Source organism: Bos mutus, chromosome 20 (genome assembly GCF_027580195.1).
Source record: "Bos mutus isolate GX-2022 chromosome 20, NWIPB_WYAK_1.1, whole genome shotgun sequence".
Taxonomy (NCBI): Eukaryota; Metazoa; Chordata; class Mammalia; order Artiodactyla; family Bovidae; genus Bos; species Bos mutus.
Window position 1 is genome coordinate 29,101,630 of NC_091636.1, and position 144,179 is coordinate 29,245,808.

At 44.0% G+C, this 144,179-nt stretch overlaps 1 protein-coding gene and 1 non-coding gene across 2 annotated transcripts; one reads left to right on the forward strand and one right to left on the reverse strand.

The window, feature by feature from the left end:
* Positions 1 to 27,818: 27,818 nt before the first annotated feature.
* Positions 27,819 to 90,005, reverse strand: ZNF366 (zinc finger protein 366). The gene is made up of 5 exons (XM_005889336.2): positions 89,815 to 90,005; positions 46,496 to 47,847; positions 43,659 to 43,850; positions 32,755 to 32,929; positions 27,819 to 29,842 (listed from the first exon to the last, which is right to left on the reverse strand). The coding sequence occupies exons 2-5, from the start codon at positions 47,831 to 47,833 to the stop codon at positions 29,319 to 29,321; spliced, it is 2,229 nt and encodes a 742-aa protein (XP_005889398.2). The 5' UTR covers positions 47,834 to 47,847; positions 89,815 to 90,005; the 3' UTR covers positions 27,819 to 29,318.
* A 13,944-nt stretch (positions 90,006 to 103,949) lies between these two features.
* On the forward strand, positions 103,950 to 104,021 carry TRNAC-ACA (transfer RNA cysteine (anticodon ACA)). Its single transcript has one exon. It is a non-coding gene; the product is annotated as a tRNA-Cys (tRNA).
* Positions 104,022 to 144,179: the final 40,158 nt, after the last annotated feature.

The window sequence follows — 144,179 nt, forward strand, 5'->3', positions numbered from 1 at the left end:
TGATGGTTTCTCTATGACAGATAACTAGAAGTGAGTGATGGGTCAGTTAAAGTCTGATCAGGAAAAAAAAAAATCACTCAAGTTTTTCTAGCATTGTGGAATTCATGCAAAACACTGACTATGCAGACTCTAGAAGTGGCTACAGAGCCATCAGGGGATGTGAGGATATCTACAGTTTAAGAGTGGAGCTGCTCTCAGCCTCTGTGAACATCCAATGGCGTCTAAAACCAGGACAGGACTGTTGGGCAGGAGCTGGATCACCAGCAATGGCTTTTAGAGGTGCTCCTGAAAGTGGGAGGGGACACATTTTCCCCTCTCCTCTCATCCCCCAGCTCCTCACTTGTGTGCCCATGACCAGGTGACTAGGGAGCTGGGAGTATATAATCCACAGGGATCAGCCCCCTGAAGTAAGAGCAGACCGGGGGCAGGCAGAGGAGCTAAGTAAGTTGAGAGCAGGTAGATCAAGATGGGAACAGGCGTGCGGAATTTTAAGTGTTTGATGCATTGCTAAACGCTTTCTAGAAAGTGGCTCCCAAAGTACACTCTCACAGTAATAAATGAGGGCCTGTCTCATAAAGCTTTGGCTAGTTTTGAGTATTTAAATTTAATAAATAATATTTTCTCCTAATTTCCAGGGCAATACATATTCATTGTAAGAAATCTATAAAGTAGAAAAGCAAACAGAAAAATATTAAAATCCCGTCTAACCCTATCACTCAGTGATAACCACTGTTAAGAAGTGCCTCGTACGCACCTCGGTAAAACATGCTAGGAACTAAGTGGCCTTATGCGTTAACTGCCCCGTTACATGCAAAGTGAGAGGATGTGTGGGGGACATTCACATGAGTGTCCGTTTTTGGGGAAGATTTTTTTTGAACATTTGCTCTCCTGAATTCTTGAGCTTACCTCACTGTTAAAATATGCAGTATGATGCAACTTAAAAATCTAGCAAGGAATCCCACAGATTCTGCCTTCTGATCCTTGGCTTAGTGATTCTTCTTGCTGAATAGCAAACATTCAGACCTTTCCTTCTCAACTTCCTATCCCCAAGTCCAGCCCAGTGTGAGGCTCATAGTAGGTCTCCTATTTATAAATGTGTATGTGCGCGTGTTTAAATGATGAGAATGAGAACACCAGTACTTTCTTTAAAATTAACCGCATCAGCACAAACAGCCTTAAGATCAGATTAGATCAGTCGCTCAGTCGTGTCCTACTCTTTGCGACCCCATGAATCGCAGCACGCCAGGCCTCCCTGTCCATCACCAACACCCGGAGTTCACTGAGACTCACGTCCATCGAGTCAGTGATGCCATCCAGCCATCTCATCCTCTGTCGTCCCCTTCTCCTCTTGTCCCCAATTCCTCCCAGCATCAGAGTCTTTTCCAATGAGTCAACTCTTCACATGAGGTGGCCAAGGTACTGGAGTTTCAGCTTTAGCATCATTCCTTCCAAAGAAATCCCAGGGCTGATCTCCTTCAAAATGGACTGGTTGGATCTCCTTGCAGTCCAAGGGACTCTCAAGAGTCTTCTCCAACACCACAGTTCAAAAGCATCAATTCTTCGGCGCTCAGCCTTCTTCACAGCCTTCTCACATTCCAACAGCCTTACACGAACTCAAAAGTAAGACAGGGAATCACTTTCTCACAGAACAACCTAATATGGTTACCGCCTCTGGCCACGCTCTCAGAAATGAAGGGCCTCCGTCTGAGGCTATAAAACATGCCACGGGTGCAGGAATTTACTCTTCCTAGGCTGAGGCAGCTCCCCTAGGTCTGTTTTCTAACCAGATTTCAAATCAAGCAGTCCATCAACACGTTCAAGACTGAGACCAAAGACAAGGCAGCCTTAAGTAAGTAGAAGCCCATCGGACCTGCAGAGAGAGAGGAAGCAGTGTGCTTACAATCACTCACGACCACTGAGGGAGACAGCGGCCTGTCCCCGGCCTCCAGCCCTCGGCTCACAGCATCAGAGGCTCAGGCAAATCAAAGGCAGAGCCTGCCTTTGAGCTCTCATTACTGGCCCCTGCTCTGTGTTTTACTTCCCTGCATTACTGAAGTGATGACAGAAAGGCCCCACGGGCCTCATACAACATGGACATTTTGCAACTTTGTTGAGCCCTTGAAATAATTTCCAGATACTTTTTCCCAAAAGAGAGAGGCATTGTTCACCATGATGCTTTTTGTGTGTGTGTTATGTCAGCCGAGGCTGTGAGTCATGCAGGGAGGTGGGCGAGGGCGCCTGCTGGTGTGTTAGGTCTAAACCAGGTGTCTTGTGCGGGGCCCAGGGGAACACGGCTGGGCAGAGGGAACTAGAGTCTAGACACAGGGGTTGCAGAAGTGTAGCTTTCCCAATTGGAGAAGGCAATGGCACCCTACTCCAGTACTCTCGCCTGGAAAATCCCATGGATGGAGGAGCCTGGTAGGCTGCAGTCCATGGGGTCACTAAGAGTCGGACACGACTGAGCGACTTCACTTTCACTTTTCACTTTCATGCATTGGAGAAGGAAATGGCAACCCACTCCAGTGTTCTTGCCTGGAGAATCCCAGGGACGGGGGAGCCTGGTGGGCTGCCTTCTATGGGGTCGCACAGAGTCGGACACGACTGAAACGACTTAGCAGCAGCAGCAGCAGCTTTCCCAAAGTAGGAGTGGGGGAGCGAGGGCCATTGGTGCCTCAGACACCCTTGGGTCTTCTTGTACAGAGTTGTCATGGGATTGCTCTCGTCTTCCTTAAGTGGTCTAGGGCTAACTGCTGCCCAAAGTTACTTTTTCCTTCCTTCCATTTTTAAGCCAAACTGCTCAATGGGAAGCAATAGTGATCGATGCCTAGTCTGAGAGGCCCCAACCAGACTGGAAGTTCCGGGACACGTCCCAGCTGTGGTCCGCTGCTGCGGCCCTCTTCACGCCAGCATCTCCACAGTGGACTGACTCCCAGGGGGAAGGGGTCCTTCCTCCTTGCTCTGCCTCTCTCAAGCATCATTTCATCCTGCCTCCCCAAAGATTTTTAAGAGTTAAGAAAATGTAAGAAGAGTTTGTGGTTTTTTTTTTCTTTTTTACCAATTAAGTCTTAAACTAGGCAATTCATTCCTTCCTCAAATACTCATTATTTATCTTATCTAAAACAAATTCAGGTCCCAATATCCCATTTGGAAGAGTTAATATCAGCCCAACGTCAGTATCTCTGTCATGTTCCATAGTCTCGCTTTTCTTTGGTTTGCACCTGGACACTGGCTCCTTATAGGTGTGTCTCCAAAGATGTATGTGTTTGTGTGTTTGTGTGTGTGTGTGTGTGTATGTGTGTGTAGGGGACAGGAATGGCACCTGGTTATCCGTTCACACCAGTCACCCTCAGCATCACTCCACCTCTTCTGCACACCGCTGCTGCTCGCTGGCCACAGTTTCATCAGATCTCCACCTTCATTAGTGGTCTGGGTGTAAAGCCAGCAGAGTCATTCAGCACCTGGCCTCTGTAGGCATCACACAGGTCCTGCTGGTAGCCCCTGCCCACAAAGAAGCTGAGCCCTACCTCTCTCCTAGTATCCGAGAACCAACGACCCAAATAAGAAACACTCTTCTCTTTTATCTTCAAAACACAAAAGGCTTTCTTCATGCAATTCCTAGGCCTTTGAAAGCAAAAAAAAAAAAAAAAAACCCAAACAGTAAGGCCTCTTTGGGGTCGCCTGGCAGCTTTCCTTCGGGGGTGTGTGTCCATGTGCACACGTAGCATCACATATGGAGTATCTGTTAACTGCTCCTTGGAGGTTAGAAAAAAGGGTAACCGCTTATCCTTTATTACTGGGGAGAAGTGGGTAAAATTCCCTTTGTTTTTTTCCAAATGTCTAGAGGAAGGAAGAGAAAAATGACAAAGAGGCAACAATTAATATTATAAGAACTCATCCTGCTACATATTAATTCATCCTAGACTGAAAATCAGGTCACATCTGGATTTCAAAGCTGAAATAAATGTGCGTCAAAAGAAAAGCGTGGAGTGGTGGGGGAGGGGACCATTTATGTCAATAGAACAAGGGGCCGAGGCAGCGCCTAGTACACGCTCAGCACTCAAAGCTTTAGATGCCTAGATTCTAAACAGTGGAAGCTATCACGAGATGCAGCTTCCCTCCCCGTTTAAAAGTCAATTTTATGATATTTCTTGTAAGTGATGACCTAGTCTCAGACTATCTGCACACAGTAGGAAAGGGCTGTTTTGTTTTGGAAGAGATTTATTTCACCAGTTTCTTCCTTGCCTTAAAACAAAACATTCTAAATTTCATCCCTTAGCCTTTGTTTCACTGTTTTAGGAGTAACGTGGAAGCAGGCAGCACAGTCTGAACATCAAAAGTCACTTGTCACACTTGCACACCTGGCTCCCTGAGCTCCCCGGTTTCCACAGCTGGAACTGCCTACTCCTCACTGCAGGCAGTCAGAGACCCAGGGAGAAGCAGCCTTGAACTTCAACCTCTGCCATTCCCATTGAGCAGTAAGACGGTTGGCTCTACTTCACCAATACCCTAGTTCTAATAACTCATAATAAAAAGCAACATTTGCAATGCTTAAATATGCCAGAGTCACTGGTCTAAGTGCTTTGCGTGTATGTTTGTGTATGTGTGTTTTTGTATTTGTGCAAAAGATTTAATTCTCGCAACCACCCTATGCTGTTGCTGCTAAGTCACTTCAGTCATGTCCGACTCTGTGCGACCCCATAGACAGCAGCCCACCAGGCTCCCCCGTCCCTGGGATTCTCCAGGCAAGAACACTGGAGTGGGTTGCCATTTCCTTCTCCAATGCATGTAAGTGAAAAGTGAAAGTGAAGTCGTTCAGTCGTGTCCAACCCTCAGTGACCCCAAGGACTGTAGCCTACCAGGCTCCTCCATCCATGGGATTTTCCAGGCAAGAGTACTGGAGTGGGGTGCCATTGCCTTCTCTGACCACCCTATGAGGTAGGTACTATTTTTACCCTCATTTTATAGATGAGGAAATTGAGATCACATAGCTGGTTACTAGCAGAGCCTGGATTTAAACTAGCTTTCTGGCTCTAGAGTTCCCTGCTTAACTGCTAAGCCAGAGGTTCTCAAGTTTGAGCACGCGTTAGAACCACAGAGGGCCTATTCAAACATAGATCGCTGGGTGTTTCTAATTCACCAGGCCCGGGGTGAGCGTGAGAATTTACATTTCTAACTAGTGTCTGGGTGATGCTGACGCTGCTGGCCTGAGAACCACATTTTGAGAACCACATGTTGGCGCTAATTGACTCCTCTCTTGACCCCCATTCTGATGCCTGCCTGTAATGCCAGCTCTAGCAACTGGACAACTTCCAGTACCAGGATACATGGGGTCTCCTCTCTCTGCTGGCAGATGCCCCTGATACTTGCTTTCCTGAACCTCTGCCTGTTGTCATCTGCAAGATGTTCCTGTTTTCCATCCCCCTTCCTGGGCTTTCAGGTGCTAGAAACTTCCCCAATCATAGTCACTCTGCGGTAGGTTTATCTGGTCTGTGGATTCTCCTCTGTCCTGTCCCACTGCTGACTGAGCTGTTACAACTGTCACATAACCTTTAACTCCTTTCCGACCTAGAACAATTAACCTAGGTCCTTTGGGCTTCCCTCATAGTTCAGTTGGTAAAGAATCTGCCTGCAGTGTAGGAGACCCAGTTTGATTCCTGGGTCAGGAAGATCCCCTGGAGAAGAGACGGGCTACCCATTCCAGTGTTCTGGCCTGGAGAATTCCATGGACTATACAGTCCATGGGGCTGCAAAGAGTCGGACACGACTAAGCAACTTTCATTTTCACTTTCTTGTGTTCTCAAGTGCCTTGTTCTTCAAATCTGTCACTGCTCAGATGACCCTCCCCGAGCTTCCTCTAGGCCATCAATGCCCGTCTTTAGCACGTGGAGCTCAGAACAGTGCCCCTATGGGATCTGCCAGAAGTCACTGGAACCATCAATTCCCTCCTCCCAGATTTCTATATTCTATCAATGCTATGATTGCATTCATCAACCCTTTTGGCACATATAGACTTTGAGCCAAAGACTTCCAAATATTTTCCAAATAAACTGTTCTCAGACCCATAATTTCCCCATTTTATGCTTACATAATTTTTTTTTCTACCTTAACACAAAGCTGTACAACAGTTATTCTTGTTAACTTTCATCTGGCTTGTTTTTATATTTTTCCAGACAACGGAATTTTTCTTATTGAAATAAGTCTATTTTTCTCATTATGAAATAAATACTTGTTCATTACCAAAAAATTAGGAAATACAGATAATCAAAAAAGAACATTAAAACTTTCATTGATGCTACTCACTGAGAGTTAATCATTATGAATACCTTGCTGTATATCTTTCCAGGTTCTTAATAAACATCTTTCTAAATTATCCATAAATAAACTTCTGTACATAAATTACTCATAGAGATCATTTTATATTTAGTATTTCTTCTAGCTCTGAGTCAGCCACAAAGTGGCCTCTGTGTTTTGGTACAAGTTATGAAAAAATATTGTATAAGATGGACAAGAACAGACTGCTGCAGCATAGCCCAAGATCCTGCCCTCCAGAAGGCAGAATTCAAAATCGATTAGATAGTAGTTTTCAACCAGTTAGAAATCCACGTATTAGTACTTTTAATCCAGTTTTCCATCTTATTCTGATGGACCTAAGGTGTAAGAATCCCCATATAGTGATGTGATGTGATCTAAGTTTTGTAACCAAATAACCAGGCTTCATATTAAGTTGACTATTTGTAGATTCCAAACCCCAATATTATTTTACTATTCCACTCTTTTCAGGCACTTTTTTCATTCTATTTCCAATTTTCAGTCACCTTTTTTATTCTTCTTGATTTTCCCAAAATCACTGGCTATAATTCTGCAGTTACTTTGGTTAGTTCTCTCAGCCCCTTGGGATAGAACTCATTCAGGTCTGGAGCCGACAGTCTTTCACAGAGCAACACCTCGTTACCTATCCTGGCCCCTATCTTGGATGTCAGTGACCTCGTAACCATGTTTATTCCACACTGTCATGTTTCACTTTTATAGAGAAGATGGAAGTAAAGTAAGAGTAGTGAAGTCTGTTTCTCTCCTGTCATCCACTGGCCTTAGGACATCAGCCTTGGTACACAATCCTGGTCATTTGTGTTCTCGTCATATTCAACAAAAGACCTTTTGATGACTCCAGATTTTTCTGAAAGTTTTGATTCCTTTCTTTCCTTGGCTTCAGCCTTCTAGCTACAATTTTTACTCTTTTACACCAATCTGTCTTTCTCCCCTTAGTAATGCACTGTTCTCTGATCTCTGTGTGTGTTCTGATTTCATTGAAGTGGCCCATTTGCTTTTCCCTCACACAAGATAATTTTTAAAAATCACTTTTTTAGATTTATTTTTTTATCGTCTTAAGCCAGTTCCCCCTTAATAGGCTCTAGCTATACCAACATGTCTATCTCTTCTTCGAGTTTTTGAAATATTAGATAGATGCCTCATTCACGTCCTCTGTTTTCCTCTGGGCTATCATAAGGATGACACAGAATATGATACTCTATGTATTATAGTGTAGGGGTGTCATACTCAATGTAGTTATTAGATCAGTAGCGGCAGAGACAGACTATGGCTGAGTTAAACAATGGAATTTGTTGGGAAGATTATCAGGAAATTCAGACTAATGAGAAGATTTGGAACCAGGCTCTGAAACTGAAAGAACCAGGAGTTCACTTAGTGAAAATTATTCTCTCCTTATGTCAATTCACTTAAAATTAAAAGTCTTAGGAGAGACAGTGTATCTGATTGGCCTAGCTAGGTCTGACAGTTGTCCCTTGGCTAGGGCAAGGCAGGAAATGCTGACTGACAAGCTCCTTAAAACCGCATGACATGGAGGCAAGGAATCACTCCTCAGGGGGCTGGGGTGCAATTACCTATGGGGGGGGCAGTGAATGGACTGCTGAAGAATATCAAATGTCAACTATCTATTGTCTCCCAAGGGTCACCTCACTTCCACTTTACCAACAGGATCTAGCTTTTTTCTCAAAGTTAAGCATTGATCATTCATCTGCTTCTGAAGAGATGTTGTTACCAAGGAGCATTAAGAATTTATGAAATGCTCTGTCTTGAACAGGGAGAGATTTCCCACAGGTATCTGAATAGTGGAAGGAAGTCCTAGGAATACCAAAATCTCTGCCAATTTTAATAATGTCTCTGAGATTCTATTTACCTTGCACTCCCAAAACTTCTAGAAAAGAGGACCAATAAACAAATGCATTTACCTCATATTAAAATACTGAATTACTGTAACAACCATATTTTGGGCTTATTATTAGATATCGGAAAATCTTAAATGTAGTTCTTGAATCTTTCCCATTACTTCCTCCTGAAAATTACTAATCGTCCCTTTAATAACCTTAATAGCCCCTTTCATGTAGATGCTGCTTACAGATCTCCTGATACTCTGTTTCCTCTTTCTTTCATTCCTGTACCTTTCATAATATTTGATGTTACTTCTTTTTCTTAGACTTTTTTCCCTTCATCATTGTTTCAGGAACATTATTTATGATCACCTATTAAATGTGTTCCTTCCAGACTTTATAAGTGGCCCTCAACTTTTTCGAGGAACTTACTATGCCAGTCATGTGGGACTTCCCTGGTGGCTCAGCAGTGAAGAATCCGCCTGCAATGCAGGAGTGCAGGAGACATTGGTTCGATCCCTGGGCTAGGAGGATCCCCTGGAGGAGGGCATGGCAACCCACTCCACTATTCCTGGAGAATCCCGTGGACAGAGGGGCCTGGCAGCCTACAGTCCGTGGGGTTGCCAAGAGTCAGACACGACTGAAGCAGCTGAGCACACGTGCCTGTCATGTAGCTAGCCATTCATCTCTCATGACCACCTTTCTATAAAGAAAGGATAGTCAGTGTGAAGGAATAAAAAGTACTATGATGCCTATTTCTTCTCATTTCCTGCATAAACTCCTATCTAGATATGTAGATTTCTTCAAATTTTATCATTTGCTCCAATGTGGCAGGTGACTTACAGCAGGCGTTCCTTTAGAAACACTCTCCAAACAGACGGCTCAGTTCTAGACTGACCAGAACAGGTGAGCTTGCCCCTCACCATGGAAAAGCTCCTCAGGACATCTTCACCTGGAAAATGACTGAGCACACAGATACTGGAGGAGTCAACCACTCTCAGGATCGTTGATTCAGAGAAAAAAATCTTAGAAGATGACGACAGTGGGTGGAAGAATGAGTTTAAGGGAGTTAAAGGCGTAACAGAACACAGCAAAGTTTCTTGGTAAGGTTTTCTCCTATCATCCTGGAGTTCTCCCCTGCCTAACAAATCAGAATGACAGTACAACTGGGGGATTATTTTTTAAAACTTCATACTTCCAGGGACTGTATTTGAAACTGAGGCAGGGTAGACAAATAGTCCAAATGTCAAACGCAGGTGTCATCAAGCCCAGGAAGGCTTGGACTTTGGAGGAGAAGTTGGTGACCTGAGAAACCCCAGCAGCCCAGTCAGGCTGAGAGCCCCGTGAGGATTCTACGTTGGAACCTATCATCAGGATGCCCTTTTAGTTTCATAGACACACTAATCTGGAAATTTGAAATTTGTCCACGACTCAGTTTCCTTTCCTTTTAACCATCTTTAATGAAGTCACAAGATCTGAAAATGGCTGAACAGCCAGCCACGGATGGATCCTAGGCTCTGACACTTACTAGGCAAAGAAGCTTTTTGGGAGTACTTAGACGTGAAGGCAGTTGAGAGTGAAACACATTTGTCTAAAAGAATGCTAAGCATCACATGGGGGACTTCAAGTTCATGCTCCAGGGATTCAAGAATTGCACAAGAAGAGAGGAGGAAAAGCAGGACTCAGGAAAGATAATTTTGTTCTGAGTGGGGCTAGGAGACTGGCACTCTTTTTGCATGACTGACCCTCTGGAGCGTGGACGGGGCAGCCTGTCTTAAAGGTACTGGGCAGACTCAATAAGAACCACTGTTTGTAAAGAAAGAAACACCATTCATTTTCTTAATCTGAGAGCAAAGTAAAAATCAAAAGACTTTCTCCTAGAATGCCGACCAGTCAGCTGATCCCCTTATCCGTAGAAGCTGAAACATCAAAGGCATGGTTTGGCACACAGTGTAACCAAGCCAGCAGCTGCTCCTGAACAGTGCAGGACAGTCTCAGGATGTAAACATCGTCGGGAGAGGGAGCTAGGAGGATTAACTGAAGCTAGACTGAGTTAGATTGCATATTTATTTGGAGCCAGCTCTAAAGTGATGGAAATGAGGGCTGATGGCTATGGAGAGGCCCAGTCCACAAACCACCTCTCCACACTGCTGCTGCTGCTAAGTTGCTTCAGTCGTGTCCGACTCTGTGCGACCCTATAGACGGCAGCCCACCAGGCTCCCCCGTCCCTGGGATTCTCCAGGCAAGAACACTGGAGTGGGTTGCCATTTCCTTCTCTAATGCATGAAAGTGAAAAGTGAAAGTGAAGTCACTCAGTCGTGTCCGACTCTTAGTGACCCCATGGACTGCGGCCCACCAGGCTCCTCCACCCATGGGATTTTCCAGGCAAGAGTACTGGAGTGGGGTGCCATTGCCTTCTCCGCCTCTCCACACTACTTCCTTTCATAATTAAATTAGCTTGCTCTAAAATGATTAAGGCATGTGAAAGATGCAGAAAACTGTGGAAAAGATGTTCGTGGGGAGCAATAAGTGGTAGAGAACAGGACACACAAAGACATTGCATGACCCCAGTAATTTAACTAACCAATGATTGTAAGGGAATACAGTTTAGATTTTCAGTCTGTATTTCCATTTTCCCTCATGCAAATAGGAACACAATGAAGAAGATGGTGAAGGCAAAAGACATCATAAGAATGAGACTGTTTCACCATATCAAGGAAAAGGGAGAGGAAACACTAATGAGCTAGTCAAAAAGGGATGTTGGGTAAATAATGTGTATGTACTCTCCAAGACGGAGAAGGCAATGGCACCCCGCTCCAGTACTCTTGCATGGAAAATCCCATGGACAGAGGAGCCTGGTGGGCTGCAGTCCATGGGGTCGCTAAGAGTCGGACACAACTGAGCAACTTCACTTTCACTTTTCACTTTCATGCATTGGAGAAGGAAATGGCAACCCACTCCGGTGTTCTTGCCTGGAGAATCCCAGGGACGGGGGAGCCTGGTGGGCTGCCGTCTCTGGGGTCACACAGAGTTGGACATGACTGAAGCGACAGCAGCAGCAGCAGCAGCAGCAGCACTCTCCAAGAGGTCAGCATACACAGACTGTAAGCAACAGGCTGCAGGCACAGCCAGGGCAGTCATTGGCCTGGGAGTAGAATTTTTTCCTCAGGAGGTCTTTAGAACAGAAGAGATGCTGTTGTTCTAACATGGCTACAGCTTAGCTGTGGTCCCCACCTCTCACTGCTTCAGGCACTGTAAGCTCAGTCACCTCAACCAAACATATGCAGCACCTGTCACCAGCCTCTGCCTGAATTCCTGACCCACAGGATAACAGTGGGTTTGAGCTGCTAAGTTTGGGGGTGATTCATGACACACTGAGAGCTGCTAAGTTTGGGGGTGATTCATGACACACAGAGAGAAAGGAAAAAACGGGAACCTGAGGGGCAGGAGGGAGGGAGCTGGATTTGGGCAGCAGGACAGTTGAGCTGGGAGCACCTCAGCCACCCCAGCACTTCTCAAGCGCCATGACCCTTTAGAATCACAAGTATTCTTCTTTTAAACTACAGCGATTTTATTTTTTCACCCTATTGGAGATCATTCTGTATCAATACATAAACAGCTTCCTAATTCTTTTCCACATCTATAAAGCATTTCACTTTCTGCAAGTAGGTATCATCATTTATTTAGGTGATCCCCTATCTGTAGGCATTTGGAGTCTTCTTATATTTCAAAACATCCTTCACAGTACCTATGTACCCAGTCCTCCTCCTACACGAGCGCAGGTCAAAGTGCAGAACAAAACCCGTGAACTGGGATTGCGGATACACATGTTTCAAACTCACGCTCCAGCCCTGATCTGTAGGGAGCTGTGACCAGGGAACTGCCTAAAGACCCCAGTGTACCATCACACAAGGACCATTTCACGTGAGCTCAAGGCAAATGCGTGAAAACCTTATGGGAGCCTCTGACACAGACATTAAAATAGAGCTGCCTCAGCAAGTCCTCGCCTGCGTCCCGCACCGACCTTCAGGTCGATACAAAGTTCTCAAACACTTTCTGTGCCAGGACACTGTGAGAGAGCTCAAAGAAGGAAAAGACTTCAGGAGGTGAAGATCTAGTCTGCCCGATCACTGTGGGATCCAGAAGAGCTGAGTCCAGTCAGCTGGGTTTTCTCCATCAGGGAGACAGCTCCAGTCCCCAGGGAAGAGACTGCCCGAAAGGCACTGAGGATGCGAACACACTCTCTGGGGGGTCTTTCCCTGTCTCCTCACCTCCTCTCTCTCTCTCTCACACATTTTATGACAAAGGAAAATTACACCATTATGGACAGAAGGATTTGTGCTTCCCGTTCAGTTCAGTTCAGTTGCTCAGTCGTGTCCGCCTCTTTGCGACCCCATGAACCACAGCACACCAGGCCTCCCTGTCTATCAACAACTCCCGGAATTCACTCAGACTCACGTCCATCGAGTCAGTGATGCCATCCAGCCATCTCATCCTCTGTCGTCCCCTTCTCCTCCTGCCCCCAATCCCTACCAGCATCAGACAGAGTCTTTTACAATGAGTCAACTCTTCGAATGAGGTGGCCAAAGTACTGGAGTTTCAGCTTTAGCATCATTCCTTCCAAAGAAATCCCAGGGCTGATCTCCTTCAGAATGGACTGATTGGATCTTCTTGCAGTCCAAGGGACTCTCAAGAGTCTTCTCCAACACCACAGTTCAAAAGCATCAATTCTTCGGCACTCAGCTTTCTTCACAGTTCAACTCTCATATCCATACATGACCACTGGAAAAACCATAGCCTTGACTAGACAGACCTTTGTTGGCAAAGTAATGTCTCTGCTTTTCAATATGCTATCTAGGTTGGTCATAACTTTCCTTCCAAGAAATAAGCATCTTTTAATTTCATGGCTGCAATCATGATCTGCAGTGATTTTGGAGCCCAAAATAATAAAGTCTGACACTGTTTCCACTGTTTCCCCATCTATTTCCCACAAAGTGATGGGACCAGATGCCATAAGCTTAGTTTTCTGAATGTTGAGCTTTAAGCCAACTTTTTCACTCTCCTCTTTCACTTTCATCAAGAGGCTCTTTAGTTCCTCTTCACTTTCTGCCATAAGGGTGGTGTCATCTGCATATCTGAGGTTATTGATATTTCTCCCGGCAATCTCGATTCCAGCTTGTGCTTCTTCCAGCCCAGTGTTTCTCATGATGTACTCTGCATAGAAGTTAAATAAGCAGGGTGACAATATACAGCCTTGATGTACTCCTTTACCTGCATATAATTCTTTACTCTGGAGTGGGTGTTCCCTTTTGTTTCCATAAAATGCACAAATGTATTTCTGTACATCTAGTATTTCAGTGACTTTCAAACTACTTTGACGATGACCAACAGTAACCAAAACATTTATGATGCAATCCATCCACCTGTGTATATCTAAAAAAAGGGTCACCCAAAGCATTTTGCTTTATCGTGCGTAAAACTCTTGGATATTTTCTATTCTAGTCTATTCCATTTTGTAAAAATGCTGGTCTCAACCCACTTGATTTTATGACTCACTCATGGGTCAAGGTCTGTAGTTTGAAAAACACAGCATACCATAGGTCTGGGGTAAAATCCAGGTGTTTGTCTTGTGTAATAAGAACCTTAAAAGCCTGTGCTATCTGCTTGCTAAATTGTTCTTCCTTTAAAAGTTGAAAGTCATCCTGGTTAAATGTACCGGAAGCAACATAAATCTGACTTTCTCAGAAGCTGGCACTAATGCGCTGTAATTTGGTGCTGGTGCTGGGAATATCAGCAAGTGCACCTGGCTCTGTCACTCTGCTTGATGGTCTGTCACAGTTGGGGAGGTACTTTCCCTCTTTGCTGCCTTTGATGCAGCTCAAATGAAGAGAATGCAAATACTAGTTAGCCCGGGCCAAGAATCTGTCTCCCTGTAGCTGACTGCACTCCATGGCAGAAAGAGGGGTGTGTGTGTGTGTGTCTGAAACTCACAAGAGTGATTTCTTAGAGGGGAAGCAAGGGGAGTGGAGTAAAATGAGAAGGAAAGGGGTGCAGGTGTGGGAGAGTTCTCCCTAACCTCATGCCATCACCCCCGAAGCAACATCAGCGATGCCACATTTGTGTTCGGGTCTGTTCAGGAGGAGCGGGGAGAGACACCCTCATGGTTTGTAAGTCACCTGTAGGTCAGGTCCTGTTCCAGCACATCCCCCCGTGCTCACTGGGGTAAGTGTAATAGGAGTTAACCTGTACTGTGAAAATGAGTGAAAGTGAAAGTCGCTTTTAGTCGCGTTAGACTCTTTGCCACCCCATGGACTACACAGCTCATGGAGTTCTCCAGGCCAGAATACTGGAGTGGGGAGCCTTTCCCTTCTCCAGGGGATCTTCCCAACCCAGGGATCGAACCCAGGTCTCCTGCATTGCAGGTGTATTCTTTACCGGCTGAGCCATGAGGGAAGCCCAAGAATACTGGAGAGGGTAGCCTATCCTGAGTGCTTATTAAACCTGTACTGAGTGCTTATTAATCTCATGATTCTATGAGGCAGATGCTGTGTGATTCTTAACTTTGCAGATGAGAAAACTGAGGTGCAAAGAGGGAAAATCACTTCCTCCAGGTTACATCACTGGTGTAAGATGGAACCAGGACCAGATCCTAGGTCTGTTCAAGCCCAGAGCCTGTGCTTATCACCACTGATATGCAACATCTCTATTTAGCCGATAGGAAACTGGCTCAGAAAGGTTAAGTAGTCTGTCCAAGGTCACACAGCTGACAGGTGGCTCAGCCAGATTATGCCTTAATACCATGTACTTTTACTAAAACCGCTCAGTACTACTGCATCCATAGCCCACAGTGACCTGGAGTAATCTAAGGGGAAATACAGCTCTTCCCGGAATGCAAGTGTGAATATGGCTTGGTGGAACAATTCCCAGGCTGCTACTGAGAAACACAGACTCCTCTGTTGATTCTCCATAAGGTGGCTGGGGGCGGCGGGCGGGGGGTGTGGGGGAGGGGCAAGTCTCAGATGAGCCTTCAGACAAACAGCAGTGCAAGCCCGCGGACGTTTCTGGGCTCCCCAAGTGTCAAACCTCAAGTTGTGAGGGCTTTGACATTTTCTCAATTCAATCTAAAGCCTTGACTTAAAACCCCTTCTTAAACGAGGCACCTTATGAGAGGCCAGGAGAAATGTTATACTTCATTGCTTAAATAAACAGAAGCAGATCACCGGAGGGCAGGAAGCATGCTGCACGGTTCTTAGAATACTTAGCACTCAAGTCTTTCTTCACAGTTAGCTTCTAAAGCCCCAGAAAAGGAATCTCTAATGCCAGGGAAGACATTTAAACTGTGGGGGAGGGAGAGGTGTCTGGATAGGCCACCTCTACCAATTCCACTGAAGGCATCTGAGCAGCCGTTGCTAGTATTATACATAGCTAACCCACATGAGGGCTCCCAGATGACTCGGCAGTGAAGAGTCCACCTGCCAATGCAGGAGATGCAAGAGACTCGGGTCCGATACCTGGATTGGGCAGATCCCCTGGAGGAGGAAATGGCAACCTGCTCCAGTATTCTTGCCTGGAAAATTCCATGGACAAAGGGTCACAAGTCAGACACAACTGAGCAAATGAGCACACACACAGCACACAATTTACATGAGTAGAATTACAGAATCATCACCTCAATAGGAACTTAATAATTCTGCTTATAATCTGAGAACTTTCTATACAACCATTGATTGTTGTTTATTAGAACATGCATATCAATGCCCTCTTTATATAATGGCCTCTTGAGGTCATTGTGTGATGCTCATTCTGTATCTCCAGACCCTCCCAGTACAGGACCTGTCACATATCAGATGCTCAATAAACTTTCATTAAACAAGTAAATGAAGTTGCTGATGCCCTTTTAAAATTTTCAAATGGGAAAATAATGGCTGGCTATACTACTGACAGATTTTTCATTTTAAGAGTAAGTATCAGGGTTTTGATGAATGGATATTGTTCCTCGTTTTAGAGACTAAATACAGACTTCAGTCACTAGATAACTCATAATTGTACTACACTAGCCACCCATGTTCTTTCTCTCTAAACAAAGTTTCATAGAATGTTTTTGTTAATTAAAAAAAAAAAATTTTAGCTTCAAATTGTAAGCTTGGACAAGGAGATAGTTCCCAGCAATTTGGATCCTGATTGGATATGTATTCCACTGCTTCCGGCTGTGTGCACGCCACTGTCCTCCATGCGTGTGTGCATATGTGCACGCTAAATCACTTCAGTTGTGTCCAACTCTGTGCGACCCCATGGACTGTAGCACACCAGACTCCTCTGTCCATGGGATTCTCCAGGCAACGCCCACCCAAATGGAAGGGGCAGCTCTACCCACTAGCTACAGACAAGTCCCAGCAAAGACTAACCCCGATCCTTCAGGTACAAGTTTTACAAGGGCCAACCTGAGTTACAGCCAGTTTGCTATAGTTATCAGCTCATCTGGTAATTCAGGGTCAAGGGAAAATAGGATCAGGGAACAAAAAATAAGATGGACTAGTAAAACAGACTACAGTAACTGAGAGAAAGACTTCCTTTCAAAACCCAAGTAGTGTCTTTGTCCTTTGAAGGACAGGAGATACCCCCAAACAGCAAGACAACAGGAATAAACCCCATATAAATCACTGGGGCATCTACTTTCTTTTTACAAGAAAAAGCTCTAGTCCATATTTTCTATTTTTATATTCATGAGAAAAAACAAGTAGATTATAAGATAAAATATGGATCTCAGCATTAACAGATGAACAGATAAAGGAATCTAAACATTTTAACTAAAAAATTATGATCACAAGAGATACCATTTCACCCCCATTAGGTTTCTGCTGCTGCTGCTAAGTCCCTTCCGTCGTGTCCAACTCTTAGCGACCCCATGGACTGTAGCCTACCAGGCTCCTCTGTCCATGGGATTCTCCAGGCAAGAGTACTGGAGTGGGGTGCCATTTTTGCTTTTATCCAAAAACTGCAAAATTAGAAGTGTTGGAGAGGATGTGGAGAAACTGGAACTTTGTGCACTGCTTATGGGAATGTAAAATGGTGCAGCCACTGTGGAAAAGAGCTGGGCAGTTCTTTCAAAAGTTATCCATAGAATTAGCATGCTGCTAAGTCCCTTCAGTCATGCCCAACTCTTAGCGACCCCATGGACTGCAGCCCACCAGGCTCCTCCGTCCATGGGATTGTCCAGGCAAGAGTACTGGAGTGGGGTGCCATCGCCTTCTCCGACAGAATTAGCATATGACCCAGCAATTCCACTGTTAGGTATACATCAAAACGAATTAAACGTAAGGACTGATATAGTTATTCCTACACTAGTGTTCACAGCAGCATTATTCTCAACAGCCAAAAAAGTGGCAATAACCCCAAGTTCATTACAAATGAATGGATAAACAAAACATTTATCATACAATTCAATCTTAGAAGGGAATAAAAATTTGATATGTGCTACAACATGGATGAACTTTGAAAAGGTTAAATAAAATAAGGCAAACACAAAGGACAAATATAAATATGATTACACTTACATGAAGTTATCTAGAGTAGTGAAATTTGTAGAGCCAGAAAAAAGAATATAGGTTACCAGAGGTGAAGGAAAAGGGACAGTTATTGTTTAGTGGGTACAAAGTTTCTGTTTGGGATGATGTAAAGGTTTTGGAAATGAATAGTGGTGAGGTTGTGCAACATATGAACGTATTTAATACCACTAAATTGCATACTTAAAAATGGTTAAAATGGCCATTTTTAGGCTACATATATCTTACCACAATAAAAAAGAATATATTGTGTGACCCGTGACTATATTATCTTCACCTTATTATACAAACGTCACCACTAAGCTGCTGCCACCTCGCTCAGAATAGGCGTCTCATAGCACAGAGACCGGGAAATGGGATCTGCTGATGTTCACAGGCTGCTTGGCTGGCCTAGGATAGTTTTCCTACCCCAGGAACTGCGGAGGAATTGAAGCTGCCCCTTGGCTTCTACATCCACTGCAATAGCTCTTGCACAACACAGGGCTGTGGAGAGAAGGAGAGACTGTGCTCATGGCCACTCCACCCAACTCCTCCCTAGAGGGCAAAGGTTTGGGTGGGGGAACTGGCTCTACCGCCAGGCCACCCACCCAGGTTAGGTCTTCTGCCCGGAGCTGGGCAGATGGGAACTGCCACTTAGCTGTCAAGCCCATGGCGACAACATGGATCTCAGCAGGAGGGGTACGTGCAGCCATGCCTTCCACTGTTCCTACTCGGTTTCTGTAGATTTTGTTGAATAGACATTTCTTTTTTCTCTCTCTTTTTAAAAATGTTTTGGCTGCACCGTGCGGCATGTGGGGTCTTAGTTCCCTGACCAGGATTGAATTTGCACCCTCTGCAGGGGAAACTCGGGGTCTTAACCACTGGACTGCTAGAGAAGTCTATGGTTTCTTAAATTGTAAGGTTTTTGGCTAATTTCCAAAGTTTTTTGAATGGTTATTTTCGCTAATTTTTACCAGTTGAATAAATGTCTCTCTAGGAGTGAGATTTCACTGGGATACTCACACTGCTCTCCTGGGAGCCCCTTCCTACTCCACAGAGTTTTAAGCATAATGGAAAGATGCATGTTTTTGAATAGTAGCATTTTGTACAGATCCTCTTGAAGGATCTTCCTGGTAAGTTCAGGTGCTAATTTTATACCCTTCTTACAGTAGTCCAAGGAGAAGCAGAGATGGTGGACACATGCAGTCTCAAGTCTGTCTAAAAACCTGCTGGAGTTTGTGCAGGGGTGGCCAAGCCCTTGGCTCAGAGAGCAAACAGCCTGAATAAGGAGAGTGTTTGATTAGATAAGCCTGAGATCAAAGGTGTAGTGTCCCTGCAGGAAGGTAAAAGGATTAGCATCACGGAGGCACACACAGCTTCTGGAAATACAAGTCCTTTGAAATCCACAAAATCACCTGTGTTCTCCCGACAGGCACTCAGAGTGACTTCTTGCTTGCAGTGCTTGCTTCCCAGATGCATCGTCATATTTGGTGAAGGTTTATCGCATGTCCCTGGGAGGATGACATTGTCAATTAAGGCTCCAAATAATCTTGTTTTGCTTTTTCTTCCTGTAAAGATGTGGTTATTGCTGGGGATTTCATATTTCTTTTATTTTCAGGTGGTTTTTAAGGAGTGAGAAGAGGTAGTTGACTCAAGCTTCAGTATATCCAGTTTTGCAAAACCACAGCTGAGGATCTTAAATGTTACTCTGACTTGGATAATCTGCCACTCTTAGTGACGCTGTTTTCCTCACTGGGCTTGCTACAGGTTGGAAGGGAAAACTGCCCTTCAACAATGCAAATGCACAGCCATTGTGTCTGCAAGTCCAGAATGATTGATAAGTTTTACCTCATCTATTCCCTCATCTGACACAGGCTGGAGACCAGCTTCATTACAACTACTTTCTAGAAGAAGAAACAAAATTGTTTGGCAGCATGCTCAAAGTGATGAATTGTGAAAATGAATGAAATATCCTTGTAACGTCTTTGGATGTCTCTTAATGTATCTCTCCATTTTTCTTCCAAAGGCCATTTGTTTGTTAAGATCTTCCCAGGGAAGAGACTTGCAGTGCATACTTCAAACATCAATTTGAAATGATTCTTCAGGTGCGATGCCAGCAACTTTCATATGCCTCCTTCACGTGGCCTCTGTGATCTCTGGCATGTCCTCTTTTTCCCCTCCCTGCCCAAGTGCATTCTGAATAACAAGGACTTCTGGCTGGACTTACTGTTTGGGTCAAGTTCAGAGAGTGTTCTTGTGTTTCTTTCATCATCTAATAAAGATGGGAGGCGGAGGTCAGGGGAAGCACGTCTTGGAGATGAAGGGCAAATTGAGATCTTTGATTCAAAGAGCGTGGCTCCATCACTTTCTCTTGCACAGAAATTGTATTCATCCCACACTTCCTACTGCAAATCACTCTGGTACGACGTGACAATGCAGCAGATACACAAGGACGTTTCCCACATCGCACTACAAACATAGACACCCTCTCCGGGGAACCTAAGAGAAACCCTTGGGCTTCCACTTCCCCTCCATTTGTTTGAAGGATCAAGAGAACACAGTTCCATTTTCAACAAAAATGAAAAAGGAAAATCATGAAAAGAGCCAACCTCCTTTTTTTCTCTCTTAATATATTGTTGCATCCAGGGAAGAGGAAGCAGTGAGCGCCACTGATACTGGGTCCCTGGGGACCCTATAAGGGTCACTCCCCAGCTCTCAAATGAGCTCGTCTTCCTCCGCTTGCAGAGCAAGTTCATAATGGGACTGGAAGTTACTCTTGGCTCAGGTCTGCTCTGCAGAAAATGAAGTACCCTGGTGCTTCAGGGAACCAGGCTGTCTTCCCACCTGGGTTTTTACAGGGAGGACAGTTTTTAGCTTTAAAGCTTTGGAGGTTTGGAGTAAGGAGATTTGAAAGGCCCTGAGCTGTGTTCCTGCCAGCCTCCATAGGCCTGTAAGCATTGTGTGTTCCTTAAGGGTAGGGGCAGTCTCCTACTACATGTTTTTGTTTCTTATTTCTTCTTAAGGTGCTTTCTGTGGTGCCATGGACCAATTCACTTTGGGACTTAAAATGTGACAACATCTTATTTATTCTGTACTGTTGCAAAGTAATGTGTGCACTGGATAAAATTTTCCAGACAACTGGACTGTCACCCTTTGAGAATTGAATAGTTTAAAATGAAAATGTGTTTGGAGTGCATTTAGTTAATAAATATGGTAGAGATGATGAACTGTTCTTTGACCGTGCAAGTCCATTATCAGGAACATGTACTATTTTACTGGCTGGATCAGAGATGGCCCCAGGGCCTGTGGAGATAAGAACTCCTTGAGCCTCCCCTTGGGGTCCTGGGGCTCCCCCTCGTGCCCTCGGTTTGCTGGGTTCTAACTCTGTGCCCCTTTGTCTCCACTGGTACCGTTTCTTCCCAGGGTCCGTGTCTGAGAAGCTTCACTCAGTCTTGACTATTTCCTTCTTCACTGATCATAACCCAGAATAAAACTGAGAGAAACCAGATGGACTTACTTGTACATATACTATTTGGCAAGTAGGTTCTCTTGCTAATCGAGTAAAGAGCGTGGGTTTTATGATAGCTATGAAAATCTAATTCACCCTTTCCATCATTATGTGAAGAGATGAACTTTATATCAAGTGGCATTTTTTTTTTACTTGGAAAAATGTATGTTTATCTATTAAAATTAAAATCTGCTTTCGGTAGAACAAACCAATTGGACCTCCAAACAGATACGTGTGTGTGTTAGTCACTCAGTCATGTCCGACTCTTTGCAACCCATGGACTGTAGCCCGCTAGGCTCCTCTGTCCGTGGGGCTTCTCCAGGCGAGAATACTGCAGTGGATTGCCATATCTTCCTCCAGGGGATCTTCCTGACTCAGGGATCGAACCCAAGTCTCTCATGTCTCCTACCCTGGCAGGCAGCGTCTTTACCCTAGCACCACCTGGGGAGCCTCCAGACAGACTTAGAACCATCCGTTCCTAACTTCCTCTTTCCTATCTTTTTAATCCAGGCCAGTATTATCTTGCACAGACTATTGAAACTGCCCCTTAATGGTCTCCCAGCATCATCCTGGCTTTCTTCCAACCCACTCTCCACACAATAGTCAGAATGAGCTTTAGAAAACGCAGATCTCATTATTTCATCCCCATGCTCAGAGGCTCTCCACGCCAGCCTCACCTTGCAGCACGCTCCCTCTCCTGCTGTGCCCTCCATGCCGTCCTTTCCCTGGCCGTGTTCCCTTCAGTCAGAGACCTTTGCACATGCTGCCTGCTCTGCCTGAAATGCTCTTCCCCTGTCTTTTCCATGGCTGGCCCCTTCTACCCTTCAGTTCTCAAATTAGATGTCACTCTCTGACCACTCTAATTAAAGTAGATAATCACTATTATTGTCTTTTAGAGTAGAGTTGAGTGGACAGATATATGGGAGTGAACACAGAATATGAGAGTCTTTGTATCACATGCTAACGCCCATCAGATAGCATTCACCATGAAAGAATATTAAAGTCAGGCAGAGATTAAGTCAGGCAGACAACTGACTTGCGAGTTGACTCCAACCCTCTGTCAACAGCTAGTCCAGTGGTATAACAAAGCACATATGAAGTGGCCACAGTGGCACAGATGGAAGCTACACATGAGTGCAACAGCGTGAACTCCATTTACCAAGGCTAACCTATTGCTGAATATCCAACATGCCAGCCACAAAGAATGGTGCCGAGGCTCCAATATGGCAGGCAGCATTACTCAAGAAGCACAACTAGTCACTTGGTGAGAAGCTGACCTTTTATTATTATTTATTATTTATTTATATTGAGTTCCTTTTGATTTGAAAGGACTTTTTCACAGGAATAGACACATACTTCATATGTAGGTCTGCCCTTCCGGCTGGTAGGACCTCAGCCAGCACGCTTATGCAAGTGGTATGGTTATGGAGTGTTTGTTTTATGGACACAGAATCTTAGTGTAACATCAGACCACAGCATTCACATTACAGCAAATGAGGTGAGGGATGGGCCCGTGACCACAGGATCTACAGGTCGTATCACACACACACCACCCAGAAGGGGCCAGCTGCCTGGAGCTCTTCTTGGAGGAAATACTCCACGAGGAGGGAGTGTCGTCCTCCAGCATATGCACTGAATCAAAGACTTTTATATGGTCCTATACTCTCAGCAGAAAGAGTGCAGGGACCAAGGCTGGAAGCAGGAGTGGCCCTACTTGGTTTCACTTGTAGTGACATGGTGGGGGACTCAGCATTTCTTATTGCTGTGACTCTGGGCTCTGGAAGGTTAGAAGTGCTCCTACTCAAAGAGGGTACACTTCCACCTGTGGCATAGCAAGAGGACCATTTAATGATAAGCCATGAGAAGACAAGGGCACCCCACTCCAGTACTCCTGTCTGGAAAATCCCATGGGTGGAGGGGCCTGGTAGGCTGCAGTCCATGGGGTCGCTGAGAGTCAGACACGACTGAGCGACTTCACTTTCACTTTTCACTTTCATGCATTGGAGAAGGAAATGGCAACCCGCTCCAGTGTTCTTGCCTGGAGAATCCCAGGGACGGGGGAGCCTGGTGGGCTGCCATCTATGGGGTCGCACAGAGTTGGACACAACTGAAGCGACTTAGCAGCAGCAGCATGTCTGTCACCTGGGCACTTTTTATTCCGTGTCTCCAGGGACCTGCAGACAAGCATAGGAGTCACCATCTTGGCAGAGGGAAAAGACCTGATCATCAGGAGAGAGAAGAGCTGTTGTCACGTAAGGGGTCAGGGAGGAATATGCGTGGAACCCACCTGGGGTTCTCTTGGTGTTTCCTTCCCCACCAATGACTCTAAATGAACAAACCCAGTAACCCCATTCTGAGAAGAGCATCTATCTTAGTCCATTTGGGTTGCTGTAACAAAATATCACAGACTGACTGACAGACACAGCAAACATTGATTTCTCACAGTTCTGGAGGTTGGGAAGTCCAAGATCATGTGCCCACAGCTCCTGTGTCTGGTGAGGACCCTTCTCCTGGTTTGCAGACAGTCGCTTCCTTGCTGCATCCTTGCAGTGCAGAGAGAGAGAAGACTCTGGTCTTAGCACTAGTCTCATCATGAAGTTCTATCCTCATGCCTTTATCTAAACCCAATTATCTCCCAAGGGTCCTACCTCCAAATAGCATCACACTAGGGTTAAGGTTTCAATATATAAATTAGAAGGGAGACCAAAGCACTCAGTCTGCAGCAACACCTTGACCAAGGTCAGGCCCTTTGGAGACGAGCGTCTGGGCCACGCTACATGGAAAGCCCCTGACCCGGGCAGAGGTGGTATCTGACAGTGAGATGGATCTAGACAGGTAATGGAGAAAGGAGGAAATGAGCATCAGTGTGTCTCTGAGACTGACTGCTGCAGCGGGGCTGAAGTTTATTCCACAAATCTCCTTTTCTTAGTTTTTCCTCAGGCAGAGAGGCCCACTGGAATCCTAGAGGCGGTGTTCTGTGATTGCACAGGAGGAAGTGGATTGGAGTGATGCAAGCGGTAGGCTGTGGCAGACGCAGTCACCCAGTCTCTCTTCAGAGAGGGCCTCGTGCTGAGCTATGGGGAGTGGGGCAGCAGACACCTCTAGCCACCAGCTCCCTGACTGTCTCAGAGTCTGCCCCTGTGCAGAGTCACACCTTCCTGAGGTCAGGATCCTCCTGGGAGTGCAGCTTCTGTTGACAGGGCAAGGGGTGGGGGTGGGGGGCCCCGAGGCCTGAATGTCTCTGCCCAGCGTGGTACCACTCGGATGAGTGGACCTTGCCCCCAGCTGCCCGCCACGTCGGATGAGAGCAGCACAGTCCTGCTTCTCTCTTACTCAGTGCCCTTTCCTCGTGCTTCTTTTAACTGGTGCTCGTCCCTAATAAACACCTCGCACCCAAATCTGTCTTAGCATGTGCTTCCAGAGAGCCTGCCACAGGCCATCCGCTTGGCGGGCAAAGGAAGAACTTGCTGATGAAGCTGTTCCGAGCAAGTTGTTTCCCTCTCCTGAACCTCCATTTCCTCATCAGTAAAGTGGAGACAACCACCTCTGCCTATCAGGGTTGTGTGAGGTTCAAATGAGGTTGAGCGTGCAAAGCACCTGGCACATCGCTTGGCACACAACAGCAAGTAACATTTAAAAGGGAAGCTTCCTCGGAGATGGACAACTTCCCATGCTGACATAGCTCTGGGTGCTCTGCTGAAGAGGGGGAGCTGAGTGTCCCATTTCCTGGCCGCTTCACTGATGTGAATAGTAACAGCTAAGTCTTACGAGGCATATGCTGCGAGCCATGCACACGAGTGTCTTCATGTACTACCTCGTTTAACCCACAAAATGACCTGGTGAGGACGGCGCTGTTCCTGGTTCCATTTTACAGATGAGGAGACTAAGGCACAGACAGAAGTTCACAAACTGGCCTCAGGACCCAAAGACTAGAAGTGGGAGAGCTGGGTGCTGAGCCCAGGAACCTGGCACCAGAGTCTGTGCTCTTGCCCACTGCAGCGCACACTGCACAAAGCACCTGACACAGGACAACACAGTGCTGCCTCCAGCCTCCCACTTTCCCATGACACCCTTCCAGAACTAGTTCTTCTGAACAGGAGAGAAGAGGGTGCGGAATACGTCACCTGCCTGCTGATGGGCTGAGGTTCATTCATCTGTTTTTGGAAGCTTGGTGCGAGAATCCATCACCCACGTCTCCCTGGGGCCGAGATGCACCCTGGTGGGAACCGCTCTGCCGGGAGGTCTCAGGGCAGGGGTGAGACACTGAGAAAGGAAGCTTCCTTGTAAAATTTCAGGTTTCGCAAATGATTAGCTCAGTTTTTTTCCAACATGTCTTTATTTGTTTAAATTAACAAAATATAGGTTACATGCTATTTTCAGGTAAACTGCTTTTTCACTGAGGCAGAAAGCAATATTCACAACTTGGGCTGTTACATACTTCAAGTTTTAGTTTTAAATAGCAAGCCAGAATTCTGTACAAAATCAACATTTGGTGTAATATTGTCCAAATATGTGAAGGATTTTAAATGTTAGCTCTGTTACATTTTGTTCCAGCAAAGCAGACAAAGATCATAATTCAAAACACGATGTTAATATTTTATTAAATGCCTTCAGGGCTTAATAAATACAGTGTGCACATTGGCTGTCTCACGCAACTTCTCATATACAAATATACCAGATACCCTTGTGAGATCATGGAAGGTCAGCCTCAGTCTCATGGCCAGTGAGAAGATAAATTTTTAAAAAGAGAGAATGAGTTGAAAGGCAACAAAAGGGGGTAATCATAGGCTGGAATAAAAAGATTAACAGAAAATATGCCAAGTGGATGGGTCAGTTGGTCGGTTCAAAGACAGCGGTCAAAAGCCTGGAAAGCATCTGGTAGTGACCTATTTTCAAAGTGTCATAACGTGATAAATGTCATGCTGTCCTGGCCGGGGAAGTGCTGATGACCTTGGATGGTTTCATCCCTTAGTTCTCTGAGAAAGGCCTTATGGCTTCTCTTTCAGGCTTGCGTTCTGGCTCATTATTAACAACTCTAGGCAAGGTTGGCCATCCCTTCCCTTAGCTCTGTACTCTGTACTTACGCATAGGGTGCCCATATAATTCATCACCCAAACTGGAACATTTTTGAGAGTTAAGGTGACACTCTTAGTGACTAAGTGGGAACAAGAGGTATAAACCTAGGTTGTCCCAGGCAAATGAGGATGTTGGTCACACACAAAACCAAGGTTTTAGACTTGGTTCTCAGAAGGTCAGGGCATATTAATCAGCAGGTTATAGCTAATTATATCTAAGTCTCTCATAGAGTCAAGAATGAAAAACAGGCTTTAGAATACATTCCATAACAATTTTTTTATTACTTTTCCTAGACCCTTTTTTCTTCCTCCAAATGAAATTTTACTTGGAAGTCTAACAAATAAAACAGATGGAATTGGAGCTGCTCTGAGTGAAGTGGGGATGAAGGCTGAGAATTTCTCCTCCTCTAGCAGCTCTAGAAGGCCTAAGAGGACCTCTTGCTTCTCAACACACAATGTGGAAACCACCATTCTGGACCATGCTCTTTCCATCTCAACATTAACTTGTTCCTCAAACACTCCCACCTGACTCTTTTTGTGTGGAAAAGTCTATAAACTTGCTATTCAAGATCTCCTAGTTCCTATTCCAGTTTGGCACACCCAGAACAAACTGAAATCTGCAGCCTTTATGGCAGGTGCTCAACACCTGGCTGCTGAAAGAATGAATATGTAACAGGCCCATGAGAGCTGGAGGCTTCAGAGACCACTCTGCCAGTCTCCGAGTGACGTCATTGGAGGCACTGACGAGCTATATTAAAAATGATGAATGGAAAGCAAATGGCCCCTCGGAAGGATAGGTTTGGATCCTTTGGGTCCTATCCTCTGGGTAGGTTCTTGACTCAGAGTTGTTCTGGTAACTGCAGAAACCCACGATCCTCCCTTTACCATCCCCTTTGCAAGTGCCCTGACCCTGAGACAAGCAAGGATGGCTGCAGGGAACTCAAGAGGCTTTGGCAAGCTGTGGTGGCAACGCTGGAGGAAGGAGCCTAACCAAAGTGGCAGGAGGAGTCGCATCAGGGGCTGACAAAGTGCGTGCGTGACTGACGAGGACTGGATGAGGCTGATGGGGAAGCACCTGACCAAGAGAAAAAGAAAAACGGCATCCCACAGTCAGAGACGGGTCAGACTGTCTAATGAAATGTACTGGGAATTTTGGGAGGAGAAGAAGCAAATAATAAACAGTACCTAGCTCTACAAATAAGAGTTGAAACTACCAAGAAGCAGTTTTTACATAAACTCAGACACAGTACCAGAGGGTCACTGCTTACGGGCAGTCACATGTATGTGACATCTGGTCAGCACTGCTTTATCTGTCAGAATCCAGTGCCTAAGGAAAGCCCACCTGCTGGGCTCAAATCACACTTCACAGCCACCACCACTCACTGGAATCATGATTCACGAATCTAGGAAGAAACAGTCACTGTAGGCTGACTATGTATTTTTAAACATATTAAGTGATCATAAATATCACAGGCATCATCTCCTATTAAAAAAAACTGTGTGTTTATACAGTGTGTGTGTGGGGGGGTGTGTGTGTGTGTGCCTCCTCTCGTGAGGCTCTGACAGAACAGGTAAGAAGGCCTAAGTCAGCAGAATGATCTCAAGGTCTCCTGCTTTCTATCTTAATGAGTAAAGCCAGAAGCAGAAATATTTATGGAATCCTTGTGAGGGGGTCGTGGGAGCCACTATTTTATCCTAGTCGATCTTTCTCAACTCTCGCTACACATAAGAGTCATCTGGGGCAATTTGGAAAATAACCAATGCCAGAGCTCCCCTCTAGACCAATTAAATCAGGGCCTCAGGGGCCCAGGCCCCAGCATTAGTATTTTTTTTTTAAGGCTCCCTGAGATGATTCTGGGACTTCCCTATAGCTCAGATGGTAAAGAATACACCTGCAACGCAGGAGACCTGGGTATGATTCCTGCATTGGGAAAATCCTCTGGAGAAGAAAATGGCAACCCACTCCAATATTCTTGCCTGGAGAATCCCAGGGACAGAGGAGCCTGGCAGGCTATAGTCTGTGAGGTCGCAAAGAGTTGGACACAACCGAGCAGCTAACACTACTACTCCTGAGATGATTCTAATGTGTAGGCAGCACTGAGAACACAGCCCCGCAACTGCTTTCCTAGCAATGGTTATTCCAATACTCTAAACAAGTTAGAGCTTAATTTCAGGGAGAATTCCTCCCCCCAGCCACCCCCACCCCCAGCCCCGCAGCTCCAGCACTGACAAATCCACTGCTCACAGGCTGCCAACTCTTCCTGCAGCTGCTTCACAGGATGAGGCCTTGGAGCAAGGTCCCCAGGAGGGAGCCCTGCTCAGGACTCAGGGTTAGCCTGCAGACACTGAGCACTGCTGGGCCATCAGAAAATATGCTCCAATGTGATATCTGATGAAGGCAGCGGGAGCTGAACAAGGCAGACCCAGGCAGGAATCTAAGCACTGCTGGTTTTTCCTTAATCAAAATTAATCACATTCTCTTGAAATTTTATCTTATATCTGCAGCAACTACTCAAGAACATCCTCTTTAAAAACTCACCCTCCTCTGTCATTTCTGATATTTTTTTGATTATTGAATAAAGAGATTTTAAAAATATATACCACTACTACAATTTTCATCTATCTGGAAAAATATAACTTTCACAAATTCAACTAAAGAGTCATTAATAAAGTAACACGTCAAGCACCATATTTTTGCAACTAGAAAGAAATTTACCATGTTAGTCAATGGAAAATAGAATTTCTAAAAGCACCTCAGCATCAGCTTACAATTAGATGTCTAGAAGAGTATGTACAGTTAATTGTACTGGAGATCCATGAAACAACATTGAAGAAGGCCCTCCATGTGTGTTAAAAATCAAGGGCCCAAATGCAACATCTGAGAAGCATTTCCTTCTCTACTCATTTAGTTTGCGCCCTTTGTCAAGATTCGTGCCCTTCTCCTCTCCAGCAAATGAGAGCTCATGCAGAAAGCTGTATCTGCACTGCCTAGCTCTCATTTTCCAAGTGTAATTCTTAAACCGTCCACTTAGATCCCCAAAAGCACTGCTTGTTTTTCCATTTTCCTCTCCAGTAATTCTTTTAAACTCTCATCTCTGTGCTTGAAGTACAAGTAATCAGAAAAGGCTGGGCCCCTCCGGGTGCTCGGCAGGACCCGGAGGCCAGGCCGCTCGTCTCTGCGGGCGAACTCTCGCTCGGGGCCGCCCTCAGGCCCCAGGCTGTCGCGGCTCTTCAGCGGGCGGGCCCCCGGAGGCGAGGCCTCCTCGGCGGGCGCCTCCTCCCCGGGGCCCGGCTCCGGCTTGGCAGACAGGTCCTGCGGCGCGCAGAGCGGCGGGCCGCGGGGCCCGAGGCCCGGGCTGTCCGGCTCCACCTCGTAGCAGTTGTCCTCGTCCTCCTCCTCGTGGCAGGAGCTGCCCCGGGCGCTCTCCCCGTCGGACTGGAAGGCTGGCCCCTTGGCCCGGCGCTTCTGGGACAGGTCGAAGGGCTCCTCCTGCTCCAGGCTCCGCAGGGCCCCCGCCGTCGGCGCCAGCGCAATCCTCCCCCTTCCAAAACCTGCCAGGAGCAAAGGCACGTTCAGGCCGCCGAAGGGGTCGCTGGGTGGAACCCAGGGCTGGTTAGCATAGCTTGATTTTGCATTTTAAAACTAGATAAATCCCCAGAAGGCTGTAGAGAGATGGGCCTTGTCACAGCTGGAATCTATATCCGTGTGACTCCTTTCAGGGGATTGTGGCAACATGCATGAAAAACTTTAAAAATAAGCACACCTTTGACTTAGCCAATCACACAACTGAAAACTTAAACTATGAATATAGTCTGGCAAATGCACAAACTGTATAAGGATGGGTGAAAACAACGTATCCATCTAAGGACAGAGGTTTGCTTACATAAATAGTAGTACCTCCATGGGGCTTCCCTGGTGGCTCAGACCATAAAGAACAGTCAAGGTATTATGTGTATAGAAGGTACTTCTATGTGTATAATATGTCGATACCTCTTAGTGCTCATAAAAGGTATTCTCTATATACTTTAAGTAAAAATATATATACTTATAGTACAGCCTCTATTTTATCAAAAAATATCTGGAAGGATATATGTCAAAATCTCAAAAATGGGTAACTATGAGGTGATTTTTACATTTTTCTTTTCACTTCGAATATATTTCTTTTTACTTTTAACAGTGAACACATATTTTACCATAAGAAAAAAATAACAAAGATATTTTCATTGTGGGAAAAAACCAGATATTGCATTTGGGTCCAGGGCTCCCCAAGCACGGACAGAGCTGGCAGGGCAGAGGAAGGTCCGGTGAGACGTTCGAAGCCCCCTGCCCAACCACAAGTGTCCTCGCTGCTGGACACAGGGGAGGTGGGCGGGCCTCACTTTCAGGGATGGGCTTTTCAGGAGGCAACAGACAAGTGGGAGGCGCGACCCGCCCCGTCCGTGGGGGGCCAGCGGTCAGGCCTGGAGGACAGGTGGGGATGACTGAGGAGGAGGAGGGCAGGGAGGGCCAGGGGGTGGCCAGACCCTGGTGCCCAGGGAGAAGCAGCTGGGGACACACCGAGGAAGCCGATGTCCAGGGCTGCCTACTTTACGGTGTTGTCAGGCGATGAAGCTATCTGTAGCTTTATTCTTGTCAGGGACACAGGGAGGATCTTTTTAATCTGGGTCATGATTCTTGAGCTATTTCAAAAACTAGAGTGAAGAAATGCCAAAGCCTTTTGTAGATGAAAGCATTAACATTGTCGGAAGTCTGTTACAAACTTTCAAAGCAACTCTCTGATAATACAGTGATGCTCTTGATTTTTCCAGAAGAATGACAGTCTTTAGGTGCCTGTTAGGACGTGAGCATCCACATGGAGTAAGTTCTGGTGACCGAGTCAGACTGTCAGATGGAGCACTGTCTCCTCATTGCCTTCTATGTCTCCAGCCGTGGTGGCTGAGCAAACTTCACCTAATTCTGGAAAAATCCAGAATAGCTGGATGCAAAGAATAATTCAGGAAAAGAACATCCTCAAGGGGAAAAAATGCTTTTGTTTTTAACAAGCATTTTTTCAGGGCTTTTATACAAACTCCACGCCTTGTTTTAGGATGATCAATTTTCTGTCACCCAGGAGTCATCTAAAACTCAGAGGGCGTTTCAGAAATCTGAAAGCTACAATCGTTTTGCTTCCTGCTGGGTATGCATGCATGCATTCTACTTGTGAATACGGGTGCCTAGTTGACCACATCTTTTGTAAAGGGGGGAGGAGCAGCAAATATGAACAAACCACCCGTGTTTTTACCCAGTGCAGTGAGCACTGGCTTGAGCCAGAAAGTCCTGAGTTAGAATCTCAATTCTGCATTCAACTTGCTGTTTGACCTTGAGCAGTTTCTATAACACCTCTTGACCAGGTCTCCTCTTACATAAAATGAGAACAACACAGTCTACTTTGTGAAAATACTGGGGACAAGCAATAACATCTAAGAGCATTGCCCTGTGCTTGGATCATCAGCCCAGTTAACGAGCTACTGCAAGTTACATATATGTGTGTCTTCTCTCCCCGCACACAGACCTCCCAGAGGGCAAACCAAGGCGATTCAGTTCCCCTGGCCTCTGCCAGGGCATGGAGCACACCACACTGGACAGAGAGCATTTACTGCCCGTTTACTGAAGGACAACCTACTGAGTTCAGTACTTCTGGAAATTAACTCTTTCCTGCAAAGAAAGGGACTGAGAAGATAACAGGAGGCAGGACTTTCCATCAGTTCAGTTAGGACTCGGTGGGGGAGATAGAAGCCCCTGCTTGGCCTGTGGCCAACCAGCCCTTCCAAGCAGGAAAACTGTCCTCGTGAGTTTCTGATTGTGAGCAGGCAGATGAGACCTAGCCTGCTATCCTGCCAGACCTACACCTAGACCAGACACACTTCAGCTGCCAGCAGAGCTTGCAGGCCTGCCCCGTAACAGAGCTTGCAGGCCTGCCCCGTAACAGAGCTTGCAGGCCTGCCCCGTAACAGCAGTGCGATCAAGAGGATACAGTGTGGCTTTAGAGTCAGAAAGGTCTGCGTTCAAATTCTCAGTCAGCCACTTTTCAGTTGAGTCAGGTTAATATTTCAAAGCCTCAGCTTCCCCATCTGTAATATGGGGATAATAGAAGTTCCTCCAGCCTGGAGTTACTATAAATATTCACAGAGACAGAGCACTCGCTGCAGGGCCTGGAACACAGAATGAAGAATGGTGCCGACTGGCACCATTATGATGCTCTAACCAACATCACTTTCACTTACAACCTCCAGATATTCACTCTGTGTTTGCTATAGTTATGTTGCCAACCTGCTCCTGCTACTCTGCTGTGGTCTTGAAGACGATGCTCCCTTTTTTAAATGTAGGAATAACCCCCGGAGTAGAGCTCCCTAAAGACAAGCTCAGCTCCCATTCCGTCACTTGCTGGGCCCGGCCACCGCAGGGCTCCTGGAAGGGCGATTACCTTGAGAGTGGAGGCCGCGCTCCATGACCCCGTGCTTCACTTTCATGTGGCGAGTCAGGTTCCCCTTCAGGGTGAACTTGCTGGGGCAGTAGAGGCACTTGAAGGGCTTGCTGTCGGAGTGCAGGTGCATGTGGCCCATGAGGTTGTGCATCCGGTTGAATTCCTTCCCACAAAGCTGTCGAGACAGTGACCAGGAGAACAGTTTACTCGCGGGTGGGACCCTTGCCCAGACAACCACACTCAGGCCTGGGTGAGGATGGACGAGCTGTTACTTTGTTTGAATCTTGGCATTTTTAAACTGCTTCCAAATAAAGTGTCCCCAAGGAAGTCAGGGAGTGGCTGCCTTGAGCCCAGGCTCAGAGGTGGAGCAGGGAGGGATGGATTCATGAGATTTTATTCCTGTTGTACAGGAATTTTTAAACTCAAGGTAAAAACTGCAAAGCTATTGAAGCTTCTTTTGAACACAACCTTTCGAAAAGGAGAAAATCTTCTCTGAAAAGCAATTGCTGAAAGTATCCTTCACTATAATGATAAGGATATGATGACTTGGTTAGTATTTATGGAGTATTTACAGTATGGAAAGCCCTATCCCAAGTCTGCCACGGACTATTTCACTTAACTCACATGAGTCCTATGAGATAGGTGCCGTTCTCATCCCCATTTTACGGATGGACAAACTGAGGGGTTAAGATGAAAGGCTGGCCAGGGCACACACAGCTTATGGGTGCTAGAACTGGGATGATGAACTCAGGTCCTTGGACACCAGAGACCATATCATCAGTCAGCATGTATCACACAGTTTCCCCCAACATAACTCTTCCGTTAGACTGTATCAACAATGCTCCTCTAATTTTTTTAATTTGCTGACTATGGGGAGTTAAAAGGAACAGTGCATAAAGGGAGGACTGTGTCTGTTCTCTGGGTAGACATTTGAAGTACTGAAAATATCATCCTAGGTATCCAAAAGCCAACCTGTTTTAGTCACTTCTTTTCTTCTCATTCCTATTTCCATCAAATTGCAAATACATGATGGACCACACCAGCGGTTCCCTAGCTCCCATGGGAACAGCAGAACTGCCTGTTTGAAGGCAGGACGTGCCGATGCTGAGGGTGGGAGACAGGAGCAGCTGTTGTGCGTGCTCTCCTTGCTTTTCTTGTCCCCAGGCTTCCCCAGAGTGGGGTTTGGAAGCTCCAGCCCTTGCTCGGCTGTGCTGTGAGGAATGCCGAGAAGGACTCTGTCTGTGCTGGGACTCCAGGTTCACGGGAGGAACGCTCTCTCCCTCCTCCCTTCCCAGCCTCCGAGGCCCACACCAGAGGGTAGAGAAACAGAGTGAGCGGGGCCTGCAGAGAGGGCGTGGAGTGCGGTGTCCACTGAAGCAGACGCCAGTTTTCCTTTCTCACTGAGACATGGTGTCGGCGCCAGTGAGGAGCTCTGGGTGGAACTTTTATTAATGCAGACCATATTGTCTTCAGGTGGCCATGACAGTGAGAGCTGAGCTGGCCAACATCTGTGACCTCGGGCACTTAGACTAACAGAACACTGGGCAGTAAGAGGAAGCCATCCTGGGACTGCAGATTTTTCACAGATAATCTATGCATGGGCAATGAATGGCTGGTTCTATATTTTTAAATGATTCACATTTGGGGGTTTTAAGCGCTTTTCCCCTTTCCACTTCCTTACTAGCAAGAATGAATGCAGCATGCTGGTGCCCCACACCCAGTGTTCAGAGCATCCTCACCACATTCATCTGGAAAAGGTGGCCCAAGAGGGGAGATGCTGAGAGAGTGGGTCTAACTTAAGAAAAAGTGTGGACACTTGCTTTCTTTTTATCCTCAACAGAGACAGTTCATAAAGATCTATCAGCCTGTGGCTCAATTTTGCTCACATGTGAAAGTTCTGATGGAGTTTTCTTTATAAGCTTAGTTTCAGTTCTCTGCCCTGGCTAAGAAGAAAAATGTATCTAGAGATTCTAGACTAGGTATTTCCAGTCATGGGTCATCTTAGAAAAGATGTCTCTCATTTGGTTCACGGGATAGTTCCTGACTATTTGGAACAATGCTGCTGTTGAAGTTGCTGAGCTGAACAGCCCTTCATTAGACAGAGGCATCTCTAAAGGCTCTGCCTGCCTTTTTGTTATAATCCCTGCCTAGCATCAGGCTGACACATGATAGGTCCTTATTAAGCCTCTGCTGAGTGAGTGAAGGGGTGAGGCACATTAAGCAGGTCTGAAAAGAGCAAGAGCCATGGGGAGATAAGCACAAGAGATGCAGGGAGAGAGGGGCTAGGGTCTGGAAGATCAATTAAGCTACTGCACTTGTCCAAGCCTGGATGGGTCTGGTGGTATTATAGGCAGGACAGAGAGAGAGAACTGAAGGAATAAATGGGTGCCTTCTTCCTTCAATGGCTTCATGGAGGCTGATATTCCACTTTTAGTTATCATCTCTGGTTGCTGAGGTATTAGAAGCTGGATTGGTCTGAAAAGGTTTTATAAAGGAGACAAAATTTGAACCTAATCTTGAAGAATATGTGGAGTGCCTTTTGTTTTTGTTGTGGCACAAGAATAGTCTCTTTATTATTTTCAGACATTTCATCATCCTTAACACTACAGACAAGGGAACTATTACTATTGTGATAATGACCCACAGCTTATTGCTACTGCAACTGCTGTGACTCTGGGGTTAGAGCAATTCACCTGCCTGTGGCCACAGCCCCTCTGCCCCTCATATGATAGCCCACCTCCACCCAACACACACAGGCGTGCACACAGCATGAGGGCTACTGCCAGATTCTTCCTCAGTTTTGGACAAGCAACCTTTTATGATCATCATAGCTGAGGGCGTATTTTCTATACTCATGCTTTTCTAGATCAATTCATTCAGTTCTGAACTTTCTGGGTCATTTTAGTGGTACATGGGGACAAAAGGATGTTTTATCATTTTAATAAATGATATTGTCTCCAATCATCGAAAAAGCAAGAGAGTTCCAGAAAAACATCTATTTCTGCTTTATTGACCATGCCAAAGCCTTTGACTGTGTGGATCACAATAAACTGTGGAAAATTCTGAAGGAGATGGGAACACCAGACCACCTGACCTGCCTCTTGAGAAACCTGTATGCAGGTCAGGAAGCAACAGTTAGAACTGGACATGGAACAACAGACTGGTTCCAAATAGGAAAAGGAGTCCATCCAGGCTGCATATTGTCACCCTGCCTATTTAACTTATATGCAGAGTACATCATGAGAAACGCTGGGCTGGAGGAAGCACAAGCTGGAATCAAGATTGCTGGGAGAAACATCAATAACCTCAGATATGCAGATAATACCACCCTTATGGCAGAAAGTGAAGAGGAACTAAAGAGCCTCTTGATGAAAGTGAAAGAGGAGAGTGAAAAAGTTGGCTTAAAGCTCAACATTCAGAAAACTAAGATCATGGCATCTAGTCCCATCACTTCATGGGAAATAGATGGGGAAACAGTGGAAACAGTGTCAGACTTTATTTTGTGGGGGCTCCAAAATCACTGCAGATGGTGATTGCAGCCATGAAATTAAAAGACACTTACTCCTTGGAAACAAAGTTATGACCAACATAGACAGAATATTAAAAAGCAGAGACATTACTTTGCCAACAAAGGTCCATCTAGTCAAGGCTATGGTTTTTCCAGCAGTCATGTATGGATGTGAGAGTTGCACCATGAAGAAAGCTGAGTCCTGAAGAATTGATGCTTTTGAACTGTGGTGTTGGAGAAGACTCTTGAGAGTCCCTTGGATTGCAAGGAGATCCAACCAGTCCATCCTAAAGGAGATCAGTCCTGGGTGTTCACTGGAAGGACTGATGTTGAAGCTGAAACTCCAATACTTTGTGAACAGCTGATTCATTTGAAAAGACCCTGATGCTGGGAAAGACTGAAGGCAGGAGGAGAAGGGGACAACAGAGGATAAGACGGTTGGATGGCATCACCAACTCAGTGGACATGAGTTTGGGTAAACTCCAGAAGTTGGTGATGGACAGAGAGGCCTGGCATGCTGCGGTTCATAGGGTTGCAAAGACATGACTGAGCGACTGAACTGAAATGATTGTCTCCTGAAGTCAAGGTTTATAGCCTCAGGGAAGAAGATCCGCTGTGGGACATGACTCATCAGCTATATATTTTATGTGTGATTGGTAAAGGAGACAAATTTTGTTGTTGTTGATAAAACTTAATTTTTATACACCATGGTTTATAAAATTTTTATATTTTTACTATACCATGGTTTTATATACCATTTTTTTATGGTTTATGATAGCTTACTGGTAGCCAATGGAGAGCTTTCCCAGGGATAAGAAATAATGTGTTAGCTCTGAAAATTTTGAGGACGCTAAAAGTGTCCTCAAATAAAATAAATAATATTTTGAGGACAAATAATATTTTATTTGTCCTCAAATAAAATACCATTTCTGGTATTCAGAAATGTAGCCACCTTCCTTCTCTGTGTGGCCAACCCCAGTAATTCAGCACAAGGCTACATATATAATAACATTTAATGAATGTCTAAGTGTATGGTTAGGAAATAAACAACCAAGTCAGGGAAAATATGACTTCCTCATGCAAAAGTTCCACAAAGCAGCCATCACTAACTCTCTCTCTTGTTACCACTAAAGCTATTCACACTAGTTTGCAAACCAAAATCCTCAGTGGCAGAAAGATAGAAGCAATTAACTCAGGACTTGAAGTATCTGAATACCATTCACATCTCAGTGGTAGGTACCCTTAGCTTCTTCCTCTCAGCCTCTGGCCCTTCCACGGAGCCCTTGGGTTCTTATCCAGAACACCTGGCCTTGTCATCCTTCTTAGAGGATCATCCTCACATGACAACACACAAATATATGGAGATTTTCTGTGTCTGTGAAAGTTGGAGAGGCCTTTCAGTACCAATTGGTGAAGAGAGGCCAGAAAAAGAGGATTGTGTCAATTAAAGATGGTGCCTTCGGGTGGGGTTTGGTGTGAGCTCTAAGCAGAATCACTGTAGTGGAGGAGAGGAGCTAGGTGGACAGGGAGAAGGGTTGTGGGGGAGCATCCAAACTCTAGCTTCTCCTGGAAAGCAGTCATATACACAGCCCCCTTAAGTCACAAGACATGAGGTGCAGAGCCTGCCCAAGTGAAGACTTGCTGAATCGCCTCCTGCCGAGGTCTGCGGAAATTAAAGCCAGGATAGGTGTTGATACAGGAAGCTGCTGGAGTGATGAGGAGTCAGATTTCATCTTGCAGGTGGTCGTCTCAACCAGTCCAGCCCTCCTTAACTCTCAGTTGCTCTAATGAGCAGTATTAGTGTGCCTGGGACATTAAATATCAGCTTTTCCACCTATACCCACCTTTAAACCTACTTTAAAAAAGGGAAGTGGATCTCAAAGTGTAATAGACAGCAGAGCAGAGAGACAATAGTGAAACCCCAGAGCGATACAGAATTTGCTCCATTTTCTCTTCTGTAAAATGTCCATGGTAATCACAGTATCCCATGCGAGCTGTTGGTCCAGGTAAAGGGCTTAGCAAATTGTAAGCGCTCGATAAATATTAGCTCATTACTGCCACTATCACGTACATTTCGCCTTCCAGAAATGGTTAAGTTCTTTGAGGATAAGGGTGCTGTCTTTTAAAACCAAATTACGTGGAAGGCCCACTAAGGAAGGAACAAGTGAAGAATCCTTTGAGTAAACAGCTGCCAGGTTACCTGAGGCGTCATAGAAATGGAAGCAGGTGTGGCTCACGCAGCCCTGGGAAATGTGGATGGGGAGAGAAGGTTCACCCTAGATTGCAGGCTCTGGGGAGCCTATCACCTGGCTCCCTGACCCTCCATCAGCCCTTTAAACAGCGAGCAGGTGCCCTGTCCCCTTCTCGGCATAGAAGCTCCTAACTCCGCCTCCTGGCGCCCAGTCCCTCCTCGGTCCAGGCAACTTCCCGCGAGTCCCAGTGACAGTGCTGACAGCGGAGTCACAGGGAAGCCGCTGTGCACAGAGGCAGGGCCATGGCAGTGGGCAGCCACTGGGCCGGTCGCCAGAGGCCCACCAGACACGCAGAGGCACACAACTGAGACTGCGATGCTCCAGGAAGCCTGTTTCCCTGCTCTGAGAGGAAAGGTCAAAGAGCAGCAGCTTGCAGCCCCGGAGAATGGCCTCCGTTAAGCTGCCCTTCCCTTACATCCTTCTCTCTCTCTCTCTTTTAATAAGAAGGGTGTTCCTTTCCTCAAAGGGAGAGAGAGGGAGGGAGGGAGAGAGAGACTGTAAACTGTCCAAAAGGACCGTGAGAAAACAGGAAGCTTTGAAAAGTACAAGAGAAAGCAAGATGAAATCTATTTGCAGGCGGGCCCCTGGGGACATGCGAGGCATTGTTAAGCAGGCAGTTCATACAGCTATATCCTTCCTTCTGCTGAGGAGGGCTTTGCTGCCAAAAGGCTGCTATCTGGTCACTGCCTTAACCCCCTCAATGCCAGCCTGAGAACCCTGATCCCAAGCACTGGGTGCCTACAAGTCCCTACTGGGTTGGAGCATCTGAGAGCTTGAGGGGGAGATGGAGCCAAGTTGGCAGAGGCAGTGGGGACCCTTTTCAGGGAGAACTCATCCTTTTCTATCTGTTCTTCCCTCGGCCTTCAGCCCTCTGCTTCTGGCAGGCTGCAGATGACCTGGTGATTCATAACATAGGCAGCTCCCAGCTTCACCCATCTCAAAGGAGAATTTGTCCCGGAAATTCTGGATGACTGCTTTTCCTGGACAGGTTTCCCAAAGACGGCAGCTGGTTCTTTGCTATTATGGAGCGTGGCCGCTACAAGGATAGCATCCAAATCAAGTCCTTCGTGCTTACGCAGAATCTGGGAAGCATATTTCTGAAACATGGCTTAAGTCTACAGGCACAGGTCTCTGGAGAAGCTCCAGCTGGCTCCAAGAAGCAAGGAGTCCAGAAGTTGAGCCAACAGCAAAAGAACCCAGAAGGGCAGTAACTTTTCATAAAAAAAAAAAAAAAGAAACTAAATGGAAACCTTTCCTCTCCTCCAATTTTCCATCCTATTGTTAATGCTTAATCCCGCACTAAACAAATGTTTCTGCTTGCTGTGGACAGCTGTTTCCACTGAGCCAGGGCCAGGGAGAATCAGTTCATGTGACCACAGTAGGAGGGATTGATGTTAGGAAGGATTTTTAGTGGTAAGAATCCCAGGAAATTAGAATCTGTTACTTAAAGACTCTTCCCCACACCTTTTTTTTGCAAGTTTTGGGGTAAAGGAGATGGAGTCAGGGCTTCCCCAGGTGGCTCAGTGGCAAAGAATCCACCTTCCAAAGCAGGAGATGTGGGTTCAATCCCTGGGTTGGGAAGATCCCCTGGAGGAGAGCATGGCGACCCACTCCAGTATTCTCACCTGGGAAACCCCACGGACAGAGGAGCCTGGTGGGCTACAGTCTATGGGGTCACAAAGAGTCAGACATGACCGAGCGACTGAACAACAACAGATAAGAGTAAACTCTTGGAGTATGGCTGGAGCAAGCTCTGCCTCTTTTCTTCCAGCCATGTCAGTCACATAAAGGGAAATACCCTTCCCAATGATAAAGGTCAGGTTTAGTTGTCCAGGCCTGTGCTCCAGCATCACCATGCAGCCGGCCAGCCGCTCCTCTCAGAGCGGTGTGACTTGCATGGCAATGAGCAAATGGCCTTCTGTTCCTCTCCCAACTCCCAGACCCGAAGAAACCCCACCCAGGACCAGATTTCCAAGAGTCCAGCATGACATGAATAAGAAGCAAAGTCACAGGACACCATCTGGAGGTGGCCCATCCCATTGTGGTGTCTGGAACCAGTCTACAGACACACAGACATGCCCTCATTACATAATCTGTACGTTCAGATGTGCTCAGACATGCTCTGAAATTCCTTTGAGATTAAAGAGAGTGAAGGTATGCAGACACCAAGCAGGCGGCGCTTGGCAGGGAGGCGCGGACAAAGCGAGGGAGAGCCTGGCAGCGCGTCCGCCCTTGTCGGGAGGTGCACGCTCTAGATGAGGCGACTCACACCCGATCTTGTGTCAGAACTGTCTAAGAACGGAGAAGGGCCACCTAAGTTGGACAAACATACACTCTGACATCCAGGCCTTTCTGTTTAAATGACTGACACTCCCTTCCAGGCAGCCTCCAACCTCCTGTGGTCTCCTTGGAGGACCCGCTCATCAGAAAGAAGTGACCTTTGCAGATGGCCAAGCCCACCTCCCATTGGAAGTTCCATTGCCTCATATAGGAGCTGGCACTTCACGCTTCAAGCCCCTCTCTTATGGGATTTTATCATGTAGATATCTGGAGCAGATATCTGGAGCCTTATCCACCGTCAAGGAGAGGTCCGACTGGGCTTCTCAGCTGACCAGCTGATACCCTTGAAGCTCGTGTGGCGCTCTACCATCAGGGTGAGTGAGGCCTGGCTCACTGCATCCCTGGCCCCATCGAGTCCGGTCTTCTGTGCCCTGGTACCAGGGAGAACCGTCTGAATTCTCAGGGACCCTTGGTCCCAGATCCTCTGCGCCCCTCTGAGGCCCTTGAGGTACAGAAACAGAAGTGCCTCTGTGCCCCCAAATCACACACAGCCTGCAAGCCCTTTTCCTGAGTTGGCTCTGCTTTATCATATCCCTCCATTTCAGAGACATTTGCTGGTTTAACCGCTACAGCTGGCCCTGAACTGGTGAAGTGGGAGGGGGTTGGGCTGCATGAACATGGATTTTTAGGGGACTGCAAACCATGCAATGGCGCCTGCATATTTTAACAACTTCGTGTGTTTCCGCCACCAGCAGATAAAAATACAGTTCCTCCTTGAAGCTCAAGAGTAAACTCAGCACAAGAAATGAAGAGAGGTACAAGGAACGAAGAGGGGCAATGAGCCCCTGATGGCACCTCTACTGTAGCAGACAGTAAACCCCAGGAGGGTGGGAACAGCTCTGTGAAAAGTGAAGGGTTTGGGAGTTCCCTGGTGGTCCAGTGGTTAAGACTCCACACTTCCAATGCAGGGACGAGGGGTTCTATCCCTGATCAGGGAACTAAGATCCCACATGCTGCATGGCATGACCAGAAAAAAAAATTTTTAATCTAAAAAAAAAAAGTGAAGGGTTCAAGAGACTCAGTGAGGTGGGAAGGAACCCAAGGCATGTCTAAGGGAGACAAGAGCTGGTCTGTGGCATCCACAGGCTCGTGCAGCTGGGCCCGGCTTCATGAGTGTGAGCCCCGTGCGATCACATGGGGCCCTGAATTCAGAAGGGTCCTGGGTCTGGTGTAATGCTCTGCTTTCATCATCTTGAAATTGTGAATAACATCTGAAGTAGGGGCCCCCATCTTCACTTTGCACCAGGCCCTGCAAATTATGTACATCGTTCTGCATACAGCTTCCTCCCCTTTCAGCTCAGATCACTCCAGATGGACATAAACTGACTTTCAAACCACTGGGAACTTGAAGGAGAGCAGGGGAAACACAAGTGGGTGGCAGGAAAAGGGCTGGAGGGAGACCCCTCCCTCCCCTACCTCCGGAGAATGCCCACCAGGTCTAGGGAAGCTCTGGCTCCTGACCCCTCTCACCCCGTCCAGGAGGGGCCAGCACAGGAAAGAAGTCAGCTTCACAGGGGGTTCCTTCAAGTGGGGGTACATACTGCGGAGGGATGAAGGCAGCAACAGCCCCTGGAAGCAGGGAACCCTACTCCAGAAACAGGGATCGACAGAGAAAGTCACTGGGACTCTGTCAGACACACAGCACAGAAGGAACAGCCACTTCAAAAAGAAAGGCTCTAATGATATCTGAACTCCGTGATTTCCCTCTGCTCCCCTCTCAGCCCTCCCTTCATGGCTGTGGGGTCACTTGTTCAGTACCTTCCTTGAGTCAAACTATCCAACCCTAAGTGAGATTTCTCCTCCTGAGGAGTGGGAACAACATGGGAAGACGGGGCAGCCTGGACACCCCGAGCACTTCTGAGCAGCGCCCGCCGGTGCCTTAGGCTTGACAAGTCTCCAGCTCACACTTTATCTCAGCACACAAAATAAAAACCCCACCAAGGTAATGCAACACAGGGACGGTAACAAAGATGCTCCACGGTACTCAGCAATAAACAAGAAGCATTCAGTTGTTCCTCTGCCCAAGCAAGCATTTCCGAGGTCACAGGAGAGGTTAACCTTTAAACCTCTTTCATCCCCTCCAGGAGACCTACCCTCAAATTACACTGCTCAGTCCAAGTGTCAGGAGGGCGGGAGCGGGGGTGGCATAGGGGAAGGGAAGCAGACAGGGCTGGAAGCTTCTCTGACTTCTCTGTGTTGTCTCTGGCTTGTCAGGGGAAGAGGGCTGCACCTGGTTGCTGCCTTCTAGAACAGGAGCCCTCCACATCACCTTCATCCTGTAAAAACCTCAATCTCCAAACGGATTTTCCACCCTCAGCTCTCCCGGGTCTGGCTGCTTCCAGGCCCTGCACACTGACCGATTCCACAGGGAGACAAGCAGGGCATCTCCTGGGGCACAGCTGAGCACAGCTGTGGTGGAGACACAGCAGATGGCCTGGGTCTGGCCGCAGACATACGCTGAGCCTCAGAGGCCCTTCTGAGGAGACTGAGGACAAGGTTCCCTGGAGACTTTTCCCCCGCATTTGCAGAGCCCTCTGAGCTCTCCCGGGATTTCCAGGTAGCTCAGGGGTACAGAATCTGCCTGCCATTGCAGGAGACTCAGAAGATGTGGGTGTGATCCCTGGATCAGGAAGATACCCTGGAGTAGGAAATGGCAACCTGCTCCAGTATTCTTGCCTGAAAAATTCCATGGACAGAGGAGCCTGACGGGCTACAGGGCACAGGGTTGCAAAGAGTCGACCACCACTGACCACGCACATGCGCTGAGCCCTTCCTCTCCGCATTCCCTCAGGCCCCCTGCTCACCTTGCATTTGAAGGGCTTCACGTCCGAGTGGACAATCATGTGTGCCTTGAGGGTCTGTTTCTGCACAAAGCTCTTGTAGCAGAGGTGACACTGGTAGGCACGGATGTTGGTGTGGATCAGCACGTGTCTCTTCATGTTGGCCAGCAGCGTGAACTCCCGCCCGCAGATCCCACATTTGTGCTCCTTCACGCCCTGGAAGGAGGCAAGATTCAAAAGAACCATGGTGAGCAGGTACAGACTGCCATCAGGACAGCAGTCTTTGCTTTTCTCTCTGACACATAAATCCACCAAGAATTTAGTGACAGATGTTGAGTTCCAAATAGTATGGCTGTAGCCTTGTCAAATAACTATTTTCTTAAAAAGTGTTGATTACATAATCTTTTATTTTCTTCTGAAAACCATGAACTAGCCAGACGGTTAGAGGAAAAGACAGCTATTACTTCTGTTGTTCCTGATGCTTGCTTGGGGTTAATTCTGCAGTAACAGCTCTCGTGGATTAATAGGATTTGGGTAAGAGCACTGCAGAATGTTATGTAAAATGAGTCTCTAATTCAGCTTTCATGATAATGAAAAAACAAAACCTCCTAAACTTATAATATCATTTCCCGTATGAAAACCAACGTTCTCTTGAGTTCTCATTAAAGGACATGAAAATTCAAAAACAAACAGATCCACACTTCAAAAAAATCACAGCTTGATAATGACCTCTTGAGATGGTACCCTGGGTTCCTGCAGGCCATGGTGGCCTCGGTGTGATTTGTCTATGAAGCTCCTCCAAGCCAGCTTCTGCCGACAGAGAAATTTGGCAGAGGATAGCTTTCTCGATTAGAAAACAGGAAAGAAGATTTTCTAGTTTCCCTGCTGTTTGTGGAGAAGTGTTTGAATACTTTAGCGTCAACGCCCTCAACTGAAGCATGGCTAGGGACTCACTCACGGCGTGAGTAGAATATTACCTAATCCTGGCCGACCAGTGCTTCCCTGAAACGGCTGCTGCAAGAAATTTTGACCCAGAATGACTTTTGGGGAGGAAAACGTAGTGATCCATGGTAATAAAACTAGGGTTATTACAGGTTTAGACAAATCTTTAGCTAACAACTGTACCTTATAAAACCCATATGGCCTGGTATTCATTCATAGGGACTAGGGCGGGGAGTTGTTTCAAGGTTCTCTCTGCCTATATTTCCATTTCTTTAATTTGGGACATGGTACAAGAAAGTACCACTCCTCAATTTTGGTGAGCCCCTGGCACTAAAGGGTGGGAGTTAGGGTCCCTGCCTAGCCATTTACTGACTGCATAATCTTAGTTGGGTCCCTCAGCCTTTCTAGATGAAGCGCTCAAATGGAGTGCTGGGCTCTTCCTAACTGGAATACTGTCTACTCTAGGTGACTGCAGACGAGAAAGGATTTATGCTAATGGAGAGATCTAAATTTTAATGTCCTCCTAAGAAGATGAATTTTTAAAATGTGTTGCATACTCAAACAGTGAGTTTAAAATTATTAACAAAAACTATTTTCTTAATGAGTTTTAAAATTTACTTCAGTATCTTTATTCTCAAGATTATTCCTATACTTGGTTGTGATTGAGATGATAACTAGATCATATATTCAAGTATAGGAACAATCTTACAGAAGTTTCATACATTCTACAATGTATCTGATTCCTTTTCCACACATATAGGAATCCCTGAAATCAGCACACAGTCCCTCTGGCCGCTGCCTCTCAGTTCAGGCTTTTTGATGATGGCTCCTGCACTAGGCAGGCACCTCCTCTCTGGGGGTTTCTAAGGAGCCTTTTGCAGGGCAGCTGTTTGTGCAGAGCCAAGGCAGCTACACATTTTGTCTTGTTTGGTCTTAACCGATCAGATGAAACCCACAAAGCCAGAGCAGAAATGTTATTTTGGCTGGGCAAAGTCCTCCACTGACCTTTCAGAATGAAAGATTGTTTTAGCAACTCTGGCTCGCTAGAAGTCTCTTCTGCCAATAAAACCACTTGAAGTCAAGGTGATAGAGTAGAGGTCAGTGGGGCAAACTTCCCCTCTTGGAAGCTCAAAGTTGACCTAAGTTAGCTTAGCTGGGTAAGATTTCAGGGACACACCAGGGACTTGTTTTAGTTCATCCTGAGAGACTCTAGGGCTTTGGCTGCAAACTAGGCTGAAGGCAGACATGTGGGCCTATATTTCTCCTTGAATATCTGAGACAGGGGAAGGGAAGAATGCACTCATGCCTCCTATAATACAAATCAGAGAGCACTGCAACCACCTGGCAGAAGCTCGGGGGGGAAGCACGGATCCTGCTGGACCCAGGCCAAGACTCTGCTCCCCGCAGAGTCACCTGTAAATGAAGCAGCTGAAAGGAGAAACTAAACCAAGAGGTAGCCACAGATTCAGCAGAAAAAGACCAAGAGAACTTTCCAGAGTTTTCTAGAAGGCTCTGACTAGTGTATCCCAGGTGCAAAGCTGGTCTTGGGTCGTTGGGACTGATGACACACTCATGCTAGTGCCCTGGATGAAGTTTCCAAACATGAAATCTTAGGAAATCTGGAAGGCTAAGTAACAGCACAAGGACCCGCTGTGATGTGTCGTTCATCTTTCCTCACCCTCCTCTCCAAACCGCATTATTTCTTTTCCGGCCCACCTGAGACTCTAGAAGTCTAGATGGGAAAGGGCTTGATGGCTGGGCTCCTCATTCTCTCCCATTTCAAGGTGAAGAAGAACATTAGGGCTCTACACGTGTTAGGGGTGGGGAGCCACGCAGGGCTCCTGGGTCCTCTCCTCCAAAGACGGGCCAGCCCCGCCCCTGGCCGGGAGCCCCGCCCCTGGCAGGGAGCCCCTCAGTACCTTGTGGGTGAGGGAGTGCTGCTTGAGGTGGTGTGGCTGCACGAACTCCATGCCACACTCGGAGCAGATGTAGGGCCGGATGTCCTTGTGTTTCATCATGTGGTTCTGCAGCTGGCTGGGGTACTGGAAGGTCTTGTCGCATTCGGAGCAGTTGTATTGGATGGGGCCCCGGTGCGTGGTGAGGTGCCTCTTCAGCTGGGCCAGGGTAGGGAAGTCGAGGCCGCACTCCACGCAGATGTTTTCCCGCCCGCTGGCGTGCTTGGCCTCGTGGGCCTTGAGCTCGCTGGGGTAGGCGAAGCCCCGGCCGCAGACGCGGCAGTTGTGCGGCTTCACCTCGCTGTGCTGCATCATGTGGCGCTTCAGGTGGCTGGTCTGCGTGAAGGCCTTGTGGCACACCTGGCACTTGTGAGGCCGGGTGCCCTGGTGCGTCAGCATGTGGGTGTGCAGGTGGCTCAGCTGCTTAAAGAGCTTCCCGCAGCGGCTGCAGGCGTGCGGCTTGATGCCGCTGTGACCCAGGATGTGGGTCACCAGGTTATACTTGGAGGTGTAGGACTTCTCGCAGGTGGGGCACTGCCAGCGCTTCTGCGCGCCGCCCACGTCCACGTAGTAGCTGTCGTCGATCTGCACGTTCACGTCCACTCGCTCCACCTTCTGCTTGGTCTCCTCGCTCTCGGGCGGCTCGGCTTTGCGGGGCAGCGGCGGCTCCGGCGGCCGCTTGGGCAGGAAGGTGTGCCGGCTGAAGGGGAAGGGTGAGGCCGAGGGCACGAAGAAGGGGAACACGAGGCCCGGGGCCACCTTGGGGTAGTAGGGGTAGGGCGCGGGCAGGAACGGAGGGGCCGCGGGCGCAGGCCACACGGCGCTGGGCTTCACGGGCTCCTGCTTGACGGCCTTGCTGCCCAGGTGCTCCAGGCTGCGGTAGAACTGGAAGCCCACGTTACACAGGTCGATCATCCGCGAGTCGTACTTGGGCCGCGGCGGCGGCGGCGGCGGGAAGAGCAGGGGGAGGTCCGGGACCCCCGGGTTCTTGCTGTCCTCGGGGTGCAGGCCGAGAGCCCCTTCTTCCGCGGGGTGGTTATAGGGCATCTTGGTGGGCATGCTCTTGCGTTTGCGAGACCCTCCTCCTTCAAAGACCCCTGGGTATCCGTCTAGCTCTCCTGGAGGAGGCTCGTACCGGAACTGGGAAAACGGCCCCCGGAGAGCTTCCGGAAAGGGGTGTCCTGGGGGAGCCTTCCCTCGGGAAACCACGGGCTGCAGGCCGTGGGGAAAGGAGGGGGCCCTCTTCACACCCAAACTGAAATGCACATCTTCGTCTTTGACCATCTTCAGTTCCTTCTGCATCCTTGGCAATTCTCCTTTAAAAAGAAAGAAATTTATTGTTTAAAAAAAAAAAATCCCCTTTTTTCCATTAACATTTTTGGCTAGATGTCAGTACCAATTTATAGAGAGTAATGTTTGTTTAATACCTATCCCCGTTTATCCTAAGGCTGTTTAAAATATCATTTTCCCCCTTGCAAACTCGGTTACTAATGTAGAAAGCACTGGCCTCTTGGAGTGGGACCCTAGGGCTCCAGTGAAAACCCAATCACAAAACCATGGCTGGGGCTGGGGTGGGAGCAGGGTATGAGAACGGGCTGGATTGAGAAGAAACCTGAGAATTCATTGGGGATTTTCCCCATCTAAGACGAGAGTACCAAGGCCCAGAGAGATGAAGTGACTGCTGAAATCCCACTTCTACTCAGTTCAGGAGTCAGAACTAGGACACCTTCTCTCAGCTTGAGATGCAATTGCATCTGCCAAATGGCGATTTAAATGTCTTTTAGGATTATTTCTTCTCTAAGTGAATTGATCTCCACTGCCTCTCCCTGTCTAAGGGCCTTTGCTGCTGGGGCATGGGGATACTGCAGGCCACACAGGAGAGCAGACTTTACTGTTTACAGATCTCAGACTATCTGAATATCCACCCCCAGCAAGGCTGCTGGGGTATATCGAGCAGACAAGATCAGTGTGATTAAGAAAAGCATATACTTCAGTGTTAACAGAGTCATGTTGGCAGTCTGTGCATTCTACTCTTCCACCTGAAGCAACATCAGGGAAAAAAATCCTAAGATTGTGAGTCTCTCAGACTGCACTTGTGTCTCTTCCTTCACACAGGCGTCATCATAGAGCTTGGTCTTCGGTGTTGGTGACTCCTGTGGTACCTGTGATTTCCCTGGCATGTCTGGGAGAGCCTCTGGGGCCAGAATCTCAGCCAGGGGCCATGCTTCCTCACACATGTCTCCTTGCCAGTCTTGTAGCCTCCTTGCTTGGGTACAGGTGGAAAGAACCAGATGGCTGACTTCACATTTCCAGAAAGGCCCTTTCTACCTAGATCTTCTGGGCCTGAATGGGATTGGCCCCCTTTGCTCAGCAGACGCTCTCAGAGAACCGGTCAGCCTGGTCAGGAGTCAGGTCTGGCCTCGAGCCACTGAAGACAGGGCTGGGATAGGTTCTGGATTCACCCAGGGCTCTGGCCCCTGGGAATGACCACTTGCTGAGCAGTGCAGTGTGAGGGTTCCAGAGGTGAGAGGACCAATGATTTTCTGTAGACCCTGGTGAGGCAAATGCAATTTTATTTTGTCACCACTGACCTACGAAAGTGAAGAAACATTATTGAAGAGATGATGTGATTTTTAACACAAACGCAGAATTATGTCTGCAAATTCAGAGGTTTTACATATGCACATTTTAATTTCCTCCCTATTTTAATATGGCAAAAATTCCACCCCCCCCCCAGTTTCTGACTTGTGCATATATATACCCCACCTCTAAAATAGTAGTCTGCCCTCTCTAGAATAAAATTGTAACTCAAGAGGTTTCGAAAAGCATTGAGATTCATCCATGAACATTTCTCCAGACTCGTAAGGCAGCATCCCCTTCCTGCATAAAGATCTTAAAGAGCACTGCTGATCCCTACAGAGGTCAAGGAGAACTAGATCTGCTTCCTCCTGACCTTCTTGAGACAGAAGTCAGCTGTCTTTTCAATCTAAGGTGACAAAGAGGGCCCTGGAGGGGGGTGGGCGGTAAAAGAATTACACCCCAAAACCAAGTCCATATCAGGGATGGGGAGTATTGAAGGGGAGAGCAGAGAACAGATGTCTCCTCAGGAGGCCTTTTATCAGTCAACTTAAAACCCTGAATGGCCTCTGCAAAAATGTTAACAGACTCCGAAAGACCTGAATGTTTGCAACCTACACGTTCCCCTCTATCTCTAAAAATAGCTCCACTGGCATCCATGAAAGATGTGGGATTCCCATGCAGGAGGCAAGAGAGGCATGGGTCAGCACAGGGGGTGAGGAACTGCAAGCCCTCTGGCTGGTAGTCTGTGGCTGCTCCCAGAAAAACAGCAGGTTAGAAGCCAGTTCTCTACCAGGATGTGCTGAAATAATGTGCAAAAATAAAGAACTGAAATTGTCAAAGTAGACAGCTATGGGAGAATGCAAAGAGCGTTGGTTTGAAGCCTGAGGATCTGGGTTTGAACGCTGGCTTTGTGTTAGCAGCTGTGGGAAAATGAGGAAGTTAATTTGGAGGTTTGATTTTCTCATCCGTGAAATAGGGGTTGAAATATCCCCATGGGGTTGTTGGATACTTAAAATAAGGTGTATTTGTGAAAGCTTATTAACACTGGACAGTTTAATACTGTACTCTCGCGTGGTAAGAAAGGATAAACAGGAAGGGAGGCCTGAGGTGGTAATCAGGGATTGAAGCCAACTGACCTCATGTCTGTTTTCCAAGCTGAAGCTCTTGGTCAATAGTGACTGGCATTTTGGGCCTCCTCCAACCAAGGCTATACCTATTTGCCTTGAGCTGGTCTTGTCCCAACAGGCACTGTGAACCACACTCAAAAAAGCCAATGGAAAAGACCAGGATGAGTTTATTTACTTAGTATGGGAATCAACCTTCTAGTGTAAGGATACTCTCTCATCCCTTCTCTATGGCTCTTTACTATTATGGACATATCTTCAAGTCTTACGTTCGTAACAGATGACTTTGGTTACAAGAGGGTTTTGGGATTGGGTTGGGACAAAGGGGACGGGGTGGTCTCATGAGCTATTTTAGCCAGTCTGTGGGAAGCTGAGGAATTGTCCCTGCCTAATATAAGAGGTCACTTTCCCAGAGACAGAGGACCTGTATGTCAAACTCAAAGTCTCAGACACTGGGGCAGTGCTGAGTCAACACTGGCAAACCAGCTCTTGCAGCTCCTGCTCCTGTGAGGGCAGAGACTGGGTCTGTTGGATACACTGCTGGTTTCCAGACCCCAGCGTGATGCCTGGCACAAGGCAGGTGATCAATAAACCGCTGTGGGATGAGAGAAGAAATGAATGGTTCTTACTTTTATTCTTAAAGTCTCCATATGGAAACTTTTATGTTGAATTTTATTATATCTTACATTTATATAGACTGCAGGTGACTTTTGGAGGACATACCTAATCAGATCATGAGGACACATAAATTCTCAGGCAGTCACTGTGGGAAGAACCCAATATATACACCTTGCGTGTGCTTTTGTTTGGCTCAGTTCCCAAGGATATCATCCTCTGAATTGACTTTCAGATTCAGGGTAAGCCCTAAATCCTGGCTGTACTAATGCTAGGGTACAAGGTTCTGCAACTCAGTCAGAAAAGAGGTGCCTGAAAAGTCCAAAAGGTGGCAGTTAGAAAGACCCCTGGATTGAAACTGTGAAGCATAACCAGGAGTGGGTGATTACCCTCACTCTTCCACCCCAAGGAAATGTCTGGGAAGTTAGTAGCAGTCTATCCTTTGTACTAACGTGAGGGTGGAGAGGGAGCAGCCTTAGAATAATCATGCATTTTCATTGCTGTAGTCAAAGAATGTTCTAAGGTCCCTGGCTTTCTTCCATGTATACTCAGCCACCAAACCCAATAGGCCGTAAGTCACGAAGCACATGGTTTGAGGAGGAGAATATTGGGTTGATCTATTCTAGACGAAAATGGGGATCAGGATGTCTTCTCTAACAGGTGTTACCCATGAGAGTTAGTTAATGAGGAAATGGGGAATGAATGGATTTTAAAAACAAAAACAAAATCTCCTCTTTGAACCGTAAAGATCAATTAGAAATACAAGGCTTAACCAAGAAGAAACTACATTTAGTTTTGGGGAAAAAAATTCTTCTAATAATGCCCTTTAATTGGGAATTCACCTACGGCACCAAAATATAAATATCCCCCAGATAAAATTACTGGTATTTTGTGGTTCTCATTGGAATGGAAGTTCAGTCCAGTAAATGCTATTAGAAGAGTCACTCTGAGTCAGCATCCCAGGGGCAGATCTGTTTATCCTCATTCCACAACACTGATTTCTATTCATTCTGAAATTGGTGAAAGAATATATTCTCTGATATTCTTTATTCCTTGAAGGTTCCCAGTGTTTCCTTGGAAAACATTACATTTTCCTATTGGAGACGCTGGCTTCCCTTTTAGTTTGAGAGAGTGGCATTGTATTTACGTGGTCAGCCCTGCAGCTCTGACCTCAGCACAGATGGAAGCAGGGAGGAGGTGCAAGTGGAGAAGTTGAAGCATAAGAAGCAGCAGTGAGAGCAGCGAAGGGTGGGGAGTCGTGGGAGGATAGCAGGAAGGCAGGAGGGGAAATGCGTGGATTGACTGCCAACCTCTCTCTATTCATACAAAGGGATATTATTATAAGGCTCCTCCAAAATGGGATTTTATTGGATCACCTGGTTCTTTCTGAATTTGTGGTAACAGAAAAAGACTTCGAATCTTAGAATTAAACATTCTGATGATTCAACATAATTGTCTTACTATATATGTGGTTGTACTGCTGATTTCCTCATCTGCAGGTGTTTGGCAAGTAATGATTCAGTCTTGAGTTCCCGATATTGGCAGGAACAGAAGGATCTCTGTATGCATCTGGCAGGTAGAGCATTGTGTTCTCAAGAAATAAATGGTCTGCCTTGTCACTCCCCGGATTAGATGGAGACTCCAGAAGAGGGAACCAGATGCCTGTTAGCCAGACCCCAGGGCCCTTCTGGATGCTCCTGTGACCCCTGTTTAGTTTGTAAACCTGAATTCCTTTCATTTTATTATAAAAAGTAATCTATCCGCCCATAGCATGAGTTGAGTTTCCTAGGTTGGTCAGAAAATATTAATTGGTAATGAGACCTATTCACATGTGCAATAGTTAATTGAACTCACGTAATGTTTTTTTTTTAAGTTACTAAATACCACCAAGACATAACATAAAGTCAAATTTTGTTTTCCATTGTTTAAATTGTCCATAATGAGCGTGCATACATACTATTTACGTATAGATATAGATATGCTTTTAAAGAGTCCTTCTTAAAACAACAAGAAATTCAGCTACTAACTTGTGTAGGTTAATGAATATGGGTTTCATTTAGGAAAGTGCTTAATGCCTAGATCTAGTTTCTGAAAAGCACTGGTTACTTGAACACTGGAACAGCTGCTAGCATGTAGGGTTATCACTGTCCTCGTGACCCATTTAAAGGAAGGAAATGAATTGGAGATAATGACTTAGCAGTTCTCTCTCCCAACTCTCAGAGCTAATATATCACCCAGGGATGGAGCTCCAACTGGAATGTTAGAATTTTTCTCCTAATTTCTTTGGAGTATCCTTAGAATATATCTAAATTTTATTATTTCATGTTCATAAATTAAGTAAACTTGATATACCCACTCCTAGCTAAGCCAATAAATACATGCATGTTTAAAATTTAGTCTGAATTTAGTCTGTCTCTGAAAATGACAGCATATTTGGTCTGTTGGACCTTCGAATCGGTAGATAATACCAGAAAATGTGACCCTCTGGCAAGCAAAAGTAGTAAGAACCAACACATAATAGATGCAGTTAGCCATGTGTGGAAGGAAGCTATTTCAAAAATGTCACTCAAGGCAATAGTTTTGTGGAAAGGGGAGCAAAAATCTGTTTTGTATCATAATTGTCATATTTGTCAAAACTCATGGAACAAAAGAAATAAATTTTTCTGTGCATAAATTCAAACTAATTTTAAAAATATAAAAGAAACGTACAAAATGCCCTTCTGTATATTATAAAAGACATAATTGAGGATATTTGAGAAATACCCAGCAGTAGTTAAGATGACCAGACTCTACACTCTCATCAGTTCATATCTTTAGAAAGCATCCAATAACACACATATGGTATATATGTTTTTAAGAATTTGATGATCTAAATTCCTGCTCTGTCCAAAGGGGAGATGTTATATATGGCCGATACCAGGTTTTTTCTTTTTGTATGTATTCTATTCAGCAAGAACTTTGTGAGGCAGGGATTGTGCGTTAAACTGTATCCTTCCAGGTCTTCTAATCTTTGGCCCTGCTTGCGTGTTCAGCAAATAGTCTTCTCTAATTGCTCCAACATGCTTTGAAATGTAAGTTACTCTGCCTTTAGTGGGGAAGATCATTCTGGTGACTAGAAAATATGCTCCTACCCCTTGTCAATTAATAGGTTGATATTGACATTTAGGTCCATAGATCACTCTTGTGAATGAATCATTTCCCCCAAGACTGATTAATGGAGTCTCTTAAAAAATGGAACTGGTGAATCTGCAAGCCTGCTGACCAAATCCTGAATCATGGCAGTCCCACCAGGAGCCGATACTCTGTGAAGTCTACCTGTGTAGCCAGCTATCTTCTTTCTGATACCTTTCATTGAAGATATTAACCAGAGTGTCCCAAGTTTCTACAGGGCAGGAGGTGGAAAGAACCTAACCTATTGGAGGCTTTATGGAGACTCAGAGGTGAAACTTGCCTTTCCACCAGAGTTGGAAGAACATTTCCCACTTTTCTGAAGTCTATCGTGTTTGTTCCACTCATTGACTGGGTCCTGTGCTGGTAGTCCCCTTTCTGTGTGGGTGAGTAGCTTGTATTTCTAACAGAATCTGGTAGAAAGTCAGAAACATGCCTGTTGCCTTATATATTGTTGGGATTCAATAACTGCTTGGGAATTTACTTGGCAGGTGCCATGTTCTAGCTTGCTCTTGCTCTATGATCCCAAGCAGAATTTTGCCATTACTTGAAAGAAGAAATGACTGGTTTACTTGGCCTGTTCCAATTGATCCTGAGCCAACTTCACATCAATGAACTGCCAAGAACATCTCCAGTGAGGAAGGGGCTTTCGGGAAGGTGTGGCAATGACTAGGATTGTGCTTCCCAGAAAACATGGTCCCCTCTGCTTTATCCTGGCTCAGAATCTTTGGCCAGTGTGTGCCCTATTCTGTTGACCTGGAAGATGGAATGTCCTGTAACACTGAAATGAATGAATGTGGGAGGGCTCTGGAAATGCCTAAGGGGACAGTGACCACATGCCTGAGGGAGGCCTCTGAGGGAGTATGTCACCATTCTAGCAAACAACATCCCAGGAGGGCAGGCCACCACCATTTCTCCTGCTTACTCAACAGCACCAAGTGCTCCGTGATCTCCAGGCAAATACTCATTAGCTTTGTGGAAATGCCCATCCTAATGGGCAGATGGATCTGAGACCTCATCCTTTCTTTTTATTTTTACATGGGTCGGGTTCCTGCTCTTTTCCTGCCTTCTGGTGAATAGTCATTCCTTTTTCCTTTATGCTTTTTAGTTCAAGATTTTTTCATTGACCTGCTTCATTGCTGATTCTTGTATTCATTCTACTCACTAAAACCATTCTTGGAAAATATATGTACTTATAAAATATATAGACTCATCTCCCCATGTACTTGTACACATAGTCTATTTTTGGAAAGAAATACAGGAATTTTGTAGTATTAGTTGCCTCGCCAGAGAAAGACTGTATGGCTGGAGGCAGAAGGCTTGAAAGTCTAGCCGCTAGTCTGAAGGAACAGTTCCATCAGTCTGTAGGAAGATGCTGCTCAGTTGTACAACTCCCTGCACAGAGAGGAGACTTTTAATTACATACCCTTTCAACTGATACAATTATATACTGTGAGTAACTTAGTTATTCAAATACTTGCATTTAAAATATAAAAATGCATATTGTCTTTCAAACAGCAAATATTCAGACAAAATTAGTATTGAAATCCCCTTCCTTTTGAAAGCTGAACAATTCTCTTTATACGTTTCCCTGGACTCTTTTTCTGCCCAACATCTTTTGATGCCCGGGCAGCAGAATAATTAGAGTTCTGGCGCCCACATTTTTACCTCTGACCTCGGATAAGTCACTGAACCTCTGAACCTTCCTCTGCTTACCTAACAGCAGAGTTTACCCTGGTTTATACTTTGGGCATGCAGCTTTATGACCCAGGCTTGTATCATCAAGGAAATAAGTATAAGCAACCACAAAGACCACATGAAGAAAGTCACAAATAAACTACATTCAACCACAGGTAAACTACATTCAATCTTGAAAGTTCAGGTTTGGAAGAAAAGCTATGACTAACCTAGACAGCATATTTAAAAGCAGAGCCATTACTTTGCCCACAAAAGTCCGTCTAGTCAAAGCTATGGTTTTTCCAGTAGTCATGTGTGGATGTGAGAGTTGGACCATAAAGAAGGTTGAGCGTCAAAGAATTGATGCTTTTGAACTATGGTGTTAGAGAAGACTCTTGAGAGTCCCTTGGACTGCAAGGAGATCCAACCAGTCCATTCAAAAGGAGATCAGTCCTGGGTGTTCATTGGAAGGAATGATGCTAAAGCTGAAGCTCCAGTACTTTGGCCGCCTGATTTGAAGAGCCGACTCATTGGAGAAGACTCCGACACTGGGAAAGATTGAAGGCGGGAGGAGTAGAGAACGACAGAGGATGAGATGGTTGGATGGCATCACCGTCTTGATGGACATGTGTTTGAGCAAGCTCCTTGAGTTGATGATGGACAGGGAAGCTGGTTGTGCTGCAGTCCATGGGGTCACAAAAAGCTGGACATGACTGAGCATCTGAACTGACTGTCTCATTTCCCCAAAAAGATAAGTCTGACTTCAGGATTCACAGTGATTACAGAATCACACTCAAATATGATGAATCCAGTTTCTCCATTCTGCCCAGCCCTGAGTTTTTCCTCGGCTCTCTCCCCAGGACTGAGAAGGAACTCCAAGACGCTAAGGATGAGACTGTTGGATGTGGGCGATGTCAAGTCCTCCCCACCCCGGAACCTCGAGGTAGTTAACTTAAAAGCTCCTTTCAGACCAGAAGTATCATTCTATTTATGCCACTGCAAAATCATAAAATGTCAAAGCACAAAGTGTGCTCCAGCCCTCAGATAGAGTTAGTCCCTCTTTCCTCTCAGTCCCCAAGTCTGTACCCACACCCTTGATATAGCTTCCTCCCAGAGTACTGCAGCAATCTGCCTCCCCACCGCTCTGTGACCCCCTTGAGGTCAGGACCAGTTCCCAAACTTTTCTCTGCCTTCTCTGACTTGTACAATGACTGGTACTCACTAACATTTTTAAGTGATTCATTTTCAAATTGCAATAATTTTCTAGTCTTAAAATGATTTTATTCTGTTTTTATCTGTAATAATATATAATGTAATACAGTTTAGGATTTGTTATTGCTTCAGCATGTCTCTGATTCTGAGGTTTTTCTTTATCAGGTTCTCCTTTCTAATAAGTTCTCTCTCATCCACCCCAAATGTTAACTTTCTGCATAGAAAAAAGGACTGAGAAGTCAATTTGCCAACACCTAACCACCTTGACCATTCATTCTTGGGTGGTTTTTACAACATTTTGTTCATTGTTCCTTTGACGTGACTATTAGCACCTCATTTTCTTTCCATTCCCATACCTAGGACTCTAGTTCAAGTGCCCAGCACATTACTCCAGGATTACTTTCAACAGTGTCCATCCACTTTTCCAGATCTCTTTTCTCCTTTCTCCAGATCACTTTTCTCTTTTCTCCAGATCACTTTTCTCCTTTCTTCCAAATCTCTTTAATAACAATGCTAATTCCATCTTCTGAACATTCATCACCCTAATTTTCTTATGGTGATGACGTGCCTGGCAAGAACACTCCCCTTCCTGGACATCCTTTCAGTTAGGAGTTGCCTTGTGCCACAGTATTGGCCAATGAGATGTAAGCAAAGGATGCTAGGAACTTCTGAGAAAGCTTTTGCACTCCTAATGCAGAAACCACCCACTTTATCCTTTCCTGTCTCTTTTTTCTGCCTGAAACATGGATACGAGGCTGGAGATGGAGCAGTCATATTGGAACAGTGAAGTGATAAGGTTAATGACAATGCCTTCCACAAAGTATGGCTGAAGGCAAGAGGAAAAGTGTCACTGTGCAACTCCTGCATCCATTTGGTGCTGTATTTCTTGTTATTTAAGAAAATAAATCCTTTACTTGCTTAAGAAAATGTATTCAGAGTTCTGTGGCTTGTAGCTAAATATATTCCCCATCTGATACACAGAGCAAATCAAGTGTAAATCTCTCTCTCTGACCTTCAAAGTCCTTTATAAGCAGGTCCAATTCAATTCCCTTTGTCTCTAAAATCCCCTCAACCCAGTGGAGAACACTCTTTCACTGTTTTCTACATGGGGCAAACTAACTCTTACCTCTTTGCCCTTGATTAGACTGGTTGGTCATCCAGGAATATTCTTTCTATTGACCCACCTCATCTTCCAGACTGAACTTAAATTCAGCTTCTTCCTGTAACTTCTTTTGCTACTCTTATAGCCAATTATCTCTCCCAAGAAGATAAATTCTATTGCATGATCTTAAGGAGGGGTGAATTAAATACAGTGTTTTTCCTTGAATTAAGCTAATTATTTCATGGGTAGGTTTTGTTTTTCCAATCTATGTGTAAGCTGTCTTCAGCCCAGGATTCATCCTCTTCTCTCTCCCATCGTGCCCTGCATGACACAGATTGCCACGGAGGTACCCATCACAGAGTTGCTGCTGGACCCGGATTCTCCTACTATCCACGGCTATATTTGCTTTTTAAAACAGATTTGTCTGCGGCTTTAAGAGCACATGTGAATTTAGGTTGTGTTTTCTTCTGATAAAATTAATATTACCATTAGTTGCCAGTTCATAATCAGTATGAATTAATTTGCCATGTGGAAATATTTCACAGTAGCAAACATCACTGATTCTTTATTGTTGTGAGCATTACATTGGATTCATATGTTGTTGGTAGCACATCTATTGGGAGATCAACCTCCAGTCTCTTAAATCTGAGTTTTGGGCATGAAGAGGATGTGAGATTAAACAAGGAGAAATGGCTCCCATTTCTCCTTGTCTCAGAAGCAGCTACAGTGGCCAGTTAAAAGGCTTGACTTGGGGGAGAAACACACATCTACTCTCAGGCTTCTGCTCTCAGGCTCCTGTTCTGAGCTGGAGTCAGGTGGCTGCGGGGACAGAACTGCCCAAAAGCCTCCTCGGAGGGCAGAGTTCCCCTGCTGAAGGCAAAGGAGGAAAAGAGAGAAGAGGGGAAAATGCCACGGTGGATCAGACCTTCGAGGGCTTAATTACTCGTCTAGGAAATTGAAATAATAGCAAGATTCATATCTTGGACAGTTTTGTGTCCTTCCTTAGGCATTTCAACTGTGAAAATCTAAAAGGAAATTAGTGTAGGGAGGAGTTGTCCAAATTCAGAAATGAAGATTATTGGAACGTCTCAGTTTTTCTCATTTTTTCTTCAATGAGATATTACCACATTTATGTCCTTACTTTCTTCCTCTCTGCCTCAAACACACACACACAAACCTGTACACATACTCACAGGCATTGCTCTATTCTGTGTGTGTCTTGTATTAACGAAATAAAAGTACATCCAGTATGGAGATTCCATAAGAAATTAAAAATAGAACTACTATACAATTCAGCAACTTCACTGCTGGGTACATATCCAAAGAACACAAAGCTGTTATCTCAAAGAGATATCTGCACTCCCACACTTGTTGCAGCATTACTCACAATAGCCAAGGTATGAAAACAACTTAAGTCAACCTAAAGTTATGCAATCTAAAGTTTGTAAATGTAAAGGCTTCCCTGGTGGCTTAGATGGTAAAGAATCCTCCTGCAATGCAGGAGACCTGGGTTTGATCCCTGGGTCAGGAAGATCCCCTGGAGAAGGGAACAATCACCAATTCCAGCATTCTTGCTGGAGAATTCCATGGACAGAGGAACCCGAAGGGCTACAGTCCATGGGGTCACAGATAATCGGACACAACTGAGCAACTAAGCACACACAATCTAAAGTTAACAACCCCCCATCTGCCAGCTCTCTCCTACTCAGCCCCAGCTTTATTTTGCTGGTAAGTACTACCTGGAAAATAGTGTGTTAGAAAATATCTTGGCCATTCATCTATTTATTCTCCACCTTCTCCACTGGACCATAAGCTTCATGAGACCAGGTACCTTGCCTATGCTCGTCACTGTTCAACCCACCTAAAAGACTGCCTGACACATAGTAGGTCAACAGATTTGGATTATTTGGGAGGTTTTGAATATGTAGCACTCCCCCCACACACACCTAAAAAAAGGAATGCCTAGCACCTTCCCTAGACCTATATTATATCAGGATTTCTAGGGGTGGGGCCCCAGGTCAAGCATTGATGCTTTTGAAGGGCTCTGTAGGTGATTGTCATGGTCATTCAAGCTTAAGAACTACTTTAAGAAGTTGCCTGAATACAGAGCCTATACAACGAGGGTAGCATGAGTGGGCATGGGAGTGGGGTGGAGGAGGGATTCTGATGAAAGGACCCCTGTGACTCACAGTCATCCCTGCCTTTCCACCACCCACTCAGGCTCCTGGATTTGGGCTGTGGGGGTGAGGAGAAGATTCTTCTCCATGCCAAGGCTGAGTTGATGAGATACAGCCCATAGCAGTGGCCTTTCTGGGGTGCAGGTAATCCACAAAAGAAGGCATCCTGAATAGGTCATGCTGTACCTGGTGAGAAAGTGGGCAGACCCTCCTAATCTCTCTCCTCCCAGGCCTAGCCACCTTGCAAGAAGCTGGGCTGGAGAATTGCACCCATCCCCAACCCCCACCACAGGGATGGGTCCTCTTGGCTCTTTTAACCTGCAAAGGTTGACAATGAGGAAGAGGGTACGAGATTTTCTCCCTGCATGACTATGATACTTCTGAAAGGTTGAGTTGCGGGATTTTTTTTTTTTTTTCACTTCTCTCTTGGAAATCACCTCCATATGCTGATTGGACCGAGGACAAGACTTCTTCTTTACACTGAGAAAGCATTTTCCACTATATTTAGGAGACAAGTGGGACTACTATTTTCTCAGCTTCCTTAATGGATTTCAATGCCATTTGTCAAGGTTGGTTTTCTTTAAAAATCTTTTTTTAATTTTCTAACAACAAACAACTAGATGTAAAATCTTCCAATGTACTTTGATTGATGGTTCACACCTTTTGGAATATCTAGCTCATAATTTTAGAAGGAAGCAGCTGGTACTCTTGACATTTAATTCCAACAAAATGCCTCATTCAATTCCCCCTGTCCCAGATAGGGTACACAGCCTATTGGAAAATAGTAATACTGATCCAAATGTCCACATTAAGTGTGGAGGAACGGTAGCGTAAGCTTTTAACATCCTAGAAGCTGAGCTAATGGCATTGAAATGGCTCTTCTTAAGAAAACATGACTGTGGCAAGAAAAGGTGGCTCTTTTAGTTGCTATTGATATCTGCATGGGGGACCTTTGAAACTAGGGTAAATGCATAGGTGTTTGTTCCTGAGACAGGTAACGGTTTTATCCAAGGGCCTTTGCTGTAAATCAATGGCATAAATATTAATAATGACAGCTATTGTTAACTGAGGACTCACTGTATGCAAGGCTTATACATGGATTCTCTTGTTCATTCACTACTGTTATAATCCCTATTTATAGATAAGGTACTTGAGGTATAATGAGTATAAATAATGTCTAAGGTCACGTCTTGAAAGTGGTAGTTCACAAACCACTTGTTGGCACACCTTTACTATAAAGGAGCAAAGAGTAAATTTTTTTTGGCTCTGTGAAGCCTACGGAGTCCATTGCAACTAGTCAACCCTGCTGTTGGAGCAAAAGCAGCTATAGTTGCCATGTGAACAAATGGGCGTGTCTGTGTTCCAATAAAACTTTATTGGTGATATGTATATAAATGGAAGAGAGAGAGAAAGGACTATATCTTAATAAAATTGGAAAAAATATTAATTAAACATCACTAAATTACATTAACTTTAAAGGCTACCATATTGTATGGTTGGAAAAAACCCTTTATTTACAAGGGCAGGTGGGGGGCCGGATTTGGTCCTGAGGCAGTGGTTTGCTAACTGTTGCTCTTCGCCTCTCCTGAGGCCTTTTGCTGGACTCTTACTTCAATAATCCTCTTTCAGGATCATTTACATTTATGTATGAGCCATTGAGCCTACTTATACAATGACCGACTGAGCAAATAATTGTCATTTTTTAGTGAGTCATATTCTCTTTAATGCCAGCAACATTCTAAATGTTATGATAGGAAAGGGCTTCTGGAGGGGTGGGATTATAAGCCAACAAGGACCCCTCAGAGGAAAGCCTCTGGGAGCATCTTAGGTCTCAGGAGCTTGTAAGCTGGCATGATGGAAGCTGCTGCTGCTGCTAAGTCACTTCAGTCGTGTCCAACTCTGTGTGACCCCATAGACGGCAGCCCACCAGGCTCCTCCGTCCCTGGGATTCTCCAGGCAAGAATACTGGAGTGGGTTGCCATTTCCTTCTCCAATGCATGAAAGTGGAAAGTGAAAGTGAAATCGCTCAGTCGTGTCCAACTCTGTGCAACCCCATGGACAGCAGCCCACCAGGCTCCTCTGTCCACGGGACTCTCCAGGCAAGAATACTGGAGTGGGTTGCGATTTCCTTCTCCACATGATGGAAGAGGAGCTGGGTTTTCCAGCATCTGCTCTGTGCCAAGCCCTGTGCAGAGGCTCTCCGTGCTCTCTCTGTCTCCAGAATGTCTATAGACAGCTCCTTCCATATATCTTCAAGGAGGCCCTCAAAAACATACAAACCAGTAAGATAAAAGACCTGAAGAAGATGGAATCCTATATCACCTAATCCCCACATCAATCCTGCAAGACAGTCACCATTATTCCATTTTATAGATAAGAAATAGAAGCTCAGAAGGTAAGTTACTTGCCTGAGGTCAGACAGTAAGTAAGTGGCTGGGCTGGCATTTCATAGCAGACGTGCCGAGTTTCTTTGCCTGTATACCTTCTAGTTGGCCACACTGCCCCTTCGTAGTGGCCTGTGCTCCTCACCTTACTTCATAACTCAATCACTGAGTGAGTTTGCAAAGTCAGTTCAATTTGAAATTGTTTGCTTCTACTCTGTAAAAATGAGGGTGGGAAACCTTGGTGTATCCTACTCATTTGACATAGTTGCAAAGATAATCAAGCAAGATAGAACATGTGAAAGATTCTAGCAAAGTGTGAAACTCTGCGAAGGTACCCTGGTGGCATGTGTCAGAGGACTGGTCAGAGCTGCGGGAAGGCAGCAACTTTCACCTCTTGCCACACTGCTAGCCACTGAAAGGGTTTCCTTGCCCCCAGGGAGCCCCGGGCCACTGAATCATTCAGGTTGCCCAAGTCTGGGCAGGAATTAGCCCCCCAAAATCCCCTGAAATCAGCCCAAAGCTTAGGAACTTTGAAAAGGTTATGAAATAGTCATCCAATTTCTGTTCACATAAATTACTCTCCTAAAGGCACTGGTGGCATCCCCACCCCTCCCCACATTGCCTTCCTCCTACTTCCATTCCTCGAGTTTCAAAAGGGGTTCTTTTTGAAAGAATACATGTAAATCCAATCCTTTCTCCCAGATCTAACCCCTGCTCTGCTCTTTCAATGACATGATAGGGAATGTGGTATCAGATGACTTTCACAGGTCTTTGCCTCAAACCTGTGACCTTTCAAAATGCTTGGCTAAAAGTTAGACAGGATGAGATGGTTGGATGGCATCATTGACTCAATGGACATGAGTTTGAGCAAGTTCCAGGAGATGGTGAAGGACATGGAAGCCTGCTGCGCTGCAGTCCATGGGGTCGCAAAGAGCTGGGCATGACTGAACGTCTGAACAATAACAACAAAAAGTTAGGAACTAGAAAAGTGGAGTATCTTGATTATATTAGGAAAAAATTTCCATATGTCAGAAGTCACATAACATTCAAAAAGGAAATGGCAAACTGGAAAAATATTTGCAACACAGGACACAGAACTAGTATTAATATCTAAGATCTTCTACAAATCAGTCACAAAAGTAACTACTTAAAGTGGAAAACTGGGCAAAAACCATCAAAAAGCAATGCACAAGACCAATTCAAGAGACAAAAAAAGATTTTGGCTAGTTTCAAGTAACTCCAGATATGCAATTCTTACGGAATCATCAAAGTGGCAATGTTTAGATAAAACATACAGGATTATATCTGTTATATCTGGCATATTTAAATTGTGTGTGTGCATGCACACACTCACATGGGTGTGTGTCATCTCTCTATAAAAACCTACACCTGTCTGAGACAGTTTGGTTGACTGGAGAGAATGCTATTGGAGACAAAGATTGAACTGAATGTCAGATTTTAAACTTATGGAAACCACATATACAAACGTAGCCAAGATTTCAACTCTGAGGATTTGGACAGAGGGAGAAAGAAGCAGATATATTTAAAGAGCAAGCAGTCTCCAAAACTCTTGTTTTGCAAAAATGTCTGGAATGAAGTTTACAGAGCCTGAGGCTCCATCAAAGACAAAATCATATGGGAGAAAAATCCATTCATGAAACTAACTCATCCTAATGCAAATGACATTTTATGATTAGAGACAGAAACTGGTGTGAAGGACATTTTCTAAATCAATGTAAAAGGGTGCAGAAATAACTGGATCTAAGTTGACTAAGAATTGTGTGACAAATTGATGAGGTGGTGAGAAAAAGTCAATTAAGATACTGATGGGCGTGTTATAAGAATCTGAATGCTACAAGGCTGAATCTAGAAGATTCTGGGTAAAGACTGTTTCCTTGGAAGGATTAGGAAAAGAAAGAGTTCTTTTAAGTGCTTTTCCATGGCCTGTTTTCTGTCCTTTATAGATTTTTGACTTTGAGTGGTTGGGATGGGCTGGCTCCTCCTGCCCCCTCCAATAATGGGTTGATTCTATTAGATTATTGATCTTCTCTGGCTTTCTTACAAAAAGGGTACATTTGATAACATCATTTAATGGGGCACTTTAGAAATGGCCCCTTTCAAGTGCTCGTCTGCATTTGTCCTGATTGAAGAACTGGTGAGACTAACAGATAGAACTAAACACCTTTCCACTGAGGGTCTCACCTGGTAAGAGGTGACTCATTTGGGTCCATTTAATAATAACAAAACATGTGAGCAAAGCCAATCTAGAGTTTAGGGCATTACCTATAATTTCAAAACATTTGAGTTTCAGCAACTCTATAGGGATTGATGAAAAATTCAACGAAAGTGGAGAATGATCCTGCCTTAGAACTTCTGAGGGAGAATTAAGCAAGCCATAATATAGTGACCCTTGGTATAGCTTATTCTAGAAGAAATGAGTTCTGTGCCAATCCTTGTTTTCTGAACTTCATGTGAAGAGTGTGTGAGATATTCAAAGAAGGAGAGAGCACCATATGTAGATACCTTACAACTGACAGGTGACTCAGCTCTCTCAGCGCTATCTAGGCTGCTGGCAAATGACAGGATACAAAGCCCACGCAGTGTGGTGGTTAGCAGAAAAACTGAAAGAAAGTCATGCAATCTGTTTAGGTAAGCTGGCTATTGATCAAGACAGATTACAAGATAAAATGAATTGGGACTAGAATTAGATTAAGGTGAGCAACTCTACACAATTTATTTTTAATGACCTTTAAATAATATAATTCATTACCATTTAAAAATTTAATACTGCAGTGTTTAAAGAAGAAAATGAAAATGATCAGTAATACCACCACCCAGAGTAACTGTGGTAATATTTTTGGTCTGTTTCTTTCCAGTCTTTTACTATGCATGAATACATTTTCTTTTATAATACTGATTATTTACTATATATCTCTATGCAATATATAATTAATTCTGTGATAGACTACTTCATACATAAATCTTGGTTGAGTTTCTATTGTTTCCTTAAATTAAATTCTCCAGAAATAGAATTACCTAGTCAAAAGATATGAATTTTCAGGTCTCAACACATATCACAAAATTGATTTCTGGGAAGGTCAACCTAATTTATTCTTAAATTATCCACTTCTTTAAATATATCTTTTTACCTTCTATGGAACCTTTCATTTTTCACTTGAAATTAAATAAGCTCCTAAACTTGGCTCAACATTGTAATAGGAATAAAAAACAAATCTAGGTCTATTCAGAGAATTGTGACTTTGTGGTGACATACTGAGATAATTCTCAACTTTCTCAAAAACTTTCATATCCATTATTACGTTTAGTCCCCACAAAAAAAAATCCCTGAGGTGAAAATTAATTTTAGAATGTTTTAAGCATGAGAGAGTGTTTCAGGCATTATCTTGTTCAGATTTTATTAATGCTTCCATCTGACAGAGGGATAGGGAGGATATGGGAGTTTTAAAGTTCTAGAGTCTAAGTGTTTGGAATCTCGGTCCGTAGATTACCTTCCCACTGGATGAGGGAACTCTGTGCTGGTCCCTTTAAAGCTTTGTGTTACTCCTAATTGCCTCCTCCCTCTGCATTGTTTTATCAGTGTTATTGGGAACTACACCATTCAATCTCTCCTTGTTATAGGGATATGAAAATCTGGACTGAGACTCATAAGCAGAGACAGAGCAATCTGTAAAGAAGCACTTTATCAATGATGTGGATGATGACCTAGAAAAGTACCCCCAAGAGTATGTAGATGACAATGAGAAAGTCAGGTCTGAACTTGCGGTGAACTTGATAAACCAACGTGGTTAAGGGAAATAGTGAAAACAAGTTTAGAACTCCAGGCTCAATATATTTTAGTACCAGACTGTTCTGATCATGAGGACTGCCGAATGCTGGAGTGTTCTAAGACTCAGGGGAAACTGTTTTCACTAGTAATTCTCACCTGTTCAATGAACTAGGTAGAATAGGTGAGTTCTGTCAACAGACAGGATGAATCCTCGAGAACTGTCAAGGCTCCATCCACCCCAAAGACTGGACATTCTTTGCAGATTATCATCTGCTTAACGCACTGTGGGTTACAATATGTTGCAGAGAAGTTAAAACAGCACTCTGCTGATGTTTGATGGTCTTTCACAGCCTCTGGTCAGTTGTTGCTTCATTTTCTCCCAGGGCTTCCCTGGTGGCTCAGCTGGTAAAGAATCCGCCTGCAATGCATGAGATCTGGGTTTGATCCCTAGGTTGGGAAGATCCCCTGGAGAAGGGAACTAGGGCTACCCACTCCAGTATTCTGACCAGGAGAATTCCATGAACTAAATAGTCCATGAGGTTGCAGAGTCAGACACAACTGAGCAACTTTGACTTTCTTTCACTTTTCTCCCAGGGGTCAAATTTATTTTATTCTAAAACATCTCCATAGCATTTCCATTTGTCTTGTATGTGTATGTAATTTTAAATTTTGAGAAACCACTTCTTAAAATGCCTGACATTTAAGAAAATCTGGCCCTGTATTGCCAAGTATCACACGTGTAGAAAGTAGCATGGTTCAGCCTGTTGAATGTGCCAGATTTTCCTTAAAATTAACATTCATGCCATATGTTGGTACCCTAAAATCAATACTACTTTGACTGATGAAAATGCAAAAAGAAAACATTCTCAGACTGAGTTCTGTTCTCTTTCTTTGTAGACACTGTTTTATGCAGGTGTTAGCAATGGTATTCTTTGGGAGTGAAAAGGAGTGGCTGCTCTTAATTCTTGGTGGGAGGTCAAACACCCAAAGGTGTGGAACCCAGAAGAGCCAGCTTGTAAGGCAAGGGAACCTAAAGGATTGGCCCTACAAGATGGGGCCTATCTACTACTCAGCTCCAGACAATGCCTTGGAGGAAACTTGGAGGTAGCTTCCTCATTCTCCTCATCCACCATGGCGGTGGAACCTCATCCATCATGATGCTCAGAAGGGCAGGGTGGAGAGGAGGGGGCTGGAAATCTCTCACTGAACTTAGAGAGGGCATTACACCAGAAATTTAGACAGTGCTCTGGCAACCCAGGGCGACAAGTGACCTATACGCACACATTGCCTGTGGGTCCCAGCTGCCGGGCCTCATGACCGACCTTTGAGGTCACATTCCCTCTGAGTCGCTCCTCTGACCCTACCTACCCCTGCAGCAGATAGTCTCCATGATGCCAGCCAGAAGTAAATCTTGATGCCTACAGGTTGGGCAGCTGCACTGTTGTGGCTTTGCAATGTACTTTGTCCATGTGTTTATATCACTGTGCTCCCTGGGCCCCTCTGTGGCTTGGGTAGAGTGTGGGGCTCTTCCTGACACACAGAGGGCACAAGCTTTGCTTATAAATATTGACCCTAAACCTGTCCCAAAGGGAAGGACAAGAGGGCAAGGTTATATTACCACTAAAACCACCAGACATATTTAAACTATGATGGGAATTTTGTGCCTGGGGCTTTGTTCTGCTACAGTATTAAATAAGAATGGTGCAATCTTGAAGTTGAAGCAGGCATGTACATTGGTACCATGAAGGATACACAGTATTTAAGGGGGACGTTTGAAAATCCTGCCAGTAGGAGAACCTAAAAAAGTCTGGAAATCTCTCTTTTAAAAAAAATTTTATTATGGAAATACTCAAACTATAAGAATAGTAAAATGAATCTCCATGTCTCACACCAAGTTTGATTTATGACGAAGCTTATTTCATCTATACCCACCCACTCCGGTACCTCACAACTAGGATGATTTTGAAGTATATCCATGACAACTTATTGTTCCATCTATACCTATTTTAGGACATATCTCAAACATAAGCACTTTTCTCTTTAAACTTAGTTATAATGTAATATCTGCAAAAATCAAGTTTCCTTAATCATTAAATATCCAGTCAATATTCAAGTTTCTCTAGAAAATCCAACTTTTTGGCTTTGGAGTGAAAGACAGGTTTTTGAAATTTTGTCAATTTTAGCCAATTTTCCACCTCTCAGATGTCATAGAAGAGTTTGGAAGGTTGAAAGGAAAGATCTCTTTGGGAGCTCTGATAATTAATATAAACAGAAGGAAAAACTATTTGGACTTCCTTCACCTGAAGTCAATGATTGTTAATACTGAAGAGGTTGTTACACATGATCCAGCCCCACCACACTTCCTTATTGTAAACCGAGGCACAGAGGAGTAAACTCTGTTCATCAAATTCACACCGCTAATTTATGACGAAGTCTTCAATTTTAAACTCTTAGAGGCTCTATTTAAGATCCTACTTATTTTGTTTTTTAAAATTGCTACAGAAGGACCTCTATGTCTAGGGCTTTGTGTGTGGATTTAAGCTCTGTGTGGCTACTCTGATGGTTTAGAGCTGTGCTGTCCAAATAAGTGTTCATCAGCTACATGTGGCTTTTGAGCACATGAAATATGAATAATCTGATTTGGGACTTGCTGTACATATAAAATACACACTGGATTTCAAAAATTCAATGAATAAAAGGCAAAATATCTCATTAATAATTATTCTGTTGATTAATGTTGAAATAACATTTTATTTATTGGGTTATAAAAAATAATGTTCAAATTAAGTTCATCTGTTTCTTTTTACTTTCTTATCATGGCTACTAGAAAATATAAATTTCTTTTTGGCTCACATTTCTATTGGACAACACTAGTTCAGAGATTATCTTTTCAATGCAGGATTCCATCAGTTCATTATACAGCCAGGCCCTGAGGCTGGAGAGACCTGGGAGAGGTCATGTATCCCACTGGTCTCTTAGCACTAAGGCTGGAAGCTAACCAAACCATCCAACAATAAATCTTATTTTTAAATATTTGTAAAACAATAAATCTCTTAACTTCCCATGGCTTGGTCTAACATTAGTGAGTCCTACAAGTAAGAGAGTCTTACATCTACTTGTATGAGTATTGTAAACAAAGCACTAGGAATTATTCTTGAACTATCCTTCCATCAACCTTCATGACTGATCTAAAAGTAAGTTCTACTTTCCAAATACCTCTCAGATCTCTACATTTATCCTCATCGTGACCTCCGCAAGCAACTGCCTGGTCCAGGCAGCCACGATCTCACCTGAGCCACTGCGCTGATCTCATTGTTGGTCTTCCACACCGTTCTTACTCCACCTTGGAAATCCATTCTCCACGTAGCAGTGCAGTAAGCTTCTCAGTGAGCACAGACAACCATGTCATTCCCCTCCTCAAAGGCCTCTAGTGCTTCCCATTTATTTCAGGATAAAATTCAAAATCTGAACGTGACCTTCAAGCTCAGCACGGTCTGATCCATTTCTTCAGCAGCACCTTGCCCATGTTCCCCACGCTGTCTGCATTTTACTCATATTGGTCTTCTCTCAGTTCCTCATCCCTATCATACTCCCCTCCCTTCAGAACCTCTGCACATGCAGTTCCCATCGCCTGTAATACTCTTGCTCTCCCTCCACCCTCTGTCGTCTGAACGATATCCATTTATTCAGATCCAGCTCAAAGCGTCCCTTCCTCAGCACTTCCTGACCAGGGCAGGTATACTAATGTCAACACGCAGCACAGATCAGAGCAGTCATTTTCATTTGTTTGTGTGATTATTCATTTAATGTCTAACTCCCTTTGTAAACTCTTTGCTCCATGATGGTGGTGAGCCCATTAGCTCACACTCACTATTGTATCCCACTATAGTGCCTGGCACATAACAGGCCCTCAATTAATGGGAAGGATAAAGGAAGAAAGGTGAGGTGGTTGTACCAATAAGAACCAACCCTGCCTCTTCTTTCTTTACTAGAGTGGAAAGGGAACACCCCTCATCACTGTTCCTTCACAGTTCATTAACATGCTCCTGGACAGACCACCTGAGTACCCCAGCTAAGGGTTAAGTCACTTCAGTCATGTCCACCTCTTTGTGACCCCATGGACTGCAGCCTGCCAGGCTCCTCTGTCTATGGGATTCTCCAGGCAAGAATACTGGAGTGGGTTGCCATTTCCTTTTCCGGGGGATCTTCCTGACCCAGGGATCGAACCCATATCTCTTATGTCTCCTGCCTTGGCAGGCAGGTTCTTTACCACTAGCACCACCTGGGAAGCCCCCACCCCAGCTATGGATTAGCAAATTCTATGAGCTCTATTTTCAGTGTCCATCCAGAATGCACCCACCTCTACTACCTGTACTATGGTCCAAGCCACAGGTTTCTTCCAAGATCTTTGACCTTTACTTTGAAACAGATGAGAATTACCTTTTAATAGAACCACTCAACTCTCCTCCTTCACCCTTGGCTCCTCAAGGCCTACTCAACACGACAGTCAAATTGATTCTATTAAATGGAAGTCAGATCTTTTCACTCCCCTGCCTAAAACTCTCCAACAATCTTCGGGTTTAAAGTCTGAGCTCATCCTGGGGCCTGCAGGTTCTCCATGATGTCGTTACCCCTCTGACCTCATGTCCCACCGCACTCTCCCTTTCTTACTCCACTCTAAGCCTAATGGCCTCTGGTTGTTTCTTGCACACACCAGGCATTCTCCCACCTCACAGCCTTTGCACCTGCTGCTCTTTTTGCCTAGAAGCTCTTCTTCTGGATACCTACATGATTCTCTCTTTGCTTCCTTCCAGTTTTTGTTCAATATCACCTTTTCAATGAGGCCACCCTAATTCTGATCCCTCCACCCCACATTCCCTATTCTCTCTCCTTCCTTGTTTTATTTTTTCTCCGTATCTTCTAACAAATTATATAACTTATTTTACTCATTGTCCAATTCTCTCTACTAGAATGCAGACTCCATGAGGGCAGGAATGTTTGTTTTTTGTTTCCTGTTATACCCCCAGTGCCTAAAACAGTGTTTGTCAGGAGGTTGTTGCCAAATAAATGTCTGTTGACTCCAAGACTAAGGTTCAGCCCATGTACCTGAAAAACAGGTGGACTTGCAACCAGCCATCCAGCATGACCACACAGAGCTGGCCTGTTGTGTTAGGAGGGCCAGCTTGGCTCCACTTTGAAGCTATTTCAAGAGACTTGGAGGTTCCCTAAGCCCAGGTCAGCTGCTCACTGTCCCAGCTCAGTTCTGGTAACTGTGTGTAGGGCCAAGGAAGCAATCTGGCTCCAGGGAACATCTAAATAGCTCCTCCCCATGTTCTCCCACCTCCCCCTCCTCCATCCCCACCGCACACAAATATACCACACAGCCCTCTCCCTTTCCAAGGACACAACTCAGGCTATTTCTAAAACTGAGATTCTGATCCAAAACAGTAGCACATAGAGTATCTCCATGTGCACAGGAAAAGACAGGAGACCTCTGAGCAATTTCCTGGCCCCATATTTTTCCATGCCAGTAAATGAAGCCTTCTTTAGCTCGGGGAATCTCTCTCTGAACCAAGCCAATGCCTTAATGGCGCATTCCATTCCTTACTGCCCGGTCTTCTTTCTTTGTTCTTTTATTTTCCATTTTAAGTGATGGATGCCTGGATCCCTTCTGTCATCAAAACTTTGACAACCAGCTCTCCCGGGTGTTAACTACTAGTTAGGGTACACATAATGCTAACGGAGAGTTTCTTTCCTAAATAGGCATTTATTTAATAATACATAATACTTAAATTGCGCTCTCTGCCTTCAAAGAGTTTTGCAAACTTTACACTTCATTAAGCTGAGCAGCATTTGAGTTCCTGTTTTATGGCTGAGAACGGAGAAAAGTTAAACAATTTGCCTAAGGCTACAACTAGCTGTGCTTTGGACAAAGTACTTTGTCTTTTTTTAATGGATAAGGAAAATATAACCAATTTAAAAATGCAGTTATTTAACAACTGTCGTGATCAGTAAATTAGTCTTGAGTGCTTTCTGTGTTTTTTAAGACCATATTTGGGGTTCTTCCTTGGCTGTACTCATGCCTCCTTGTCTCCAGACACCACTTCACAGTTCCTCTTCTCCTTCCTCCCTGACTCCTACCCTTCCTCCTCTTCCTCGCTTTTTTTCTCTCCTGGCTCTTGGATAATTTAGCTTTTAGGAGAAACCAGCTCTACCCCAATCCTGATCCCTGTTCCTCTGGGACCTACTCTCAGGTGATAAGCATATTGTTGTTAGTGGATTAATAAGGGTTTAAGTCAAGTTTCTATGGATGGAGAAAACCAAAGAATAAATTGTATAATATCTTTTTGGCTTATCAGTTTTAGTGGTGTGTAATTTAAAACATTTTAAATGCAAACAAATATGGATAGGTTATGGAGTAGAATGCAAAACCTAGGACAGGCTAAAGTCTGAAATTCTACCTATGGCAGATCACTTAGGATTTCCTTTCCAGATTTTTCTCTCCCATTAGCAGTACATGGATTAGAAAACTCTGACAAGAATTGATATAACGTGGCACTTCCTCTGAGCTCTCTGGACATGAAATATCAGGATTGATTTTCTAAGGGCTAGTAGAATCGGTCCTGTTATTTTATTGTTCCTTTGAGCAAGTAATTTTTTTTTAAGGCTGTCTTGAAGGTAATGAAGATAAGTTGGGGCATCTTTTCCTCTGAATCTTGAATATCCACCAGGCAGCATCTTTATTAAGCTAAGGGCAGAGTGGCCTTTTTCTCATCATTCAACAAATAAAAGCAGTAAGCAAAGAAACCTATGATACTTGAGACTATGATTAAAAAGAAAAATCTGGGACATGTGTTCAAAGATAAATTTCTATTACATAATAATTTCACACTGAACATGTTGAAGACCTTTAAAGAGAATAAAAATATGTGAAATAAAGGCTAAGCCACAATGACTTGGATTTGGCTTTAACATGTCTGCCCCAAGGTGTACATGCCCTCGAGCCCCGAAGATACTTAAGCTCACGGCAGCATTTGCAGAAAAGGTACAGCAGCATGTATGTAACAAGAGTAAAGAGCTAAGGGCACAGAACCCCGCTCCCTCACCTACTAACTTCCCTAGGCCTCTCTTTTCTCAGCTATAACAACAGGATAATCACTCCTCATTTATCAAATATTTCTAGCTCTTCTCCTGAGCACATTGTCAGATTGCACCTCCCTACTCCCTTTACATATAGGCATGGCCATGTGACTAGCTTTGGTCAACAAAATGTGAGCCCAAGTGACGTGTGTCATTTCCTTGTGGAATCTTTGAGAATCAGTCCACGATTTCCATAATTTTCTTTTCCTCTACCATAGCAACCTGAAACATTTCCAGTATAGCTGTTCTGTCAGCCCAGGTCCTAAAGTTAACATGACCTAGGTCAAAGCCATTGTTGATTCACATAATGAATATGTAATGGAAGGGTGAGATAAATCCTTGTTTTCTTTCTTTCTTTCTTTTTTAAGCCATGGCAATTTAGAGTTTGCTTGTCATTGAAGCATTACCTAGTCTATCCAGACTAATACACTACTTCATTGATCTGGGGAAAGATTAAAAACAGACACCTAATAGCAATATTCATGGCACATAGCAAGTGCTAGATAAAAACTAGTTCTTTCCTTTCTTACCAAATTTCTCTGCTGTGGGATCCTTCTCAGCTCTTCCTTAGCAGCCCTGAGATGGTTGTTTCCAGTTTGAGAAGAATGAAAATAAACTTTAAGACTTCTTAAAGCATCCCCTCATACCCTTTAAGAAAATGAGAGAGCCCTTGAGAGGTGCAGAGTTGGGAATTCCCATAATGAGAAGAGAAGCTCCTCTCTGTGTGTCTTATCAAGGAAATCAGCCATAAAGTAAAACCAATGAACTCTGAAAATTTCCCACCGCAGAGAATGCTCTACCTGAAAGCAATATGGTGCTACAAAGGAGCTGGCATCAAGGGCACAGACCTTTTGTAGGGATTTGGTTCTGACTTTTCTATAACAGGCTATCTGTACTAGAGCAAGGTCAGGGCCTTGATCTACTCAGTACCTGCTTTTCTGACATTTTGGGGAGAAGGACGAAGATGGTCAGACCTCAAACTTTTAGCTTTTTCCTCACTGGCTTCTTGAGAGGTCTCTCCCTTCCTTTGCCTGATCCAGGCTGTGACTTCATGAGTCTGAGAGGAGAAGCCAATGGGCCACTGCTGCTCATTTAGTCCAATCAGTTCAGTTCAGGTGCTCAGTCATGTCTGACTCTTTGCGACCCCATGGACTGCAGCACACTAGGCTTCCCTGTTCATCACCAACTCCCAGAGCTTGCTCAAACTCACTTAGACTTAATCATTAACAATTCATTGAATTAGATCATCAACCTTGTACTTTTTTAGGGTGTTTGACTCCACATTGGAAGAGAAAAGTTCCTACTAAATTTACTCTAGTAAATTTAGTCTTTGAGACCTATCCAGAGGGTAAATCTAATTGATCCATTTAGAAGGCATTCATTAGGGCTGTGGTTCTCTACACTGTTCAAATTCTTGAGAATAGAAGAAGGAAAGAGGAAGGGAGTATATATGAGACAGAGCTGAATAAGACCTCCACCTCTGCAGTCTCTTCCAGAAATTAGAGGCAAGCAAGAACCTCTATTTCAGAACCTTCAGTGAGAGATGAGATATGCAGAAAAATAGGAAATGTGACCAAGGGGCACATTCCTTCAGAAGATTCGTATTAAGCATCTGTGGAAGGAGAGGCACTGTGCTGGGCAGAGTCATAGTCTGGACTTTCTCGAGGGGAGCTGTTTCGTGAGGCTTCCCTGCAGAACTCTAACATCCCTGCCCTCCCCCAACTACTGGGTGCCAGGAGTACCCCCTGGTCACTGTGATAACCAAAAGGCACCCTCCCTGCTTCCAGACGCCTGGGGGTAGGGGTGGTAGTGGAATGCACTGTCCCCAGTTGAGCACTACTGAACCTGAGTCAGATAGCTGCTAGCAGCGCTGCATTAGAAGCCTCTCCAAGGGGCGTAAAGGGCCCCAGTGACGGCAGAAGGATCCGAAGAGAAGCCCACCCGAGGCCTCCTTCCTCCCCTGAGGTGACGCTCTCTGTCTACATCTTACCCTGTTTTATGGACCCAAAGTTCCAAATGAGGCAGGACCAGCTTTGAAGTGCTGGTAGTTCTGAAGAGACTTTCAATTTAACTGGAGTTTGGGGAATGAATAGAATTATTAGAAGAAAGAGGAAGAAGCTATAAAAGGTGCAAATTGGTTAGAAAGAACCCCTAGACATCGCATGATACTAAACCAGTTGGCTATTAGGTGTCGATGGGGCCCTTTGGAGCTAGCCCACAGCCCCATGAGAGAGCTTAGAGGGCTGAAGGCACCTCACGTTGGGGTCATGTTGCATGGCCACCTCAGGGGTCTGGCATATACTTATGTCAGCTCACAACCCTCTTCCTCATTTTTAGGTTGCATTCACTAGAGAAAGGGGGAGGATGAAGAGAGAAAGGGAAACTAACATTTACTGAGCATGTAGTATGGTCAGATAGAGTGCTAGGAATGTTCCAACCTTCTATGTCACAGAGAGGCTGAGTGAGGTAGAAGGAGCATTAACGAGGAAGATAGGCTGCCAGGGGTTTGAATTCTATGTCTTCATTTACCAACTGTGAGCAGTTAATCTCTGAGGCTCAGGTTTCTCATATGGAAGCAAAATAAACAAGAAAGAAAACCACCTCACAAGGTTAATTCTGAGATTTCATAAAATAAGACGTATAAAACACCTGACCAAAAACCAAAACCAAAACACTCAATAAATAATAACTATACTAGTATTTTTTGGTTTCCTAACAACACTGGTAAGAAGAGATTCTCATGGTCATAAAGAGGAAGGAGAAGGACCTGAAACAAGATTAGGGCTGGAAGTTTAGAAAAATGATAACACAAATCAATAATTCTCATTCTAAGTTCTTTGTTTTTTACTCCAGGCCTTTTCATCTGGATCTCCTGAGGGAAAATTTAAGCAATTGCTCTAGACCTGAAATGGGCCTCAAAGAGCCCTGGTTATGCACTGGCCGAACCATTGGGATGGAGGGGAGGGGTTTCTGCGTCAAATGTTGCAGACAGAGACATGGTGGGGAGCATGCAGAGGGGTGCGGCCTGCTGGAGGGGAGACAGAAAACCCCACCTTCCTGAGGTGGCTGACGAGACCAGCGTCTCAAGAAGGAGGTGTGTGGAGGTCTGGGGATTTGATGCCTTCTACTTGAATTCTTTGAAGAATCGACACATGGAAGGACTGGATTTGTTTTGTGTGGTCCCAGTGAGTAGAAACGGAGAAGGCAATGGCACCCCACTCCAGTACTCTTGCCTGGAAAATTCCATGGGCGGAGGAGCCTGGTAGGCTGCAGTCCATGGGGTTGTGAAGAGTCGGACACGACTGAGCGACTTCACTTTCACTTTTCACTTTCATGCATTGGAGAAGGAAATGGCAACCCACTCCAGTGTTCTTGCCTGGAGAATCCCAGGGACGGGGAAGCCTGGTGGACTGCTGTCTATGGGGTCACACAGAGTTGGACACGACTGAAGTGACTTAGCAGCAGTAGCAGTAGCAGTGAGTAGAAATAGGGTCAATGGATGGAGGTGAATATAGAAAGCTCAAATTGGGTTTTATTCATGTAGTGTCCATAGCACCAGCATAGAGCCTTGCCCACATGGGACAGCCAAGGGTGAGTAGCTGCTAGGATTATTATTGCCTGGCCTTGGGACAAGCACCCAACTTGGAAAAGCCGATTGTATCTGCACTGGCCCATATGCCTGACACCTTTGTTAGAAAAAACTATGTCAGCCAGCAGTGACACTCAGGGTGGCCCATTTATAAAAGTCTAGTGAGGGCTTCTTTTTTCCTGCCGTCAACACCTCATTTTGCAAACACTGAAAAAAAGAAAAACAGAAAAACTTTCTATCTGGCTTAAAGGTTGTTTATGGAATAAAGCTAAATAACTATCCATGGGATGATCTGGAAGTGAAATTTTAAGCTAGATAAACATTGAGCCTGCTATGAAAGGTCATTCTAACTTCCTTTGACCCTCTCATAACTGTGATCCTCAGCATTTTGGTTTGTGGCAAGAAAGCAATGCTTTTCTCCTCCCATCTAGACGGTCTACTGGTCTTGTTTCCTTTTATAGTTTTTGATGAGGAATAAAGCCTGTACTTGACATGAGCTCCAAGCCCAGACTTTTCCTGCCTGATCCATTAAATGCATATTTTGATGAATCTAATGCATAAAATTGATAGATTTGTAAAGGCTGCTGGCCCAGAAGATATAGAAACCTCATCATCTCTCTATCTCGAGCTCACTGAAGCAAAAACTCCCAAATGCAGCATCTGCATAAAAACCCTGCCTGTAACTAAAGAGATGTGGAGGAGAAGTTATATGGATCTGGATTGCCCTTGCTGCCTGTGCCACGTTTTCACTTTTCATTAATTCATCCCAAAAAAGGTCCATCAGGTTCCAACTCTGTGACAAGAACAGTGCCAAGCGGTGCCACAGCAACCACCACACTTGCTGAATGTTTCTTATGGAGCAAGAATGTGTAAGTTATCACGTGTATTAACTCATGGGACCTCACAGCATCCTCTGAGGTAGGCTCTACACCTTCCCCCACTTTGCCAGTAAGGAAACTGGTACACAAATAGGTTAAGCAGATTGCTCCAGGTCACACAGGTCACAAAGGAAGGAACCAGGAGGCTTTGGGGAGATAGTTGTTAGACAAAGGAAGAGATTAAACAGTAATGACTACTTCCAGACACTTTCTATCTAGACTTCTATCAAATGTACAAACTTGCTATAGGTAGCAGTTCTGGAGTGGAAAATTTCACTTATACCAGAAGACCTAGATTATTCAAAGCACCTCCATATAATTTATTGGAAAACCCCAGCTTTGGTCTACAGACAGTGGTTTCCAGGTTTCTCAGCATGATTCCCTTTGTAAATTTCATAAATTCCATAACTAACTAACTAAACTCATTTTGCAAATCCCCAGTAAAAATACAAAATAACCAAAAGCTATTTTTAATTCAGTAATTAAAAATTTTACATTAATTTTACATTTTACATTAATTTGTATTTCATTAATTATCATGCTATAAAGAACCATATTTGAAAGCAGAGGTACATATACTTTCAAAACATTAGTTAGTGTACAAACAGTAGGCATCTGACATCCAAGTAGAGACCCCTTAACTCCTTGCAATAACTCCATAGACCCTGCAGATTCACAGAGCTGCATGATTTCTGCTGAATCATCCATCATCTCTCAGTTTTAGTCTACTCATCTTTAAAGCGGGGATAATAAGAACTTTTACAAAGAATCTCAGAGAGGATTAAGATGAGACCAACAAGAATTTGGAGGGTTCTTGTCTGAGGAAGTACAAAAATTGTTAAAAAACAGTCTCTGACAAATATGGTTCCAATGTAGTTAGGGAGAACAGACACATGAAAGAATTAGTAAGCAGGGCAACCCATTAAGCTAAACTATGTCTGGAAGCTTCTAGAATGTGATCTAATAACATATAAGGCATACAAAGGAAGATACTTTGAATAATCCAGGTCTTCTGGCAGCAATGAGTTTTCCACTCTTAAACTGCTACCTATAGCAAGTTTGTACATCTGGTAAAAGTCTAGATAGAAAGTGTCTGGAAGTAATCATTGTTGTTTAATCTCTTCCTGTGTCTCTTTCCTTATACATATGTAAGATGTACGTAGAGAGGGTTCACTATCACCTTACACACAGAAGGGAAATTCAGTTGATGGAAAAGCCATCAGATATTTTTTATTGTTTTTGCCAGAGGTCTGCTGTCCATGGCTGGGACCCTTGAAGTTACAGAGACGCACAGATTGGCTGGGTTTAGATTCATCCCTTGCTGTGCTGCACTGAGACTAAAGCTGGGAAACAGGGACATATGCACATCATAGTGATGGAAGATTTTGGTCTGGTTTGGTTTGGTTTGAAACTGCAACTCATATTTATTAAATGACTAACATGGACAGGAAGTTATACTATGGCCCTAATATTAATATTTAATGATAGTTTGATCCAAATGTAATTTAAGGCACATTTTTCATGCAAATTGAAACTTGCTGCTTAACTGGCTCAACTCCCAGCATAATGTTACATACAATCTTGCAGTTTTACAGCCTGCATTCATCATATTTTCAGGATATAATTGACTCCAGGGCATAGAATTTTGGAAGAAGTTTCCCTCAATGACACTGACTTGGGGGCAGCAGAAATTACTCCAGCCTCTCCCTTTATTCTTGTTGGGTTGAAAAAAAAAAAAAAAAAACCCTTCAATCATCCCAGCATTCCAAGTTCATGATGCTAATGAGTACACAATTTGATAACTTAGATGCCTCTCTTCCCTCCTCCCCCAAGAGAGTTTCAGGTCCTGTGGGTAGGAGGGAAAGTTCAGATTACTAATTAAAAGAGCTAACATTTATTGACTATTACTATGAGGCAGGCAATGTGAGTAAGCAGTTGCATGAATTATCACTCTTAATCCTCACAACAAACCCTAAGAGGATGGTGCTATTTTATACCTGTCATGCAGATGAAAAAATTAAACTGTGCATGATCACACTACTGGCGAGCGAGAGGGTAGGGACTTGATCTCAAGTAGCTGCCCCCAGAGCAGGGGTTGTAACCACTCCTCTATACTGCCTTGCCACCCGCCCTCATACCTGGCTTCCAGGACTGTTTACTCACCCTGGTTGACACTCATATTTCACATGTTGCCAAGGGAATAGGGACACTATAAGAGGCAACTGAAGGAGAAGGAACATAGCCTCTGGCTGTGGCTTTATATATGGCATTCGGTGACATGCTGGCAGGGAAAGGACAAGAGGAATGTAGATGGATGTGAAGTGACCATCCTTAAGGAAATTATCAGAACATGGAACTTAAAATCAGAAGCATTTTCATTATGTATCGATATGTACTTAATTGATCCAATCCCTTATTGATGAACAATTATGCTATACTAATCTTATTTTTTAATCTTGCATTGTAGGTATATCTTTTTACATCATCTAAGTATATTTGTAAGATAATTTCTAAGAAGAGTCACTTTTACATTATTATAGACACTCACAAATTGCTCTCTACAGTGAAGTTTTACTAATTCTCCATTCCACCATCTACGTATGACAGTACTCTCCAGATGCACAGAAACAAATATGCCAACAAGGGCCTCAACTTTTGTCTCATCAAGTAGGTAAAAAATGGTATCTCATAGTTTTAATTTGCATTTATTTATTATGAATAAAAGACTCTTGAGAGTCCCTGGACAGCAAGGAGATCAAACCAGTCAATCCTAAAGAAAATCAACCCTGAATATTCACTGGAAGAACTGATGCTGAAGCTAAAGCTCCAAGACCTTGGTCACCTGATGCAATAACTGACTCACTGGAAAAGACCCTGGTGCTGGGAAAGGTTGAAGGCAGGAGGAGAAGGGGACGACAGAGATGAGATGGTTGGATGGCATCACTGACTTAGTAGACATGAATTTGAGCAAACTGTGGGAGATAGTAAAGGACAGGAAAGCCCGGTGTGCTGCAGTCCATGGGGTCACAAAGAATCGGACACAACTGAGCAACTGAGCAACAACAACATATTATCTTTTGTTTTTCGCATGTTTAAGAACTAACTACATTTCATTTAATATGAAATGTGTTTCATGTCATCTGCCCATTTTCTGGTCATATTAAGTTCTTTGTGATATATATGTTTAGAATTTTTCCCCTAGTTTTTTATTTGCTATTTTGATCTTGCTTATTGAATTTGGGCCCTATAGAAGCTTTTTAACTTTAATGTATAACAAGTGTTAAGGCTTTTAGATAAAACTAGAAAGACTTTTCCTACTTTGAGATTTAAAAAAAAATCTGCCATTTTCCTATTATTTTTATGTTTTTATTTTTAACATTTTAAATCTTTGATCTATCTTGAATTTTACGAAATAAAGAACAGATATAAGTTGGTTTTCTCTCTAGGTGTCCCAACAATTAGTTACATAATCTAACTTTCCTCTCTGATATGCAATGCTATTTTTGTCATATATTAAATTTCCATATGTTTTTAGGTTCACTCACTTGCCTTCTGTCCATGTGTCAATGAGCACATTCAAGCCTCTATCACTAACTCAGAGTTTAGCTTTCTCTTCTGTATTAATAACATTCTCAAATCAACACACAATAAGTTAATGGAACACTATGAATTTCTTGCAATAACACAAGTCCTCTCTTCTCCTCCACTGCCACTAGCTAACAAAATTCAGGGATCTTTTTTTTTATCATCACTAGGAAAAATTTAATTACAATAGTAAATCTATATGAAAGTACAGGGGACTGAGAATCAGATACTACATTCTTGGTCAAATAAACAATTAGGGGTTAATCCACAGTTTCCTTTTATAAGAGCCAGTGATTTTGGATAGTCTCTATGTATCTGTGTTTATACACATGTGTGTAAAGCACATGTGCCATGAACAGAAGAGATAACACATTATTAAGTAAACCAACACTGTCTCCCAAAAAATCCACATTGGTTGAAGGCAAATACACTTGGCACTTTCTATCCTAATCCTTCTGGGGTAGGATCTGCTCACAGCTGAATGTCCTTCCTAACTGTAGACATCAAGTATGTGATACCACAATTCCTTTCCTAGGAGGCTCCAAAAGAGCAAGAGGAGCTAGTGTAAAGTGTGAGACATCTGAGCACTTAAAGCTTGTGCAGACACACCAAAATGATGTATTACTGAGCTGCACCTTCTTTTCCAAAACCTAGGCTCTTCTCTCCTTCTCCAACATCCTCATTAAGACTCATGGCCTAGGCTACAGCCAGCAGATAAGAATTCTCCACCCTGGGGGGTTGTGTAGACAACGCTGGGCGCAGAGGAGCTGTGGGCATGTGGGAGGAGACAGCAGCTTGCTTGCTGCATTGTGTACTGGCCATCTCCTAAGTATCTAGAAAGACTACGATTGCCCCGCTCTCTTAAAAAATCCAGTAGGGGCTAGGATTCTGGATATACCGAGAAGTAACCTTGTAGAGCTTTTTGCTTGTTCTTCACCCTAAGAGTTCAGGTTCTAAAAGTTCAGAAGCCCCACCTTGATGGATTAAGTATGGTGCTCCTTATAGCACCTTCAAAGTTTTCATTTCATACATTTTTCAGGATAAGAAAGATCCCTCTTTGTACATTTTTTTTTTAACTGAAAAAGCTACTAGGTGTGGAGGGAAGGAGAGGAAGCTCCACTATGCTATGGGGAAGAAAACCACCTGAATTAGAAAAACAGCAAGAGACAAGTAGTGGCTTTTGTGGTGGGTGTTCCATAAAACAGCACCGAAAACTCAAAGTTCTTTCTCTCCCTACACTTCCTGTGGAAGAGGGCCAGAGGGGCTCGATTAAGGGGGAGAAGCCACTACCTCCATCCAGGCAGAGGCGTTTTGTCCGGGCCCAAGCCAACCAGAGGCTATTCCGGTCCTCTCCCTTGCAATCTTCCGGCCCGGCTTCCTTTCCCCACCCCTCCAACAATAGCCCCCTCTTGATTTCTGTTCTAAGCCAGAACGGTGAGTCCCCAGTGCAGAGGAAGCTCTAAGGATTCTTTCAAACTGGGAAGAGTGAGGGGTGTGTGCTGGCATCTGCTCCTGGGCGGTGATGCTGGGGACCCGCCCCTCTTTTCCCAGAGGTGGGTAGCAGGGGGTCTCTTGTCCCCGTCCTCTAGCTTTCAAAGGAAGAAGCTGGCAGAATACCTCTTCTTCCTGGAAGAAGATAATCTGAGATACTCTATCTTGTACTATTGCATTTAAATATTTTTTCAAACTGCTGAAAAAGCTGGACACCTTTTTGGAATGATGTTCCCCATACTTGTCACTGCCCCTGCTAGGTCTTCCTTAAGCCACAAGCTGATACCACAAGGAAGATGCTCCCTTCTGAGGCCCCTCCCCAGATTTATCAGAGCTGGAGAAGTGTCTAGGAATCTATCCCGGTGACTCTGATGTTCGGCTCTCAGAACACACTTGAATAACAATACCCCAGACCTTTACTCTCTGAGATTATCAGGGTCCCTTTGTATGGTATCACATTGCTAGTTGAGACCATAAAAGTCATGCCTAATGTTGCTCAGAGCTGAATAGACTTGAAGTTTGTCCAGTAACACCATTATCCAAGAGGGAGTAATGCTGTTTTGGACAAGTTCAGAGTTTATGAAAGGGCTTTGTAACTCCATAGGACAGGGACCTATGTCAGTCTGTGTATACAACAGATCAAAACCCTAAGGCAGTGCTGCTGAAACATGAATGTGCACCTGAATCATATGGAGATCATGTTAAAATGCCAATTCTGATTCAGGGGGTCTGGGATACAGCCTGAGATTCTGCTTTTCTAACAAATTCCCAGGTGATACCACACTGTTGGTTGACTACATTTGAGGAACACTGCCATAAGGGATGGGCTTCCACGATGGATCAGCAGTAAAGAATCTGCCTGCAGTGCAGGAGACGTGGGTTCGACCCCTAGTTCAGGAAAATTCCCTGGAGGAGGAAATGGCAACCCACTCCAGCATTCTTGCCTGGAGAATCCCATGGACAGAGGAGCTTGGTGGGCTACAGTCTGCGTGTGTGTGTGTGTGGGGGGGTCACAAAGCAACATGACTGAGGATGCATGCACACCTTAAGGGATACTTAATTTAAAAAAAAGTTATCAGCTGCTTCCTCTTTAATGAGAAACCTGAAAACAAGCAACATCAATTCAGTGACCTTGCGTAAATCATTTACTTTTTCTAGCTTACCTGTTAAACAAGGTAGGTGCCTTTCGTCATCTCTAAAGTGGGGGAGAATACAGCGCCTACTTCTTAGAATGGGAGGGTTAAGTGAAATAATGTACGTAAAGTTCTTGGCAGGCCCCAAACTTGCTAAAAACTCTTCCATAAATGCTGCGGGTGGTGGTGGTGCTCTTGAGGTTATCTCATTCCCCATTAATACCAGTGGTCATCACAGAATGAGGTCAAAGTGGGGCCGTAACAGATCATAGGGAAAGAGAAGGGGAAGAATTCCTTTGTGTGGTCCTGGTATTTGGCACCAAAGAGATAGGCTTTACCAATGAGAGGTCTTAACAACTAAGACAGCAAAGTTGTTATCACATTTATACATATATTTACCACTTTTACATTTGCCATGTAAGTGCAAAACTGCCACAGGCCAGTATTTGTTCGTTTTGGCTGTCTCCAGTGCCTAATTATATAAAGGAAAGGGTATTGTGCACCACAAGGATATCATGTTTCCCTCCCTGAATTCACTCCTTCATGTTTGTGTAAACTCAACCCAAGTGGCATCCCTTTAACTTGGATTTACAGCCCTGCCTGTAAAAACCAGAGAGCACTGAGCATTTCCTACAAGGCTAAATCCTGGCTCACGACTGCCTCAGTCAAGGAAAAACAAATGACCACGCTCTCTCTCGCCAAAAACAATGTGCTAACCCATCATCTGCCCAGAAAAGAAATGGAAAACAAAATGCAACCAACAGTCTTTTCTGTGCATCTGGTAAATGTTTATCACCCACGAACAAGTGGGTAGGGTCCTTACCAAGATGACACATTACTATACACGTAGCAGCCCCAGGGATGTGATGGAGGAGTAAGCCATTCAGTCAATTCAGGTGGGGAATAAACATGTCAAGCCGGCAGTTTGGCAATGTCCAGAATCCCAGAGAGTTTGCCTGATTTTTAACTTACTAACTGCTGTGTTTAGTATTAACGAAAAGTGGCATGTTTCACTCTACAGCCCACTTATTTACCATTCGTTCAACAAATATTTTGTGCATCTATTATATATTCTAGGCTGTATGCTTACAGCAGTGAACAAAAGAAGGCCCTGTCCTCATGATGCTTACTTTCTAGTGAATTTATGTATTATACATAACTTCTGATGAAGATAAGCTCTTATTCTTTTATCTAAATGCATTTGATATTTGAATAGTTAAAAAGAATAGCCATCATCAGGCTAGCTGTTTCTGACAGTGCACATCAAAGTATCTGCTGTCTCTCTGTCACGTGGAGAGCTATATCCATCGCTGCTCTACTTATTAGCCACACAAAGTTTTCTTTTGATAGCAGATTAAACATGACTTGTGGATGCTGATTTTTCAAACACCATTATCAATCTTTCACCTTTCCATGTCAGTATTAACTTAAGGACAGGGATCTAATTTCTAATAAAGGCTCAGCAAAACACACATTGTGTGAAAATAAAACCAAAATAAAATAAAACCAAAATAAAAAGTGAAAATAAAACCAAAAAACTTATATAAAGAATCTTATATTTAAAGAATCTATATTCTTTAAAGTGAATATGAAAACAGTATCTGTGTTTTCTTTGATTAAAGAAAGAATGCATGCTCACTATAAGAGACAAATAATATATAAATGCATAAATCAAAAAGCACTATTCATATAGAATTCCAATATTTATAATTGTAAGTAATTGCTCTTTATAATATATGTTATTATAGAATATTGATCAGATTGGTTGCATATTCCTTACTCCATAAAACTAACAGCTTCTAGAATAACAATTGATATATTTGAAACTAATTTCTAAAGAGAACAACCAATGCCGAATAGGAATTATGCTTAAAAGTATGGTTCTTAGAACAAAAATGTAAAAATACATTTTAACGTCAATGCAATCCTGAAGAAGATAGAACAAAACAGTGATCACCCATTTTAGAAAATCACAGGATGTCAGCATGAGAGTCTTACAGATCATCTAGTACAGTGGGCAGAAGAGTGTGAACAAGTCCCAGATGAATTCTAATACACACTCACACACACAGTCGCCCTTGAGAGTCACTGGTGTCATCCAACTTCATCATTTTACAGAGAAAACCGAGGTCCAAGCAAGTGCAGACCTGTCAGGTCATACGTGGAGAGGGCAGCAGAGGTTGGCAGAAGCGCCCTGACTCCAGTCTGGTCTTTGTTCTCTTATCCTAAGCCACCTGAGAAGACGCTTGTTTTGCACTTCAGGGTAGAACAACACAGCTGCAATCTACTCTCCAAAGGTTAAGTTCTCCAAGTGAGTCTCTATTGTATGAGGGCCTCTGACTCTAACAAAGGAGCCTCAACGGTTCGGGACATTGGTGGTCGATTTCTGGTCGTTTTTGTGGTTGTGTTTTGCTCTGGTAAAGTGGAGAGGGAAGTTTAACTAAGTTTAAGTATCATTATTACTGGATAGACTAACTAGCATGTAGGTTTTAAAGTTTAGAGTGAGAGAAAAATAGCAGTTGGAGCTCTCTCTCTCTCACACATGCACACCCACAGTAGTGACACCCGTGTTCTCTTTATTGGTGATCGGTGGCTTGCCGCTAAAATGTTTGAGGAGAGGGGTCACTGAGTGTGCTTAGTCTTTACTGTGAGGAGAACATGTCCCTTCAAATCTTTTCGTCTCTGGCTGAGTCACGAACTGCCACAATGGTCTCCAAAAAAAAAAAAGTCTCTAGCCCTCCACTGCCAGGGAAAAGGTCATCAACAACTCAGAGCTCACGATCTTGGGGAAGTGGGTGAAAGGGAGAATGAAACGTCCACAACACCATGCAGTCTCTTCATGATGAAAACTGCAGGCTTTCATCCCAAGACAAGCTCTCCCCTACTCCCTCCTCTGCTGAACACAGCTGGCACTTTAATGAGGCGAAATCTGGCTGTTTCTGCCATCAGCAGAGATAAACATCAAAACATTAAACTCTGCTTTCCTTTGTTTTGCAAGATTTGGGGATTCAGGATAGCTTCACTCAATGTGTGCCCAACTCCAAAGCTATGAGGGATGATTTTTTTTTTTTGACAGACTCTTGGTATAGTATTGATCAAGGATCTGATACAAATTATAGTGTATACATTCTACTCTCTGCATTCAAAAGACAGTACCTTTAAGTATTAATATAAGACTTTAAAATCACATCTGACATGGGTTGACTCCTACTATTTACCACACTTTGTATTAATTGTGTTACATAAACAATCTTGTTTAATCCTCACTACAACTCGATTACATAGATGCAATTTTATGTTAGGGGAAACTGCAGCTTAGAGGAGTTAATTACCTGGCCAAAATAAGTGTCAGACAGTAAGCGACAAAGCTGGAATTCAACCCAGATTTGGATAACAACAAAGCCTGTGCTTTGATGTTCTGCTTGCTCGCATTTAATTCACATATCAGCCCACAGGACACATGCTAACATGATTTAACATTTATACAGCAAATTTATGGTTTAGTTATATGTACAGCTTTGGCGCAAATTAATTAATGCAACCTTCTGTGTGTCAAATTCTGGCTCATTTCAAGCTGGAGTTTCCTTAATGATATCACAGAAGAGCCTCTGATGACTCCGAGTAAGAATCACACACTGGAAGTTTCCACAAATACCAACTCACTCCTTGGAATTGAGTGAAGACAGATTGGTAGCAACTAGGCTAAGCTTGTCAGTGACTTTCTTCTTTAGGGAGCTGCATTTTTTCCCCCAGTATCCAACATTCTCATGGCAATGACTTAACAACTCAAATGGAAATACTGAATATGTATTTTTTCTTTTACAGTAAAGAACCTACCCTGAGCTCCTTAATCTTGGGCCACATTGGAGACACAGGTTCAGGAGGGGCTGTTTTCTGCGCCAAAGGCAGATCCACCTTTTGCCTAACTTGTCAGTGTGACTCTGCTGTCATTTTTTTTCGTATTGTGTTGCATTTGATGCTTTTATTCAATAACCCAAATGAGATAGTATCCTCTGATGTCGTTCTAACTGGGCATAAAATTAAATATATTATCAAGGAAAAATGAAACTGAAAGAAGCACGAAAAATTGCAGCCCTGAGTTTTCTACTGAGTCACATTTGCTGATAAAAGATAAAAAAAAAAATGCCCAAGCTGATCGGTCCCGGCTACCTTTTGACCTGAAGATCTATGAAACAGGGTGAATAAGGGTAGGTGGGAGGGGAGCTAGAAACCACTTTCAATTATTAGTAGTATAATTGTGCCTCCACAAGCAGGAAAACGCTATCATACCTCTTTCCCATTGCTCATTTTATAGTGCTCCTAAGGAAAGTCGCTTGGAGAAAAAGGAGAAGAAAAAAGAAGTCTGACTAATGGAACAAAACCCACATAATAGTCCAGTTTTATCATATTTTCTTACTCCTATTAAGATGGCTCAGTTTTAAATAAAGATTAATTACTTGAGCATGGTTAATGCATAGTCCGGCCAAATTAATTTATAAACGAGAGAACAGCTAATTTTATTACACTCTTCACATCCCAGATGACTTCAATCAGTAAGTTTCATAGAAATAAATATAAGAAAAAACCTCTGCCTGTCCTTTGTCTTTCGGCCATTCAACACCTCTCTGGGTTGGATGATTAATATTAGTAAATATACACAGTCTTTCAGAGCAACCTCGCTGGTCTATTTTTGACAATGTGATCTTGACTCCCTTGTGGCTTGCCATGATGAGTTCTTTGTAACATTATACTTTCTGATGAATCTAAAGGAAGCAAGATAGACTTTTAAAAATTAATTGTGTGTATAATCTTGACTGGTTTGCTGTATTCTATTTGAGGCTTAAAAAACCAGGCACTGAATAAACATTCTTCAGTGTTTAGCTGGGTTTTTCACTCTTACTGACGCAAGTGATCGATCTCAATCTCCCTATCCTACAGGCATGCTGTTTTCCAAAATTAAAGCTGCTTGCCCCTAAATCTTTGCCCTCTTTTGTGTGGCAGATGACATCTTCAATTGACAGTGGATAATAAATTTACACTCAACCCACATGTGGAGCCTGAACACATAAGCACACCCCACCCCTGCTTATAATACAATTCAAAGTGACATTCTCTTCTTTTTCTTCCTCCTGCCTCAGTGAGGCAGAATAACAGTCACAAATTAACAGTCCTCTTTGAGGCAGGGGATGTTGAATGAAAAGGAAAGAACAAGAGCAGGCACCTCCATCGAGACAATGGGTAACAAAATCCCCAGAGCAAACCACAGTTCTTTACAGACACCCTGAGAAGGCTCCCAGGACACAGCACTGAGGAAGAGCAAATTCTCAGTGAGACACGGCACTCCAGTGGCTCTTGGTTAACCCACCAGCTTATCTGTGCCCAAATTCAGATTTAACACAATGTCCTTCTTAGCCCAGTGCAATTCTATGTCCAGTTCTGCCAGGCTCAACCCTGCAGAACATCAGTATTCACTCAAAAAAAAAAAAAAAGACATACACGCTTCAATTCTGGGCCATCCTTCAGTCACACCCTTTGATTAAGGATTACACCCAGTAAGGCATTTTCTGTGGAAGATGCCCACAGCAACATCCATCGCAGGGACATTGAAATGGAAGTAGAAAGGACTGCGTGGGTAACTTACCAGCTCCTGAGTCTGAGTGGCTGCAGCCGCCCCCGAGGTTTACCTGATCCCTTGTCTCTCTGTCTTTCTCCCTCTCTTTCTCCCTCCTTGTGTACAGATTGCAGGGAACTTAAAGAACTCGCAGGGACAGTGTTTCGAATGACTTAAGAAAGAGAACAGGAACAATACTTCGTTCTCTTTTTCTCAGATGAGTACCTTCGGGAAGAAGGAAGGAAGGGAGGGGAGAGGGAGGAAGTCAACAACCCTTTGCTTTCCTGAAAAAAAATAAGGAAACAGAAGATAGACATCTCATTTTCTCTTAAACAAAATGTTGGAAGGGGCAAAAAAAAAAAAAACTTTGAAAAAAGGAATTCCTCAAATATGCTCTCTGCCCTGGGAGCTTTAAAGAGATGAAAAGCCTTACTGGCCTGTCCTGTCCAAACAAATGGTGTTCCAGAAAGGCAGACTCTCCTGAGCTTGCAGCCTGGCATCTAGTTTGCAGAAAAGACACAACGAAAGGGGAACAAATCCGTCTCGTCCACTCTGATGGAGGGAAAGTTCGGTCTGTCATGCTAACCAAGGCAAACCCGCAGCCTGTGAGGCCGGGCGTGCACAGGTCAGCCCGAATGTGTGGCTCTCTCTGGGCTCTGTGAAACATCAGCATTGCTGCAAGTCTTCAGCCTGACTCTAGAGCTTTCCGTTCTTCCAGGACCAAACAATAGATGTATGCATTGGTCGCTGAGCCTCTTGCAGAGGACCAAGATTTCATCTTTGCTGATGGATGAAAAACAGCAGCAGCAACTCACCACACTGCTGCTGGACATAGTTATCTCAGAACTGTTGTTCACATCATCATGTCCTCATGTCCTTTACTTTCCTAGCGCTCTTTGGATTTAGTCACCTCTGGAAAAACCAGAAGGTGATTTCTAATTTGTCTTCAGAATATTGCACAGGCCTTAGGTAAGTCATCCACAAAGTTTGAAAAGGAATGGGAGGTTGACTACAAGGAGCTAGATAATGGTGGGACTATTCTTTACCCAGTTAGGGGGTCCTAGGAGTGCAAAGGGAGTGCAAGCTCTGTTTAGGGTGTGTTTCACTCAGGAATAAGCCTGGTTTACAGTTCTGATTTGTGTTGTGTATCCCATGCCCTTCAATCATCTGGTTAAGATCGTTTTTTTGCCACAAGCAGGAACCAGCCGCAGATCGTTGTGGCGGCAAAAAAAAAAAAAAAAAACCAGCTTGAAGTGCTTCCTTATTTCAATCAATGGTGAAAAACTGGGGTGGAGCGCCACACCTGAACACAAGGAGCAGGTCAAGTGGATTCAAGGAAAGGATGAATCTGGTTCATTCTCTCTGCAAGATTTTATTGGATTCAGTGGACTATAAGATCCTTCATTTATCCAGTTTTCTCCCCCCAGTAATTATCTATCAATTTATCTCTCTATCTGAATATATGTGTGTGTGTGCGTGTCATAAAGAATATGACATTACTCAGTAAGTTTGTAAAAGCCAGGACAGACTTATTCTTTGCATCCTCATGGCACCAATACCGACACAACATGTGGCATTGGGTTTCTGCCCTGGGGGCACCCAACTCCGTCTACAGATGACAACACTGGTGCCCAGACAAGAATGTACTGTTTGCCCAAAGTCATACACATCAGTGACCAAACCCAAACAGCTCCTCTGTCTCCTGATTCAGCTCTGGTGCTCTTTGCCCTCTGCTGGCCTTCCTCTCTCTCCTGCCTTTGTAGACATGGGAAGGAACACAAGCAGGAGAATCTGAGAAAGCGAGAGAAGAGCATGAGAGAATGGGAGGGATAGGAACTGATTCCTGTAGAGCAGTAACAATACTGGGGAACAAACTCTGGGTGACTGTGAGGTTTAAGAAGCGCTCTGCTCTCCAATAAAATGTGGAAGTAAGCGGGAGGGAGTGAGGAGCGGGTGAGTGAGGAGAAAGAGGGAAAGGCCGGGCTGGGTTTCTGAGGCTCCAGTCAGCAGAGGCCACGGGGGATGAGAAGAACACAGGCGTTCAGGCTGCAGCTCTCTCTGGTCCCTGGAGAAGCAATGGCAGCACCACGCAGCCTCTCCAGGCTCTCTTCCCACGGCAGCCTCAGGGCTGGGCCAGGGCTGAGCCCCAGGAGCGCTGTCAGAATCCAGAGGATTTCCCTCTCAGGTCCGCAGCATGTGAGGACTGTCACGTGGAGGAGTGCTGTTTTCTCCAAGCCAGCTGACCTGCCACAGACAGCGTGGATGGGGCCTGTGCAGTCATGGTTTTTCAAGAGGATTCTCAGCCCTGCCTGTGCCAAGCTGTTCCATTCAGGTAGCTCGTTGTCACCTCCTGTGAGATTCATAGAATGGGCCTCTCTCTCTTTCCCTGCTCTGTCAATCATATGAAGATGATCCTCGAATACTTGTAACATCACCCACTGGGTGTCTAGAAGCTGAAACTCCTAAGTCCGTCCCATCAAGTTTCACGGGAGAGATTTCTCATCAGGTCACAGGCTGGTGAAGCTTCCTTTCCAGCCACCTCAGGATTTATTTAGACTCAGAAGGGGGGTGAAAGGAATGGATGTTTGTATTGCAGACACCTGAGGAAAGGCATGGGTAGGAAGTGGACTATGGGCTGGCCTCTGACCCAGCAGGTGAGCTCACATTGCATTGGCTATTACAGAGATCATTCGATTAGAGAGGACTATAACATCAGGGGACAAGGATAAACACCAAGGTTAAAATTCAGTGAGACAAAACCAGTGACCCAAGACTCAGAACCAGCGCTGCAGAAACACAGGCTCTACTCAAAGTGGCTTCCCACTTCTGAAGCATCCTAACTGGTACTTTCCCAGCTGCTGGTTATCCAGAGCTCTAGGGCTATCTATTTACCCCAAGACTCATTCAACCCCTGGCCATAGAGGGTGGGAAAATGAAGAATGATTTGAAATATAAGAAAAGTTCAGAATGGGCTTTCCCGATGACTCATTAGGTAAAGAATCTGCCTGCAACACAGGAGGCTCAGGAGACATGGGTTCGATCCATGGGTAGGGAAGACCCCCTGGAGGAGTGCATGGCAACCCACTCCTGTATTCTTGCCTGGGAAATTCCATGGACAGAGGAGCCTGGCAAAGAGTCACAAAAAGTCCATGGGGTCACAAAGAGTAGGACACAACTCAAGGGACTGAGCCCACACACGTATATTCAGAACAGTATGCAAAAAAGTAAGCATACACGTCAGTGAAATTTTATAAAACAAACGCATCTGATTAAGAGAAACCTAATATGAGATCCCTGTGATCCTCCACTCCTCTACTTCTCCTCAAGGGTCACACAGTCCTCAGTTCTCAAACCTGACATAGATACATATTACATGGTTTACATAACAAATGGCATTGAACTGTGTCTTCTGTTTTGTATTACATTTGTGAGATTCACCCCTATTGTTGAGTGTGGCTCAGTCCCTGTCTTGCTGGAGAGTACTTCACTCTGTGACGGTGCCACACTTTATATATCCACTCTACTGAAGATGACATTTGGGTTGTTTCTATTTTGGGGCCATTACCAGCAGGCTGCCAGGAATATTCCTGTCCCTGCCAGATATCTTTTTAAAGCCTGGTGCAGGACTCCCCTCTCTCCAGGAAGAATGTCCACTCCAGTGATTCACAGCCCTTTGTTTGGCTTCTTTATACCCACTTCCTCTCACATGGGACACATGGCATGGATTTTTCTCTTGAATTCAAGTGGACTCAGTTTGAGGACACGGTGATGTCTTTGGAGATGCTGGCAGAGCTCCGGAGGAGCTTTGGAACAGGTTGGGAGTCATGGTTCTCACTTCCTGCTACAACCTGGAGATGCTAGTTCCTGTTGCTCTGAGTCATGTTCCATGTTCTCGCCATTCCCCTCCAGATTCTATGGCCACCGAGTCTGCCCTCCCTCGTGCCGGCTTCTCACGTGTTAGATTAACGTGCAAAAGAGGGAGCCAAGGCCCGCGCCTGAAGCTGCTTTGAAACTTCCTTTGTTCCTTTGATTTATTTTCTTGGTCTTGCCAAGCCCTAATATCCTCCAAGCCCCAACTCCCCAAACTTGAGAGCATTTGTTTCTTTCTTTCTTTCTAGTTTCTCTGTAGCATGAAATGATGCTATTAAGGACTATTAACAAGCTGCTAAAAAAAAAGTCTGTGAACTGGACATGGAACGACAGACTGGTTCCAAATAGGAAAAGGAGTATGTCAAGGCTGTATACTGTCACCCTGCTTATTTAACTTATATGCAGAGTACATTATGAGAAATGCTGGGCTGGATGAAGCACAAGCTGGAATCAAGATTGCCGGGAGAAATATCAATAACCTCAGATATGCAGATGACACCACCCTTATGGTAGAAAGTGAAGAAGAACTAAAGAGCCTCTTGATAAAAGTGAAAAAGGAGAGTGAAAAAGTTGGCTTAAAACTCAACATTCAGAAAACGAAGATCATGGCATCTGGTCCCATCACTTTATGGGAAACAGATGGGGAAACAGTGTCAGACTTTATTTTGGGGGCTCCAAAATCACTGCAGATGGTGACTGCAGCCATGAAATTAAAAGACGCTTACTCCTTGGAAGGAAAGTTATGACCAACCTAGATAGCATATTGAAAAGCAGAGACATTACTTTGCCAACAAAGTTCGTCGAGTCAAGGCTATGGTTTTTCCTGTGGTCATGTATGGATATGAGAGTTGGACTGTGAAGAAGGCTGAGCACCAAAGAATTGATGGCTTTTGAACTGTGGTTTGGAGAAGACTCTTGAGAGTCCCTTGGACTGCAAGGAGATCCAACCAGTCCATTCTGAAGGAGATCAGCCCTGGGATTTCTTTGGAATGATGCTAAGGCTAAAACTCCAGTACCCCGGCCACCACATGCGAAGAGTTGACTCATTGGAAAAGACTCTGATGCTTGGAGGGATAGGGGCAGGAGGACAAGGGGACGACAGAGGATGAGATGGCTGGATGGCATCACTGACTTGATGGACGTGAGTCTGATTGAACTCCAGGAGTTGGTGATGGACAGGGAGGCCTGGCGTGCTGCGATTCATGGGGTCGCAAAGAGTTGGACACGACTGAGCGACTGAACTGAACTGAACTGATGGATCTAGTGTCCTCATTTGAGAAGTAGGGACACTGATATAACACCCGTTTTTCATAGTCTTAGGAGTGAAGAAGAGGAGCTAAAGTCTTTCCAACACATACCACGTGCCAAGTCTTTCCTAAGCAACTACGTGTCACAACTTATTTACTCATCACAACAGCCCACTGAAGTCGCTGCTATTTTGCCCTTTATCTCCTCCTCCTGTTTAATAGATGAGGAAACTGAAGCGTGGAGACATTACACTACTTTCCAGTATCACATAATTAGTAAGATTTCAAACCCAGGGAATTCTGGCTCAGAGCCCTATTTCAACAAAAGGTAACTTACCCTGCCCTCTAAATAAACACTGCCTGTCACATAGTAAAACTTGGTCTCTCGAACTGGAGAACATGCTGTATAGTAGAAAAGGCAAAAACGTATGGCACAAAGGCGCATTCTCCACTATTTAGTGAGCCTGTCTTGTGAACCAGAGGCCCCCTGCCAGGTATGGGCAATGTACATGTGAATTTTACTTCCTGGCAGAGGAGAGACACTTTTAATTTAGTAAAACACACTTGGATATCTAAACAATTAAAATTGCAGTCCACGCTCTGAAGAGGAAATCTAAGAGCTAGGAGAACTTGTAGTCAGGTACCAAATCTGGACAAAAGGTCAGGGAAAGTTTCCCTAAGAAAATGAAAGATATATGGAGGCCTGAAGAAGGAGTAGGCGTGCGTCAGGCAAAGCTGGGGAGGCAACAGTCTTGCAAGGGGCAGCCAGGGGGTCCGAGTTCAGATTCTGGACTTGATCCTCAGAGGGATGGGAAGCATGAAATATTTCACATGGGAGAGGGACATACTCAGATTGCATTTCAGAAAGCCTATGTGGGTCACTGCAAAGACTGGTTCGCGGAGGGCAAGAGTGGAAGCAGGTGGAGAGTGGTAAAGTCTAGTCTAAATGCGGCTGGGACAGAAGGGCTGTCAGGAGCTGCAGGTGGCTGTGTTAGTGTCTAGAGAGGTTTGAGAGCCACGCTGATATGCTGGGTGACAAGAGTTTATTGGGGAGTGAATACAGGCATGGCCTGGCACACGAACAGCTGGCTTATGAAAGATCCACACTTGTGAACAGCAGCACCCTCTCCCGTGCCCCACTCCACCCCTTATCTCCAGAGCCTCCGTCGCTGAGTACCTACCTGCCTTTGCTCCACCCGGCCTCCTGTCTGCTTGCCTTGGCGTCACTGTCCTCATGTGTAGCCCCGTGCCTGCGTTTCCTAATATTTGCCCAACAGAATTTCCTTTCCTCTAGCACGGGGGTCTTTAACCCTAGGCCATGGACCAGATGTCTGCTGCCCATTAGGAACCGGGCCCCACAGCAGGAGGCGAGCAGAGGGTGCGAGCGAAGCTTCACCTGCTGCTCCCAAGATCACTCCCCATCGCTTGCATTACTGCCTGAACCACCTACCCACCCCCCACCCCCCACCCTGCCATCCATAGAAAAATCGTTTCCTACAAAACCTCTCCCTGGTGCCAAAAAGGTTGGTGACAGGCGCTCTAGCACACCCAGTGCTGCTACTGAAAAGCTGGGGGCACTCTCAAAGCTGGCCCAGGAGGGGTGACTCTGACAGATGCAGCAGAATTCAGCGTTTGAGCTACTAGGGCTGGGGGAAAATGCACTCTAGGTATTCCACGTTAGGACTCAGGCTGAAATTCCCTAAGGAAAGTCTGTGAAGCAGAGTAGATGGGTAGTGTTATGAGTTAGTTACAGGACTAAATCTTAAGAGCTGGCCTGTGGACTTAAGGAACACATGGTTTCTACAGAAAAATGAGTTCTGAGCTCCAAATGTTTGATATCAGCAAATGAGTATTTTTAAGTTGGGGCTTCCCAGGTGACTCAGTGATATCCCCCTGCCAATGCAGGAGACAAGAAACAGGGGTTCCATCCCTGGTTCAGGAAGATCCCCTGGTGTAGAAAATGGTAACCCACTCCATATTCTTGCCTGGAAAATCCCATGGTCAGAGGAGCCTGGTGGGCTACAGTCCGTGGGGTCGCAAGAGTCAGACGCGACTGTGCGTGCATACACATAATCATTTTTAAGTTGGGGAGTGGCAGTAGTTGTGTTAAAAAGCACCTGTGGTTTCTTGTTAGGCTGGAGGTAAGCAACCACCCTCCTCCAATACTCACTTCCATTGTTCAGTAGGGCTCATTTTTCCACAATCTTCCTCCAGAGTGATCATATAGGTCTATTCTTCTACTGACAGGCTCTCTCCAAGTGCCTTGAGATCCTATGTTTCAGGAGCACACAAGAGACAAGAAACAACTTCATTTTTATACATTACATTAAGCATGATTAGAGTTCCCTTTCCTTGATAAAGTTGGCTAAAGTTCTGTCATTATTTTCCATGGTCCTCACACCCTTCCTTTGGTTGTACCAGACCCAGGACTTTCACAGCCCTAAGAAAATAGCACTAAGCCCTGGTGTGTGTTGGCTGATTCATGGTCCCCTCTGATATGCCTGGTTCTGCTGGTGCCTCTACACCCTCAGTGCCAAATGCTGTCAAAGGAAAGCCCACCCAGGCTTTTAAGACCATACTAACCAGATCTCTATGGTTATCCTTGTCATCTCTACAGCACTACATAGGTGAGACCCAAGGTTTCTGTAGCCTGTCTTCTTTCTTAATCTTCAGGGATCCAACTCACACCGGGGGTCAGGCTTCTCCCTTCTTCATCCCCATTGCCACATCTTTCAGCCTCCTTGGACCAGACCAGGGATAAACTCAAATATTAAATGAATTGAACAAGTTCATTTAACCAGTACCCCATGTGTAACATAATAGGGTGTGTTGGGAATCATGAAAAAATAGTCCATGACACATATAAAGTGGCTTGTGACCATGTAAGAACAGAAGCCTAATGTGACCAGATCATCTAATTTTTTTAAAAATAATAAGCTGAAAATATGAATTTTAAAGTGAAATTTCTTGATTTAAACATTTTAGAATTAAAAACAGACTATTTTTAAAAGATATTAAAGAATCATCAGTCTTTGGGGTGTGACAATGGTGCGGTGGTTTACTTTTAAAATATATAGTGAAATGTGATTTATTTAAGAGTCTACATGAAAAAGTAAAATTTAAATGTGAAGGGACCTTGGCAAAGGGTCATCCAGCCCAGTCAAGCCTTCAGAAGACTGAAGCCTCTGCCATGGCAACCTCATGAGAGATCCTGAGCCAAACCATCCAGCTAAGCTGTCCCTAAACTCCTGGAGAAGGAAATGGCAACCCACTCCAGTATTCTTGCCTGGAGAATCCCATAGACAGAGGGGCCTGGCAGGTTACAGTCCATGGGGTCGCAAGAGTCAGACACGACTTAGTGCACAGTCTGTCTCTCAAACTCCTGACACCATACAAACTGTGAGGTAACATTTGCTTTTTAAGCCACTAAGTTTTGGGGTGGCTGCCCTGGTGGAACTGCAGAAGATGCAGGTTTGATCCCTGGGTCAGGAAGATCCCCTGGAGAAGGAAAGGACAACCCACTCCCAATATTCTTGTCTGGGAAATCCCATGGACAGAGGAGCCTGCTGGGCTACAGTCCAAGGGGTTGCAAAAGAGTCAGACATGACTTAGCAATTAAACAGCAACAGGCTTTGGGGTAATTTGTTATACCTCAAAAGATAATTAGTAATAATACACTAGCAGGGAAGGCTGCTGTTTACAACTTTAGGCCTTAACTTTTCAAACCAAAATTCCCACATGGGAATATTTGCTGGTGGCTATCCCACTTTGAAACTCATCAAAGCTGTTAACTGATTGCTATACTCACCTCCACCCACCACCAAAGTGGGCAGTGTTAAAAGACCACATGCCTATAGTATGCTACATGGAATTCCTGGGAAGTGAATATACCCGTGACCCATGGTAGTCATATAATGGACTATTAGTGTTTGCCTCACCATCCATACCATCAATTTGTATCTTTATTTCTCTCTCACTTTCATCAGTGAGTGATACCCTCTGGGCAAGTTCTCTTTTTAGGAGTGTTTTCTTGGGAGATTTTAAATTGTTAGAGGCTGGAATATCAGCAGCTAATTTTTTTTATGTAGTAGCACAATCTCTACTTAATGTTGTGAGTGTCAGACGAGTCCAGGTAATGCTTCAAAAGCTAGATATTGGAAAGATTTTTATTCTATTTGAAAGAAAAAAACGGATAGAATCCTTTGACTGAAAAGTAATCTTACTTAGAAACTAACACAGAAAACAAAATGTAAGTTTCGTGAAAACCTAGACTTTGCTAGTTCCTTGCTGTGTCTCCAGTGTCTGGAAGTCACTGGCGCATGGAAGCTGCTCAATAGACACTAGCTGAATGAATGAATGAGTGAATGAATGAATGAGAGCAATGAGAAGACACTCCATTGAGGAGGAGGGTAGATTCCATCCATTAAGCATTCTCCTCCCTCCCTCCCTCCCATCTCAGATGTCACCATCGCTGAGGCACTTTGGAGGCAGGCTGACTCCTTGAGAAACACAGTTTTAAGCTCAAGGACTGGAAAGAGCCCCACGGGTCTACACACGAGCAGACCCGCCTCTCGTCCTTCCACTTAACTGGCCACAAGGCCTGGCAGTGGTTTCCCCAGCTCTCCTCTTTGGTCATGATTTTTTCTGCAAAATGAGATAGAATCTCCCAGCCTTAATTCCAGTGGTGTCATGAGTTTGTACAGGCTTCCCCTTCTTTTAACATCCAACCCAAAGGAGGCAAATCACCACGTGTGGGGCACTTTGAAGCTGTCAAACTGGAGGCCTCAGAGCCGTGTGACCAGAGGCTCACAGCTTGGCAGTTGACCTGATGTGACTGATGTTCAAAGCAACTGCCGGGGAATAGAAGGCGCCGGGCACCAAAGAGCTAGCCAAAAATAATGAGGGAGGTGAAGAGAGAAATAATAAAAGAAAGAAAGAAAAAACACGCAGGGCAGGGTTTGGGGTCACTTGGCTTTCCTCTGGTCTCATGTCTCCTCTCTCCTCCTCCACCCAGTCCTCAGACAACCGTCTTCTGTCTCCTCCAAAAGAAAAGTTAAAAGCTTTCTTTTGGGAAAAGAGCCGTTTGCTTAGACCGCTGCTGTTTACCTTTGGTAGGATAGCCATTGGTGGTGAGTTTAAACACAGGAAAAGGCCTCTTGGTTACAGGAAGAGCTGCAGACAGGTCTGGAAGACTTGCCATGATGCAGTGGAGATGCACCTTCCCCTCCATGAGCAGCCCTGGGACCAACACTGAGTCCTTGCCTCCGCGTCAGGCAAACAGCCTTCAACTCTTTCTTGGACTTCATCGGCTCTTCCTTTCCTTAAGGATGTTGCTTCCTAAAACACGAAGATGATGAGGGATGGCTGGTATGACTGAGACGGGAAACAAAAGGAGGAAAAGAGGCTTACATCACAAGCAAAAGATCATGACTTTGTTTCCAGTCTAATATGGAAAATACTAGCAGCAAATGACAAGCAGCAAGCCTTGGGTTAACCTTTGGTGGTCTCATTTATTTTCAGTCATTAAAATCATCCTTCAGTAACTAAAGAGGCCCCATTTGCCCTGAAAATGGAATTCTCTGTAACTACCTCCAGAACCGTGTGATTTGTTTGTAAAAGGGGAAAGAAAGAATTAGCCTTCATATTTTTCCAAGCGCTTTCTCATGAGACCTACCCACCCCAAGAAAGGTTAGACTAAATTGTGAGAGAAAGGAAGAAAATAACGGTAAGGAAATAAGTGTTGTCAAATAATCAAAATCTTCTGGGTCTTTCCCATTTCCCCCAAATTTCTTTCCTCTAATTCCACTTCAAAAATCCCCCTGGCTTCAAGAAGCACTAGACTTTTTGGTCAGACCATTCTCAAGTTTACCATGAGGATCTCACTTCTCTTTCCCTGATTTCAGAGTCATTTGGGTCAAAATCTTTATGTCTTCCAGAGAGCCTGTGGCATACTTCTCCCTCCAGAAGACTTTACCCAACCATGACTGAAATGAAGGGCTGCTAATCTTTCCATCCACCAGCCTCCATCTATCTAACCCTCACGATATCAACGAGCTTCTCACATAAAGGATGTGCTATAGAGAAAAGCAGCAATTTCTTCTCCACTGAAAAGTTTCCCCCAGTACTCCAAGTCCACTAAAATTTAACTGAAGTATTTTACCCGGGGTGGAATGAGTGAGTCTATAACAAAATCATTTGGGTTCTTTCAGGAATTTTCTCCTTAACTTCAGTTTTTAGCCATTTGACTAAATGTCAAATGACATATGTCTGGGCATATGTGTGTGTGTTTTAAAATCTATTCTATGAGGGGTTTGCGCTCCTTCTTAAGTCTGTAGGCTCATCTCTTTCTCCATACTTGTAAATTTTCAATCTATTCTCTTTTTTTCAAATATTCTTTGCTGCACCATTTTTTCCTCTTCTCTTAGTGACTCCAATTGCACATATATTAGGCCTTTTGATAATGTCTACAGGTCCCTACAGATCTGCCCTTTTTCTTCTTCTTTTTTTTAATCTCTCTTCTCTCTGTTCTTCATATTGGGTCATTTCTACTGAACTATTTTAAAGTTCACTAATTACTTTTTTTTTCCTATTCTTTCTATTACTGTAAAGCCCAAACAGTATTTTTTTTTTTGATATGGCAATTTTCAGTTCTAGAATTCTCTCCTTTTTTGTTATTAAAATAGTTGTTTTTTTTTTTTTTAGAATCACTTTCTAATCTATCACTACACTCATCTGTGAAACATACATATGATGAATGGTGGGATAATTCTCTTGGTCTGATTTTTATATCTAGAAGAATAAAAACTTGAGAGGTTAAGCAGATTTATCAAGATTGGAGGGGTAGTGAAGAATATAGCCAGGATATATAATATATAGTGTGTAAGATAGTGGACAGTGATGGAGAGAAGAGGACAGCAGGAGATTAAGACGTATGGGAATAAGGGGGAGTTTGCAATTTCAAATAGGATCTTTAGGGAAGGCCTTGTTGACATGGTGAAGATAGAGGAAACACTTGAAAGAGACAGGAAAAGAGGGAAAGGCTTTCAGTCAGTGGGAAAAGAAATTGCCTGTGATAAGTTTATGGTATTTTGTATGTATGTTATATATGGGTCAATGGATCTTCCATCATTTTCTTATGAGTTGGTGCAGCAAGTTTATCAGACTGAATTTCAAAGACCAGAGGAAGTCATGACTTCAAATTGTCTTATGGGCCATTTCATATCGTATTATATTGGGTTCTTCGAAAGGATGAGTACTACAAAGTAGTTTTGGTTCTACAGGATATAGCACATCTTTGTCATGTATAAAGTGCTTTATAGGAACTAACAAACTGATAAGTGTGAATTAGAAATAGAAGACTGAACATTTTTCTTTCCTCTGATAAATAAAAAAAAAATATAACTTTTACTCCCTGTAATTGATGACCAGGGAATTTGGGTCAACCCTCCCACTAAAGAAACCTTAAAAACTGTATGAAATATAAAAACATTTTCTTAAAAGCATCAAAATGTTGACAAAATAGTGAGGAGTTTAAAGTCAAAATCAAGAAGAAAAGAACCCGGAGAACAAGACTGATATTCAAATCTGATTTTTCTCTCAGAGCATTTGGAAGTCCTAAAGAAATAGCTGCAAAACTGAGCTGCACTTTTGACAAATTTCTGGGGCCAGGAAGCAAAATGTGAGACTTGCAACATAACAAGGGTAGAAATTCTAATAAACTGCCTCCACTTTAAACTAGGGTCCCAAAGAATTGCAGCTTCAGGTAAGGTGAATCATGAGTAAACCAATCTCTGCACTGAATTTCCTTCTGCCTGTATGTTATCTGGGTGAGCCCTGGAAGCTCAAGCCTTGAACTTGGTTTGAGATGGATCCAGACTGGTAGGACATCAGGTGTCTGGCAGAGGCAAATGAAAATCCTCTTTGGAAGAAGATGCTATCATGCTAAGCCTCAAATTATTCTTACAAATAGTTTTTGAAATATAATGTCCAACACACTGTCAAAAATCACGAGTCATACAGGGAAACAAAACACATTGAGCATGAGCCAGCAAAAACAACAGAAATTTTAAAATAGGCTCATAAGCACTGGAGTTAATATCTGCTGAGATCGTTAGCCATGAACTATAAAACCACCTTGCTATGTTTGAAGAAGAAAGCAAGAGAGAGACTCTTGTTTGAGTAAGATTTTACTTTTGAGGAAGAGAGAGAGCCAAAGGTAATAGTTTTTTAAGATATAATAGCTGAGAATATTCAGAACTAATGGAAGACATCAGTCCATAGATTCAAGAAGCCTAATTGTTTCTATACAGTATATGCACTCAGATACATAAAATCATAGTAAGTCAAAGAAACAACTCTATATACACTGTATATTAAGAGCAACCAGACTTCCGCCCTGGGTGCGCCGCGGGGCTCTGGGTGTGCCGCGGGCTCAGGCTGCCCGCGCCGCCGGTGCGTCCGGGTCCTGTATCGCGGGGAGCTGGACTCAGCAAGGTCTTTTTTTTTTTTTTTTTTTAAAAAGAGCAACCATAGGGAAAAGGGCATGGTACCAAAGATATAAAGTTAAATTGATAGTTGACTTCTAAAAATCAATAATGGAAATCACAAGACAGTAAAATGGTATTATCAACATGCAGAAAGAAAGCAACTGCCTGCTTAGAATTCTGTTTCTAGTCTGAGTGTGTGTGTATATATATATATATATACACATATATACAGAGAGAGAGAGAGCACTTGCTCAATAATAAAAATGAATGAATACTTTATTAAACGAGAGAGTTTGGGAGATTCTAAAAGATGTATGTCAAAATAAAGTAAAATAATCCAGATGTAAAGTTTGGGATAAAGGAAAATATGAAAAGCAAAAACCAAAGTATCTATGGAATTGTAAAATTATATAGAATTTAAAATTTTGACAACAATAGCAAATGAATTGAGATGTGGTTAAATGAGATTAAAGTGTTCTTATATTTCTGAATTGCATAGGCCAATGGCAAAGATCAATATATACAAAAAAATTTTTTATACTAGACTTAGAGAAGTTGGATTTCCCTGGTGGCTCAGATGGTAAAGCATTTGCCTACAATGCAGGAGACCCAGGTTCGATCCCTGGGTTGGGAAGATCCTCTGGAGAAGGGAAATGGCAACATACTTCAATACTCTTGCCTGGAAAATCCCATGGATGGAGGAGCATGGTAGGCTACAGTCCATGGGGTTGCAAAGAGTCAGACATGACTGAGCGACTTGACTTTCACTTTGGACTTCCTTGGTGGCTCAGATGGTAAAGCGTCTGCCTACAGTGTGAGAGACCTGGGTTCAATCCCTGGGTCAGGAAGATCCTCTGGAGAAGGAAATGGCAACCCACTCCAGTACTCTTGCCTGGAAAATCCCATGGACGGAGGAGAGTAGTATGCTACAGTCCATGGGGTCACAAAGAGTCAGACATGACTGAGCGACTTCACTTCACTTAGAGAAGTTAATCCAAAGTTAAAAACAAAGTAATAAATATTAAGAAAATAGTTTTTAATCTAACACTGGAAGAAGAGACAGGAGAAAAAAATTATCCAAAGGAAGTCAGAAAACAAAGAATCACAGAAGATGGACTTCCTTGGTAGTCCAATGGTTAGGAATCTGCCTGCCAATGCAGGGGACGTGGGTTTGATCCCTGATCCAGGAAAATCCCACATGCTTTGGGGCAGCTGGGCCCATATGCCGCAGCTACGGAACCTGAGCTCTAGAGCCTGTGCTCTGCAGAAAGAGAAGCTACTACAATGAGAAGTCTGCACACCCCAGTGAAGAGTAGCCCCCAGTCGCAGCAACTAGAGAAAGCTGGCTCATACCTAGAGGACCAAGTGCAGCCACAAAGTTTAAAAATTAGAAAAGAATCATAGAAGAGGTTGGACATACTGAAATCATGAAATAAGATGATAGATTAAAACTCAACTATATCAATAATCACGTTATGTAAAAATGGGCTAGTGTTACTATTGCTTAACAAGCACACATCAGAGGGCTGTGAGGAATATTCGAGAGTGTACTGGACAGAGGGTGGCAGGCCTGAATTCAGGTGTGGGTTTAGTCATCAGCCAGTCATGTAGTTCTGAGCAGTTCTCTGGACTTCAGTCCCCGCAGGAAATGAATAATGAGTGAACTTCATTCAGCCCTTACAGATACACAGACTGCTCTCATGGCCTCTTTTCATAGGTCCCAGGTCTAAAGACAGCCTCTTGTTGCTAAGGGCTTGCTACAGTCCTAGAAGGAAGGGACGCCCTCTACTGAGACAAAATTGAATTCTCTTAAGCCTTTGGCAGCTACTGGGCAAGAAGATACCTGAGATGGCATATAGAAATGGTATATTTATAGGTGAAAAGGACTTAGTTAAACATCGCATAAAAACCAACTCAAAGGACGTAAGTTTCAGCAAACTCTGGGAGATAGTGAAGGACAGGAAAACACGGTGTGCTGCAGTTCATGGGGTCGCAAAGAGTCGGACATGACTTAGCGACTGAACAACAACAAACATCCTTTAAACAACCATTCATACTCCCACCAGAATCTCCAACTTGAATTAGCAAATGAAAAAGTACAACCCACTGGTCTCTAAAGAAGGCTGGGTAGAACTTTCAAAGATATTTCTATTTATCCTCTTCCATAAGAAATTTATATTTATCAACATTTAATATACCTAATGACACTGGTGCTCTTACCTGGTCCATATATAAGATGGTCAAACAGCACAGAGCTGAAATTATCCTGAGGGAAAACTGGGAATTCCACAATGGGAAGGGGTTCACCCTTACACCATCCTGCCTCATTTTCTTTCAGTACATTGTAACATTGTACAGCGTGTATGCTGCCAACTAACAATTTAAACAATTGGCTTAAAAATATTCCTGCCAAAAAACTACAAATTAAATAGAATATTAATAGTGCAAGCTTAAGCAAAGAACAAGAAGATGGAAGAGCTGACATTTTCCCTACACTTTCATCCATATTACAAAGTAAAAACAAAATAATCAGATCTGCAAAGAAATCTGCCAAAAATACTAAAAGACTGAATCTGTATTTTTGAAATATGCTATGTCATCAATGAAAGTGAAGTCAAGTGGGCCTTAGGAAGCATCTCTATGAACAAAGCTAATGGAGGTGATGGAATTCCAGTTGAGCTATTTCAAATCCTGAAAGATGATGCTGTGAAAGTGCTGCACTCAATATGCCAGCAAATTTGGAAAACTCAGCAGTGGCCACAGGACTGGAAATGGTCAGTTTTCATTGCAATCCCAAAGAAAGGCAATGCCACAGAATGCTCAAACTACCGCAAAATTGCACTCATCTCACACACCAGTAAAGTAATGCTCAAAATTCTCCAAGCCAGGCTTCAGCAATACGTGAACCATGAACTTCCAGATGTTCAAGCTGGTTTTAGAAAAGGCAGAGGAATCAGAGATCAAATTGCCAACATCCGCTGGATTATCGAAAAAGCAAGAGAGTTCCAGAAGAACATCTATTTCTGCTTTATTGACTATGCCAAAGCCTTTGACTGTGTGGATCACAATAAACTGTGGAAAATTCTGAAAGAGATGGGAATACCAGACCACCTGACTTGCCTCCTGAGAAACCTGTATGCAGGTCAGGAAGCAACAGTTAGAACCGGACATGGAACAACAAACTGGTTCCAAATAGGAAAAGGAGTACGTCAAGGCTCTATATTGTCACCCTGCTTATTTAACTTGTGTGCAGAGTACATCATGAGAAATGCTGGACTGGATGAAGCACAAGCTGGAATCAAGATTGCCGGGAGAAATATCAATAACCTCAGATATGCAGATGACACCACCCTTATGGTAGAAAGTGAAGAAGAACTAAAGAGCCTCTTGATAAAAGTGAAAAAGGAGAGTGAAAAAGTTGGCTTAAAACTCAACATTCAGAAAACAAAGATCATGGCATCTGGTCCCATCAACTTCATGGCAAATAGATGGAGAAACAGTGGAAACAGTGGCAGACTTTATTTTGGGGGGCTCCAAAATCATGGCAGATGGTGACTGCAGCCATGAAATTAAAAGACGCTCACTCCTTGGAAGGAAAGATATAACCAACCTAGACAGCATATTCAAAAGAAGAGACACTACTTTGCCAACAAAGGTCCATCTAGTCAAGGCTACGGTTTTTCCAGTAGTCATGTATGGATGTGAGAGTTGGACTATAAAGAAAGCTGAGCGCTGATGAATTGATGCTTCTGAACTGTGGTGTTGGAGAAGACTCTTGAGAGTCCATTGGACTGCAAGGAGATCCAACCAGTCCATCCTAAAGAAAATCAGTCCTGAATATTCACTGGAAGGACTGATGTTGAAGCTGAAACTCCAATATTTTGGCCACCTGATGCCAAGAACTGACTCATTTGAAAAGACCATTATGCTGGGAAAGATTGAAGGCAGGAGGAGAAGGGGAGGACAGAGGTTGAGATGGTTGGATGGCATCACCAATTCAATGGACATGAGTTTGAGTAAACTCTGGGAGTTGGTGATGACAGGGAGGCCTGGCATGCTGCAGTCCATGGGGTTGCAAAGAGTCAGACACAACTGAGCAACTGAACTGAAGTCAACATCAATGAAAACCTCAATTAATATCAGTTGATGTCTACTCATGATCAAATAGGGTCATTATATTAGCATGAAACCTTAAAGCATGGTTTATTACATTTTCCTCTATCCTTAAAAAATTTCTTTTGCATATGTTTTATAGTGAATTGATATGATTGCTTGCTTGTATAATTAGACAGACATTTTGGAGATATATGCTCAAATGGTGGGGTGGGTGTAGGGAGTGGGCACTACACAAAAAAAATCTGGAGACCCTAGGCCTACTTAAAGCCCCAAATCCCTGGGGCTGACCTTGAGAATGACATGAATCCTAGGACTACCTGGGAACTGAATGGCCACAGGTCCTTTGATCAGAACGGTTGAGTATTACCATGTAGTGGCTCTTACCTTAGACAGACTCCAGTTCTAGTCTGTGCCCCACTGGGCAAGTGGAACCTGTCTGGCCATTGCTGAATGGTCAGCTGAGTTATTTCAGTCCCAGTTCCCTTGTGGAGGTACTGCCCCAGCACCCTGCTTAACTCAGAAAACTTGGTCCACCATGATGCACAGTTCACTTAGCCCCATTTACAAAGGAACTTTGACAGAATCTACTTTCCACGTGCCCCATGACTTCAACTTTCCAAACATTTGCTATTTTTAATTTTAGAAAGAGATTTTTCCTTTAGTTTCTGAGTATCAGTGATACTGTGCTTTGTAATAAGAAATACGTACATTTGGTCTTTCAACACTGTTTCTGACACAGAGCTCCTAAAACCATTGGAATTTCAGAAGAGATGTGAGTCAAAAGGAGTCTTTTGTTATGTTAAAGATTTGACTTTAGAGGCACCTAAGGCTGGGGGCTGGTTGCCAGTGAAGCCAACCATGTGATTAGAGGGCTGGAAATTTCAGTGCCACTCTCTAACCCACCCTCGTCCCCCAGAGGAGTGGAGACTACGGAGGTTGAATCAAGAGACTAACGTTGACATATATACACTACTCTGTGTAAAACAGATAATGCTAACCTGCGATATAACACAGGGAGCACCACTGGGTGCTCTGTGAGGACCTAGAGGGGGATATGGGGCTGGGGGATGGAGGTTCGAGGGCAGGGGGGATGTAGGCATGCCTATAGCTGATTCACATTGTTGTATAGCTGAAACTAACACAGCATTGTAAAGTAATTGCATGCATCCTAAGTCACTTCAGTTGTGTCTGACTCTTTGGGACCCCATCAACTGTAGCCCTCTAGGCTCTTCTGTCCATGGGATTCTCCAGGCAAGAATACCGGAGTGGGTTGCTATTTCCTTCTCCATTGTAAAGTAATTATCCTCCAATTTAAAAAAATTGTCTTTGTTTTTTCCTCAAAAAAAAAAAAAGGCCAATGGCCAATGACTTAAACAATCCTACCTAGGTAATAAAGTCTTCATAAAACCCCAGAAGGCTGGGGTTCGGAGAACTCCTAGATTGAGGAACACATGGAGATTCAGGGAAGGTCCTCAGCATTTCCCCATAACTTTGCCCTATGTATCTCTTCAATCTGGCTGTTTCTGAGATTTATTTTATTATTTCGTTTTATTTTTGCCACATCAAGCAGCATGTGGGATCTTAGTTCCCCAACCAAGGATGGAACCCATGCTTTATGCAATGGGAGCTCAGAGTCTTAACCACTGGGCCACCAGGGAAGTCCCAGATCCTTTTATAATAAACCAGTTACCTAGTAAGTAAACTGGTTTCCTCCTGAATTCTGTGAGTCACTCTAGCAAATCAATTGAACCTGAATAGGGGGTCAAGGGAACCTCTGAGCCTTAAGCAGCAGCTTCCGAACCAGACGCACAGGTGACAACTTGGACTTTCAGTTGTTATCTGACACCAATGTGGGGGCAGTCTTGTGGGACGGAGCCTGAGCCCCTAACTGGTGGGATCTGACACTATCTTCTAGTTCACAGTGTCAGAATTAAGTTGCAGGACGCTAAGCTGGTGTTCCCAAAATTGCTGCATGGTGTGGAAACCACCCTCCACCCCATTTCCCCCTCCATATTAAAATGTCCTGAACCCTTTGGTATGGCATTTTTTTTAATGTTTTGTTTTCCATTCATAGGGCTTTCCTGATAGCTCAGTTGGTAAAGAATCCACCTGCAATGCAGGAGACCCTGGTTCGATTCCTGGGTCAGGAAGATCCACTGGAGAAGGGATAGGCTAGGCTACCCACGCTAGTATTCTTGGGCTTCCCTTGTGGCTCAGCTGGTAAAAGAATCTGCCTGCCATGCAGGAGACCTAGGTTCGATCCCAGGGTTGGGAAGATCCTCTGGAGAAGGGAAAGGCTACCCACTTCAGTATTCTGACCTGGAGAATTCCATGGAGTTGCAAAGAGTTGGACACGACTGAGTGACTTTCACTTGATGAAGATACAGTGCTCTCTCCATGTCACCACATTGAGCTATGAGATTTTATTTGCTTTGTTGGTATATTTATGTAAACATACTTATTAAACTTCAGTAGCCTGAGGATACAAATAAAACAGCAGCTGTATCATGTTTCAAACTAAATCAGCTCAGCTGGAATAGCAGAATGTATAAAGACCCTTGTGAGAAATGTGCCCTCTCTCTGAATTGTCCAAGAATGTCAGGGCTTCTTATTTAGTCCAAAATAGCCATTCTTCCTGTCCTGGTCCTGGTTCTCTTTCCAACAGATGTCTCAGCCCACATTACTTCAAGCCATGAAGTATCCAGTTACTTAGCTGGTGAGTGGCTCAGCATGAACTGTGTTACCCAATTCTGGTCCATCGGACATAAGAGCGTGGCAGAGGTGGGAAGGGAGGGCACGTCTGGAGAAGACTTCCTCACGCCTAAGAAGAGAGATAAGACAAGTCACCACTCCCTCCCCTTTATTTCCTCTGGACATTAAAACTGTGTGCATGTGACTTTGGGGACCACCACAGATGCATATTCTCCTTGAGCTGAGCCAGATCAAAGTAAAGTGGAAAAGTGCGAAGCCCCCAGTCCTAATGCAGCCGCTGGACCACTGTGTTAACAACCCCAGCACTTGTAGCCTCAGACTGTTTCCTCATTATTATTTACCCCACTTGAGTTGAGGTTTCTCTCATAAGAACACTGAAGCATCCTAATGGATAGTCCTTGCTTCCAAATGACTCCAGACTTGGGAATGGGAATAGAAATACAACACAATACCACATCTACTGAGCCCTCTATGTTCTAGGGGCCCACGAGCCACAACCCCTAAGCCCACATGCTGTAGCTACTGAAGTCCATGTGCCTAGAGCCTGTGCTCTGCAACAAAAGAAGCCACCACAGTGAGAAGCCCACTCACCGCAACTAGAGAAAGCCCACACGCAGCAACAAAGACCCAATGCAACCAAAAACAATTAATTAACTAAATTAAAAAAAATTTTTTAAAGAAATACAATGCAAGCTAAAAATATGGGCCATGTATGTCACTGAACATTTTTTAGTGGCCACATTAGCAAGAAATTAATTTCAATAATGTATTTTTAGGCCTTCCCTGGTAGCTCAGTGGTAAAGAATACATCTGCCAATGTGGGAGACATCGGTTTGATCCCTGACCCAGGAAGATCCCACATGACTCAGAGCAACTAAGCCCATGCGCCACAACTACTGAGCCTGTGCTCTAGAGTCTGGCAGCCACAACTGCCGAGCCCACCGTGCCACGGCTGCTGAAGCCCGGGTGCCCTAGAGCCTGTGCTCCACAACAAGAGAAGCCACCACAGCGAAAAGTCCGTGTACTGCAACTGGAGAGTGGTCCTCCACTCAGTGAAACTAGAGAAAAGCCCATGCAGAAGTGAAGACCCAGCACACCCAAAACTAAAAAATAAATAAACAGATAAAGTTGTGACAATAATGGCTCAGATCATGAACTCCTTATTGCCAAATTCAGACTTAAATTGAAGAAAGTGGGGAAAATCACTAGACCATTCAGGTATGACCTAAATCAAATTCCTTATGATTATACAGTGGAAGTGAGAAATAGATTTAAGGGACTAGATCTGATAGACAGAGTGCCTGATGAACTATGGACAGAGGTTCATGACATTGTACAGGAGACAGGGATCAAGACCATCCCCATGGAAAAGAAATGCAAAAAAGCAAAATGGCTGTCTGGGGAGGCCTTACAAATAGCTGTGAAAAGAAGAGAAGCGAAAAGCAAAGGAGAAAAGGAAAGATATAAGCATCTGAATGCAGAGTTCCAAAGAATAGCAAGGAGAGATAAGAAAGCCTTCCTCAGCTATCAACGCAAAGAAATAGAGGACAACAATAGACTGGGAAAGACTAGAGATCTCTTCAAGAAAATTAGAGATACCAAGGGAACATTTCATGCAAAGATGGGCTCAATAAAGGACAGAAATGGTATGGACCTAACAGAAGCAGAAGATATTAAGAAGAGGTGGCAAGAATACACAGAAGAACTGTACAAAAAAGATCTTCACAACCCAGATCATTACGATGGTGTGATCGCTGACCTAGAGCCAGACATCCTGGAATATGAAGTCAAGTGGGCCTTAGGAAGCATCACTATGAACAAAGCTAGTAGAGGTGATGGAATTCCAGTTGAGCTATTTCAAATCCTGAAAGATGATGCTGTGAAAGTGCTGCACTCAATATGCCAGCAAATTTGGAAAACTCAGCAGTGGCCACAGGACTGGAAAAGGTCAGTTTTCATTGCAATCCCAAAGAAAGGCAATGCCAAAGAATGCTCAAACTACCGCACAATTGCACTCATCTCACATGCTACTAAAGTAATGCTCAAAATTCTCCAAGCCAGGCTTCAGCAATACATGAACCGTGAACCTCCAGATGTTCAAGCTGGTTTTAGAAAAGGCAGAAGAACCAGAGATCAAATTGCCAACATCCGCTGGATTATCGAAAAAGCAAGAGAGTTCCAGAAGAACATCTATTTCTGCTTTATTGACTATGCCAAAGCCTTTGACTGTGTGGATCACAATAAACTGTGGAAAATTCTGAAAGATGGGAATACCAGGCCACCTGACCTGCCTCCTGAGAAACCTGTATGCCGGTCAGGAAGCAACAGTTAGAACTGGACATGGAACAACAGACTGGTTCTGAATAGGAAAAGGAGTACGTCAAGGCTGTATATTGCCACCCTGCTTATTTAACTTATATGCAGAGTACATCATGAGAAATGCTGGGCTGGATGAAGCACAAGCTGGAATCAAGATTGCTGGGAGAAATATCAATAACCTCAGATATGCAGATGACACCACCCTTATGGTAGAAAGTGAAGAAGAACTAAAGAGCCTCTTGATGAAAGTGAAAGAGGAGAGTGAAAAAGTTGGCTTAAAACTCAACATTCAGAAAACAAAGATCATGGCATCCGGTCCCATCACTTCATGGGAAATACATGGGGAAATAGTGGCTGACTTTATTTTTTGGGGCTCCAAAATCATGGCAGATGGTGATTGCAGCCATGAAATTAAAAGGTGCTTACTCCTTGGAAGGAAATCATGACCAAACTAGACAGCATATTCAAAAGCAGAGACATTACTTTGCCAACAAAGGTCCATCTAGTCAAGGCTATGGTTTTTCCAGCAGTCATGTATGGATGTGAGAGTTGGACTATAAAGAAAGCTGAGTGCCAAAGAATTGATGCTTTTGAACTGTGGTGTTGGAGAAGACTCTTGAGAGTCCCTTGGACTGCAAGGAGATCCAACCAGTCCATCCTAAAGGAGATCAGTCCTGGGAGTTCATTGGAAGGACTGCTGTTGAAGCTGAAACTCCAATACTTTGGCCACATGATGCGAAGAGCTGACTCATTTGAAAAGACCATTATGTTGGGAAAGATTGAGGGCAGGAGGAGAAGGGAACGACAGAGGATGAGATGGTTGGATGGCATCACTGACTCAATGGACATGAGTTTGGGTAAACTCCAGGAGTTGGTGATGGACAGGGAGGCCTGGAGTGCTGTGGTTCATGGGGTCACAAAGAGTCAGACGCGACTGAACTGAACCTGGTGCATGTAAAAAGTTGTCATTTCTACATGTAGTCAACATAAAAATTATCGAGATATCTTACAATCTTTTTTTTATTGTCTTCAAAGTCCAGTTTACATTTTACACTTACAGCACATATCTTGATTTAGAGCTCAAAAGCCATCATAATGGAAAAGGATATGAAAAAAGAATATGTATACGTGTGTAACTGCATCACTTTGCTGTGCAGCAGTAATTAACACAAGGTTGTAAATCAACTATACTTCAGTAGAAAACATTTTTTATTCTGTGTGTGACTACTAGCTGCTGATTTAAGTTCTCCAGCAGGCTGCTTTGGGGACTGGGTTGCCCCTCTCACCCAGGCGACACGCAGGGCTGGAAATGGGCCAACTAGGGCCCCCTGCTGGGGCTCCTAAGATAAGCATTTTGATTGAGCCTCTTACACTTGGCAAGTTGGAGATGTGTTCTAGCTACAACCGTGGGCTGACCTGAACCAGGTCTCTTCACAGGACATCCAGGCCTGTTACTCAGCCCAGATCACCAGCCAGACCCTCCTCCTTCCCCGTGGGTTTTCCTGAGAGAGCCCTCCATGTCTTTTCCTGTTGGCGCATACTTCAGTCAGAATCACACCGGACTTTAAAACATAAGAGAATTTCTATCTCTCGTCCCAGAAAGTTTCTTCATCTCCCTCCCTACAACTTTTTTTTAAACTCTATGGACCACCTCTTCATAACAAAGGGGCTTCCCTGGTGGCTCAGATGGTAAGGAATCTGCCTGTAATGTAGATCTGGGTTCAATCCCTGGGTCGGGAAGATCCCCTGGAGAAGGGCATGGCAACCCACTTTCAGTATTCTTGCTTGGAGAATTCCATGGACAGAGGAGCCTGGTGGGCTACAGTCCATGGGGCGGCAAAGAGTCGAACATGACTGAGTGACACTACTTCATAACATGGACCACTGCGATGGGCAAAAAACTTTTTTTAGGTCATAAATGTCATTCTACCTTCCAGGGCATTAAGTGTCAATTCATCTTATGCTTGGATAATTGAGAGGGGACACTTAAGTCCCAGGCAGGCAAAGATATCAGTAGCTACTTTTAAAAGGAAGCATTTCTGGCTCAATTTCCATCTAACCAGCTAACAAAACAAAACTGAAAAAACAAACCAAAGAAAAAAGCCTTTCATGTTTTCTTTCAGTTGGAGATTTGGAAGTATAGATAAACAGACATGGCAGGTGCCTGGTGAAGTACAACTTTATTATTTTTCTAGTAAGTGAAGAGCTATTGCTGGCTGCTTCCAGCAAAGCCGTCCCTGTGGCCACAGCCCACCGTAAGTAAGGGTCACGTGTCAGTGTGGCAGGAACAGATGGAGGGCCTACCGGAGGAGGGAGTAGATTCTACACCTCTTTCTCTGTGAGATGCTTAGAACCAGAACTGGCCCTTAGAACTGAGTACACTGCAAGTAATTGACCTTGGACAACTCCAAGATCAAAATGAGGGGGAGGTCTGGAGAGGGATGCAGGGCTTTCTGTGAATTAGCGCTGGTTAGGTTGGGGGACTGACCGACTTCACTTTCACTTTTCACTTTCATGCATTGGAGAAGGAAATGGCAACCCACTCCAGTGTTCTTGCCTGGAGAATCCCAGGGATGGGGAGCCTGGTGGGCTGCCATCTATGGGGTCGCACAGAGTCGGACACGACTGAAGCGACTTAGCAGCAGCAGCAGCAGTTGGGGGATGGGGTGGGAGGACTCACATGATGATTCTGAACACTAAAATTGAGTTTTAACCTTGTTGGTACATATGAGAGGCCATACAATTATCACGGATAAAAAACACGAGATATTGATCATCCTGTACTTATTGACATTAGCTTTTAATAGCAACTACATATCTAGTTTTGTTTTCTATGTGGAATGTGTAAAATAATTTACTATGATGATGTTCCTCAAAGTTTCCTATTTTTAGAGCCACCTGGAGAGCTTTTAAAAGTCCCCATGTCTAAGCTGTGCCCCAGACCAATTAACCCAGAATCTCTGGAAGAAGGACCCCAACATCAACATTTTCAAAATTTCCCTTACATGATTGCTACGTGCAGCCCCAATTCATGGAGTTTTCTGCTAGTGGGAATGTAAAATAGTACAACTACTTTGGAAAGTAGTTTAGCATTTTCTCACAAAGGCAGTGAAAGGGTTAGTCCCTCAGTTTGTCCCACTCTTTGCGACCCCATGGACTGTGGCCTGCCAGGCTCCTCAGTCCATGGGATTTTCCAGGCAAGAATTCTTGCCATTCTCTTCTCCAGGGGATCTTCCCAACCCAGGGATCTAACCTGGGTGTCCTGCATTACAGGCAGACAAAGGTAAATGTACACCTGTGAACATGAGCCAGCCACTCTAATCCTTGGTATTTACCAAAGAGAAATGAAAGCCCATGCACACACTAAGAACTGCAAACAAATGTTCATAGCAGCTTTGTTTGTAACACCTCAAAACTTAAAATAACCCCAAATATTGATTACTAGGTAAATAGATGAAAAAAGTTGGGGTTATCCAAAAGCAGAGTAAGACTCAACAATAAAAAGAACAAATTACACAATGCACAAACAAATACACACAATAACAATAAATGATTGGAAAGGAAGAGGTAAACTTGTCTTCACATTCAGCAAACATAGCTATAAACATAGAAAATGCTAAGAAGTCTACAAATGAGTAAGTGACTTTAACAAGGCCATATGGTATATGGTTTACAAAATCATCTTACTCAAATATATTACAATGAAAAAATAATTAAAACTTTAAAATTCAATATATAAGTGCATTTAAAGACAGGAAATACATTGGGATACATTTAACAACGTTTTTGCAATTCTTCTACACTGAAATCTAGAAAATATTGCTGAGAAAAATTAAAGACCTAAATATATGCAGCAATATGCTATGCTCAATATTGGGAAACTAGAAAATATAAGATGTGAATTCTCCTCAAATTGATATATAGAGTCAAAGCAATTCTTACTATTCGGCAAGAGAAGCAGACACACCCAAGTAAATAAAGAAATAATAGTATAATTACAAGTAGTGCTACAAAGAAAAGAAGCAATAGAGATGAATGGTGTGGAATGGAAGGCTAGATAGAGCAGTTAGCCTTTTTTTTTTTTTTGGATAGAAATTAACAAGCTGATTCTGTAATTTATATGAGAATAAAAAGAACCTAGATAAGCCAAAACAATTTTGAAAAAGAAGAACACAGCTGGAGAATTTACATTGTGTATTTCAAGACTCATAATAACACTACAGTAATCAAGATTGTCTGGTGTCATTGGAACAATAGGCATATAGATCAAAGGAGAGTCCAGATATAGGCCTACATGAAGATGGTAAATAAAATTTGTTTTTTCCCCCACAGCAATTTGATGGGGAAAGGATAATCTTTTCAACAAACGTTGAAGAAACAATTAGATATTCCTAGGCAAAAGATAAACTTCAACGCTTCCCTCACATGACACACAAAAATTAACTCAAAATGGAACATAGATTTTAACATAAGAGCTAAAACCATAAAACTTGAATAAAATACAGGAGAAAGCCTTGACAATCTTGGTGAGTAAAGACTCCTCAGGACACAAAAAGCACAAACCATAAGGGAAAATTTATCAAATTGGACTTCATCAAAATTGAAAGTTTATGTTCTTTGGAAAATACCACTAAAAAATGAAAAGAATACAGACTGGGAGAAAATATTTATAATATATATTTCTGATGAAGTACCAGAATATATAGAGAACTCTTACAATTCAATAATGAGTAATCAATGAAAAATGGGCAGATTTGGGCATTCACTTTACAAAAGACATACAAATGGCAAAAAAAAAAAACAACACATGAAAAGATGCTCAACATCACTGATCATCAGAAATGCCACAATGAGATACAACTACAAAACCTCTGTGCTATGTACTTAGTCACACAGTTGTGTCCAACTCTTGGTGACCCCATGGACTGTAGCCCACCAGGCTTCTCTGTCCATGGGGATTCTCCAGGCAAGAATACTGGAATAGGTTGCCCTGCTCTTCTCCAGGGGATCGTCCCAACCCAGGGATCAAACTCAGGTCTCCCACTTTGCAGGCAGATTCTTTACCATCTGAGCCACCAGGGAAGCCCACAAATAGCCAAAATGAAGAAGAGGATTGGTAAGCATATAGTGCAACTAAAACTTTGACATCTTGCTGGTGGGTGCATTTAATTATATGCAAAATTTCTCTCAAAAAATCTTAAAAAGTTTAAGCCAATAAAGTTACAAAACAATGGCAAATGATTTACAAGAAAAGCAAAAAGAAAAAATTACAAAGGAGTAATGAAGTAATTTCTAATGTCTTAAGAGGTCCTATGCTCAATCTTTGCTATATGTTTCCTCATTCAATCTTGAGAAAGAACCTATAAGGTAAGCATAATTATTCTCTCCATTTTAAACTTGGGCAAATTGAAACTTACAGAGCTTCAATGGTGAAGTCTGGATAGGCTGATGACAGTATCTAAACTCTTAAGCATTAAGCAAAATAACCTAAAATAACCACCTTGCTGGACTTCTTTAAGGGTGGTCATAAAATTGAAAGATCATAATTCTCAAGAAAATATGCTAAATTTACTTTAAGCTAGCCTCCAGTTTTATACACAGCACTGGATGTAGTAAGATCTTTACAGGATAAAAATGATTTGAAAGCCTTTTGCTCTAGTTCAGGCTCTACAACACATCATAGCCTAAACACTTGGAAATTCCCTCCCCTTGGTTTCCTCAGTTGTGAAATGGGGATCTAATCCCTGCCATCTCTACTCAAAAGTCTACTGTAACGACATAGACATCATATTTGAAGGCACTTTATAAACTATACAGCTCAGTTCAGTCACTCAGTCATGTCTGACTCTTTGAGACCTTGTGGACTGCAGCATGCCAGGCTTCCCTGTACATCACCAACTCCCGAAGCTTGCTCAAACTCATGTCCATTGAGTCGGGGATGCCATCCAACCACCTCATCCCTCTGTCATTCCCTTCTCCTCCTGCCTTCAATCTTTCCCAGCATCAGGGTCTTTTCATAAACTGTACAGCCCGTGGTGGTTGGTGGTTTAGTCACTATGTCATGTCTGACCCTTGTGACCGCATATACTGTAACCTGCCAGGCTCCTCTGTCCACGGGATTCTCCAAGAATTCTCGCAAGAATACTGGAATGGGTTGCCATTTCCTTCTCCAGGGGATCTTCCTGACCCAGGAATCGAACCAGGGTCTCCTGCCATTCAGGCAGATTCTTTACCCAGTGAGCCATGAGGGAAGATCCATACAGCCTGACATAGTTGCAAAAATCATCTGAATAAGTGAGAAACTTACGGTGAAGGTGACCTATGACTTAGGTTCCCTTCTTTGGGTTATTTAAATTTAAAGGACTTGCAGCAGGTATATATATATATATATATGTACTTTCAGAGCTTGCATGAGTGTACCAGGCAACTGTGAAAGTGAAAGTGGAGTCGCCCAGTCGTGTCCGACTCTTTGCCACCCGATGGACTGTAGCCCACCAGGCTCCTCCGTCCATGGGATTCTCCAGGCAAGAGTACTGGAGTGGGTTGCCATTTCCTTCGCCAGGGGATCTTCCTGACCCAGGGATCGAACCCGGGTCTCCAGCGTTGCACGCAGACGCTTTACCGATCTGAGCACCAGGGAAGCCAGCGTTTGTTAACTAGTATTTGTTTATTCTTACTGTGTGACCAGTGCTGAACTACGGTAATTATCAGAAGATGCCTCAGTTCTCGCCTTCAATTGCTGGCAGTATAGCTAAAGAAAAAAAGAACTATTTTTTTTCTTTATACAGAGGACTGAATTTCTTAACCCAAACCAGCAAGACCACACTTCCTTGCTCATCTTGCCAACTTTATCTCTCAGTGCCTAGTGCCACCTCTCGCATGAAGCCTTTTGCATCTGTTCCAGGATGGATTCCTAATAGGCCTTCATTTAATACCCATTTATTTTCACTCAGTTGAATTTCATTTACTTGTTAACTCAACATCTTCCTACATGTTGAGTTTTATACATGAAATATACTCACTTCGTTTCTGTGGCTCTAATTTCTCTCAAATTACTAACCCCTCCAAAAGGGGTTCATCTTGTTCTTTGGTATTTGCCACACCACTAGCACATGACCAGGAACAAAATGAATTAAAACTAAATTAAGGGCTTGACTGCAGCCATGGAATTAAAAGACACTTTCTCCTTGGAAGAAAAACTATGACTAACCTAGACAGCATATTGAAAAGCAGAGACATTACTTTGCCAACAAAGGTCTGTCTAGTCAAAGCTATGGTTTTTCCAGTAGTCATGTATGGATGTGAGAGTTGGACTATAAAGAAAGCTGAGAGCCAAAGAATTGATGCTTTTGAACTGTGGTGTTGGAGAAGACTCTTGAGAGTCCCTTGGACTGCAAGGAGATCCAACCAGTCCATCCTAAAGAAGATCAGTCCTGAATATTCATTGGAAGGACTGATGCTAAAGCTGAAACTCCAATACTCTGGCCACCTGTGAAGAACTGACTCATTGGAAAAGACCCTGATGCTGGGAAAGATTGAGGGCAGGAGGAGAAGGGGACGACAGAGGATAAGATGGTTGGATGGCATCACTGCTCAATGGACATCAGTTTGGGACAGGAGTTGGTAATGGACAGGGAGGCCTGGCGTGCTGCAGTCCATGGGGTCGCAAAGTGCTGAACATGACTGAGCAACTGAACTGACTAAGGGCTTCCCTGGGCTTCTCTTGTGGCTCAGCTGGTAAACCATCCACCTGCAATGCAGGCAACCTGGGTTCAATCCCTGGGTTGGGAAGATCCCCTGGAGAAGGGAAAGGCTACCCACTCCAGTATTCTGGCCTGGAGAATTCCACAGACCATATAGTCCATGGCGTCACAAAGAGTCAGACAAGACTGAGAGACTTTCACTTACATGAAGGGCTTCCCTGGTGGCTCAGTGGTAAAGAATCCACCTGCAAATGCAGGAAAATCCCTGGTCAGGGAGGATCCCACATGTCACGAAACAACTAAGCCTGCGCACCACAGCTATTGAGCCTGTGCTCTAGAGGCTGGGAACCACAACCACTGAAGCCCGTGTGCCCTAAAGCGGCGCTCCGCAGCAAGGGAAGCCACTGCAATGAGAGGCCCGCACAGCGCAACTAGAGAAAAGCCCCCACAGCAACAAAGACCCAACACAGCCAAAAATAAATAAACTAATGAATGCATTAATTTTTAAAAGCCAAATTAAATGTGGTGGGGAAAGATGGCAGAGATGTGGTTTAACAAGACCACGGAACAGTGGCTTCGGAGTGTGGGTTATAATTCTGGCTTTGGTTCTATAGCTGCTGAATATCCTCTTCATGTTTCTTCATTTGTTAAAAGAATAAAATATCTCCTTAGAGATTTATGTTCAGGATCAAATAAATTAACATATATAAAGTGCCTTGCACACAGCAGGCACTGAGATATATGTATTTTCTTCTCCTTCCTAATGCAAAGCAACATAGTTCATATTCTGATAGAAATTTAATCCTTAGGTCATACTGAAGTATTGAGTCCAGCATAAACTTCAGAGTCTTTGGCTTGTATTTTGAATATTCATACAGAAATCCCCATTTATATTCCTCCCCTCTTATCAAACAAAACCCCATCTCCATGTAAATTGTTCAGAAAGTGAGAAACATTTATTCTCACTTATACTTGATGCTTGAAGGTAATCAAAACATGCTCACATCATTACCAGGGTGTGGGCACAAATATAAGAAGAATCTGGGTTTGCTTAATCAAAAGAAGACTGTCCCTTTGAACATAAGGGTTAGTGGGAGCTATAAGATACAAAGAAGTGGGTTAAGCGGTTTCTGCAAAAAGTCAGACATAATCCAATGCTCTTCCCTAGTACAATTCTATCTCCAGCTCTGCCAGGCTCAGCTCTATAAACCTCTGGTTTGCTTTATCTACTTCATCTCTCTGGATTTGGCTGTCATGTTCTTGTCCACCCTGAGGTAAGGACAAAGACCATTTTCACCACTGAGAGGATCCAGCAATTATGTGGACATCTGTGGCAGCAAAAGAAAAGCTTTGAATCGTCTCCATTTCACCAAATTTTCAAAAATAAAATGAGGTGTTAAATTATACCTGACAACAAGAAGCTACTATGATCCAGTCCCTGGGGGGGGAGGGGGGTGTGGCACGTTTGTCAGAAAGAATGTAATGTTATTCAGTAAGTTTGTAAAAGCCAGGACAGTTTTATTCTTTGCATCCTCATGGCACCAATACCGACACAACATGTGGCATTGGGTTTCTGCCCTGGGGGCACCCAACTCCGTCTACAGATGACAACACTGGTGCCCAGACAAGAATGTACTGTTTGCCCAAAGTCATACACATCAGTGACCAAACCCAAACAGCTCCTCTGTCTCCTGATTCAGCTCTGGTGCTCTTTGCCCTCTGCTGGCCTTCCTCTCTCTCCTGCCTTTGTAGACACGGGAAGGAACACAAGCAGGAGAATCTGAGAAAGCGAGAGAGGAGCATGAGAGAATGGGAGGGATAGGAACTGATTCCTGTAGAGCAGTAACAATACTGGGGAACAAACTCTGGGTGACTGTGAGGTTTAAGAAGCGCTCTGCTCTCCAATAAAATGTGGAAGTAAGCGGGAGGGAGTGAGGAGCGGGTGAGTGAGGAGAAAGAGGGAAAGGCCGGGCTGGGTTTCTGAGGCCCCAGTCAGCGGAGGCCACGGGGGATGAGAAGAACAAAGGCGTTCAGGCTGCAGCTCTCTCTGGTCCCTGGAGAAGCAATGGCAGCACCACGCAGCCTCTCCAGGCTCTCTTCCCACGGCAGCCTCAGGGCTGGGCCGGGGCTGAGCCCCAGGAGCGCTGTCAGAATCCAGAGGATTTCCCTCTCAGGTCCGCAGCATGTGAGGACTGTCACGTGGAGGAGTGCTGTTTTCTCCAAGCCAGCTGACCCGCCCCAAGACAGCCTGGACAGGGCCATGTGCCATCCGAGCTGGATGGCTTTGATGTCATGGAGCTGCACCCAGTCGGGAGTGGGCCATGTCATCTCTGGGAAAACTTGAAAGCGATTTCTAGTGTTTCCAAAGTACTGTAAAGCAGTGTCGGTCTTAGGTAAGTCAGCCTCGGTTTTTCAAGAGGGATTCTCAGCCCTGCCTGTGCCAAGCTGTTTCATTCAGATAGCTCGTTGTCACCTCCTGTGAGATTCATAGAATGGGCCTCTCTCTCTTTCCCTGCTCTGTCAATCATATGAAGATGATCCTCTAATACTTGTAACATCACTCACTGGGTGTCTAGAAGCTGAAACTCCTAAGTCCTTCCCCTCAGCTTTCACGGGAGAGATTTCTCATCAGGTCACTCAGGCTGGTGAAGCTTCCTCTCCAGCCACCTCAGGATTTATTCAGACACAGAAGGGGAGTGAAGGGAATGGATATTTGTATTGCAGACACCTGAGGAAAGGCATGTGTAGAAGCGGACCATGGGCCAGCCTCTGACCCAGAAGGTGAGCTCACATTGTATAAGATTTACAGTTTAAATAAGAGCCAGAGGTCTGAGAGCCCTTGAGGTCAGGTGTGATAAAGATGAGAACTCTGGTTTACAACTGATGGGGTAGAAACAATACCACAGAACTCTGAATATCCATTCCCAAATCCTCAACTCATTCAAATCGCTTCCCACCACCTGAAACATCTTTATTCATATTTCCTACTTCAAGTCCAATTAATCAGAGTAGCAAATCTGTCCATTTGATCCCAAACTGATTTAACACCAGACTACTGTTGTCTTTGTTTTATTTATTTCATTTTTTAAGTGTAATATTTATACATAAAAATAAACAAATCATAGGTGGTCAGCTTTATAACCAGCCAGACCCAGAAATGGAATCCAGTCTGCACCCAGAAGCCTCCTCAAGTCCCTTTCAGCAACTGCCTCCTCAGGAATAACTCTGATCCTGGCTACCTTCTGACCCGAGGATTTGCTTCTCCTGTTTCTGAACCTAGAGTCATACCCTGCGTCCTCTTCTGTGTCTTTTTTGTTACTCAACTTTATGTTTGTGAGATTCGACCGTACTGTGTGTAGCTGTAGTTTGTCGATTCTTGAGATGCTTGTAAAAGTATTCGGCTGCTTAAATGTACAGGCTGTGTGTGTCCGCGGACACTTGGCTTTGTCTGGTTTGCCATGATGTGCAGGGCGCTGCCATGAACGTCCCACAAAAGCCAGATATTGTTCTAATAGTTTGATGCTCTGATCCACTCTACCAGGAAGACAGTCACTTGCAAGACTCACAACATTTTTGGAGTTATGGTACCCTATTTTTATTTCATTAGGGCACCTACTACCTCCCTCGCCCAAAGGTGTATTGCATAGACTTTCGTTTTTTCTTTTTTTGCATAGACTTTTTAAAAATAAAAATTAACCTAGTTTAAAGACATGGAAATACCATCAGCATTCACTCACTTCTGTGGGCCCATTACAGCTTGTCCTGTGCAGAGCAAGTGATTGTAACATTTGTTTGATTGCACTGAATTGTTGGAACACAATCTCCACACACACCAGCAGGAAGTCTCACCTCTCTTCATCTTCTCTAAATAAAACATCATTGCTCCCTTAACAATTTTCTTCACCAATTGTATTCTCCTCTTTGGCTCTGATATTCCCAGGGCAAAATATTTTTGGAAAACTCTATACCCATTAACACATTTTTAAGCTGGCATCGAAAAATTTTATCATCAGTGTAAATAAATGCAAAGAGTGGAATTTCCACTGTGTTTTAAATCAATACAGTACTTTAATTTTTTTAAACTTGAAAACTACAAACTTAGCTCATACAATTTATAGAAAATGGTCCACCATGTTACAGAATTGTCAAAACTGTTCTCATGGAAAATATGGCTTTCTGTTTTTTTATTTTTATCACCTCAAATAAACATGTTAATACACGTGCCTTGGCAAAAATTACATCTGAACTTTAATTCCAAGCTACATATCTGGATGGATGGTAGAAGGGATGGAGGGAGGATTGGAGGAAGGGATGGAGGCCTGGGTGGAGGCTTGGAAACTCACCATGACCTTTTCCCCTGAAGGAAACCAAGCGCCACACCTTCAATATTTCCTCCCAACGCTTCCTTTGCTTTGCTTTCATGTGACTCTCTCAGAAGGGATGCATTCCTGGAGTGTTTATTTGTTTGGTGCTCAGAAGTCTTTTACACTCCAGGGTAATAAGGCTCCACAGGAAGACTGGGGTGGGGGGTGGCGGGGATGAGTAGCCTATTTTTCTACATTTTAAGGTGGGACAAGGGAAAAGGGGGAAAGCTGTACTCTGAACCAATTTACTTCATATTTTCTCTCTGTAACCATACAGAGGAGAAAGCGGTGTTTTAAACATGTTGGGTCACTTTACTTTCTCCTGTTATTAGGCCAATGTGATCTCTGTTTCCAGCTTTACCTAAGAGGTAAAAGACCCATGGGACTCCAGAAACTAGACAAAGAATAGGTTTCCCAATCTCTTAAGAAAGTGGACTGTAAGAGATTTCCCGATTGGACATTCGCTTACTATGCTCAAGCATTATCTAGACAGCATTAAAATCAGCACTATCATCAGTTTTTAATTATATAACACATTTATTTTGTTCATTACCTCCTGAGGTCAATTTTTAATTCAGGTTGACTTTTTCCTGAAATTTAGCATAACAAACACCTTGGCTCATTTGCCCCCTACAGCTCAGCTAGTTTGAGCTGGTGGAATGCAAGCTAATTTTAAAATAAGCAAAAGACTCCAAAGGCAAGACTTTGCTGATAATAATAATAATAACGCACTAAAAGTCAAGTGATATTACTCAGACATCTGACACCCCTTATCCTCCACAACAGCTGCAAACCTGAAAATATTCCCCAAGGCCTCTGGGAGTGAAGACTCTGGGCAGATTCAAACCCTGAAGGTTACAGAAGACATAAGGCAATCAGTTCTTCCCTCAGACAAAAGAGCACATCTGGGAGAGCAGGACCTCTGAAAGTTATAGAAGTCAGTCATGGAGATGTCAAAAACTCAGAAGCCCAGGAGGATTAAGTGGGAGAAAAACAGAAGCAGCAGAAAAAAGTGATGAAAAATGAAAAGCAAGTGGCAAGAGAAGCCAGAGCAAAGCTAGAAATGTTGATGATTTGGGAAGAAAGAGAGTCCTCAAGAGTGAAGAGAAGGGACTTAAGGGAAACCCAGAAGACAACCTAGGAAAAATAGCAGCAGGCCAGAGTGCTGAGCAGACTGGAAGCCTTCAGTGTTGGCCCCCATGCCCTGGCCACCTTAGACTTCTGGTGGTCTATATGTGGTATTCAGGTAATGGGTCCTTGTTCCATTTCTGTCCTTTGAGCATTAAGGAACAGAGATCTACTCATGACCCCAGAAAAAAAGGGAAGTTACCGAAAGAATCCTTGTATATATCACAACAGAATTCAGAACTGGAAAGCTATCAGGATAAGATGGCTCAAGGAGTCAGCTATTCCCTCCTCCTTGTGCATCAGAGTCCCCAGAAACCCTGCCTCTCTCTGCATACAGGCTCCTCCACCTTCCCTCAGTTAACTTTTCATCTGCTCCCTCAGAACTGAGCTTGCTTACAGGCCTTCATGGAGTCTTCAGCTCCAACTTTTATGTCACTCAGTTTGCCAAAGATCAGTTTGCCAAGCATAGGTCTGTTCCCACATCTGCCTATACCAGGAGTGTTATTACTATAATTACATAACTTAATTAATTCATAGGTAAACTCAAAGCATGTAAATAGAAAAAAAGAGAACTGTTTCTATAAAAACTCATTTGAATGCTTTGAAAAGACATAAAGTTGAATCTCACACACACAGAAACCTCGCTGTCAAAGTAGATGTGATAAAAACAACTCTAAAAGATTAGGGAGAAATAGCCCCCAAATCTAGAAGTATTCTGTACTCAGTTTACTTGAAAATTGTTTTTAGGTTGTTGATTCACTTGAGAGAAACCCGAATTGGAAAAAGTTGGTGACTCACTAGGGGTGTGATTTATTCCAGAAAGGCAATACAGAACTCCCATCAGCCAATCCATAATCAAAGCAAAAGAGTAGCCTTACATGAAAAGATGGCAAGTGAATTTACAGGTATTTGATGAATTCATGTGTGTACCTACTAATTTACGTGTATATATACAATTAAAACGAAAATTTGTATAGTATCATTTTTCAGTTATTCTCCACAGTAACTGCCAACATCACTGTAGTCAGATGGAATAGGAGGTTTTCTGCTGCAGTGTTCGACCCTCCTGATGCTCCCCACTCAGGGACTTGCTTCGCACCAAGTATAAGACAGGCACTAGTGAACTCTGGTCCCTTGACAACCTCAGAGGCAGTAAACAGGCCAGACAGTGATAACAGCAACCCTGCTCCCAAATTATCTTGAGGAGGCCCAAAACTCCTCAAGCAATGAGCCAATGATAAGTTATAGTGAATTCAACCCAGTTCACTGTTCCAAGAAATAAAATAACATGGTCTCTTGCTTTGAATTCATTGTTAAAGGACTTGCATGCTTTTATTAGAGAGGCCCCTAGAGAGCAAGGAAACTGCCCTAAATATTGCCCTACACCTGGAGGTGGGGCAAGAAGGACAGTGGAGGTGATGCAACATAATGACATATGCTTTCTTTCCTCCCAGCTACTGTGACAGGTAAAGGCACAGCTCTGGAGTCCAGAGCTCCTTGGCATTAACTTGCCATAAGGTCCTGGCAACTACTAAACTTTTCTGTCTCAGTTTCCTCTTCTGTAAAATAGGTTGCTGTAAGCACTAAATGAGGTAATGGATAAATGGTAAGATATGGTTTTTTTCTCCCCCCATCCTCTCCTTTATGACCAGGTATGTTTGCCAGATGTGCAGCTTGCCAAACATTGAGAAGCTGAGTTTTCAGACAAGAAAGTGTTTACTCACAAGGCAGCCAAGTGAGAAAATACGGGAACAGTTCTCAGATCTGCCTTCCTGAGGTTGAGAGGGTTGGGGTATTTATGGAATAAGTTGGGGGGGGCTGGTTCTTGGGCACTGAGAAAGGGTGGAGATTGCTAAAAAGTGTGGCAATTGGTGAACTGTGTAAACACATCCAAGTTACATACTCATAATGATCCGAGGGTGGAGTTTTCCAGCCCTCTGACGTCAAAAGGCCATTCACTGGACACCTGCACAGGCCTAGTTGTAGGGTGGGTGGTCCCAACCAGCCTTAACCAGCTCACACTGGGCAGGAGCTGACTCCAAATTCTTGTAAAACAACTGGGCTATTTGAAGCTGGGAGGGGATGCAGTTAGAGAAAGAAAAACAAAATAACTTGGGCGAGCTTAATCAGTGAGGCCGGTTACAAGCAGAAGGGTTTTAACAAACTATTCTTTTCTTTGTTGCTCTGTAAGACAAGCTCAAGAATTCCTGTAAGCCATCAGTTTCTGTTTCTCTAGGGGGCATGGTTTCAGTTTCATCTTTTCCTCCTCTACCCACCCATCCACCATCTGGGAGGGGAAAGTGGTAACATTGTAAGGAGAAGAAAAAGGACTCTAAGAAGGCCTGGTGTCATTGGCAGAACAGTTAGCTGTAAGAATAAAGAGATATGTCATTATGTTTGCCACACTCTGAAGACCATAAAGGGCCTAAAACCTCCTCAACCTCTCACTGTAAGGCCTGCAGCAGGAGCACCAAGCAATCACTCATTCATGGATGGAGAGCGCCGGTCATGTGCTAGGCACTGTTCCAGGCACAGCAGCGAACAGAGCAAGTCCTCTCATGGAGCTTACCTGAAGCACCAGTAGAAGAAAAGCCAGAGTCTAAGAGGTTGATTAGGGGTGAAACCTGTGCACAATGCCATAGTAAGCACACAATGAACACCAGCTATTTTAACTACTGTTGTTATTTTTAGCCCTAATTTAGTGTTATTAAAGTATATCCTTTGACATTATGCCATATATAGCTGTTTTCTGCACTAAAGCTGGACCCATCTCACACTAACTTTCCCAGAAGAAACCTCCCACCCTTGTGCTCATCAGAACACAAAATTCCTTGCATTTTATCATCTTTCCCCTCTCCTAGCTTCCTACCTGTTTTCGAGAATCATAACCCTTTCCCCAGTTCTCCAGAGGTTAGGAATGGAAGTCAGAGCTATAATGCTTTATTTGCTCTACTAAAATATGAATTATTGATGCTTCACTTCCCATCCTATTCTAGGAGAGAAAGGCAGCCAGCCTCTTCCAGGGTCTCTCTCTATGCAAATCTGTGAACACAAAGAAGCATTCCTAAGGGACTGCCCTAGGGCAGGGGTAACTAATCTGCAGATGGTCTCATTCCTGCCTGGCACTTTCCATTGTGTGGTCCTACCCAGGTTTACCTAGGTCACTTGACTTTAAATAGGAACCCACCATGCTCTTGATTCCCCCCTTACTGTGATTTATGGTTTTAAATACCTTGTAACATGTAATTCACTTATTTATTAGATATGTCCTTTATTTTCCTTTTCTTCCCTGAGAATGTAAATTCTTTGGCTGGCAAAGATGTTAGGTTTTTTCATTGGAAGGATGCCTGGCACTCAGTAAATATTTGTGGAATGAATGAATGAAAAAAGCTTTCTATCTATACTGGAAGGACCATGCGGCCCTTAGCTAGTGCTTCAAAAGGCAAAATCAACCAAAACTTGGGCAATTGACTTAGACCCTATTTTTCTTGCAAACTATAAAGGGTGGGTTGGAGCAAGAGTGGTTCCCCCCAGTTCCTCTCCCCTTCTCCCTTGCAGAGGAGGTGGAGGCACCAGCGAAGGAAGGGCAAGGTCCCTGCCACCTTCTGGAACAGTGGCTGTGTGACCTGCTTGTCTTGCTCCCATTCTTCGACAGTCCTATTCCTGGATTTTACAGTGTGCGCCTGTTCTTTCCACATCATGGTTACTGTGAATAAATACATTGAAGAAGCATCCAGGTACATTTTTCTTTCCCCTCTGCACCATGACTAGCAGTTAGTTGGATTCGGCAGACAGGAAACACAAATACACTGAAACAGATTTGAAAGCTGCATCTGGAGTTGCAGGATCTCATTTTTAAGAGTAGGGATTGCAGGGTGGAGGCGGTTGGGAATGCGAGCAGGGCTGCGGGGCCAGGAGTGTGGGGGAGAAGAGGGGAGCGCCGGCTCCGCCCGTGTCCCCACCCCCAGCTAGCTGGAAAAAAGCTGGGTGTGCTGCATCTTCCGCAGTGTCGTCACGGTTGAAGCGGCTGCAGGCGACCAAGGAAGCGAGTGGAGAGGCCGCGAGGAGCCAGCCTCCCGCAGCCCCGGGGATAAGGGATGGCGAAACCGCTCCCTAACCGGGCTCTCTGCAGAGCCGTCTCCACGGCTTTCCCCGGCGTTGCTCCGGGACCCAGAGCTGCAGGGGGCACGCGGGCTCCCTTTCCTGGGCTGTGCCGCAGCGGGCCCGCCGCGCTCAGGCTGGTCTCCGCGCCCCGGCCGGCTGCCCGGCCCCTCGGCGGCCTCTCCACTCCGCCAGAAGCCTGTCTGCCCACCCCGCTCTTCGTGGCTCGCCCGCCCCTGAGTCCCTGCAGCGCTTTCACAGTTCACACGGTCACTCTTGGTGTGTTCTGTGTCTCCCCGGTTATAAAATACATAAAGATCCATATGCTCTTTTTTTCTTAAGCTTCTTCTTTTTTTTTCCTTCGAATTATAAACGGCTTCTGTAGTTCCTGTTGTGTTCAACTCAAAGCAATGAGCCTTACAGGCCTCTAATTACACGACTTCAGGAAAATCCTTCTGGAATGGCTTTCTCACATGCAAAATGAGAGTTTTAAGGTCCTTCCAGCTTTAAATTCACGGCCTTCCCAACGAGAACTGGAGTTAGTTTGCTGGATAAAGCTGCTCTGGCTGCAGTGGTTCGTGGAATAAATGTTTTGTTTCTGGAGGTTATAGGTGGGTGGTCTCTGTGAGCGCCCACCCAGAAGGGGAGCCCACAGTGACCCCTGGTTTCTTCTCTCCTGGACACTCACTGCCTACCTAGCTCTTCTAAAACCAGGTCTCCAGGCCACAGACATGTGACCACTTTGACACTGACTGACGGGTAGGGGAAAATCCCTTCTCCTTCAAGTTCTGTGTTGAAAAGGAAGAAATTTTTCAGAAAGACTGTATTGCTAGGAAATTATGAACTACAAAAACAAAAAACCATGGAAACATCCAGAGCACACATTCTTTGAATAACTTGAAAAGAAAGCACACATTTGTTAGCAAATTTTAGGCAAACTTGAGCTCCAAATCGTTGCCCTCAGCCGAACCATGAAGGAGAAGAATGCCCAGTCAAATGTGTTCAAACTTCCCCTACACAGCCTCTTCGGCCCCTTTCCAGGCTCTGTACAGAGGAATAGGCATGAGCTCTGCGATCATTCACATGGGAACTTGACTTCAGTTTTGCCCCTTTTGTGGCTATCTGGCTTTCGTGAAACATCTTAACTTTTCTAAATCTTTTTTTTTTTTTTCTATTCAGTAGGAATAATATTATCTGTCTTGTTGACTTGAATGAATCTTATATAAGAATGTTTGTGTATCATTCAGAGTTCTTTGAAACTGGACTTATTCCAATTGGCTTAATAACAACAGCAGTATATTTGGTGGCTCAGCCAGTAGAGTCTGCCTGCAATGTGGGAGACCTGGGCTCGATCCCTGAGTCCGGAAGATTCCCTGGAGAAGGAAATGGCAACCCACTCCAGTGTTCTTGCCTGGAAAATTGCACAGATGGAGAAACCTGGAGGGCTACAGTCCATAGGGTCGCAAAGAGTCGGACACGACTGAGCAACTAACACTTTCAAGAGGTGCAGAGGGGCCACAATCCCTAAGAAGGCCAGGGAAATCAGATCTGGAGGCAGTGAAACCAGGAAGTCTTCCCAACCGCCCCCTGCCACCCTGCAAGCAGCTGCACAGGCCCCAGTGGCTTACTTGACTAGTCCTAGGCCTGCAGGGCCTCAATAGGGCTTCTGCCATTGCTGCTTCTGAGAGCTGCACTTCTCAGGATACTGCCTTCGTTTGCAGCCTTGCCTTCCAAACCAAAGTCTCTGGTTCCCTCTGTTATCATCCCTGAGGATCTTTCTCTCTAGCCCTGACAAGACACACCCTTTCCAACCCATTTTCCTACGTCTTGTTTGATTTACTTGAGACAGTCATCTGCCCATTTTTAAGGCTGATTCTACCCTTGGGTTGGAGAAGGCAATGGCACCCCCCTCCCAGGGGGGTATCCTGGGAGTATCCCAGGGACGGGGGAGCCTGGTAGGCTGCAGTCCATGGGGTCGCTAGAGTCGGACAGGACTGAGCGACTTCACTTTCACTTCTCACTTTCATGCATTGGAGAAGGAAATGGCAACCCACTCCAGTGTTCTTGCCTGGAATATCCCAGGGACAGGGGAGCCTGGTGGGGTCGCACAGAGTCGGACACGACTGAAGTGACTTAGCAGCAGCAGCAGCTACCCTTGGGTGGAATTTAGCTTTTTAACTCTTCTTCAAGAATAGAACAGCGTGACCTTGGCAGAAGGCACCAATTTTCCCTACCGCCTCACCTCTTTACCTTCTCAGAGCCCTGTGTTAATATTTACCTCTTCCTGCTGTAAAGCCTAGGCTATCTTTAGACTACTTGATACTTTGCCTTGTCTCATCTGAGTCAAGTTCAGCTACCAGCTGAGCCACCACCTGGATGTTTTTTGATTTCAATATCCAAATGCTTCCAAGGCCTAGACCAGTGGTTTTCGGCCCCTGGCTGCAGAATGAAGGAGGGTGGGGGGTTGAGCCTTGGAGAGTCTGACTTAATTGGTTGTGGGTGAGCCCAGGTGTAGGCATTTTTAACAGCTCCTCAGTTTATTTCAGCAGGGGAACTATCTTCTAAAATCTCATCAAGGTTTTGCTTAACAACACTGAAAGGTTTAAGCAAGAAGTAAAAATTGCAAACATCAGATCAAACAAGAGTGAAGAGGGTAATATACTCGCAATCTCTAATAAGTATCTGCAAATATTAACTTTTGAGTTAACAATTTTGCAAGTAGGGTCAATGAATTAGCCTTTTTAGGCCATTTCAGCGTATAGGTCTGAAAGTCATGTGAATTCCTCTTGGCCATTGTGTACCTATTAATATTGAATTTAAATAGAAAGTGGGTGGGGGGAGAGAAGAAATCTTTACAGGATGTAACATAATGGCTGGTTGTCTAGTCTCTCTAAGATAAGTGAGGAATGGCAGATGGTAAATTCTGTTTATCTCGAATGTTTGGTTCATTCAATAATGAGTCATCTTTTGACAAAGTGCTTGAGGTAAATATATTGACAGCTATGAGGATACCAGGGTGTTCGTTATTCATCCCTGACTTCACCTGTCAGTTTTCAATGTATTTCCCTGTATATTCTCCATTCTGAACTGTCAATTATAGTGATAAGAAAGGAGCAGGAGGAGGGAATCAATATTCCTTCAATGATGGGATAGGTAAAATGCCATAGAACAATGGAAATAACATCTCAACATGGCTCACATTATGTACCTGAACCACCAGTGTTGTGAAGGTGAGGTGTAGATAACTAGTGTGGATAATTATGAGAACAGTTGTATTCTACTGCTGCTGCCATTGTGGAAAAACCATGAGAAGACTTACCCCAAACTGCTGTTTGGTACACATGGAGGCAGAAGAGCTAAAGAACAGGAGGACCCACCAGCTGTGGACACTTGTCATTCTTTTACAGCCAATTAACATTTGAAATCCATGTCCTGTGGTTGGGAGTCGCCCATCTCCCACTATAGAAATCGAGCATGTCAGGCACTTACTTTGCTTGTTTCCATTGTAACTAGAAGAGGTGTCAGGAATACACAGGAAAACTGTACAAAAAAGGTCTTAATGATCTGGATAACCACGATGGTGTGAGCACTCACCTAGAGCTAGACTTCCTGAAATGTGAAGTCAAGTGGGCCTTAGAAGCAGTACTACCAACAAAGCTAGTGGAGGTGATGGAATTCCAGCTGAGCTATCTAAAATCCTGAAAGACGATGCTGTGAAAGTGCTGCACTCAATATGCCAGCAAATTTGGAAAACTCAGCAGTGGCCACAGGACTGGAAAAGGTCAGTTTTCATTACAATCCCAAAGAACGGTAATGCCAAACTACTGCAAATTGCACTCATTTCACATGCTATTAAGGTAATGCTCAAAATCTTTTAAGATAGGCTTTAACAGTACGTGAACTGAGAACTTCCAGATGTGCAAGTTGGTTTAGAAAAAGCAGGGGAACCAGAGATCAAATTTCCAACATCTGTTGGATCACAGAAAAGGCAAGGGAATTCCAGAAAACCCTCTACTTCTGCTTCATTGACTATGCTAAAGTCTTTGACTGTGTGGATAACAACAAACTGTGGAAAATTCTTCAAGACATGAAAATACCAGACCACCTTTCATCCCTCTTGAGAAGCCTGTATGCAGGTCAAGAAGCAACACTTAGAACCAGACAGTGAAAAATGGACTAGTTCAAAATTTGGAAAGGGGTACGTCAAGGCTGTATATTCTCACCCTGCTTATTTAACTTGTATGCAGAGTGCATCATGTGAAATGCCAGGCTGGATGAAGCATAAGCTGGAATCAAGATTGCCAGGAGAAATATAAATAATCTCAGATATGCAGATGACACCACCCTAATGGCAGAATGTTGGGCTTCCCTTGTGGCTCAGCTGGTAAAGAATCCACCTGCAATGCAGGAGATGTGGGTTCAATCCCTGGGTTGGGAAGATCCCCTGGAGAAGGGAAAGGCTATCCACTCCAGTATTAACATGGAAAAAAATGTTCCAAACATGATCTGGGACAAAACTATTTGGGGCTTCCCTTGTAGCTCAATTGGTAAAGAATCTGCCTACAATGCAGGAGACTCCGGTTTGATTCCTGGATTGGGAAGATCCCCTGGAGAAGGAAATGGCAACCCAATACAGTATTCCTGTCTGGAAAATCCCAGGGACAGACGAACCTGGCAGGCTACAGTCCATGGGGTCATAAGAGTCGGACACGACTTAGCCACTAAACTACCACCACCAATGGCAGAAAGTGAAGAGGAACTTAAGAGCCTCCTGATGAAAGTGAAAGAAGAGAGTGAAAAAGCTGGCTTACAACTCAACATTCAAAATACTAAGATCGTTGGCATTCGGTCCCATGCTGCTGCTACTGCTAAGTCGCTTCAGTCGTGTCCGACTCTGCGCAAATAGACTGGCTTAAAAATGGAAACAGTACAGACTTTATTTTCTTGGGCTCCAAAATCATTGCAGACAGTGACTGCAGCCATGAAATTAAAAGGCACTTGCTCCTTGGAAGAAAACCTATGACAAACCTAGACAGCATATTAAAAAGCAGAGACATTACTTTACCAACAAAGATCCATCTGGTGAAAACTATGGTTTTTCCAGTAGTCAAGTATGGATGTGAGAATTGGACCATAAAGAAAGCTGAGTGCCAAAGAATTGATGCTTTCAAATTGTAGTGTTGGAGAAGACCCTTGATGGCCCCTTGGACAGCAAGGAGATCAAACCAGTCAACCCTCAGGAAATCAACCCTGAATATTCACTGGAAGGACTGATGCTGAAGCTGAAGCTCCAATACTTTGGCCACTTGATGGGAAGAGACAACTCTTTGGAAAAGACCCTGATGCTGGGAAAGATTGAAGGCAGGAGGAGAAGGGGACAACAGAGGATGAGATGGTTGGATGGCATCTTGGACTTAATGGATATGAGTTTGAGCAACTCTGAGAGATAGTGAAGGACAGGGAAGCCTGGCATGCTGCAGTCCATACGGTCACAATGAGTTGGACACAACTGAGTGACTGAACAACAAATTGTAGCTAGAGCATGGGCATAGCTACCTGATCCAAGAGTAATAGCTCCAGACCCAGAATCAGAAGTCCAATGATCAGAAGTGACAGAGGATGACATTAGACAGTGGTTCTAGCAGACGGGTCTGGCATCAGTGGCATCTGGAGTGCAGGCTACAGCATTCAGGGTGCAGTGCTGGCCGTGGAGGGACATCACAGGGCCAGTTCTACAGTGTGACAGAGCTGACTTTCAGACCTCTCATATTTGATGAGCTACTCAATATTATTTTAATAAAAATTTTCTTTTCTCCTTAGTCACCTTGCATCATTGCAGTCATGCAATTGCCCCTCTACTTCAGTATAGATTATACTGAAGTATAATCTATAATCTTTATAATCTATTCTCAATGGAGGAACTAGAGTGTTGTCATGAAAACGTCAGTCATAACATAACATTTCTCAGCTCTGATGGCATCCCTTGTCACTCAGAGTAAAAGCCAAAGACTTAGAGTGACCTAAAAGTCTACATGGTTCCTCTGAGTTTGCTACCAATACCATCTCTCCCCCTCAAATATGCTTGCCTCAAGACTATTTACTTGCTAAAATCTTCCCTGCAAAGTTCTTCCCCCAGAAATCCACATGACTTACTCCCTCACCTCCCTTAAGCCTTAGTTGAAATATTACTTTCTTGGTGAAGGTTTACTTGAAAACATTCTTCAAAATTGCCATTGCACTCCCTGGCATTCTTAATACCCTTTCCCTACTTTAGGATCCTCCATAGAACTTATCATCATCTAATAGATTTTATACTTGCCTTGTTTATGTTAAACTCCAAGAGGGGAGGGATCTTTTTTTTTTTTTCACTGCTGCATCCACAGTGCCTGGAAGAGTGTGTGGCACCGAATACGTCCTCAACAATTATTTTATAGATGGATGGATGGATAGATGGGGAGGATGTTAATGATTAGTGAAAAGTAAGTTTACCTAACAAAGGAAAAACAGCAGGAATGAGAAGATGAACTTGCAAATGCACAAGTAGAGCTCGAGTTGTCCCTGGAGGGTTCTGAGATGAGAAATGTTATGCCATGATTGTTATCTTGTGAGGGCTGGTCAAAGATATCTGAGGACTCTTTGCTTTTGCTTTTTACAGAGTAGGCTGATTTTTGCCAGTACAAGAGGGTCAAGAGGAAACCAGCATTATTCTTGGTTGTCATAAATTCTGATCATGAGACAATTGTCCAAATTCATTTGAGGAAGAATTGGACAGCATAATGGCATAACAGCTTTCATTCATTGAGTGTTTACTGAATGTGGGATACTTCTTTAAATACTTTATGTAGACTATCTCACTTAATCCTTACAATAAGTTTATGAGGTAGGCACTACTTTTTTCCAATTTTGCAAAGAAGATAATAAAAGGCTAAACAATTTGTCAAAGGCCAGATGTCTGGAAAGATTTCATTTAAATATCTGGCTACGCTTTGAGATGAGACAAGAAAAAAAAATCAAGATTGATCTGGCTACCCAGAATTGAAAAATGACCCTGCAGAATGACGGATACCAGGTATGATGTTGTGGAACATGAACAGACAGATGGAGTTTGAATGTCAGTTCTGCAACTCACTGTCTGCATGGCTTTAGACAAGTTACTTTTCTCTCTGTGTTGATTTCCTCATTTGTAAAATGTAAAATCATATGCTCCTTGCAGAATTATCAAGATTAAATAAAATTACATATCGAAACATCTACAGTTCAGTTCAGTTGCTCAGTCATGTCTGACTCTTTGCGACCCCATGAATCGCAGCACGCCAGGCCTCCCTGTCCATCACCAACTCCCGGAGTTCAATCAGACTCACGTCCATTGAGTCAGTGATGCCATCCAGCCATCTCATCCTCTGTCATCCCCTTCTCCTCCTGCCTCCAATCCATCCCAGCATCAGAGTCTTTTCCAATGAGTCAACTCTTTGCATGAGGTGGCCAAAGTACTGGAGTTTCAGCCTTAGCATCATTCCTTCCAAAGAAATACCAGGGCTGATCTCCTTCAGAATGGACTGGTTGGATCTCCTTGCAGGCCAAGGGACTCTCAAGAGTCTTCTCCAACACCACAGTTCAAAAGCATCAATTCTTCGGCACTCAGCCTTCTTCACAGTCCAACTCTCACATCCATACATGACCACAGGAAAAACCATAGCCTTGACTAGACTGACCTTTGTTGGCAAAGTAATGTCTCTGCTTTTTATATTCTGTCTAGGTTGGTCATAACTTTCCTTCCAAGGAGCAAGCGTCTTTTAATTTCATGGCTGCAGTCACCATCTGCAGTGATTTTGGAGCCCAAAAAAAGAAAGTCTGACACTGTTTCCACTGTTTCTCCATCTATTTCCCATGAAGTGATGGGACCAGATGCCATGATCTTCGTTTTCTGAATGTTGAGCTTTAAGCCCACTTTTTCACTCTCCACTTTCACTTTCATCAAGAGGCTTTTGAGTTCCTCTTCACTTTCTGCGATAAGGGTGGTGTTATCTGCATATCTGAGGTTATTGATATTTCTCCCGGCAATCTTGATTCCAGCTTGTGCTTCTTCCAGTCCAGCGTTTCTCATGATGTACTCTGCATATAAGTTAAATAAGCAGGGTGACAATATACAGCCTTGACTGTACTCCTTTTCCTATTTGGAACCAGTCTGTTGTTCCATGTCCAGTTCTAACTGTTGCTTCCTGACCTGCATACAGATTTCTCAAGAGGCAGGTCAGGTGGTCTGGTATTCCCATCTCTTTCAGAATTTTCCACAGTTTATTGTGATCCACACAGTCAAAGGCTTTGGCATAGTCAATAAAGCAGAAGTAGATGCTTTTCTGGAACTCTCTTGCTTTTTCCATGGTCCAGCGGGTGTTGGCAATTTGACCTCTGGTTCCTCTACCTTTTCTAAAACCAGCTTGAACATCTGGAAGTTCATGGTTCACGTATTGCTGAAGCCTGGCTTGGAGAATTTTGAGCATTACTTTACTAGCATGTGAGATGAGTGCAATTGTGCGGTAGTTTGAGCATTCTCTGGCATTGCCTTTCTTTGGGATTGGAATGAAAACTGACCTTTTCCAGTCCTGTGGCCACTGCTGAGTTTTCCAAATTTGCTGGCATATTGAGTGCAGCACTTTCACAGCATCATCTTTCAGGATTTGAAATAGCTCAACTGGAATCCCATCACCTCCACTAGCTTTGTTTGTAGTGATGCTTTCTAAGGCCCACTTGACTTCACATTCCAGATGTCTGGCTCTAGGTGAGTGATCACACCATCGTGATTATCTGGGTCATGAAGATCTTTTTTGTACGTTCTTCTGTGTATTCTTGCCATCTCTTCTTAATATCTTCTGCTTCTGTTAGGTCCATACCATTTCTGTCCTTTATCGAGCCCATCTTTGCATGAAATGTTCCCTTGGTATCTCTAATTTTCTTGAAGAGCTCTCTAGTCTTTCCCATTCTGTTGTTTTCCTCTATTTCTTTGCATTGATTGCTGAGGAAGGCTTTCTTAACTCTTCTTGCTATTCTTTGGAACTCTGCATTCAGATGCTTATATCTCTCCTTTTCTCCTTTGCTTTTCACTTCTCTTCTTTTCACAGCTATTTGTAAGGCCTCCCCAGACAGCCATTTTGCTTTTTTGCATTTCTTTTCCATGGGGATGGTCTTGATCCCTGTCTCCTGTACAATGTCACGAACCTCATTCCATAGTTCATCAGGCACTCTATCTATCAGATCTAGTCCCTTAAATCTATTTCTCACTTCCACTGTATAATCATAAGGGATTTGATTTAGGTCATACCTGAATGGTCTAGTGGTTTTCTCTACTTTCTTCAATTTAAGTCTGAATTTGGCAATAAGGAGTTCATGGTCTGAGCCACAGTCAGCTCCTGGTCTTGTTTTTGCTGACTGTATAGAGCTTCTCCATCTTTGGCTGCAAAGAATATAATCAATCTGATTTCAGTGTTGACCATCTGGTGATGTCCATGTGTAGAGTCTTCTCTTGTGTTGTTGGAAGAGGGTGTTTGCTATGACCAGTGCATTTTCTTGGCAAAACTCTATTAGTCTTTGCCCTGCTTCATTCCATATTCCAAGGCCAAATTTGCCTGTTATTCCAGGTGTTTCTTGACTTCCTACTTTTGCATTCCAGTCCCCTATAATGAAAAGGACATCTTTTTTGGATGTTAGTTCTAAAAGGTCTTGTAGGTCTTCATAGAACCATTCAACTTCAGCTTCTTCAGCATTACTCGTTGGGGCATAGACTTGGATTACTGTGATATTGAATAGTTTGCCTTGGAAACGAACAGAGATCATTCTGTCATTTTTGAGATTGCATCCAAGTACTGCATTACGGACTCTTTTGTTGACCATGATGGCTACTCCATTTCTTCTGAGGGATTCCTGTCCGCAGTAGTAGATATAATGGTCATCTGAGTTAAATTCACCCATTCCAGTCCATTTCAGTTCGCTGATTCCTAGAATGTCGACATTCACTCTTGCTATCTCTTATTTGACCACTTCCAATTTGCCTTGATTCATGGACCTGACATTCCGGGTTCCTATGCAATATTGCTCTTTACAGCATCGGATCTTGCTTCTATCATCAGTCACATCCACAGCTGGGTATTGTTTTTGCTTTGGCTCCATGCCTTCATTCTTTCTGGAGTTATTTCTCCACTGATCTCCAGTAGCATATTAGGCACCTACTGACCTGGGGAGTTCCCCTTTTAGTGTCATATCATTTTGCCTTTTTATACTGTTCATAGGGTTCTCAAGGCAAGAATACTGAAGTGGTTTGCCATTCCCTTCTCCAGTGGACCACATTCTGTCAGATCTCTCCACCATGACCCGCCCATCTTGGGTTGCCCCATGGGCATGGTTTAGTTTCATTGAGTTAGACAAGGTTGTGGTCCTAGTGTGATTAGATTGACTAGTTTCCTGTGAGTATGGTTTCAGTGTGTCTGCCCTCTGATGCCCTCTTGCAACACCTACTGTCTTACTTGGGTTTCTCTTACCTTGGGTGTGGGGTATCTCTTCACAAAACATCTAATATAATGTCAAAAATGACAGAATGAACTCTGTTCATTTTCAAGGAAAACCATTCAATATCACAGTAACCCAAATCTATACCCCAGCCATTAATGCTGAAGAAGTTGAAGTTGAATGGTTCCATGAAGACCTATAAAACCTAAAACTAACCCCCCAAAAGATATCCTTTTCATCACAGGGGACTGGAATGAAAAAGTAGGAAGTCAAGAGATACCTGGAGTAACAGGCAAATTTGGCCTTGGAGTACAAGATGAAGCAGGGCAAAGGCTAACAGAGTTTTGTCAAGAAAACACACTGGTCATAGCAAACACCCACTTCCAACAACACAAGAGACAACTCTACACATGGACATCACCAGATGGTCAATACCAAAATCAGATTGATTATGTTCTCTGCAGCCAAAAATGGAGAAGCTCTATACAGTCAGCAAACACAAGACCAGGAGTTGACTATGGCTCAGATCATGAACTCCTTATTGCCAAATTCAGACTCAAATTGAAGAAAGTAGGATTTAGGTTAGATATGACCTAAATCAAATCCTGTACAATTATACAGTGGAAGTGACAAATAGATTCAAGGAATTAGATCTGATAGAGTGCCTTAATAACTATGGACAGAGGTTCGTAACTTAGTACAGGAGACAGTGATCAAGACTATCCCCAGGAAAAAGAAATGCAAAATGTCAAAATGGTTGTCTGAGGAGGCCTTACACATAGCTGAGAAAAGAAGAGAAGCTAAACGCAAAGGAGAAAAGGAAAGCTATACCCATTTGAATGCAGAGTTCCAAAGAATAGCAAGGAGAGATAAGAAAGACTTCTTCAGTGATCAGTACAAAGAAATAAAAGAAAAAAATACAATGGGAAAGACTAGAGATCTCTTCAAGAAAATTAGAGATACCAAGGGAATATTTTATGCAAAGATGGGCACAATAAAGGACAAAAATGGTATGGACCTAATAGAAGCAGAAGATATTAAGAAGAGGTGGCAAGAATACACAGAAGAACTATACAAAAAAGGACTTAATGACCCAGATAACCACAATGGTGTGATTACTCATCTAGAGCCAGACATCCTGGAGTATGAAGTCAAGTGGGCCTTAGGAAGCCTCACTATGCACAAAGCTAGTGGAAGTGATGGAATTCCAGTTGAGCTATTTCAAATCCTGAAAGATGATGCTATGAAAGTGCTTCACTCAATGTGCCAGCAAATCTGGAAAACTCAGCAGTGGCCACAGGACTGGAAAAGGTCAGTTTTCATTCCAATCCCAAAGAAAGACAATGCTGAAGAATGTTCAAACTACCACACAATTGCACTCATCTCATGGATTTTCCAGTAGTCATGTATTCATGTGAGAGTTACACCGTAAAGGAAGCTGAGCACCAAAGAATTGATGCTTTTGAACTGTGTTGTTGGGGAAGACTCTTGAGAGTCCCTTGGACAGCAAGGAGATCCAACCAGTCCATCCTAAAGGAAATCAGTCTTGAATATTCATTGGAAGGACTGATGCTGAAGCTGAAGCTCCAATACTTTGGCCACCTGATGGGAAAAGCCAACTCACTGGAAGACACCTTGATGCTAGGAAAGACTGAAGGCAGGAGAAGAAGGGGACAACAGAGGATGAGACGGTTGGATGGCTCAAACTCGATGGACATGAGTTTGAGCAAGCTCCGGGAGTTGGTGAAGGACAAGGAAGCCTGGCATGCTGCAGACCATGGGGTCGCAAAGAGTTGGACAAAACTGACCAACTGAACTGAACAGAATATAATGTCTGACCCAGAAAAGGCACTCAAGAAATGATATTGCTACTATTATTACTACTACTACTACTACTGTTATTATTGAAGGAATTCAGAGTCCATCCAGCCTCTTTGCTCCATACTTGTGAATGCCCTGTGTGTACTTTTCAAACATTAGCCAATAGCATTTAGAATCAACTAGACAACTCATGCATTGGAGAAGGAAATGGCAACCCACTCCAGTATTCTTGCCTGGAGAATCCCAGGGATGGGGGAGCCTGGTGGGCTGCCGTCTATGGGATCGCACAGAGTCGGACACAACTGAAGGGACTTAGCAGCAGCAGCAGCAGCAGACAACAATCTAAAAATGCAAATTCCTGAGTTCCACAAATCTCACCCATGGATGGAATATTGACATTTCTTAAAGAAGTCTAGAAACAGAGAAACTTCACACCTTCTTACTAATGTTGTATAAGCTGAATTCCTTATGGGAAACTGATGCCTCAAGCAGTGTGACCTAATGGTTAAGTGAACAGGGTCTGGGGTCCTACAGCCTTGGGGTCTTAGCAGATGGACTTCTCTGTAGTTGCTTTTATGTGTAAAACTGGCATAATGATAACTCTCACCTCATAAAGATGAAGTTTAAAATAAACATGTAAAACAATTTCTCAGAGCTTGGCAAAGATTAGGTTCAATAAGGGCTAACTTATCATTCGAATTCATTTTCCGTTATTTGGGTTTCCACTGATGGAATGATGTTTTTTGTTTTTCTTTTTTAAAGGGGAGATTTTTCCAGTCCCAAACTTTGCAAACAAGTACGCCTGTAGGTCTTCACGTGGAAAGTGACAACACAGCAAGCTCATTTCTGACAGGTCCTGGACTGAAGAGGGGCAGGCCTGTGAGCGGTTCCAGCTCGTCTTGAGAGCCTTTGCCAATGTTTCATACTAATATTGTAGACTTAGGAAGGTTTTCCTGATAGCTAAACTAAATCTTACAAATTAAAATCCCACATACGACAGTGTGTAGAAAAGAGCACATGCATTCATCTTTCCAGTTCTCTGCTGCTACTGCTGCTGCTAAGTCACTTCAGTCGTGTCCGACTCTGTGCGACCCCACAGACAGCAGCCCACCAGGCTCCCCCGTCCCTGGGATTCTCCAGGCAAGAATACTGGAGTGGGTTGCCATTTCCTTCTCCAATGCATGAAAGTGAAAAGTCAAAGTGAAGTCGCTCAGTCGTGTCCGATCAACTCCTTTCACTGGTTACTCTTACCTGTCAGACGCCACAGCAGTTCTGCTCTGCCTAGAGTCAGGGCTGCACTCTTGGCATAGCTGCTTTGCCTGACAAGTTTTAGAGGAAATGTGGCCACTGCAAAGACACCTCTGCCCACACACCAGAGTTCCCCTCACCTCTGCCCCCCACCCAGAGGGCTTCACCTTCACCCAGTCATTTCCCCTCTCTCAGCTCTTTGTCCACTTCACAGCTCTCATCACAGTACATAACTTCGTAACTTATTTTCTGCTTTCTTGTTTCAGGCTGTGCCCCTCCGTGTGCACACCTGTCCGTAGCTACCAAGAAGACAGAGATCTCATCTGTTTTGTTTTCCTCTTTGTCACCAGCGTCTGTCTCAGTGCTAGATCTCAACACACAGCAGCTCTTAACAAATATTGGATAAATAGTGAGTGACTCTAAAGAGGCATTCCCTTGGGACTCTTCTATCTGGAAGAAAAGGTGAGGGTTGGATCTGAATAAGCAATAAAGGAACAAAAACATTAGACACAACCTCTGTAATTTCCAGGAGTGTGGCCATGGGCCAGCTTTATACCACTACTTTTAAGATCATTAAATGAAGATCTTCCACCTTAAATGTGAAAACCAGCAGCTACACTGAGGCTGGTGAAGTATTGAAGTCATTGGAAGTGATTATGAGTAAAACACAGTATAATCTTTTTTTGAGAGAGAGAGAAAAAAAGAAAAAACTTTGATGAAATCAGATCTAAAATCTTCTGATATTTCTGAGAGAAGAGAAACTGGGTCCTTTCTTCTCTT

Bases quoted from the DNA above. Each gene is read 5' to 3' on its own strand.
- ZNF366 (XM_005889336.2), bottom strand. From the start codon at position 47,833: ATGCAGAAGGAACTGAAGATGGTCAAAGACGAAGATGTGCATTTCAGT. The intron at 43,851-46,495 runs GTACTGAGGGGC...GCCTCCTTCCAG, and splicing joins AGCACTCCCTCACCCACAAG to GGCGTGAAGGAGCACAAATG. The intron at 29,843-32,754 runs GTAATCGCCCTT...TGCTCCTGGCAG, and splicing joins GCGCGGCCTCCACTCTCAAG to GTTTTGGAAGGGGGAGGATT.